At 42.8% G+C, this 141617-nt stretch overlaps 3 protein-coding genes across 9 annotated transcripts; 1 reads left to right on the forward strand and 2 right to left on the reverse strand.

Moving 5' to 3' along the window:
• Nucleotides 1-23840: 23840 nt before the first annotated feature.
• Nucleotides 23841-57360, reverse strand: wipi1 (WD repeat domain, phosphoinositide interacting 1). 7 transcript variants are annotated; one of them, XR_009770078.1, is made up of 13 exons: nt 57012-57360; nt 46839-46921; nt 43546-43712; nt 41829-41925; nt 40730-40827; nt 38002-38094; nt 37440-37510; nt 35878-35985; nt 32965-33126; nt 32745-32824; nt 30293-30435; nt 25106-25206; nt 23841-24597 (listed from the first exon to the last, which is right to left on the reverse strand). XR_009770078.1 is itself a non-coding variant. In XM_061700582.1 (13 exons), exons 1-13 carry the CDS (start codon nt 57095-57097, stop codon nt 24586-24588), a joined length of 1329 nt encoding a protein of 442 aa, XP_061556566.1. In that variant the 5' UTR covers nt 57098-57360; the 3' UTR covers nt 23841-24585. The 7 variants fall into 7 exon arrangements, 5 of the variants coding, with proteins under 5 accessions (XP_061556566.1, XP_061556563.1, XP_061556565.1 ...); XR_009770077.1 differs by having other exon boundaries at nt 23841-24602; XM_061700582.1 differs by having other exon boundaries at nt 32717-32824.
• Nucleotides 57361-58106: 746 nt separating this feature from the next.
• On the reverse strand, nt 58107-80707 carry zgc:86896 (uncharacterized protein LOC415190 homolog). The gene is made up of 10 exons (XM_061700541.1): nt 80597-80707; nt 79939-80064; nt 79047-79151; nt 77153-77375; nt 73511-73618; nt 72539-72745; nt 72050-72125; nt 60899-61089; nt 58861-58948; nt 58107-58297 (listed from the first exon to the last, which is right to left on the reverse strand). Exons 2-10 carry the CDS (start codon nt 80000-80002, stop codon nt 58292-58294), a joined length of 1068 nt encoding a protein of 355 aa, XP_061556525.1. The 5' UTR covers nt 80003-80064; nt 80597-80707; the 3' UTR covers nt 58107-58291.
• A 1449-nt stretch (nt 80708-82156) lies between these two features.
• prkar1aa (protein kinase, cAMP-dependent, regulatory, type I, alpha (tissue specific extinguisher 1) a) lies at nt 82157-112750 on the forward strand. Its single transcript, XM_061701278.1, has 11 exons — nt 82157-82244; nt 83238-83425; nt 87608-87766; nt 91541-91632; nt 91718-91779; nt 95874-95920; nt 101042-101200; nt 101301-101361; nt 101459-101580; nt 101865-101946; nt 111881-112750. The coding sequence occupies exons 2-11, from the start codon at nt 83252-83254 to the stop codon at nt 112051-112053; spliced, it is 1131 nt and encodes a 376-aa protein (XP_061557262.1). The 5' UTR covers nt 82157-82244; nt 83238-83251; the 3' UTR covers nt 112054-112750.
• Nucleotides 112751-141617: the final 28867 nt, after the last annotated feature.

Below are 141617 nucleotides of genomic sequence, written 5' to 3' on the forward strand. Positions count from 1 at the left end.
CCTCGCGATGGGGCATCTTTCAGAGGCTAGAAGTTTTTGCATCTCAGTGCAGACAAAGACAAGATTTCTAAACTTTTTATTCACGGAGAGTGAGGTGTTACACGTGATGGTCCAAATAGATGGAGTTCTAGTTGGTTGGTGAATGGCCATCCTTTTCAGTGATTATTTGGGCTGGATTATAGGAAAGGTGAGTTGGTACCTCGAATTTAAAATACAAACTGACAATTTTCAGGCATGTTATAAGATTATATTGATGGCACATTACAAGATGATAATTATAGGTAGGTAGATAAGTGGGCAGGCATGTAGGTACGCAGGCAAGCAAGCAGGTAGGCAGACTTTGCGATATGGCCTAAAATTCATTCACATTCACATTATGAATTTAATACCTTCACGGTGACTGCATATTGTCACCATATAAATGTACAGTACGTGCAAAAATTTTAGAATGGAAGTATTTCTGAAACGTTTGTATGGTCCTTTAGCAGAGCAAAATTGATTTTAAAAAAAACAAGTAAAATAAATAATGTAATTTTGAGAGCATTTATTGTGCAAATCTCAAAAGTCAAAATAAAAACTCAGCACTCTATAGTGCCAACAAACAAATATTACAGATATTGGCTGACATATGCGATAATATTAATTTCTGGTTTTTGGAATGAATCTGTGTGTCGGTGCATTATTTTCTCTCTAGACACTTAATAATTGGCCAACTAATTTGCTGTTCATCGTTGGTTACTCTCTGCTGTAACGCGGTTCAAGCCAGACTTCAGTGAAAAGTGTACATAAGCACCCAAGCACTTATTCCGGTTGTTCGCGACAACATTAAACGATAGCGGTTTAGCGGTTAACATGGTTTCTCTGTTTTCTCCTGTTAATTTGTACTTGTCCTCATTTCGTGACGATACTTGTCAGAAGTGTTATCTTATTGGCCGCTGTGGAGGCAATGATTAGAGACATGCGTGTTTCGCCACACAAGCTGGCCAACTGCAGCTGCAGAGCTGGAGGAGCTACCTGTACCATACGTAGTCGGACGCAATTGAAACCAGTTTTACACTGAGGCTGATGCAATCACATCATCAACAAACATTATCACAATTGGTTGGCAGAGCCATATTCATAACGTCAACTAAAAATACCCTTTATACCATGCACCCCCATGAATGTATTTATGTCATCTTATTTATGACATTTGTGCTATCTGTGTGTAGAGGCCCGACACAGTGCCATACTGACCCGGGGCCATCGTTTATGTCAGACCCTGATATACAGACCCTTTCCAAAAAATTACAATTGAATAGTTAATTTTTTTCCATAATACCATTAAAAACATTAATGTTTCATCGATTACAGATTCAGGGCCCACAATTTAAACAATTTGAAGTATTTATTTGTTTATTCTTACATAATTTGGGCTTCCAGCTCATAAAACCAACGAAATCAGGAATTCAAAAAATTAGAATACTGTGAAGAAATCAGCCCAAATTTTGCAGGCCATACATGTTTTGAACTGAGTGTCACACACTAATACTCTACTAAACTCAAAGCACCTGCACAGGTTTCCCCAGGTGTCATTAAATTGCTTCAGTTCGGTTCAATTGTCTCCGTTGGGTTCTTAATAGGGAAGACTGCCGACTTGACAACTGGCCAGAAGACCATCATTAATACTCTCCATAGGATGGGTAAGCCACACAAGTTCATAGCTAAGGAGGCTGGCTGTTCACAGAGTGCTGTGTCCAAGCATATCAATAGAAGGACAAAATGTGGCAGGAGAAGATGCACCACCAAAAGAGATGACCGTGGGCTTCAGCAGATTATCAAACAGAGAAGATTCAAGAATCTAGCAGAGATCCAGAAAGAGTGGCATGAGGTGGGAGTCACAGCTTCAAAAACCACCACATTCAGACACATCCGGGAGATGGGCTACAACCGTCGGATTCCTCGGATCAAGCCAGTTCTGAGCCTGAGCCGACATAGGAAACGTCTCAACTGGGCCAAGGAGAAGAAAGACTGGACTGTTGGCCAGTGGTCAAACGGTCCTCTTTTTCTATGAAAGTAAAGTGTGCCTTTCATTCGGGAATGAAGGTCCAAGGGTTTGGAGGAAGGAGGGTGAAGAACAGAACCCAAGCTGCTTGAGGTCCAGTGTCAAATGTCCACAATCAATCATGATCTGGGATGCAATGTCCAGTGCAGGTGTTGGTAAACTCTGCTTTCTTAAATCCAAGGTCACCGCAGCACTCTATCAGAATGTTTTTGAGGACTTCATGATTCCTTCTGCTGAGGATCTGTATGGAGATTCAGATTTCATCTTCCAGCAGGACCTGGCCCTTGCCCATACCGCCAGAAGCACCAAAACCTGGTTTGATGGCCATGCCATCACAGTGCTTGACTGGCCAGATCGCTGGATCTAACCCCCATTGAGAATCTATGGGGTATTATCAAGAGGATAATGATGGGCACCGGACCCAAAAACAAAGAACTGACAAGTATCAAGGAAATCTGGGCTTCCATGACTCCCAGACAATGTCACTGTCATGGGTGTGTGTTCCGGGTTTTGTCTGCCCCCCCTGTTTCACACACACCTGCTACTATGAGCATCTTCACCACCTATGCCTTGTTCACCCTAATTACCTATTGTATTTAACCTCGTGTCTCATTCCGTCTCGTTGCCAGTTCGTTGTACCTTGTCGTCGTGTTCCAGCATTCCTTCTTTCCACGTCACAGACTCACAGTAAGATTTGACCCTGTTCCGATTTTCGACCTTGCCTCTTTGCCTCATGTTTTTGGATACTGTTGCCTTTCTTGGATTGCCTGCCTGTGTACCGACCTATGTCCGTCTATTAAACCTCTCTTTTTGGAAACGGTCCATTTGTTTTGGAGTCGTGCATTTTTGGGTCCTATCCTCTGTTCCGTTCATGACAGTCACAGGCTGATTGCCGAAATGCCACGGCGCATCGAGGCAGTGATTAAAGCAAAGGATTCCCAACCAAGTATTGAAGATAAACATATCGTTTTGAAAGTACCATATTTTGATTTGATTTAATGTGACCCTAATTTATTTCTTTTTTCCCCCCTACAAAAACTGAGAAGTAAATGGTGATTTCTTCACAGTATTAAAATATTTTTAATTCCTAATTTCGTCGGTCTTATGAGCTGGAAGCCCAAATTATGTAGAAATAAAAAAAAAAAATACTTGAAATTGTTCAAATTGTGGGCCCTGAATCTATAATCAATGAAAGTTTAACTTTTTGAATGGAATTATGGAAATAAATAAACCTTTCCATGATATTAATTTTTTTTGGAAAGGGTGTCTATGTACTGTGGATAGCATTTTGCTATATACATAACAACAAACAACATCAATACAAATTATTTTTTACACTTTTTCACACAAGGATTCACAAATTTAAGACTGGATTTAAATTTGCTTTCAAGCATGGCCTACATACAGTATACAATATTACAGTATTTTGCCACGGAAGTAAAGATTTTCAGACTTTTTATGCGACGATATCAATCTGCGAAAAGGTACATTTTTGAAATAGGCCTTTTGGAATTATGTCCACAGACGTGAACCTGGTTTCATCGGACCATTACATATTTTCCCACTTGTTGGGGAGCTTTTGTTGTGGTTTTTGACAAGGTGTGAGGACTTTGAACAGTTCAAAACACCAGTCAATGTTAGCACTAAACCTTCAGACGTTTGGTAGGGAACAACAAAAAACTAAATGAAAGGAAAAACCCATTAGAATAGGTGTGTGCTGACTCCCATATAACAGAAGTTTGAATGTCATGAGTTTATTTTTATTTTTTATTTTTATTATATTATTTTATTATTAGGAGGACAAATTATTATTATTATATTATTATATTCCCCCTCCTTGAGCAGTCACCTTGTCGTGGTGGTGGAGGGGTTTGTGTGTCCCAGTGATCTAAGTTGGAGCTAAGTTGTCTGGGGCTTTATGCCCCTGGCAGGGTCACCCATGACAAACAGGTCCTAGGTGAGGGACCAGACAAAGACAAAGCACGGCTCAAAGACCCCTAATGATGACGACAAACTTCGTTTTCCCTTACCCGGACGCGGGTCACCGGAGCCAGGCCTGGTGGTGAGGCTCGAAGGCGAGCACCTGGTGGCCGGGCCTGCACCCATGGGTCCCGGCCGGGCACAGCCCGAAAGGGTAACGTGGGTCCCCCTTCCCATGGGCTCACCACCTGTGAGAGGGGCCATAGGGGTCGGGTGCAGTGTGAGCTGGGCGGTGGCCGAAGGCGGGGACCTTGGCGATCCGATCCCCGGCTACAGAAGCTGGCTCTAGGGACGTGGAATGTCACCTCTCTGGCAGGGAAGGAGCCCGAGCTGGTGTGTGAGGTCGAGAAGTTCCGACTAGATATAGTTGGACTCGCCTCCACACACAGCTTGGGCTCTGGTACCAGTCCTCTCGAGAGGGGTTGGACTCTCTTCCACTCTGGAGTTGCCCACGGTGAGAGGCGCCGAGCAGGTGTGGGTATACTTATTGCCGACCGGCTCGGCGCCTGTACGCCTTCGGGTGGGGGGACGGGTCCTGAGTGTTGTTTGCGCCTATGCACCAAACAACAGTTCAGAGTACCCACCCTTTTTGGAGTCCTTGGAGAGGGTGCTGGAGAGCGCTCCCGCTGGGGATTCCATTGTTCTGTTGGGGGACTTCAATGCTCACGTGGGCAATGACAGTGAGACCTGGAAGGGCGTGATTGGGAGGAACGGCCCCCCCGATCAGAACCCGAGCGGTGTTCTGTTATTGGACTTCTGTGCTCGTCATGGATTGTCCATAACGAACACCATGTTCAAGCATAAGGGTGTCCACACGTGCACTTGGCACCAGGACACCCTAGGTCGCAGTTCGATGATCGACTTTGTGGTCGTGTCATCGGACTTGCGGCCACATGTCTTGGACACTCGGGTGAAGAGAGGGGCGGAGCTGTCAACTGATCACCACCTGGTGGTGAGTTGGCTCCGATGGTGGGGGAAGATGCCGGTCCGACGTGGCAGGCCCAAACGTATTGTGAGGGTCTGCTGGGAATGTCTGGCAGAATCCCCTGTCAGAAGGAGTTTCAACTCCCACCTTCGACAGAACTTTGCTCATGTTCCGGGGGAGGCTGGGGACATCGAGTCCGAGTGGACCATGTTCCATGCCTCCATTCCTGAGGCGGCCGACCGGAGCTGTGGCCGTAAGGTGGTCGGTTCCTGTCGTGGCGGCAATCCCCGAACCCGTTGGTGGACACCAACGGTGAGGGATGCCGTCAAGCTGAAGAAGGAGTCCTATTGGGCCTTTTTGGCCTGTGGGACTCCTGAGGCAGCTGATGGGTACCGGCTGGCCAAGCAGAATGCAGCTCTGGTGGTCGCTGAAGCAAAAACTCGGGTATGGGAGGAGTTCGGTGAGGCCATGGAGAAAGACTCCAGGACTCGAGGAAATTCTGGTCCACCATCCGACGTCTCAGGAGAGGAAAGCAGTGCACCACCAACACTGTGTATAGTGGGGATGGGGCGCTGCTGACCTCGACTCGGGACGTTGTGAGTCGGTGGGGAGAATACTTCGAAGACCTCCTCAATTCCACCGACACTCCTTCCCATGAGGAAGCAGAGTGTGGGTTCTCTGAGGCGGGCTCTCCTATCTCTGGGTTTGAGGTCACTGAGGTAGTTAAAAAGCTACTCGGTGGCAGGGCCCCGGGGGTGGATGAGATTCGCCCGGAGTTCCTAAAGGCGCTGGATGTTGTGGGGCTGTCCTGGTTGACACGCCTCTGCAACATCGCGTGGACATCGGGGACAGTGCCTCTGGATTGGCAGACTGGGGTGGTGATCCCCCTTTTTAAAAAGGGGGACCGGAGGGTGTGTTCCAACTACAGGGGGATCACACTGCTCAGCCTCCCTGGTATGGTCTATTCAGGGGTGCTGAAGAGGAGGGTCCGTCGGGAAGTCGAATCTCAGATTCAGGAGGAGCAGTGTGGTTTTCGTCCTGGCCGTGGAACAGTGGACCAGCTCTGCTCTATTCAGGGGTGCTGAAGAGGAGGGTCCGTCGGGAAGTCGAATCTCAGATTCAGGAGGAGCAGTGTGGTTTTCGTCCTGGCCGTGGAACAGTGGACCAGCTCTACACCCTCGGCAGGGTCCTCGAGGGTGCATGGGAGTTCGCCCAACCAGTCTACATGTGTTTTGTGGACTTGGAGAAGGCGTTCGACCGTGTCCCTCGGGGAGTCCAGTGGAGGGTGCTTCAGGAGTATGGGGTACCGAACCCCCTGATACGGGCTGTTCGGTCCCTGTACGACCGGAGTCAAAGTTTGGTCCGCATATCCGGCAGTAAGTCGGACCCGTTCCCGGTGAGGGTTGGACTCCGCCAAGACTGCCCTTTGTCGCCGATTCTGTTCATAACTTTTATGGACAGAATTTCTAGGCGCAGCCAAGGCGTAGAGGGGGTCCGGTTTGGTGGGCTCAGTATTGCATCTCTGCTTTTTGCTGATGATGTGGTTCTGTTGGCTTCATCAAACCGTGAGCTCCAACTCTCACTGGAGCAGTTCGCAGCCGAGTGTGAAGCGACTGGGATGAGAATCAGCACCTCCAAATCTGAGACCATGGTCCTCAGTCGGAAAAGGGTGGCATGCCCTCTCCGGGTCGGGGATGAGATCCTGCCCCAAGTGGAGGGGTTCAAGTATCTTGGGGTCTTGTTCACGAGTGAGGGAAGAATGGAACGGGAGATCGACAGACGGATCGGTGCAGCGTCTGCAGTGATGCGGACTTTGTATCGGTCCGTTGTGGTAAGAAGGAGCTAAGCCGAAAGGCGAAGCTCTCAATTTACCGGTCGATCTTCGTTCCTACCCTCACCTATGGTCAAAGCTACTGCCCCCGCGACCCGACCCGGATCAGCGGTAGAAAATGGATGGATGGATGGATGAGTTTATTTTTCAATTGAGTTGTACAGGTTTTAGGTCATATTAATGGTGGAAAAAGGTTTGAAATGAATAACATTGTTGTCATTTTTTGTATCAAAAATGTTGTAGGCTTTTTAAAAATATCTACTGGAAATGTGAGCGTGATCCGTCAGTCCTCTGACTATCTATCAAGCTATCTGTCCAACTTGTACTTTTGTTTTGCATATGTGTTTGTATATCTGCATATGTCTCTCTCTCTCTCGCTCTCTCTCTCTCTCTATTCCCAAATATGGCACCAACCCTTGCTGGACTTTTGTCTAAATTTGAATGAATATTTTTTTGCTGACAGCTTAACACACTTACGCAACATTACAAAGGTTAACACTATTACATAAGATATAAATCTTTTCAAATTGGACCTAGGACTGACCTTGTTTATCGAACTTTAAATAAGCCCATAGCTGTTTTCATAACACTTTAAATACTATCGATACTGGTAAAAAAAAAAAATCCTAAAAAAAAAAAGAAAAAGTGATGTGAACAAAAATAAACAATCCAATTCACCAGTTATACACCACTTCCCTTGTTTATTTGTTTTGATTGATTTGTTTTGGTCTTGTGCAATCAGCAAAATTATTTGCTTTGTTATATAAACGATAATAGTCACACATAACACAGTACAAGACATTTCCAGGCCTGTATTCAAGACACAAACACATAAGTCATGTCAACACAGTAAAATAAAAACAATTTAAAAATGAAATATGTTACCATGAGTATGAACGAAAGATATTAAGCGAAACATTTTGCTACAATAATGCACATTAATAAAATATCTGTCAAGTAATAGAGCTTTGAAAATTATGGTTATATTGCTGTCCCAGCATGCACCTCAAATATTCATAAAATACTTAAGCATAAACTCCCTGATTTCCTTTTTAAGTTGCCATCGTCATTGAAAACAAAAAAAAAACTCAGAAAAACCTCCAACCTCACAGTTGATATTTTGAGTAAGCTTGGAGAAAACTTGAGGCCACTTTGATTAAATCGGATTTATACCGTTATGATATTGTTCTGAAACACAGTTATTAAGTGTCACATTTCTGAAACTCCTACTGGACGGTAAATCTTCTAAACTGTGAGTGCCTTGTTTGCCACATCAACCCTAATTTAAGTGTCTATTTATTTCATCACTGAAAGAAAAGGTAGGTTGGCACCATAAAAATTGTGTTCCTGCTCATCTCGCTTGCTGGAGCTTGTATGTGACCCTCAACCACCTCACATGCGCCTCCCCTGGGCAACTCCGGTCTCATCACGGCACCAACTAATCTACCAAAACACATGAACAGACTTGTTAGTTTTGTCTCCACGACATGTCCAAAATATGAATGGCAAATTTTGATGGAGAGTACAGTCAAAAGGATTACCTATTAAAAATGTTAACTCCATTTTACACTTGTGTGACAATTATAATAATAATAAAAAAACTAATTGAATGCATGAGGCCCATCTACAATGTGCGTCTCTCTTTTTACAATAACAGTGATTAAATAGAAAAATATTTTTGTTGCATATTTTTCCTCACAAAAAAAATTACTTATTCCAACAAAACTCTTGATTTTACTGGACTTCTGCATATTTCCTAGATCTTGTGTTTTTCTTGTTTGTTTTGTTATACAATTTCCACTCTATTTTTATTTCTTGTATTGTTGAAACGGTATTGGTTGTAGAAAATATGCTGAAAAAATACATTGCCATCAGTTTTACAAAGTAGAATGTTACCGATTGTACTATTACAGGAGCTTGCTTAGTTAGCACTTCTGGATGCTCACAGGAGGAAACTCATTCTCATCATCCAGACACACGGGTCCAGCGGCAAACTCGTGTTCTGGGATTACGTCCCCGTTCTTTGCTCCACCATCTTCAGAGTAGCCTGCATTGGAGAAAAGATGAAGGAAACAGAAACTTCAGTCAACTTTTTTTTTTTTAAAGAAATTGGGCAGGAACTTGTGTCCAATATATAGTTTCCAATCTATGTAATGTATCAATCCTGAAATAAATGGACATTTCTAGCCTATTCTAATTTATTGCGATGTACCTGTATTGTTAAGTAATTTCATGTGCAAATATAAAGAAATTGGGCAGGGATTTGCCCTCTGAAAAGCATTTCCCCAAGTGTTTCATGAATCTATAGAATGTATCAGTACTGAACTAAATAGACTTTTCTAGCATATTAAAATTTATTGAGATGTACCTGAATTGTTATTTAATTTTATCTGCAAATGCGCAGTAAAAAACAAGTTTCTGAAGTTACTTGCGACATGTTTATTAAAAATGTTTTCGTGGTCGGGAGTGTACTGGGAGATGCTGCTGCCTTAAAAACACAAGACGGGCTTGAGTCCCGATCAGTGTACCAATTCGTAGCAACTGCCAGTCACCAAAATGGATAGGTTGCGTTAGGAAGGGCATCTGGCATAAAAGCCAAATAAATAATGCGAGAGACTCGCTGTGATGACCCCTGACAGGGAAAAGTTGTCAGTCACTTCTTTATTGAAATGTACAAGCTAATTTGATGCATTCAAATAATTTTAGATGTGTTGCCAATTGTGCAGACTAATGCTTACCTCATACAGATTCATTGTTTATGTTTTAGCTAAATGTAGCTCTATGGGGGGCACAAGCCAGTACAGACTGTTGGCTGGTCCCAAGCCAACAGATAAATGCAGAGGGTTGTGTCAGGAAGGGCATCCGGCTTAAAACTTTACCAAATAAAAAAGAGTATTTATCACAAACAAATTCCATAGCGGATCAGTCGTGGCCCGTGTTAACAACGTCCACCACTGCCGCCATTAACCTACAGGGCGCCAGTGGAAATTCAGCTACTGTGGTTCGAAGATGAAGGGGAGGAGGAAAGCGGGTTCTTAGGCAGAAAGAGAGGAAAGCATAGAGTCTAGAACTGAATGTGAGGACTTTGACAGGAAAAGCTCGGGAGTCGGTTGACATGATGATTACGAGAAATGTTGATATATTTTGTGTCCAGGACAGCAAGTGGAAAGGGAGTAAGGCTAGAAGTTTAGGGGCAGGCTTCAAATTATTTTACCATAGTGTAGATGGGAAGATATTTTTTTATTATTAGAAAGGAAGAGTTATCTAAGAATGTCTTGGAAGCGATTAGCGTGTCAGATCGAGTAATGAGGCTGAAACTTGAAATTAACGGTGTTATGTATTATGTTTTGTGTGGCTATACCACACAGACAAGATGTGAACTAGAGGTGAAAGAGAAATTCTGGAAGGAGCTAGGCGAAGTAATTCTGAACATCTCAGACAGAGAAAGTCGTGATTGGTGCAGATTGTAATGGACATGGTGGTGAAGGAAACAGGGGTGATGAAAAAGTGATGGGTAAGTTTGTCATCCAGGAAAAGAACTCGGAGGGACATATGGTGGTGGATGCAAAAAAGATGGAAATGGCTGTCGTGAACACTTTCTTGTAGGAGAGGTAGGAACGTAGAGTGACCTACAAGAGCGGAGGTAGAAGCACACCGGTGGATTACATGATTCGTTCACGGGTCATTCCGTGAGCAACTGTCACGTCAAAGTTGCCGGTAGCAAGGGCACGGGAGAGGTGAGTCTGAATTTCATTCAGGAAGACCCTACACGGGTTCTTCCTAAAGTGACACTATGCTCTCCTGATCAAGAAATTCATACACCTGTATTAATTGACTCTGGTTCTGACGCTAACTTACTTAACTCCCTCCTCGTTAGACGTATGCACCTTATAACCTTTCAAATAAAACGCCACCGCAACACCTATGCTGCAGACGGCAGTTTTATGGGCAAGATCGCTCACCGCACCCAAACACTCACATTGACATTTCCTGATTCTCACTCGGAAAGCATTAGTTTTCATGTTTTTGACGCCATGAATCATGACCTTATTTTAGGGAACCCATGGTTGAAATTACATAACCCCCACATTAACTGGTCCTCTGGGCAAGTTATGTCATGGGGCAGCAATTGCGCCCGGAACTGTTTCAAGCCGCCATGTGATGTTCAGGGCTATGTTTCTCAGGACAATCCACAGACCCCATCTGGGGATCCTGATTTATCTCAAGTGCCCACCTGTTACCAGGATATTAAAGATGTTTTTTTCCAAGTCCAAGGCCAAATCCCTTCCACCCCACAGACCTTATGACTGTGCTGTTGACTTGCTGCCTGGAACCACACCCCCACGAGGGAGACTATTCTCTCTTTCAGGGCCGGAACACAAGACCATGAAGGAGTACGTGGAAGAATCACTGGCAGCCGGGATCATTCGCTCATCTTCATCCCCTGCGGGTGCAGGATTTTTCTTTGTGGACAAGAAGGACAAGACCCTGCGACCCTGTATCGATAACCGCGGTCTCAACGAGATCACTGTAAAGAACAGGTACCCTCTTCCTCTCATCTCCACCGCCTTTGATTTCCTGGAGGGAGCCAAGATTTTCACCAAACTGGACTAAAGAAATGCATATCATCTAGTCAGGATAAGGGAGAGGGATGAATGGAAAACAGCATTCAACACACCAACGGGACATTATGAGTATTTGGTAATGCCTTTTGGGCTTACTAACGCTGCAGCTGTTTTCCAAAACCTTGTCAATGATGTCCTGCGTGACATGTTGAATGTTTATGTTTTTGCCTATTTGGACGACATTTTGATATTCTCCCTGGATGAGGAGACTCACATTATTCATGTCCGCTCTGTTTTGCAGCAGTTACTGCAGAATCAGCTACATGTCAAGGCTGAGAAATGTGAGTTCCACAAGGCGTCCGTTTCTTTTCTGGGTTTCGTCCTGGCTCAAGGTGAAGTCAAAATGGACCCTTGCAAAGTCGATGCAGTTATTAATTGGCCTACTCACACGTCACGCAAAGATGTACAGAGGTTCTTAGGGTTTGCAAACTTCTACAGAAAATTCATCAGAAATTTCAGTTCTATAGCCTCTCCTTTGCATGTTCTTACCTCCCCACACAAACCTTTTGTATGGAACCCGCTTTGTCAGGCAGCTTTTCAAAAACTTAAATCGAGCTTTACCTCCGCTCCCATCCTTACTTTGCCAGATCTCAAACAGCAGTTTGTGGTAGAAGTCGATGCGTCTGATGCCGGAATAGGAGCAGTGCTCTCCCAGAAATCTCTCAAGGATGATAAATTACATCCTTGTGCTTTTCTCTCCAAAAAACTGACCCCAGCTGAGAAAAATTATGACATTGGTGACCGTGAACTACTGGCAATCAAGGTGGCTTTGATGGAGTGGAGGCACTGGCTAGAGGGGGCACAGACTCTGTTTTTAGTATGGACAGATCACAAGAACCTTGAGAATATTAAAACTGCTAAAAGATTAAATGCTAGGCAGGCTAGATGGGCTCTGTTCTTCACTAGATTTAATTTTATGTTATCCTACCGACCTGGTTCTAAAAATGGTAAGCCAGATGCTTTGTCACGTATTTTCTGTGAAGATAATTCTTTGTCCGACCCTAAGACTATTTTGCCCAAGTCATGTTTTATTTCCGCTTTTGTTTGGGACATTGAAACTGCGGTTAAAGGGGCTCTGAAAAACACTCTTAGCCCTGAAGATTGCCCTGAAAACAGGCTTAATGTGGTTCCGACCTTTAGGGGAAGAGTCATCCACTGGGCTCACAAGAACTGAACGGTATGTCACCCAGGCATTGCCAAGACTCAATCAGTGGTCGAACAGCGCTTTTGGTGGCCTAATGTTAGGAGGGATGTTATTGATTACGTCAACGCTTGCCAGGTATGTTCCGCTAACAAATCCTCTCGTCAACGTCCTTCTGGGGAGTTGCGACCCCTGCCAATACCACAACGTCCTTGGTCAGACATTTCCATAGACTTTGTGACAGGATTATCGGCCTCAAAAGGTAATACCACAATTCTCACCGTAGTTGACAGGTTCTCTAAAATGGCTCACTTCATTGCACTCCCAAAACTCCCCTCAGCTAAACATACTGCAGAGTTAATGATCAATCACATATTCAAATTCCATGGTTTCCCCAAGAATGTGGTGTCTGATAGGGGTCCCCAATTCATTTCGCAAGTTTTGCAATCTCATAGGTGCTACCGTCAGTCTGTCATCTGGGTTTCACCCTGAAACCAACGGCCAAACAGAGAGGTTGAACCAGGACCTGGAGACTGGGCTCCGATGTCTCGCTTCACAGGAGCCGCGATCCTGGTCTCAGAAACTGGTTTGGGTCGAATTCTCCCACAATTCCCTCCCCTTTGCATCCACTGGTCTATCGCCTTTTCACGTTGTGCATGGTTACCAACCATCTCTGTTTCCTGCCATAGCCCCAGAGTCCACAGTTCCAGCGGCATTGACCTTGGTGAGACGCTGCAGGAGGACCTGGGAGCGAGTCCGCCAGATGCTGCTGCGCCAGGGGCGGTCCTAAAAAGCCGCTGCTGACCATCGGAGGACACCGGCCCCGAACTACAAAGTGGGTCAGCGAGTTTGGCTCTCGACCAAACATATTCCACACCGGGTGGAGTCCAAGAAGCTCGCTCCCAGGTTCGTTGGGTCCTTCCCAATCACAAAGATCATCAACCCTGTCACCGTGAAGTTGAGGCTCCCAAGGTCAATGCGGGTCCACCCTGCTTTTCACGTCAGCCTACTCAAGCCAGCCCGGGAGTCCCCTCTGGCCCCGCCTTCCAGGCCCCCTCCTCCCCCCCGGTTTGTGGATGGGGGCCATGTCTTCTCTGTGAAGCGGCTGTTGTCGTCTCGTCGGAGGTGGAGGGGGTTTCAATATCTGGTGGACTGGGAGGACTATGGCCCTGAGGAACGTTCATGGGTGCCGTCTGCGTTTATCATGGATGATTCGCTCATTCAGGACTTCCACGTTGCGCATGCAGGGGCCCCAGGTCCGTCTGGGGCCGGTCGTTAAGGGGGGGGGTACTGTCATGGGTGTGTGTTCCGGGTTTTGTCTTCCCCCCCTATTTCACACACACCTGCTCCTGTGAGCATCTTCACCACCTATGCCTCGTTCACCCTAATTACCCATTGTATTTAACCTCGTGTCTCATTCCCTCTCGTTGCCAGTTCGTTGTACCTTGTCGTCGTGTTCCAGCATTCCTTCTTTCCACGTCACAGACTCACAGTAAGATTTGACCCTGTTCCGATTTTCGACCTTGCCTCTTTGCCTCATGTTTTTGGATACTGTTGCCTTTCTTGGATTGCCTGCCTGTGTACAGACCTATGCCCGTCTATTAAACCTCTCTTTTTGGAAACTGTCCATTTGTTTTGGAGTCGTGCATTTTTGGGTCCTATCCTCTGTTCCGTTCATGACAGTCACAGGCTGATTGCCGAAATGCCACGGCGCATCGAGGCAGTGATTAAAGCAAAGGATTCCCAACCAAGTATTGAAGATAAACATATCGTTTTGAAAGTACCATATTTTTATTTGATTTAATGTGACCCTAATTTATTTCTTTTTTTTCCCCTACAAAAACTGAGAAGTAAATGGTGATTTCTTCACAGTATTAAAATATTTTTAATTCCTAATTTCGTCGGTCTTATGAGCTGGAAACCCATATTATGTAGAAATGTTTAAAAAAAATACTTGAAATTGTTCAAATTGTGGGCCCTGAATCTATAATCAATGAAAGTTTAACTTTTTGAATGGAATTATGGAAATAAATAAACCTTTCCATGATATTAATTTTTGTTGGAAAGGGTGTCTATGTACTGTGGATAGCATTTTGCTATATACATAACAACAAACAACATCAATAAAACATTTTTTTTTACACTTTTTCACACAAGGATTCACAGATTTAAGACTAGGTTTTACATTTGCTTTCAAGCATGGCCTACATACAGTATACAATATTCCAGTATTTTGCCACGGAAGTAAAGATCTTCAGACTTTTTATGCGACGATATCAATCTGCGAATAGTTACATTTTTTAAATAGGCCTTTTGGAATTATGTCCACAGACGTGAACCTGGTTTCATCGGACCATTACATATTTTCCCACTTGTTGGGGAGCTTTTGTTGTGGTTTTTGACAAGGTGTGAGGACTTTGAACAGTTCAAAACACCAGTCAGTGTTAGCACTAAACCTTCAGACGTTTGGTAGAGAACAACAAAAAACTAAATGAAAGGAAAAGCCCATTAGAATAGGTGTGTGCTGACTCCCATATAACAGAAGTTTGAATGTCATGAGTTTATTTTTCAATTGAGTTGTACAGGTTTTAGGTCATATTAATGGTGGAAAAAGGTTTGAAATGAATAACACTGTTGTCATTTTTTGTATCAAAAATGTTGTAGGCTTTTGTAAAATATGTACTGGAAATGTGAGCGTGATCCGTCAGTCCTCTGACTATCTATCAAGCTATCTGTCCAACTTGTACTTTTGTTTTGCATATGTGTTTGTATATCTGCATATGTCTCTCTCTCTCTCGCTCTCTCTCTCTCTCTATTCCCAAATATGGCACCAACCCTTGCTGGACTTTTGTCTAAATTTGAATGAATATTTTTTTGCTGACAGCTTAACACACTTACGCAACATTACAAAGGTTAACACTATTACATAAGATATAAATCTTTTCAAATTGGACCTAGGACTGACCTTGTTTATCGAACTTTAAATAAGCCCATAGCTGTTTTCATAACACTTTAAATACTATCGATACTGGTAAAAAAAAAAATTCCTAAAAAAAAAAAGAAAAAGTGATGTGAACAAAAATAAACAATCCAATTCACCAGTTATACACCACTTCCCTTGTTTATTTGTTTTGATTGATTTGTTTTGGTCTTGTGCAATCAGCAAAATTATTTGCTTTGTTATATAAACGATAATAGTCACACATAACACAGTACAAGACATTTCCAGGCCTGTATTCAAGACACCAACACATAAGTCATGTCAACACAGTAAAATAAAAACAATTTAAAAATGAAATATGTTACCATGAGTATGAACGAAAGATATTAAGCGAAACATTTTGCTACAATAATGCACATTAATAAAATATCTGTCAAGTAATAGAGCTTTGAAAATTATGGTTATATTGCTGTCCCAGCATGCACCTCAAATATTCATAAAATACTTAAGCATAAACTCCCTGATTTCCTTTTTAAGTTGCCATCGTCATTGAAAACAAAAAAAAAACTCAGAAAAACCTCCAACCTCACAGTTGATATTTTGAGTAAGCTTGGAGAAAACTTGAGGCCACTTTGATTAAATCGGATTTATACCGTTATGATATTGTTCTGAAACACAGTTATTAAGTGTCACATTTCTGAAACTCCTACTGGACGGTAAATCTTCTAAACTGTGAGTGCCTTGTTTGCCACATCAACCCTAATTTAAGTGTCTATTTATTTCATCACTGAAAGAAAAGGTAGGTTGGCACCATAAAAATTGTGTTCCTGCTCATCTCGCTTGCTGGAGCTTGTATGTGACCCTCAACCACCTCACATGCGCCTCCCCTGGGCAACTCCGGTCTCATCACGGCACCAACTAATCTACCAAAACACATGAACAGACTTGTTAGTTTTGTCTCCACGACATGTCCAAAATATGAATGGCAAATTTTGATGGAGAGTACAGTCAAAAGGATTACCTATTAAAAATGTTAACTCCATTTTACACTTGTGTGACAATTATAATAATAATAAAAAAACTAATTGAATGCATGAGGCCCATCTACAATGTGCGTCTCTCTTTTTACAATAACAGTGATTAAATAGAAAAATATTTTTGTTGCATATTTTTCCTCACAAAAAAAATTACTTATTCCAACAAAACTCTTGATTTTACTGGACTTCTGCATATTTCCTAGATCTTGTGTTTTTCTTGTTTGTTTTGTTATACAATTTCCACTCTATTTTTATTTCTTGTATTGTTGAAACGGTATTGGTTGTAGAAAATATGCTGAAAAAATACATTGCCATCAGTTTTACAAAGTAGAATGTTACCGATTGTACTATTACAGGAGCTTGCTTAGTTAGCACTTCTGGATGCTCACAGGAGGAAAACTCATTCTCATCATCCAGACACACGGGTCCAGCGGCAAACTCGTGTTCTGGGATTACGTCCCCGTTCTTTGCTCCACCATCTTCAGAGTAGCCTGCATTGGAGAAAAGATGAAGGAAACAGAAACTTCAGTCAACTTTTTTTTTTTTAAAGAAATTGGGCAGGAACTTGTGTCCAATATATAGTTTCCAATCTATGTAATGTATCAATCCTGAAATAAATGGACATTTCTAGCCTATTCTAATTTATTGCGATGTACCTGTATTGTTAAGTAATTTCATGTGCAAATATAAAGAAATTGGGCAGGGATTTGCCCTCTGAAAAGCATTTCCCCAAGTGTTTCATGAATCTATAGAATGTATCAGTACTGAACTAAATAGACTTTTCTAGCATATTAAAATTTATTGAGATGTACCTGAATTGTTATTTAATTTTATCTGCAAATGCGCAGTAAAAAACAAGTTTCTGAAGTTACTTGCGACATGTTTATTAAAAATGTTTTCGTGGTCGGGAGTGTACTGGGAGATGCTGCTGCCTTAAAAACACAAGACGGGCTTGAGTCCCGATCAGTGTACCAATTCGTAGCAACTGCCAGTCACCAAAATGGATAGGTTGCGTTAGGAAGGGCATCTGGCATAAAAGCCAAATAAATAACGCGAGAGACTCGCTGTGATGACCCCTGACAGGGAAAAGTTGTAAGTCACTTCTTTATTGAAATGTACAAGCTAATTTGATGCATTCAAATAATTTTAGATGTGTTGCCAATTGTGCAGACTAATGCTTACCTCATACAGATTCATTGTTTATGTTTTAGCTAAATGTAGCTCTATGGGGGGCACAAGCCAGTACAGACTGTTGGCTGGTCCCAAGCCAACAGATAAATTCAGAGGGTTGTGTCAGGAAGGGCATCCGGCTTAAAACTTTACCAAATAAAAAAGAGTATTTATCACAAACAAATTCCATAGCGGATCAGTCGTGGCCCGTGTTAACAACGTCCACCACTGCCGCCATTAACCTACAGGGCGCCAGTGGAAATTCAGCTACTGTGGTTCGAAGATGAAGGGGAGGAGGAAAGCGGGTTCTTAGGCAGAAAGAGAGGAAAGCATAGAGTCTAGAACTGAATGTGAGGACTTTGACAGGAAAAGCTCGGGAGTCGGTTGACATGATGATTACGAGAAATGTTGATATATTTTGTGTCCAGGACAACAGGTGGAAAGGGAGTAAGGCTAGAAGTTTAGGGGCAGGCTTCAAATTATTTTACCATAGTGTAGATGGGAAGATATTTTTTTATTATTAGAAAGGAAGAGTTATCTAAGAATGTCTTGGAAGCGATTAGCGTGTCAGATCGAGTAATGAGGCTGAAACTTGAAATTAACGGTGTTATGTATTATGTTTTGTGTGGCTATACCACACAGACAAGATGTGAACTAGAGGTGAAAGAGAAATTCTGGAAGGAGCTAGGCGAAGTAATTCTGAACATCTCAGACAGAGAAAGTCGTGATTGGTGCAGATTGTAATGGACATGGTGGTGAAGGAAACAGGGGTGATGAAAAAGTGATGGGTAAGTTTGTCATCCAGGAAAAGAACTCGGAGGGACATATGGTGGTGGATGCAAAAAAGATGGAAATGGCTGTCGTGAACACTTTCTTGTAGGAGAGGTAGGAACGTAGAGTGACCTACAAGAGCGGAGGTAGAAGCACACCGGTGGATTACATGATTCGTTCACGGGTCATTCCGTGAGCAACTGTCACGTCAAAGTTGCCGGTAGCAAGGGCACGGGAGAGGTGAGTCTGAATTTCATTCAGGAAGACCCTACACGGGTTCTTCCTAAAGTGACACTATGCTCTCCTGATCAAGAAATTCATACACCTGTATTAATTGACTCTGGTTCTGACGCTAACTTACTTAACTCCCTCCTCGTTAGACGTATGCACCTTATAACCTTTCAAATAAAACGCCACCGCAACACCTATGCTGCAGACGGCAGTTTTATGGGCAAGATCGCTCACCGCACCCAAACACTCACATTGACATTTCCTGATTCTCACTCGGAAAGCATTAGTTTTCATGTTTTTGACGCCATGAATCATGACCTTATTTTAGGGAACCCATGGTTGAAATTACATAACCCCCACATTAACTGGTCCTCTGGGCAAGTTATGTCATGGGGCAGCAATTGCGCCCGGAACTGTTTCAAGCCGCCATGTGATGTTCAGGGCTATGTTTCTCAGGACAATCCACAGACCCCATCTGGGGATCCTGATTTATCTCAAGTGCCCACCTGTTACCAGGATATTAAAGATGTTTTTTTCCAAGTCCAAGGCCAAATCCCTTCCACCCCACAGACCTTATGACTGTGCTGTTGACTTGCTGCCTGGAACCACACCCCCACGAGGGAGACTATTCTCTCTTTCAGGGCCGGAACACAAGACCATGAAGGAGTACGTGGAAGAATCACTGGCAGCCGGGATCATTCGCCCATCTTCATCCCCTGCGGGAGCAGGATTTTTCTTTGTGGACAAGAAGGACAAGACCCTGCGACCCTGTATCGATAACCGCGGTCTCAACGAGATCACTGTAAAGAACAGGTACCCTCTTCCTCTCATCTCCACCGCCTTTGATTTCCTGGAGGGAGCCAAGATTTTCACCAAACTGGACTAAAGAAATGCATATCATCTAGTCAGGATAAGGGAGAGGGATGAATGGAAAACAGCATTCAACACACCAACGGGACATTATGAGTATTTGGTAATGCCTTTTGGGCTTACTAACGCTGCAGCTGTTTTCCAAAACCTTGTCAATGATGTCCTGCGTGACATGTTGAATGTTTATGTTTTTGCCTATTTGGACGACATTTTGATATTCTCCCTGGATGAGGAGACTCACATTATTCATGTCCGCTCTGTTTTGCAGCAGTTACTGCAGAATCAGCTACATGTCAAGGCTGAGAAATGTGAGTTCCACAAGGCGTCCGTTTCTTTTCTGGGTTTCGTCCTGGCTCAAGGTGAAGTCAAAATGGACCCTTGCAAAGTCGATGCAGTTATTAATTGGCCTACTCCCACGTCACGCAAAGATGTACAGAGGTTCTTAGGGTTTGCAAACTTCTACAGAAAATTCATCAGAAATTTCAGTTCTATAGCCTCTCCTTTGCATGTTCTTGCCTCCCCACACAAACCTTTTGTATGGAACCCGCTTTGTCAGGCAGCTTTTCAAAAACTTAAATCGAGCTTTACCTCCGCTCCCATCCTTACTTTGCCAGATCTCAAACAGCAGTTTGTGGTAGAAGTCGATGCGTCTGATGCCGGAATAGGAGCAGTGCTCTCCCAGAAATCTCTCAAGGATGATAAATTACATCCTTGTGCTTTTCTCTCCAAAAAACTGACCCCAGCTGAGAAAAATTATGACATTGATGACCGTGAACTACTGGCAATCAAGGTGGCTTTGATGGAGTGGAGGCACTGGCTAGAGGGGGCACAGACTCTGTTTTTAGTATGGACAGATCACAAGAACCTTGAGAATATTAAAACTGCTAAAAGATTAAATGCTAGGCAGGCTAGATGGGCTCTGTTCTTCACTAGATTTAATTTTATGTTATCCTACCGACCTGGTTCTAAAAATGGTAAGCCAGATGCTTTGTCACGTATTTTCTGTGAAGATAATTCTTTGTCCGACCCTAAGACTATTTTGCCCAAGTCATGTTTTATTTCCGCTTTTGTTTGGGACATTGAAACTGCGGTTAAAGGGGCTCTGAAAAACACTCTTAGCCCTGAAGATTGCCCTGAAAACAGGCTTAATGTGGTTCCGACCTTTAGGGGAAGAGTCATCCACTGGGCTCACAAGAACTGAACGGTATGTCACCCAGGCATTGCCAAGACTCAATCAGTGGTCGAACAGCGCTTTTGGTGGCCTAATGTTAGGAGGGATGTTATTGATTACGTCAACGCTTGCCAGGTATGTTCCGCTAACAAATCCTCTCGTCAACGTCCTTCTGGGGAGTTGCGACCCCTGCCAATACCACAACGTCCTTGGTCAGACATTTCCATAGACTTTGTGACAGGATTATCGGCCTCAAAAGGTAATACCACAATTCTCACCGTAGTTGACAGGTTCTCTAAAATGGCTCACTTCATTGCACTCCCAAAACTCCCCTCAGCTAAACATACTGCAGAGTTAATGATCAATCACATATTCAAATTCCATGGTTTCCCCAAGAATGTGGTGTCTGATAGGGGTCCCCAATTCATTTCGCAATTTTGGAAGGAGTTTTGCAATCTCATAGGTGCTACCGTCAGTCTGTCATCTGGGTTTCACCCTGAAACCAACGGCCAAACAGAGAGGCTGAACCAGGACCTGGAGACTGGGCTCCGATGTCTCGCTTCACAGGAGCCGCGATCCTGGTCTCAGAAACTGGTTTGGGTCGAATTCTCCCACAATTCCCTCCCCTCTGCATCCACTGGTCTATCGCCTTTTCACGTTGTGCATGGTTACCAACCATCTCTGTTTCCTGCCATAGCCCCAGAGTCCACAGTTCCAGCGGCATTGACCTTGGTGAGACGCTGCAGGAGGACCTGGGAGCGAGTCCGCCAGATGCTGCTGCGCCAGGGGCGGTCCTAAAAAGCCGCTGCTGACCATCGGAGGACACCGGCCCCGAACTACAAAGTGGGTCAGCGAGTTTGGCTCTCGACCAAACATATTCCACACCGGGTGGAGTCCAAGAAGCTCGCTCCCAGGTTCGTTGGGCCCTTCCCAATCACAAAGATCATCAACCTTGTCACCGTGAAGTTGAGGCTCCCAAGGTCAATGCGGGTCCACCCTGCTTTTCACGTCAGCCTACTCAAGCCAGCCCGGGAGTCCCCTCTGGCCCCGCCTTCCAGGCCCCCTCCTCCCCCCCGGTTTGTGGATGGGGGCCATGTCTTCTCTGTGAAGCGGCTGTTGTCGTCTCGTCGGAGGTGGAGGGGGTTTCAATATCTGGTGGACTGGGAGGACTATGGCCCTGAGGAACGTTCATGGGTGCCGTCTGCGTTTATCATGGATGATTCGCTCATTCGGGACTTCCACGTTGCGCATGCAGGGGCCCCAGGTCCGTCTGGGGCCGGTCGTTAAGGGGGGGGTACTGTCATGGGTGTGTGTTCCGGGTTTTGTCTTCCCCCCCTATTTCACACACACCTGCTCCTGTGAGCATCTTCACCACCTATGCCTCGTTCACCCTAATTACCCATTGTATTTAACCTCGTGTCTCATTCCCTCTCGTTGCCAGTTCGTTGTACCTTGTCGTCGTGTTCCAGCATTCCTTCTTTCCACGTCACAGACTCACAGTAAGATTTGACCCTGTTCCGATTTTCGACCTTGCCTCTTTGCCTCATGTTTTTGGATACTGTTGCCTTTCTTGGATTGCCTGCCTGTGTACCGACCTATGCCCGTCTATTAAACCTCTCTTTTTGGAAACTGTCCATTTGTTTTGGAGTCGTGCATTTTTGGGTCCTATCCTCTGTTCCGTTCATGACAGTCACAGGCTGATTGCCGAAATGCCACGGCGCATCGAGGCAGTGATTAAAGCAAAGGATTCCCAACCAAGTATTGAAGATAAACATATCGTTTTGAAAGTACCATATTTTTATTTGATTTAATGTGACCCTAATTTATTTCTTTTTTTTCCCCTACAAAAACTGAGAGAGGTGATTTCTTCACAGTATTAAAATATTTTTAATTCCTAATTTCGTCGGTCTTATGAGCTGGAAACCCATATTATGTAGAAATTTTAAAAAAAAATACTTGAAATTGTTCAAATTGTGGGCCCTGAATCTATAATCAATGAAAGTTTAACTTTTTGAATGGAATTATGGAAATAAATAAACCTTTCCATGATATTAATTTTTGTTGGAAAGGGTGTCTATGTACTGTGGATAGCATTTTGCTATATACATAACAACAAACAACATCAATAAAACATTTTTTTTACACTTTTTCACACAAGGATTCACAGATTTAAGACTAGGTTTTACATTTGCTTTCAAGCATGGCCTACATACAGTATACAATATTCCAGTATTTTGCCACGGAAGTAAAGATCTTCAGACTTTTTATGCGACGATATCAATCTGCGAATAGTTACATTTTTTAAATAGGCCTTTTGGAATTATGTCCACAGACGTGAACCTGGTTTCATCGGACCATTACATATTTTCCCACTTGTTGGGGAGCTTTTGTTGTGGTTTTTGACAAGGTGTGAGGACTTTGAACAGTTCAAAACACCAGTCAGTGTTAGCACTAAACCTTCAGACGTTTGGTAGAGAACAACAAAAAACTAAATGAAAGGAAAAGCCCATTAGAATAGGTGTGTGCTGACTCCCATATAACAGAAGTTTGAATGTCATGAGTTTATTTTTCAATTGAGTTGTACAGGTTTTAGGTCATATTAATGGTGGAAAAAGGTTTGAAATGAATAACACTGTTGTCATTTTTTGTATCAAAAATGTTGTAGGCTTTTGTAAAATATGTACTGGAAATGTGAGCGTGATCCGTCAGTCCTCTGACTATCTATCAAGCTATCTGTCCAACTTGTACTTTTGTTTTGCATATGTGTTTGTATATCTGCATATGTCTCTCTCTCTCTCGCTCTCTCTCTCTCTCTATTCCCAAATATGGCACCAACCCTTGCTGGACTTTTGTCTAAATTTGAATGAATATTTTTTTGCTGACAGCTTAACACACTTACGCAACATTACAAAGGTTAACACTATTACATAAGATATAAATCTTTTCAAATTGGACCTAGGACTGACCTTGTTTATCGAACTTTAAATAAGCCCATAGCTGTTTTCATAACACTTTAAATACTATCGATACTGGTAAAAAAAAAAATTCCTAAAAAAAAAAAGAAAAAGTGATGTGAACAAAAATAAACAATCCAATTCACCAGTTATACACCACTTCCCTTGTTTATTTGTTTTGATTGATTTGTTTTGGTCTTGTGCAATCAGCAAAATTATTTGCTTTGTTATATAAACGATAATAGTCACACATAACACAGTACAAGACATTTCCAGGCCTGTATTCAAGACACAAACACATAAGTCATGTCAACACAGTAAAATAAAAACAATTTAAAAATGAAATATGTTACCATGAGTATGAACGAAAGATATTAAGCGAAACATTTTGCTACAATAATGCACATTAATAAAATATCTGTCAAGTAATAGAGCTTTGAAAATTATGGTTATATTGCTGTCCCAGCATGCACCTCAAATATTCATAAAATACTTAAGCATAAACTCCCTGATTTCCTTTTTAAGTTGCCATCGTCATTGAAAACAAAAAAAAAACTCAGAAAAACCTCCAACCTCACAGTTGATATTTTGAGTAAGCTTGGAGAAAACTTGAGGCCACTTTGATTAAATCGGATTTATACCGTTATGGTATTGTTCTGAAACACAGTTATTAAGTGTCACATTTCTGAAACTCCTACTGGACGGTAAATCTTCTAAACTGTGAGTGCCTTGTTTGCCACATCAACCCTAATTTAAGTGTCTATTTATTTCATCACTGAAAGAAAAGGTAGGTTGGCACCATAAAAATTGTGTTCCTGCTCATCTCGCTTGCTGGAGCTTGTATGTGACCCTCAACCACCTCACATGCGCCTCCCCTGGGCAACTCCGGTCTCATCACGGCACCAACTAATCTACCAAAACACATGAACAGACTTGTTAGTTTTGTCTCCACGACATGTCCAAAATATGAATGGCAAATTTTGATGGAGAGTACAGTCAAAAGGATTACCTATTAAAAATGTTAACTCCATTTTACACTTGTGTGACAATTATAATAATAATAAAAAAACTAATTGAATGCATGAGGCCCATCTACAATGTGCGTCTCTCTTTTTACAATAACAGTGATTAAATAGAAAAATATTTTTGTTGCATATTTTTCCTCACAAAAAAAATTACTTATTCCAACAAAACTCTTGATTTTACTGGACTTCTGCATATTTCCTAGATCTTCTGTTTTTCTTGTTTGTTTTGTTATACAATTTCCACTCTATTTTTATTTCTTGTATTGTTGAAACGGTATTGGTTGTAGAAAATATGCTGAAAAAATACATTGCCATCAGTTTTACAAAGTAGAATGTTACCGATTGTACTATTACAGGAGCTTGCTTAGTTAGCACTTCTGGATGCTCACAGGAGGAAACTCATTCTCATCATCCAGACACACGGGTCCAGCGGCAAACTCGTGTTCTGGGATTACGTCCCCGTTCTTTGCTCCACCATCTTCAGAGTAGCCTGCATTGGAGAAAAGATGAAGGAAACAGAAACTTCAGTCAACTTTTTTTTTTTTTAAAGAAATTGGGCAGGAACTTGTGTCCAATATATAGTTTCCAATCTATGTAATGTATCAATCCTGAAATCCTGAACTTTTCTAGCATATTAAAATTTATTGAGATGTACCTGAATTGTTATTTAATTTTATCTGCAAATGCGCAGTAAAAAACAAGTTTTTGAAGTTACTTGCGACATGTTTATTAAAAATGTTTTCGTGGTCGGGAGTGTACTGGGAGATGCTGCTGCCTTAAAAACACAAGACGGGCTTGAGTCCCGATCAGTGTACCAATTCGTAGCAACTGCCAGTCACCAAAATGGATAGGTTGCGTTAGGAAGGGCATCTGGCATAAAAGCCAAATAAATAATGCGAGAGACTCGCTGTGATGACCCCTGACAGGGAAAAGTTGTAAGTCACTTCTTTATTGAAATGTACAAGCTAATTTGATGCATTCAAATAATTTTAGATGTGTTGCCAATTGTGCAGACTAATGCTTACCTCATACAGATTCATTGTTTATGTTTTAGCTAACTGTAGCTCTATGGGGGGCACAAGCCAGTACAGACTGTTGGCTGGTCCCAAGCCAACAGATAAATGCAGAGGGTTGTGTCAGGAAGGGCATCCGGCTTAAAACTTTACCAAATAAAAAAAGAGTATTTATCACAAACAAATTCCATAGCGGATCAGTCGTGGCCCGTGTTAACAACGTCCACCACTGCCGCCATTAACCTACAGGGCGCCAGTGGAAATTCAGCTACTGTGGTTCGAAGATGAAGGGGAGGAGGAAAGCGGGTTCTTAGGCAGAAAGAGAGGAAAGCATAGAGTCTAGAACTGAATGTGAGGACTTTGACAGGAAAAGCTCGGGAGTCGGTTGACATGATGATTACGAGAAATGTTGATATATTTTGTGTCCAGGACAGCAGGTGGAAAGGGAGTAAGGCTAGAAGTTTAGGGGCAGGCTTCAAATTATTTTACCATAGTGTAGATGGGAGGATATTTTTTTATTATTAGAAAGGAAGAGTTATCTAAGAATGTCTTGGAAGCGATTAGCGTGTCAGATCGAGTAATGAGGCTGAAACTTGAAATTGACGGTGTTATGTATTATGTTTTGTGTGGCTATACCACACAGACAAGATGTGAACTAGAGGTGAAAGAGAAATTCTGGAAGGAGCTAGGCGAAGTAATTCTGAACATCTCAGACAGAGAAAGTCGTGATTGGTGCAGATTGTAATGGACATGGTGGTGAAGGAAACAGGGGTGATGAAAAAGTGATGGGTAAGTTTGTCATCCAGGAAAAGAACTCGGAGGGACATATGGTGGTGGATGCAAAAAAGATGGAAATGGCTGTCGTGAACACTTTCTTGTAGGAGAGGTAGGAACGTAGAGTGACCTACAAGAGCGGAGGTAGAAGCACACCGGTGGATTACACGATTCGTTCACTGAATCGTTCCGTTCAGTTCTTCATCTGAACAAATCACTGTTCAGTTCTCCAGTACATTCAGTTCACTTAAGTCCCTCCCCCGTCTGCACGGCGCTGCCTGATGCTGGCTGCTCATTGGTCATTCACTGAAGATTCAGAAGTGAGTGACAGAACGCTTCAGCAGTTCCGTTTCCGCTCCCTGCCGACTCGCTCGCCTCAGGGCAGCAGGCGGTGGCCGAGCTAAAAGAACGAATCATTTTTATAAACTCATTCAGTTCAGTTCGTTAACTAAAAAGATTCGTTCTTCTGAACGAAACGTTGGCAAACAAAACAACACTATAGGGGAGAGTGTGGCTAGACAGCATAGGATGGTGGTGTGTAAAATGACTCTGCTGGTGGGGAGGAAGATTAAGAAGACATAGGCAGCGCAGAGAACCGTGTGGTGGAAGCTGAGAAAGGAAGTGCTGTGAGGCTTTTCGGGAAGAGGTGAGACAGGCTCTCGGTGGACAGGAGAAGCTTCCAGAAGACTGGACCATTACAGCCAAGGTGATCAGAGAGACAGGCAGGAGAATACTGGGTGTATCTTCTGGTAGGAAAGGAGAGAAGGAGACTGAGGAATGGAGGAAAAGTGTACTGTTGCCCATTTTTAAGAACAAGGATGATGTGCAGAGCTGTGGGAACGATAGAGGAATAAAGTTGATGAGCCATACAATGAAGATATGGGAAAGAGAAGTGGAGGCTAGAGTCAGGACAGAAGTGAGTATTTGCGAGCAACACTATAGTTTCATGCCTCGACAGAGTACCACAGATGCATTATTTGTCTTTGTCTTGAGGGTGTTGATGGAGAAGTACAGAGAAGGTCAGAATGAGCTACATTGTGTCTTTTTAAATCTTGAGAAAGCCTATGACAGAGTATCCAGAGAGGAACTGTGGTACTGCATGTGAAAGTCTGGGGTGGCAAAGAACCATGCTAGGATGGTCCAGGACAGGTACGAGGACAGCAGAACAGTGGTGCAGTGTGCTGTAGCTGTAACAGAGGGGTTTAAGGTGGAGGTGGGACTGCATCAGGGATCAGCCCTGAGCCTCTTCATGTTTGCAGTGGTTATGGATAGGCTGGCAGGTGAAATTAGGCTGGAATCCCCATGAACCATGATGTTCACAGATGACAGATGTAGTGAAAGCAGGAAGCAGGTGAGGAACAGTTAGGAAGGTGGAGGCATGCACTGGAAAGGAGAGGAACGGAGATTAGCCGAAGTAAGACTATATATATATATATATATTTATATATATATATATATATATATATATACACACACACACACACAGTATGTGTATGAATGAGAGGGGTTGAGGGGAAAGAGGGAGGCTACAGGGAAAAGAGATAGCGAACGTGGAGGAATTTGAATACTTCAGGGTCAACAGTCCGTAGCAATGGGGAGTGTGATAAGGAAGTGAAGAAACGGGTCCAAGCAGGTTAGAACGCGTGGAGGAAAATATCAGATGTCTTATGTGACTGAAGAGTCTCTGCTACGATGAAGGGCAAAGTTTATTGGAGAGTGGTGAGGCCAGCCATGATGTACGGATTAGAGACAGTGGCACTGAAGAGACAACAAGAAGCAGAGCTGGAGGTGGCGGAAATGAAGATGTTGAGATTGAGGTTCTTTCGAGGAGTGACCAGGTTAGACAGGATTAGAAATGAGCTCATCAGAGGGCCAGCCAAGGTTAGCTGTTTTGGAGACAGAGAGAGCAGACTTCGATGGTTTGGACACATCCAGAGGAGAGTGAGTGAGGATACTGGTAGAAGAATGATGTGGATGGAGCTGCCAAGCAAGAGAGCTCGAGGAAGACCTATGAGAAGGTTGATAGATGTAGTGAGGGAAGACATGAGGGCAGTTGGTGTTAAAGAGGAGGATGCAGGCTTACATGGAAAAGGATGACACGCTGTGGCGATCCCTAACGGGACAAGCCGAAAGGCAAAGTTTGTGTCTTAGCTAAAATATGCCATCTTTTTATGGCAAGCTACTGAGTGACTATTATATTTTTATAAATTTTTTACATTTCTTAAAATATTTCTTTCTGACTGTGAATATTTACTGTATGTCATGAATACACATACCTAATAGATTTATTTTGTCTTAATTTGTTAATTTCATTTGTGTAAATTAAAGCCACAAACTATTCTGTGGACGTCTTGCACCGTCTATTGAGAGTTTAGCTCGCTGTCTAGCTCAGACTAAGCACAGACGTCTTTGCAAGGACCACTTACCACTTAAATTACATTATGAAATCGCCTGTTACTCATATTTGACGCCTGATATTGATGCACTTGTGAAGGCTAAAAGATGCCTAGTTTTAGGAACAAAGTAAGCCTTCATATAAAATGCCGCCCCACCTTGGCACTATAACAGTTCTGTGAAAATGAATATGTCCTGTAGAAACATTTTAAGACTGAAAATTGCAAATTATGAGTCAAGAGCTTGCGTGCAAATTCTGAAAGATTCCCTCTTTAGTTTGAATGGTGTGAGGAGTCAGTTGTGGTTGTCAAGATTTCCAGATGGATGTGGAAATGTATGTAAATTAAAAACGATATGTAGATCCCAAGTTTAATAAAATGTGCATACAGTATAAAGATCAACTGTGATACATAAGTTGTACATGTGTAAATGAAAAGATTGACTCATAATATTGTTGGAATTGCACAAATCTTTGTTAAAGGTCTCATATTTTGGCTATTTAGACCGCCATAGTCACGCTCTTAAATGGACTTAGTATAAAAGTGTCAATTTAATTTAAAAAAACATCAGAAAAGGTGCCTCTGAGCTCTGTATGACCCAGTTTTGTATCCGCTTTGTCCATATTTGGTTAAGACCCCGCTTTCAGTTTTGTATCCGCTTTGTCCATATTTGGCTAAGACCCCTCCTTTCATCTGATTGGTTGCCTCCGCGTAGAAGTCCCAACTCTCACTACTTGTGAGAGCACACGTTTGTTATGCTGACAGTGCTGGCTCTGAGGCGGAGAAGTAGGCGGAGATATTTGCTAGTGACGTACTGGAGATAAGCTCGAAAAATCCAAATTACCCGACTTCAGGGCTCTTGGCAGAAAAATGTCTAACTCAGAAATGCGTGGACTATTTTAATTCATATTTTACATGTTTACTGAGGCACCATAGAGCCAATATAACATCTCAAATACAGGAAAAAAGTTGGTTTGGTAAAATATGGTACCTTTAAGAAATTTCAGATTGCTTAAATGATTTGAAACGAGATTTTCAACAAGATAATAATCAATAAACGTGAATATTTTCCAACTGTACTGGTAATTATTTGCACACAAAAAAGGAAACATTTGGAATTTTCATTATTTAGAGCTTATTAAGCCATGAATATACTTGACCAGCCCACTTAAAATCAAATTGCGGTGAGTGTGGCCCCTGAATTAAAACAAGTTTGAAACGCCTGCTCAATATCTTATTCCAGAAGCAGCATTGGTACTCAAAAGTACTTACCACGAATATTTCTAATGGGAAAAAATACAGTGAACAGTAGAGCAGTGAATAGCTTTCTAATCAGTGTCAGCCAAAATCCGGCATGGACAAACTATTTGATAGAGAAATGTGTCTGGTTACTAACCAGTAAGAGTCGCTGTGGTGGGACCAGAAGCTGGTAAGGCAACAGTTGCAGCATATGATGGACACGCCTGTGCTGGCACTGTGACTTCTGATCCCTCTGCTTCTTGATGATTAGCCTCATCCAAGTCATCAATACCAAAAAGCCTAAAAGAGAAATAGAAAATGTATTTCTTTATGAATGACTCGTCATTTATGTATACCTGCATTATTTGTGTCAGTCTGTTTGACTAACTGCTGTTTATTATATTATTATTTATAATTTATTCATAATATAAGAATGCACTACAATTGAATCAAATAAATAAAAATTATCTTGGAAAATCCTGAAAAACTTCAATAAAACCAATAGCATATTTAAATTACAACATAACCACTGCTGAACTTAAACACAAGCATATTCTACATTTGAATAGATAAAAAAGAAAATAAAACTATGAACAATAACATCAATAAATGACAAATTATACTTTTAGAGTGCAAAATGACAAAGTTCAATACAGTTATTTTTTTTTACTGTCAGTATATGGTGGGAACAGCATTTGCTTTCTCCACATGGATTGTGCAGCAACACACTTGAACTTCTTGATGCAAGCGGAGTTTAGTTTTATTGACATTGTCGTGGCGGATAGGAATCATGCAGTGGGGCTTGAGGTGCTTAACTGTCTCTGTGTGCCTTGTTGGGATTGCAGTTTCTGCTGTGTATGTCTTGACCTCTGAGGGGCAGTGTGGTGCACGCAATGAGATACACACTTGCAGAACAGAGAAAGTAGAAGTCACGATTGAATATTGTGAATATAATTTTTTTTAGTTTAAAGAATATATGACAGGCAGTATTGCTTGATTGCCTGTTTGTATGCTGATCTTGTTTTTGTGTACCAATATTCATTATTTTGTGACACAAGTTCAATGCTAATTTTCTCTTGCTTGTGTTTTTTTTTCATTCATTCATTGTGTGTTAGCTTTGATGTATAAATCTTTGTGAACAAAAACGAAGAAAGAAACAAAGTCTCTGATGTATTTGAACATTCAATAGGTGTAATTAGTTTGTTATGTGAGGGTAGTTGTACAATGAACTTCAACTGGAGTGTCAATAAACAACTTTAAGATAACAACATCAACTTGCTACAACATCAACAACCTGTTGCTGTGATCACGTGGGCGTTGCTGCATCGACGTGCTGGAGCAGAGCATGGAATTGACTACTGGTTTAAGTGTGGGAAAACCGGAGATTTCAGTTCCAGTCCAATCCAATACTCGTTTTTTTGCTGACATTGGACCGATTTCCGATCTCAAAGATTGCATGGGAACACCTGTATAAGATACCTATGCCATCCTTCTGCAAGGTCGCAAAAAAAAAAAAAACATCCTTTGATGCCAGCTAAACTACGTTCGACTGATAACAACGATTATCAGCCGTGGCCCAATGGTTAAGATCATCGCCTGCCACCGTGGGGGACATAGGTTCAAGACCCCGACTGGACCATCTGCTGACATCCCCCAGACTCACGGCTGTGGTGTCCTTGACCAAGACACTGATACCCTGAAATGCTCCCTGGGTGCTTCAGCTGCCCCCTGCTCCAGTGTGTTCCACTAACAGTGTATGCGTTCACTGTGATGGGTTAAATGCAGAGAAAAAAATTTGTGTGCATGCATGCACACAAAATAAAAGATGATTCTTCTTCATCTTAACAAAATTCACAGGAGGCATCAGCCCACAACAGTAGAATACAGGTCTACAAAGGCTTTCGTAATATTCCGAAAATTATGACAGAGCGAACATCAACCTCTGGGATACATTTTTCAACACATTTTTTATCGTATTGTTGCTAAGTGAACGTCATTTGGGGCGTTCGTTCTTCAAGGTAGGCTGACCACTCTACGTTTTAAAACTCCAGCCAATCCAGTAGTTGTTACCAAAAATGTTGATATGTTATCATATAGAGGCACAGTGAACGAATGGTTACCACATCCATCTCATAATTCAAATCCAAAAACATGCTTATGGTTATTCATTCATTTTCCGTACCGCTTATCCAATCGCAGGGCATGAATAAACTAACAACCATTCTCACTCACATTCACACCTTTGGGCAATTTTGACTCTTCAATTAACCTACCGTGCATGTTTTTGGAATGTGGGAGGAAACCTGAGTACCAGGAGAAAACCCACACAGGCACAGGGAGAACATGAAAACTCCACACAGGTGAGGCCGGATTTGAACCCGGGTCCTCAGAACTGTGAGGCAGATGTTCTAACCAGTCTACCACCGTGCCGCCTGCTTTTGGTTTTTAGACTTTAAATTGTCCTCTCAACCAAAGTCGGCTGGGATAGCTCAGACCCTAACAAGGATAAGTAGTACAGAAAATGGATGGATGGATATTATCATATAATCCACTTAAAATCTAGCCAGCCCTGTGGCCTGACCTGTGATTGAATGCCAACATGCACTCGCCTCCGTCCTCTGGATTCACATTGTAGATGAAAAGCTGGCCATCAGCTGTGGCTACCAGCAAACGTGGAAGTTTCTGGATCCTGCAACAATGGATTGGAATTTGAATTATAGCGACCTAATACAGTTTGAACTTGGTAAAGGCAACCAGAAAAGTCTTAAATTTCAAAAAACACAACATTACAGCTAAAACATGGAGGCCCTGCAAAAACAACAGGCTCACATGGTCAGGGCACAGACGTTCCTCTGGCCTGACGTGACGAGATGAACTGTGGCAAAGGCGCGGTCCTGGCTCATCATACCAGATACTGGAGCAGGTAGGTAGCTGCTGGCTGCTGTGAACATCTTTCCCACATAGGCGGACCAACTGGCAGTCTCATCTCCACTGTATGCAGATAAGAAAGTATGTTTCAGATTAAAATATGGGGAATTAGGCTTTGTTTAGAACTGGCCTTAATGTGTATTCTGGGTGACTCTTTACCAGTAACACAAAGTAACTAAGTAAATATTCACTCATTTTGAATGCAATACCTGCAACACATTCCAAAAAAGCTGGGGCAGTGGAATGTTTACCATTGTGTCACATCACCTCTTTTAACAACACTCAATAAGCATTTGGGAATTGAGGACACTTAATTGTTGAAGCTGTAAAAGTGGAAATCTATCTCATTCTTGCTTGATGTACAAGATGTGTTGCTAAACTGTTGTAGTATTTTGTGCTTCAAATTTTCAATAGAAGGCAGGTCCTTGACTGCTGGCAGCCCAGTCAAGTACTCACAATCTTTTACTACAAAGCCACGCTGTTGTAACAGGTGCAGAATGTGTCTGGCATTGTCTTGCTAAAACAAGCAGGGATGGCCGTGAAAAAGACGTTGCTTGGATGGCAGCATTGCTTCAAAACCTTTATGTCCCTCTCAGCAATAATGGTGCCTTCACATATGAAATTATCACAGATGAAAATTTTAAATGTGGACTCGAAAGACCACAGCACACTTTTCCACTTTGCGTTAGTCCTTCTCAGATGAACTGAGACCCAGACAATCCGGCGGTGTTTCTGGGTGTTGTTGATATACTGTCCCCAAAAGTACTGGAACGGCAAGATCAATAACTTGGATTTTGTTGTGTACTGAAGACATTTGGGTTTCAGATGAAAAGATGAATATGAGACAAAAGTTCAGAATTCAATCTTTAATTTCATGGTATTTACATGAGATGTGTTAAACAACTCAGGACAGAGCACCTTTTCACTTTTCGAATGAGCAAAACTATTGGAACAAACATTATTAAAGTAACTTCAAGTGAATACCATTTAATATTTGGTGGCATAACCCTTACTTGCAATAACTGCATCAAGCCTGCGACCCATTGACTTCACCAGACTGTTGCATTCCATCCAGCTGCTTCTCCCCACTAGGGTCGCGGGCGTGCCGGAGCCTATCCCAGCTATCATCGGGCAGGAGGCGGGGAACACCCTGAACTGGTTGCCAGCCAATCGCAGGGCACATACAAACAAACAACCATTCGCACTCTCATTCACACCTACAGGCAATTTAGAGTCTTCAATTAACCTACCGCACATGTTTTTGGGATGTGGGAGGAAACCGGAGTACCCGGAGAAAACCCACACAGGCACGGGGAGAACATGCAAACTCCACACAGGCGGGGCTGGGGATTGAACCCCGATCCTCAGAACTGTGAGGCAGACGCTCTAACCAGTCGGCCACCGTGCCAGACTGTTGCATTCTTCATTTGAAATGCTTTTCCAGGCCTTTAATGCAGCCTCTTTCAGTTCTTGTTTGTTTCTAGGGGTTTCTCCCTTCAGTCTCCTCTTCAGGAGGTAAAATGCATGCTCTATTGGGTTAATGCCCGGTGATTGACTTGGCCAGTCTAAGAGCTTTCACTTTCCCCCCCTGATGAAGTCTTTTGTTGCGTTGGCAGTGTGTTTTGGGTCATTGTCCTGTTCCATGATAAAGCTTCTACCAATTAGTTTGGATGCATTTTTCTTTAAATTGCTAGACAAAATGGTTTGCTAACCTCCACAGGGCAGGGGTGTAGGTATCGCAATTCACTGTTCAACTTAGAGAGAAGAAATATAGAGACCATACCACAATATCATGACAAAATCTTTTAAGTGAATTTAATAATTTCTGTTCTGATACTTTTACTCACTGGAAAACTGGGTGGCTTCAAACAAAAGGTGCTCTGTCCTGAGTTGTTGAACACATCTAGATGTAAATACCATGAAATAAAAGTTGGAATTCTGAAAACAAAAACAAAGGAATTTACCTTACTGTTCCAAACTTTTTGGAGGGGACCTTATGGGTTTAGCTTAGCATGGTAGAGTTTTAACTTGCATTTGTAGATATAGCGACGAACTGTGGTAACTGTCAATAGTTTTCTTCAGTTTACACAAGGATATCGGTTTTTAATGTAGTGCCACCTGAGGGAATCGAAGGTCACAGGCATTTAATGTTCTTTTTCGGCCTTGCCACTTACATGCAGAGATTTCTCCAGATTCTCTGAATCTTTGGATGATATAATGGACCGTAGATGATGAAATCCATAAATTCCTTGCAATTGCACACTGAGAAACATTCTTAAACTGTTGGACCATTTGACAAGCAGTTGTTCACAAAGTGGTGAACCTCGCCCCATCATTGCTTGTGAACAACTGAGCCTTTCGGGGATGCTCCTTTCTTTCCCAATCATGACACTCGGCTGATTCCCATTAACCTGTGGAATGTTCCAAACAGTTGTTTTTTGAACATTCCTCCACTATCACAGTCTTTTGTTGCCTCTGTCCCATCTTTTTTGGAATGTTGTTGCAGGCATGTAATTCCAAATGAGAGAACATTTACACACAAAAAGAAATAACAGTCATCAGTTTAAACATGAACAATTGAATATAGGTTGGAAAGGATTTGAAAATAATGTTATTCTCTTTTTATGTTTTACACAATTTCACAACTTGATTGGAATTGGGTTTTAGTATCAGTGCCCTAGTTCATACAATGCAAGAAGATAAAAGTAATGTAATCCTGAAAACACAGTGGGCTTAGGTTTTCAAACTTTCTGACACCGCCGCCTTTGGAGGAAGAACATTTGAGGTGTATTTCAAATCTTTGAGTGTGTGTACCTTGGTCCCACTTGCTCCAGTTTAAAGATATGTACCGTTTCTGTGTTGCTGGATGCACAGAGGAACTGGGCATCAGGGCTAAAGGACAAAGAGCTTATGTTGACGTACCTGCAGACAAACATTGGTAAAGGTAATTTAAAATTTTAGCTGGCTTCATCAGAGTGATCACTTTTTGAAAAAGACATTATCATACAGGGCGACACAGTGCAGACTGGTTAGCACATCTGCGTCATAGTTCTGAGGACCCGGGTTCAATTCTGGCCTCACCTGTGTAGAGTTTGCATGTTCTCCCCGTGCCTGCGTGGGTTTTCTCCGGGTACTCCGGTTTCCCCCCACATCCCCAAAACATGCATGGTAGGTCAATTGAAGACTCTAAATTGCCCGTAGGTGTGAATCTGAGTGCAAATGGTTGTTTGTTTATATGCGCCCTGTGATTGGCTGGCAACAAGTTCAGGGTGTATCCAGAGCCAGCTGGGATAGGCTCCAGCATGCCCACGACCCTAGTGAGCATAAGCGATACGGAAAATGATGGATTGAATGTTCATACAGGTCATCACAGGTGGGTAGTAACGCGCTACATTTCCATAAACTGTACTTGTCAGAGTACTTTAAATGCACAATACTTTTTACTTTTACTTGAGTATTTATGTTAAGAAGGATCGATAGTTTTACTCCGTTACAATGATCGACATGCCGTTCGCTACTTTTATTTATTCATTTTTGCGTATGCGCGTCTATTTTTAGACTCCATCTTCGACTTCCGCATAGGGCGTCCGTTACGCCAATCCAATGGGATCACTGTCATTTGACTCCAATTCACCAATCAGACGACACTATGCAGTCACATGACCGCACACGTAACCTTTGCGAGCCAATCAAAATGACTCATTTTGGGGGGGGGGGAAACAGCCGCGTGTTTATTTTACAGACTCCAAAAAAACTCCAACTTTATCATGAAGCTCTTAAATTGCAACTGTCCAAACTTGGATATTTCAGCCCATTTCTAACTTGAGAAAACACCTTACGGTCAGTTGCAGTTATTTCTATTGTTGTTTTGGCAGTGGATATGACAAAATTAGCACTATCCCTATGGTGTCGCACACGCTCACGCACACACAATCAATAAGTCTTTTCACAAACAGCTTCTTCATTAAGTAATTTAAGCGAATAAAGCAAATAATGTTTCTGTAGGGCCCAATGCGCGTGTTGTTGTTTTTTGGGCAGTTAAAAATGTAAATGGTAGCAGGTGTGTGTCGACTCCCATACATATATATATTTTTAATTTAATTTAATTTAATGCTCTGATTAAAAAAAATAATAATAATCAGAAGTTACTCACAAGTTACTCATTACTTGAGTAAGTTTTGCATTGAGTACTTTCTTATTTACTCAAGTAAATATTTGGATGACTACTTTTTACGTTTACTTGAGTCATATTATTCTAAAGTAACAGTACTCTTACTTGAGTACAATATTTGGCTACTCCACCCATCTCTGCAGGTCGTAGTGATTTTATATATTGATGTCCAATATGAAGCTGCATAATGTGTTGGATAGCTGACCTCTTCATGCCACGACGGAACTCAAACAGACGCAAGCCCTCAGGAATGGAAAACACTCGGATTACAGTGCCCTAAAAGACAGTCAGGATGATCTTTACTTTTTTTTAGCAAGAACAATGCACATTCTATCAGATTCTAAGGAAAGCTACACAGTGACTTACAATTATAAATAATGCTGTCATTGGCGTATGTTAAAAGTACAGTACTATATTGCTCTCTCTCACTCTCTCTCTCACTCTCTTTCTCTCATATATATATATATATATATATATATATATATATATATATATATATATACACATATATATCCAATCCAATACTCGTTTTTAGTCACCACCACCCAGGCCGACCATCAACATTATAAATACAGTACTAGTTTAACAGATGCATTTCTTATTTTGTGGTTGATTGTATGCTTGCATATATTTGCATATACGTATTTGTATTTAGAGCTCCAAACATCTCAAAAGAAAGAAAGAAAAAAAGTTCATTCAGTCACATCAACATAAAGCCAATGTCAGATTTGACTTCCAAAGGTATTGCATCTACAGGTCTGGATTACCCGCTCTGAGGCACTGGCAAGTTTGGTGGCTGAGGCATTGAAGCAAAGAGCTGCCAAAGGACTGTCGTGCGCAGGGACCATTGTCACTGTGCTCTGAAACGACAAACAAAATTGTACAAGAAATACAAATTACAAATAATGGTTCACTCTGGCATGTATTTAAAAAAATTCTCAATTATTGTTTTTTTTTAACAATGACACAGAAGATTTGACAATAGTAGACAGGAGCAAAATGCACTTATTGCATTTACTTTTTTCAGTAATTACAATGTAGTTGTTGCAAAACTGATTGTATTTACATTGAATGTGGAAAGCACTTGAGCGACAATGTTTTTGTATTAAAAGCGCTATAAATAAAGTGTGATTAATTTACTGATTGCTATGGCATTGTGGGTCAATGTAAGTAATGTAAGTAATTACTGATTACAGTAATTGTTTGATGCGCCAATGTTGTGCACATGCATGTGCATTACCAATAATGCCGGGTCCTGACATACATACACACATGGACAAAATTATTAGTACCCCTCTATTAATGAAAGAAAAACCCACAGTGGTCAAAGAAATAACTTGAGTCTGACAAAAGTAATAATAAATAAATATAATGAAATTTAACATAAAAATCAGATATTGCTTTAAATTTTGGGTCAACAAAATTATTTTAAAAATAAACTCATGAAACAGCCCTGGACAAAAATGATGATACTCTTAAATTAATATGTTGTTGCACAATCTTTCGAGGCAATCACTGCCATCAAATTATTTTTGTAAATTTGCACCTGTCAGCAGGTATTTTGGCCCACTTCATGAGCAAACAGCTCCAAATGCCTCAGGCTGGAAGGATGCTTTCTCCAGTTGGCATGTTTGAGGTCCTTCCACAGATGATTAATACAATTTCCATCAGGGCCCATAGGCCTCCCCGAACCTGTTGGTGGACACCATCGGTGAGAGATGCCGCCAAGCTGCAGAAGGAGTCCTATCGGGCCTTTTTGGCCTGTGGGACTCCTGAGGCAGCTGATGGCTACCGGCTGGCCAAGCGGAATGCAGCTTTGGTGGTCGCTGAAGCAAAAACTTGGGCATGGGAGGAGTTCGGTGAAGCCATGGAGAAAGACTTCCGGACGGCTTCGAGGAAAATCTGGTCCACCAGCCAGCGTCTCAGGAGAGGGAAGCAGTGCACCATCAACACTGTGTATAGTGGGGATGGGGCACTGCTGACCTCGACTCGGGACGTTGTGAGCCGGTGGGGAGAATACTTCGAAGACCTCCTCAATTCCACCGACACGCCTTCCCATGCGGGAGCAGAGTCTGGGTTCTCTGAGGCGGGCTCTACTATCTCTGGGGTTGAGGTCACTGAGGTGGTTAAAAAGCTCCTCGGTGGCAAGGCTGGGTGGATGAGATTCGCTCGGAGTTCCTCAAGGCTCTGGATGTTGTAGGGCTGTCCTGGTTAACACGCCTCTGCAACCTCGCATGGACATCGGGGACAGTGCCTCTGGATTGACAGACAAGGGTGGTGGTCCCCCTTTTTAAGAAGTGGGACCAGAGGGTGTGTTCCAACTACAGGGGGATCACACTGCTCAGCCTCTCTGGTAAGGTCTATTCAGTGGTGCTGGAGATAGTGGTGCTGCCGCTGCTCCTCCGCATTGGGAGGAGCCAGATGAGGTGGCTGGGGCATCTGATTCGGATGCCTCCCGGACCCCTCCCTGGTGAGGTGTTCCGGGCATTTCCCACCAGGAGGAGACCCCTGGGACGACCCAGGACACGCTGGAGAGACTACGTCCTTCGGCTGGCCTGGGAACGCCTCGGGATCCCCCTGGAAGAGCTGGATGAAGTGGCTGGGGAGAGGGAAGTCTGGGCGTCCCTGCTAAAGCTACTGCCCCCGCGACCCGACCCGGATAAGCGGTAGAAAATGGATGGATGGATGGATTATTTATTTATTTAGTCCTGTTCGGCTGTTCGGTCAAGCAGAATGGAAGATCTGTATCCCTTTTATCCCGGAACAGTTTGTGTCACAGCCATGACTGTAAGTCATCCTGTTGGGTCAAACCCCCTCTAGGCAATGTTGTCTAACACAATACTGTATGACACAACATAGGGGTGTTAAATAAATAATAAATATACAGTGGACCCTTGCATATTTGCGGTTCGGAACCCGCAGATTCACCTACAGAAGTTTGCAGGTTTTTTTCTGTTTTTCCCATTTGTTGTCATTTTTATTACTTTTAATGTCTCTATTGGGGGGAACCAACCCCCCAAAAAATGCTTATTCAACAGTTTGTGGGGTAAAAAAATATCCCCCCCCAATGCAATTATAATGGATGTCAAATTATACGCAGATTTTCGCTTTTGCGGCACGGTGGACGACTGCCTCACAGTTCAGAGGACCGTGTTTCAAATCCCAGCCTCGCCTGTGTGGAGTTTGCATGTTCTCCCCATGCCTGCGTGGGTTTTGTCCGAGTACTCGGGTTTCCTCCCACATCCCAAAAAAACATGCATGGGAGGTTAATTGAAGTCACTCAATTGCCCGTAGATATGAATGCGAGTGCATATCGTTGTTTGTTTATATGTGCCCTGCGATTGGCTGCCGACCAGTTCAGGGTGTACACCCATGACCCTAGTGAGTGGTACAGAATATGGATAGGTGGATGGATTTTCGCTATTTGTGGGGGATGGTCCACTGTACTTTCACAAAATAGTATATTTGTTTTCTGCATTCAGATTTTTTTCTTACCATATTGTTGGCATCATAAACTATTATCTCTCCCATTGTGGCGTTGCCAGGGTATGCTAGGTAGGAGTTGGAATGATTGGTAGATAAAGCACAGAGGCCTGAAAAGAGAGGGGATTTTAGTACAAAGCGGCACAAATAAGTGTACATAAGAACATGCTTGTAAAAAGCATGTTTGCAATTTACACAGACAACAACTTTGCCAAAATGATCACTGTTAAACAACCCTTATTTGGATGCCAAGCCAGTACCACACACATACGCGCCAACTGCTTTTTCTCTATGTCTTATCCAAATCCGTTCATAATTCATTAACAATTTGAGTTCCAGGAGTAATGTAACTTCCTGGTCATAGCAAATTTGGCACGTACTATCTTGAGACAAACAACAATAGTCCCGTGTTTTGTATGTCCTCTGTTTAAAAAAGGAAACACTTATGTTCAGTGTTGGAGTCTGAAAGAAGGACACTGTAAAAACAGCATTTCTAGTTTATTTGCATTTCACTGACACACAATTATGTTGTCAATGTTTCTATTTACACAGAGATGCCTTGCAACTACTGCACACATGCACACCAATTGCTAGTCCTCCTGGTATTGAAAGCATATTTTTAATACTCAACTCAGTATATATTTGAAGGTTTCTATATTTTTAGAGGCCACGAGAAAAAGTTTTATAAATTTTAAAGTGCATTAAAATTGTATTATTTTTAATATGTATTATTTTATAAGGACCTGTGACCTGTGGCCACTAAAAAAAATAGAATCCCTCATTTGAGTTATGAGATTCTCCAATTTCCAGAAATCCAATATCAATTTAACAACAGGCTAAAATGCCAAAATTTCATCAGTTGAAAAATGGCTCAGGTCAACTTGAGTAATAACACCTAGGAAGAAACTGTTGACATTTGGCAGTTTTTGATTTTGATGATCCAAAGCACGGAAGAAAACATTTTCATGTAGCTAACTGGTCTAAATGAAATTAATCAATGTTCAGGGATATTATGTTGGTTTTGTCCGTAAGTAAGTTTCAGTGATGGGTACAGTGTTGAAACAATAAGCAGTTTTACTCCATGAACCAGCTTATGTGCCAAAAGTCTTACCTGAAGGGTTGGATGGAATGTTGAGCAGAGTCTTGAGCAGCTTCATGTCTTTGATGTTGTGGATATAAATGGAGTCCACAAGGCACACAGCAAGCCTCTGCATAGGAAAAAGCAAGGTTTACTCTGTGGCTATGCTATCGAAGTGGTATCTTTGTATTCTGGACCTGCATGAAAAAAAAAACAACAACACAGAAAACTGAACCCCATCTATACATTGTATGATAAAAAGAGCATACAAAATAAAGCCACTTTTTAGACAGCGTTTTAAGTAAACAGGACTACATAATATCAATACCTGAGTAATTGGGGCTGCTGGAATGATTAAAAATGAAAACTGAACTAAATCTCAATAATGTGTGATCACCAGACAAATGCTCACTGTATTTTGACAGTATTGGTAGGCTCTATTTAAAGGTTTTATGGGTATTTAGCCCTCCATTGAGTGACTCTCTGACAGGGAGTCAGTATAAAAGTGTCTATTCCATTTTTAAAAAAACACCTTGGTTTTGTCCAGAAAAGGCTCCTATGACAGCTACTTCGGTTTGACGCAGTTTTGTATCCGCTTTGTCCATATTTGGCTAAGACAGCTCCCTTTCCTCTGATTGGTTTCCTCTGTGTCGTACCAACTCTCACTACTTGTAAGAGCACAGGTATGTGGCATATTGACAGTGCTGGCTCTGGGGCACAGAGGTGGCGGAGACCTTCGCTAGTGACGTAGACAGGCCTCTCGGCAGAAAAAAACGTCTGGAGCTTAGGAATGCATGGACGATTTTAATTCATATTTCACATGTTTTTTGATGCACCATAAAGCCAATAGAACATTCCAAATACTGGAAAGGTTGGTTTGGTAAAATATGGGACCTTTAATGATGACGGTAAATAAAGCCACATGTTTAGCTCATTAATACCAATGATCATCTTCAGTGACTGAAATTGTGGAAGCTCTCCTTCCCTAGAATTGAGGGGGAACTGGGAGTTAAACCAGCAGCCACCTAGTTGCTAGACAGGCACTCTAACATATGCTATGTCACCCTGTTTTCCATACAATAAGTTGACCGGCACATGACTCCAATAGAATAGTTTAATAAATTAATTAATTAATTAATTAATTAAAAAGAGCCATGCATTTTTTTTTTTTTCATTTAATTTAGGAACCATCCATCATTCCATTTTCTATCGCTTACCCTCATTAGGGTAACAAGTGAGCTGGAGCCTATCCAGGCTGATTTCAGGGGAAAAGCGAGTATACCCACGACCCACACCAACCAATTTTAGGGCACATATAGACGGACATCCATTCACACTTACTAGTCTTAAAACACGCATATTTTTGGAATGTGAGTGGAATGTGTGTCCGCTGACAACCAAAGGTTTTGTCCTCCAAAAAAACAACATCTGGCCTGGTACCTGGACCGACCTTTGCGAGGCAGCATGGTGCCAAAGAGCATCCAGATGACCAGAAAATACAAAGAAGTTCATGGTCTCAAAACTTTCACGAATGCTTGCTTTTGTAGAGTGGAACTAAACCTGCTGCTGTCTATGGATTTCAATTGCCACTGTGTTTCAATGTAATGTAAGACTGGTATCAGAAAAATAACAAAAATTCTGCATTGCAATGTCAAGTTGTGATTTAACCAGCACACAGCAAGAGAAAACCAGGGAGGTGTGGGATTCAAGCATAACAGCACTTGTTTGGCACGTCTTCAACCAATCTTACATGTCTGTTGAGTTTGACAGCCAGGATGTTGTTGGGGTAGCTGTAGTTGCAGATCTCTGTGCCCTTCTTGAAGTGGTAGATATTCATGAGCTGCGGCGTAGTGGTGCTTACAACAACGACCAGACTGCTAGAGAAGAGACGCTCCACAATGTAGACATTGGAAGTCTCTGCTCGGAGAAAACAGGGACCAGGCATACAGACAACAATGAGGACAACACCTATCTTTATAAAGTAATGCTTACTACAATTGAAAAAACTAATAAGATCCAAAAATGTTATTAATACATCTCATTTACTTAGACATATAATATTCATTATAATGAAGTCTCCAATGAGTAGATATCTTGATGTAAAATTACCATTCATGCATTTAAAAGAATTACGAAGTAGTAGGTTTAGGAAATAGCTACACAGTCAATATGAATGTGCCTCGACTTTCCACCACATCACCCAAATCTGACTAGACTTTGACTGGCTACCATTTAAATTTAGAATACATGACCTGGCAGTCATGGTAGCGGGGGAGAGGTGGGTTTTCATTAGCCTCATGGCTGTGCTCCTGAGGCCGAGCCCCTCGGCCTACATGACTGCTTGGGGTTGGGGCTACCCTCTCATGCCCCGTAGCTGCTCTCTGGGTCCCCTATCTTTCCCTTGTTAGGCACCCCTAGCCGCCCTCCTTTCCACCAAACAAGGGACACCGTCTCGCCCTCGGGCTGGGTGGGGACTGGCTGCATTTTAGGGTGGCCGAGGAGGGGGTTAATTGGTGGCGGGGTGCTTGGGGCAGTGTGTGTGTGTGTGTGTAAGTGTGTGTGTGTTGGGGGTGGGGGTTGTTTGGAGGGGTGGCATTGGGTCCCTGCAGCCTATTCCGGGTGGCGGATTTTTGGGGCGCCTCGGTGGGGTCAGTGGACCGCCCTGAATCCGTCATTGTGTGACCTGTCCACCGGGCCGCTCTTGGGTGGACTCCTGGGCCGGAAAATCCCCAGGCAAGCCGAGAGATGCAGTCTCTCCAGCGTGTCCTGGGTTGTCCCCGAGGTCTCCTCCCACCTCACCAGGGAGGCGTCCAGGAGGCATCCTAAACAGATGCCCGAGCCACCTCATCTTGCTCCTCTGAATGCGGAAGAGCACCGGCTCTAATCTGAGCCCCTCCCGGATGACCAAGCTTCTCACCCCATCTCTAAGGGAGAGCCCAGACACCCTGCGGAAGAACTAATTTCCGTATCACCACCAGGGCGAAAATCACACTGCTCCTCCTGAATCTGAGATTCGACTTCCCAACGGACCCTCCTCTCCAGCACCCCTGAATAGACCTTACAAGGGAGGCTGAGGAGTGTGATCCCCCTGTAGTTGGAACACACACTCCGGTCCCCCTTCTTAAAAAGGGGGACCACCACCCCAGTCTGCCAATCCAGAGGCACTGTCCTCGATGTCCACGCGATGTTGCAGAGACGTGTCAACCAGGACAGTCCCACAACATCCAGAGCCTTTAGGAACTCCGGAAGTTGTTCTCCATTGCCTCACCGAACTCCTCCAATGCCCGTGTTTTTTCCCCGGCGACCACCAAGGCCGCATTCCGCTTGGCCAGCCGGTACCCATCAGCTGCCATAGGAGTCCCACATACCAAAAGGCCCGATAGGACTCCTTCTTGAGCTTGATGGCATCCCTCACCGTTGGTGTCCACCAACGGGTTCGGGGATTGCTGCCACGACAGGCACCGACCACCTTACGGCCACACCTCTGGTCGGCCGCCTCAGTAATGGAGGCGCGAAACATGGTCCACTTAGACTCAACGTCCCCCGTCTCCCCCAGAGTGAAGTTCTGCTGGAGGTGGGAGTTGAAACTCCTTCTGACAGGGGATTCTGCACAGACGTTCCCAGCAGACCCTCACGATACGTTTGGGCCTGCCAGGTCGGACCGGCATCCTCCCCCACCATCCGAGCCAACTCACCACCAGGTGGTGATCGGTTGACAGCTCCGCCACATGTCCGATGACACGACCACAAAGTCGATCATCGAACTGCGACCTAGGGTGTCCTGGTGCCAAGTGCACGTGTGGATAAGGGTGTCCTTATGCTTGAACATGGTGTTCGTTATGGACAATCCGTGATAAGCGCAAAAGTCCAATAACAGAACACCACTCGGGTTCTGATCGGGAGGGCCGTTCCTCCCAATCACGCCCTTCCAGGTCTCACTGTCATTGCCCACGTGAGCATTGAAGTCCCCAAACAGACGGAGTCCCCAGCGGGAGCGCTCTCTAGCACTCCCTCCAAGTACTCCAAAAAGGGTGGGTACTCTGAACTGCTGCTTGGTGGCTATGCACAAACAACAGTCAGGACCCGTTGCCCCACTCAAAGGCGGAGGGAGGCTACCCTCTCATCCACCGGGGTGAACCCGCAACGTACAGGCGCTGAGCCGAGGGGCAATAAGCCTCTCACTGTGGGCAACTCCAGAGTGGAAGAGAGTCCAACGCCTCTCAAGAAGACTGGTACCAGAGCCCAAGCCCTGTGTGGAGGCAAGCCCGACTATATCTGGTCGGGACTTCTCGACCTCACACACCAGCTCGGGCTCCTTCCCTGCCAGAGAGGTGATATTCCACGTCCCCAGGGCCAGCTTTTGTAGCTGGGGATAGGATTGCCAAGGTCCCCACCTCCGGCCACCGCCCAGCTCACATTGCACCCGACCCCTATGGCCCGTCCCACAGGTGGTGAGCCATGGGAAGGGGGCTGTGGCCGAGCCCCATGAGCGCAGGCCCGGCCACCAGGCGCTCACCTTTGAGCCCCACCTCCAGTCCTGGCTCCAGAGGGGAGCCCCAGTGACCCGCGTCCGGGCAAGGGAAAACGTCTTCCTGAATTGTTTTTATCTTCATAGGGGTTTTTGGAGTTGTGCTTTGTCTGGTCCCTCACCTAGGACCTGTTTGCCATGGGTGACCCTGCCAGGGGCATAAAGCCCCAGACAACTTAGCTCCTCGGATCATTGGGACACACAAACCCCTCCACCACGATAAGGTGACAGCCCAAGGAGGGGTTTATATACTGTATATCACAGAATTAGTTGTTCTTAGAGAAACCTAAAGACATTGACTAGCATGTGACATTAGAATATGGGTTGATCTGGGACAGAAGAATTTAAGAAAATTAAGTGTTGATTCTGCCTTTCATGTTGTCACTATTTTTCTGGAAAATGTAAGCATGCATTGTGAAATACCAACATGATTAGCTAGTTATTGAAGAAAAATAAAATCTGTATCAAAGTATCATTTCTCAACTGAGGATAAGAAGTCCAAGACCCATACTAACCACTCTCATGAATGCAGTCCAGTTTATCCACTGTGGTCAGAGAAAACAGCTTGTACCCAGTCTTAGTTCCCAAAGCCAATGACCTGCAAATCACACATGCAAACACACACACACAATTGGCACAATGAAGCAAATCTTGGGGAAAAGACTGAACCCTGTTGTGAAGTTAACCTGATTAAGGTTGAAATTAGGAGCCCAATGATCATGTATCATGTAATGTCAATAATCCAATAAATATGTAAACTTGGCTGAGCTCTAAAACCTTCTGGGGCCCAAGTAATCCCATATTAACTGAAACAAGACCATTGGCAAGTCTCAAATTCAGTTACATGGTAATGAAAGAAGTGCTAGTATTAGAATACACAAGGTGCAGATGTGATACAGTGTAGTGAATATGGCCCGGTTGTCCCTGCAACCCCCCGCCTTACCAACAACAACTTGATAAACTGCATTTTCCCAAGACGCCCCGCTGTGCAAGACCAGAGGACCCCTGGCGTATGTCAGCTGGACCTTAAACTAATTAGCAGTTTCCAGACAAATCTGTGCTCCAGTCATCAAAGACCCCTTTGATGTGCAGAACTGAAGATCGCGACCAAAGGGTTGGGAGAACCTCTCTCCAATAAAACCAAGGCTTCCCAGCCTATGTGGGTCACCGCTAGGCAGTCAGAGCAGTTGCTGCTCCAAGTACCAGATACGCTTCCAGCCAAGCGTGATCGCTCTGAAATTACTAGCAAGTCCCTGGAAAGGCAGGAAGAGAGACGGCCATATTCTCCCAACGAAAGCGTGATGAACAACTTCCCCTTTTATTCTCCCGCCTGTTCTTGTTTATTTTTGTGCATCCCTTTTCTTTCACCTCCATGCCTCTCAAGATGACTGAGACAGACCACGCCAAATACCCATGGATCTATGCTCCTGAGTCGGACACCGCAATCATTGCCAGAATGTACAAAATGAGTGCCTACTGATTTTAGGGTAAAATACCAGCTTCACACAAGTTCCATCTTTGTACTAGCTCAACACGGTATAACCTATTCACGAACATTTTTATTCAAGCCACACACGATGTCCTTCTTCCTTTATGTATGCCAGTTGCTTTCTATTAGCCTTATTGGTAGTGTTTTCTTTTTGTAGTTAGACCCCTCTGTGTGTTTCCCTGTAGATTCCTCGTAGATTTCATGAATTATTCTATAAATTTCACTCCTTGTTGTGTTTTGTGTGTGTTTTTAGTTTAATAATGAAACGTCTGTAATCAAGCACTCGTATTTCCTAATTGTTACAACCTTCAGATTATGAGACTGATTAGAGGTTTTTTCGTCACTTTTCCTAACATTTACACGTATGAAAAAGAGACGTGGTTCCCTTTACAAGACAGCTAGTTTGATTGTGAAGGCTAAAGCGTAAATCAAAGTAGCCCGGATGTGAATGCAGGCGTTCACCTTCGCCGAATTTATTTCTTAAATAAATTCCGTTTTATCCAACACCAGTTTACGCAACAATAGTCAACCAAAGTTGCTTTACATCACTGCATCAAATGGAGCCAATTTTTGCGTAACCATCTGTAACATGGGTACAATTCTCTCTCAATTGCAGGATGTTTGTCGCAGCATAATAATATAATTTGATGTCAGAAAAAGTTTTTCATTGGAATTGGTCTATTTAAGAATATTTTTTTTTTAATTGAACATATATGAACAATTCAACACAAAACTGCTTGCTATAAAATAAAAGAAACAAAACAATGCCAAAACAAAAAATCAAATCAAAGGCAGTAGTAGATTTTGTCCTTCGATACCAATGTGCACTGTTCAATAGGAGTAGGAAGAAATAAAAAACTTGTCCTACCTCTAAACATGAGTACAGATTTAACTTCGATACTGATAATCAAATAGGAAGTTATTTACATTCCCCTCCAAAAGTAATGGAACGGAAAGGTAAATTCCTTTGTTTTTGTTGTATACTGAAGACATTTGGGTTTCAGATCAAAAGATGAATATGAGACAAGAGTTCAGAATTCCAGCTTTTATTTCATGGTATTTACATATACATGTGTTAAGCAAAAGTATTGGAACGTGACTGATAGGTGTTTCTAGTTGCTCAGGGGTTAACTTTTAGATTGATTGCTTAAACATTAGATAGTGCTTATTTTTGGCTTTGGGTTGCACCTGTGAAAACTTCATTTGCTGTTGAGCAAACATGAAGACCAGAGACCTGTCTATGGGAGAAAAGCAAACCATTTTGAAGCTGAGAGAAGAAGAAATATCGATCAGAGATATTGCACAAACATTGAGAAGAGCGAATACAACAAACTACTGCTGTGTACTATGCAACAGACATCGAACAGGTCAGCCAAGGGTATCAAGAGCAGTTGATGACAGAAACATTGTGAGAGCTGTGACGATACACCCAAAGACAACAGTCAGTGACATCACTGCCAACCTCCGCAGGGCAGGGGTGAAGGTATCACAATCCACTGTTCGAAGAAGACTTCGAGAGAAGAAATATACAGGCCAAACCACAAGATGCAAACCACTCATCAGCAAAAAGCAGGTTGGATTTTGCAAAGAATTACAGAGATGAGCCACAAAAGTTTTGGAACACAGTTTTATGGACTAATGAGACCAAGATTAACCTCAACCAATGTCATCACTTTGGCCAAAGTATAGCGATAGAAAGGATCTCCTTATGATCCAAAACACACAAGCTCATCTGTGAAGCATGGTGGAGGTAATGTCATGGCTTGGGCTTGCATGGCTGCTTCTGGAACAGGCTCACTAGTCTTTACTGAGGATGTAACTCATGATGGTAGCAGCAGAATAAGTTCTGAAGTCTACAAAACCATTTTGTCTGGCAAGTTACAAAAAAATGCATCCAAACTAATTGGGAATCAGAAGCTTCGTCATGGAACAAGACAATTCCCCAAAACACACTGCCAACACAACAAATGACTTCAGCAAGGGGGAAAAGTGGAAGGTCTTAGACTGGCCAAGTCAATCACCAGACCTTAATCCAATAGAGCATGCATTTTACCTCCTGAAGAGGAACCTGAAGGGAGAAACCGCCAGAAACAAACAACAACTGAAAGAGGCTGCAGTAAAGGCCTGTAAAAGCATTTCAACAGTCTAGTAAAGTCAGTGGGTCGCAACAAAAACAAAGGAATTGACCTTGCCGTTCCAATACCTTTGGAGGGGACTTACAATATACTGAGGTATTTGAAAATAACAGGTCCATTTAAGGGAACCACAACAGTTAAGCTAACATACCATAGCCAAGCTTCATCATCATCTTCAAAGTTTATTTTATACCTGATTTGTATATTTTTCATTACTCTTGTTTTAAAACAACTTTTTAAACAGACTAAGGGAGCTACTGTATGGCAGTAACGGTGACCCGTAAAGTGTGTATAACGTTAATGAATTCTTATTTTAAACATCCTTAATTTTATGAAACAATAGCTATGGTTTTTGACATCTTGGATTTCACGTTCTCTAAATGAGACTTCCAACATACAACCCCAATTCCAATGAAGTTGGGACGTTGTGTTAAACATAAATAAAAACAGAATACAATGATTTGTAAATCATGTTCAAACTATATTTAATTGAATACACGACAATATTAATGTTCATGTATGTATTTAATGTTAAAACTGATAAACTTTATTGTTTTTAGCAAATAATCATTAACTTTGAATTTTATGGCTACAACATGTTCCCAAAAAGCTGGGACAGGGTCATGTTTACCACTGTGTTACAGCACCTTTTCTTTTAAGAACATTCAATAAACATTAAAGAACTGAGGACACTAATTGTTGAAGCTTTGTAGGTGGAATTCTTTCCCATTCTTGTTTGATGTACAGCTTCAGCTGTTCAACAGTCCCGGGTCTCCGTTGTCGTATTTTACGCTTCATAATGCGCCACACATTTTCAATGGGAGACAGGTCTGGACTGCAGGCAGGCCAGTCTAGTACCCGCACTCTTTTACTACAAAGCCACGCTGTTGGAACACGTGCCGAATGTGGTTGGCATTGTCTTGCTGAAATAAGCAGTGGCGTCCATGAAAAAGACGTTGCTTGGATGGCAGCATATGTTTCTCCAAAACCTGTATGTACCTTTCAGCATTAATGGTGCCTTCACAGATGTGTAAGTTACCCATGCCATTGGCACAGCCCAATACCATCACAGATGCTGGCTTTTGAACTTTGCGTCCATAACAGTTATTTTCCTCTTTGGCCCGGAGGACACGACATCCACAATCCCCGGCCCCGCCTGTATGGAATTTGCATGTTCTCCCCGTGCCTGCGTGGGTTTTCTCCGGGCACTCTGGTTTCCTCCCACATCCCAAAAACATGCATGAATTGGAGACTCTAAATTGCCCGTATGTGTGACAGTGAGTGCGAATGGTTGTTTGTTTGTATGTGCCCTGCGATTGACTGGCAACCAGTTCAGGGTGTACCCCGCCTCCTGCCCAATGACAGCTGGGATAGGCTCTAGCACGCCCGCGACCCTAGTGAGGAGAAGCGGCTCAGAAAATGGATGGATGGATGGATGGATATATATATATATTCGCTAATTTTTACACCTTCAGGGACCCTTTAGTAGCAGACCATCTCACTCCCCCATTTTTTCGAGCCAAAGCATCATTGGCCTTTGTTGGGACTAGGTAGCTATCCACCAAATATCCATCCAGCCACCTGGACCATCCAAAAGTAGCAAGTCAGTAAATAAAACTGTTTCAAAATGAGTCTTTATGTATTTCTGAGCCCACTGCAAATGTTTCTACTGCTGAGATTGGTTAGTGGTGGCTAAAATACAGCTTCATGGTTGACTGCAGCCTGACTACTACTACTACTACTACTACTACTACTACTACTACTACTACTACTACTACTACTACTACTACTACTACTAATAATAATTATTATTATTATTATAATAGGGTGGCACGGTGGTCGACTTGTTAGAGTGTCAGCCTCACAGATCTGAGGACCGGGGTTCAATCCCCGGCCCCGCCTGTGTGGAGTTTGCATGTTCTCCCCGTGCCTGCGTGGGTTTTCGCCAGGCACTCCGGTTTCCTCCCACATCCCAAAAACATGCATTAATTGGAGACTCTGTATTGCCCGTAGGTGTGACTGTGAGAGCGAATGGTTGTTTGTTTGTATGTGCCCTAAGATTGGCTGGCAACCAGTTCAGGGTGTACCCCGCCTCCTGCCCGATGATAGTTGGGATAGGCTCCAGCACGCCCGCGACCCTAGTGAGGAGAAGCGGCTCAGAAAATGGATGGATGGATGGATAATAATAATAACAATAATACACTACTAATGTCAAAAACATAGGGTTGATGATTTGATATTTTGTTGTTTTCAGAATATAACATGTTGCACTGCTTTTGGTACGTGTAGCTGTGATTTATTTTGGTTTAAATTTTGTTTAGTAACGTTGTATTGTGATAAAACTGATAATAGTGATAAAACATGTCGTGATAATCGCGATATAAAATCTTTATACAGTTTCATCTGTAGTTATGTCATGCTCGATCCTTGTAAGTTCATTCATTCATTTTCCGTACCGCTTATCCTCACTAAGGTCGCAGGCGTGCTGGGGCCTCTCCCAGCTGACTCTGGGAGAGAGGCGGGGTACACTTTGAACTGGTCACCAGCCAATTGCAGGGCACATATAAACAAACAACCATTCGCACTCACATTCACACCTATGAGCAATTTAAAGTCCTCAATTAACCTAGCATGCATGTTTTTAGGATGTGGGAGGAAAACAAAGTACCTGGAGAAAACCCACGCAGGCACGGGGAGAACATGCAAATTCCACAATGCGAAGCCAGATTTGAAATAGGGTCCTCAGAACTGTGAGGCAGATGTGCTAACCAGTTGGCTGCCTCCTTGCATGTTATTGTTAATAATACTATTGACCATTGTCTAATACAGTAGAAATAAATATTCTTCTGATCGGGGGGGGCCTCTCCTCCCAATCACGCTCTTCCAGGTCTCAAGGTCATTGCCCACGTGAGCATTGAAGTCCCCCAGCAGAACGATGGAGTCCCCAGCGGAAGTTTGAATGTGATTTGCTTATTTTGAACACAGCCACATCCAGTTCAAAGAGGGTGTGCACGCTTATTGTCAACATCATTTGACATTGTTTATTTTCACTTCCGCTCTCCAAAAGATTTCAAAATATTAAATTGTACAAGTATGATTGTGAGTGCGAATACTTGTTTATACTTGCCCTGCGATTGGCTGGCAACCAGTTCAGGGTGCCCTCAGTTAGCTGGGATAGGCTCGAGCATACATGTGATGCTAGTGAGGATAAGCGGTGTAGAAAATGGATGGATGGATGTTTATAGGTCACATTAATGGTGGAAAATTTTGTGAAATGATTTATCTTGGTCTTATTTTTTATATCACAAAAACCTGGGCTTTGAACAGAGGTATGTAGACTTTTGATATCCACTGTAGGCTCTCACTACCACTGCCTTCAGTGACAGTCCATGTTCTGTCAAACCACTTGATTGACCAGCCTTCTGTTACCTCCCCTGCCAGCAAATTTATGTTTCCATAATATCTGTGGACTCAGCAAACCTAAACATACTGTATTTAACTCATATCAGTTCATTTTTACACATTTGCTTGATTGCTTTACTTCCAGTCATGGCAAGATCTGTACATTCATGTCCTGCCTCATCCTATTTACAGTAAGACTCCTGTAGAAACATTACAAATATTAGACAGAAAGTTGTAGGCACAAAGTAGAAGCAGTATGCTGTTTTTTGTTTTTGTTTTTTGTTTTTTTTATGAAAAATGACTTTATAAAGAACAAAGCTAACTGTGCTTCCATTATCTAAACCGCGAACTCCTTTCAGTCAATTATTCACACCTAACTATTGGCAATTTAGAGCCTTCAACTAACCGGACATTCATGTTTTTGAACTGCGGAAGGAACCCAGGAATGCACTGGGACAACACATCAATTTGCTGCGAGACAGCTGTATTGCCATGTTGCATGATGCAATCTTCCAGTTTAATGACGTGCTGTTCAAGAACCGTTTTCTCTTTTTGTCCATGACGATATGGACTGGATATGAGTATGTTTCACAAGACAGACAGACAGCATGTGTATGCACTGTTTTTTTAAAGCAAAAGGAACCACTGGAGCTCATAGCTGCAGCCAAATGCAAAGGGACTGGAGAGGAAAGCCACTCCTAAAGAGGAGTAATTACTGATTATAGCAGCACTACATATTTTGCCCATTCTTGTTAAAATTGCCTTATTTCTTGATAATTTCAAAACGGGGGGGTGTGCATTCAAGGGAGGCAAGGAAGGCATAGCAAATAAGGAGGAGGACCATAACGAATAACGATACAGCAAAGTTAGGATTGAGTTCATATCTCAATTTCTGAACCACAGTTCGATACACCCTACCATTCAATCGTTTATACAGTGCCGTGAAAGAGTATTTGACCCCTTCTCAAATTACTATTTTTTTTGCATTTTCCCCACGTTCATGTTTAAGATCACCAAACAAATGTAAATATCAAAGATAACCCAAGTAAACATAAAATATTTTTTTTAAACGGTGATTTTATTTATTAAGGGGGGGACGATTCAAACCTACCTGGCCCTGTGTAAAAAAGTAATTGCCAACCATGTTCTATTATAAATTGTGGCTAATCACATTTTTTGGAAAGGTGGGTTCATTTTCACAGACCACACCTAAGCCTGATTACCTACAGACCTGTTCAATCAAGAAATCTGTTCACCTGTCTGACAAAATGAAGCTGGCCAAAAGCTAAAACAAAATACCATGACCCAAAGAAATTCAAGAACAGATGACAAATATAGTAATTTACAGCTATCAGTCTGGAAAGAGTTAGGCCTACAAAGCCGTTTCTAAAGCATTCGAACTCCAGCAAACCACAGTGAGAGCCATTATCCACAAATGGAAAAAACATGGAACAGTGGTGAACCTTCCCAGGAGTGGCTGGCCGACCAAAATTACCCCAAGAGCACAGTGACGACTCATCCAGGAGTAAGGCCAAAACCACTGCTGACCAAAAAGAACATAAAAGCTCCTCTGACTTTTGTAAAAGTAGTTATGACTTGTGGGAGAATATTCTATGGACTGACGAGGCAAAGGTTGTGTCTCGTTGCATCTGGTGTAAATGTAACACAGCATTAGAGAAAAAGAATATCAAACCAACAGTCAAACATGGTGTTGCCAGTGTGATGGTCTGGGGCTGCTTCTTCAGGACCTGGACGAATTATGAATTCTGCCTTGTACCAGAAAATCCTGAACGAGAATGTTCTGCCAGCAGTCCATGACCTAGACCTGAAGCGCATTTGGGTTCTGGAGCAGGACAACGATCCAAAATACAACAGCAAGTTGACATCTGAATGGCTTGTGGGAAAATGAAGGTTTTGGAGTGGCCTAGTTAAAGTCTAGACTTGAATCCAATTGAAATGCTGTGGCATGACCTTAAAAAGGCCGTTCATGCTAGAAAACCTGCTAGTGCTGCAGAATTACAAAAATTCTGCAAGGAAGAGTGGGCCAAAATATCTCTACAGAGGTGTGACTTTGCCAGTTATAGGAAATGCTTGATTTCTTTTGTTGCTGTTGAGGATGAGGCGGCACGGTGGACGACTGGTTAGAGCGTCTGCCTCACATTTCTGAGGACCAGGGTTCAATCCCCGGCCCCGCCTGTGTGGAGTTTGCATGTTCTCCCCGTGCCTGCGTGGGTTTTCTCCGGGCACTCCGGTTTCCTCCCACATCCCAAAAACATGCATGGTAGGTTAATTGACAACTCTAAATTGCCCGTAGGTGTGAATGTGAGTGTGTCCCTGCTAAAGCTACAGCGGTAGAAAATGGACGGCTGGATGAACTATGCAAAAATATAAGAATTTGAGAAGGGGGCCAATACATTTTCACGGCACTGTAATATTTGTAGGAATAATAATAAAAAACAAAATAATATTATAATAGATGACAAGAATAGATATAATATTATATATTAATTTAATCATAACTATACTACAGTTGTAATGATATAGTTTATTAATATAACACAAATTTGTTAGAGTTGACTGCCTGTGTTTTCTTCTGTACCCCACACAAATTAATTCCGGGATGGTGTCACAGCACAGGTTTGTGTATTGTGATTTTTGGTTTCAATACATGTATCATTAAATGCATTCTAATGCGTAAATAACTCTCTATAACCGCTTCATACAACAGAGTACTGTATGTATGAATGGAGAAGATTTTGGTAGTTACCTATGATTATATTATTGATTAATTCTCCTTTTGTACTGTTTTTGAGACTGTGTGAAAGATGATTTGAAATGAAACATTCATAATTATTGTGGAATTGTTAAGTGTTACATTTGTAGGGTCGTAAATAATAATTACACATGGCAATTTTTTGTTTTTGTTTTGCTCCTAGGACAATTATGAGAATTATCAGTTTTATTGTCCTACGCCAATTATGCGAATGCGTGTTGCACATTTCTACTCAGCACTTTATGGATGAGCAAAGGAAATTCTCAGTGACATCCTTTTCAATATGAGTGAAACTGTTTATACAATTCAAATTTCTCTAGTTGTATCCCTCTAATATTAGATATTGCTACAAAAGTTACACAAAATTTTGTTTGGTAGACTGCCGCCCTTGAGCAAGGAAAGGAGACCTGTACAATTTGTGTAATTCTTTTTCAGCTACAGACAGGACTATGTCCTCACTAGTTACAGAATCTGTAAAGGAGGCATACTTTAAATGTACCAAGGCCCTTTATATGCAGAATCTCATCCCCAAAACGGCTAAAGCGTTATCTTTTTTGAGAGCCCTTTTCGTTGTAAAGGAAGCTTTGCTGAAAGCCCGAAGTGATGCCACTGAGGTAACAACGTTATACGATATACGATAGCAGTTATTTTCTCAGGCTTGAACACTGTACCGCAGCATCATGCAGCCTGTTTTTGTTTTTTAATTTTTTTTGGGGGGGTGGGGGGGGGTGAACACATTTGAGTGCAATAATGCACTAACACAATGGGTTTACAAAAACACGAGTCCACAGGGTTTCCGAATAGCACTTCTTAAAACGGCTGCAATCATTACACTACATGGAGGATGAATTTAAGACGGAAGCCCGGGACAAATTCATCCACTCCTTACGTGGAGTCTTGGTTGAACGAGGCGCATCCAAACGTATCCGGTCCGTCCGGTCCACCAGGCCCACTGGCACCCACTGCAGACTCCATCCCGATTCCCAGCGACCTCCTTCCCTCCCTCCGCCGTGGATTGGAGGCCTGGGAACGGCAGCACCTCTTCGCTCGATGTCGGCGGAAGACGACTCCAACGTGGCAGAAAAGTGGGCCAAAAAGGTTTAAGTGGAAGTTTTCAAGGCAAAGTCGGAGGTTTTCTCCGTTTGAAAAATGTTGAAATTTAGTTTCAGCTCCAATGTTTTGGGAGGACTGCTCTCGGCCCGACAAGAAAATGCAGGGAGGAAAAGAAGCAAAACAAGAACAGCTGACCGCGTGACGTCACGAATCCACCTCTTTGGATTGGTTCGTATCGGCACATGTCGTCACTGGCTTGAATAATGATTGGGCCGACGTGCGACAGTGTGTTTTCATTGGCTAGCTAGTGTGAGAGGGCTTTTATTTTGTCTGTCCGTTCAAGAGATGCGGCTGCCTCTGTCTCTCCACACAGCAAAGACGCTTTCAAGCGTACTGTTTTTTATTATTTTTTTTTGAAACTGACAAATTAGGCTAGGATGCAATTCATACATACTGTCATGCGGTCAAAACGTTGAGAAGTAGTAATCGTAATGTACGTTCCTTGTTTCAAAGTGATAATACCACGGCGGCATGTAGTTCTCGCCTACAGGTTTTGTTGACTACTTATATTGGGAAAGCATCTGCACTCTTCCATACAAATAGCTTACAAATAAAGTTAGGGAAATTTCTTTTCAAATTATACAAGGTACTATCCTGTAAAAATGACCTTAAATTCACAAGACATTTGAGTTGATTGTTCATTTTGTGAAATGTCACCTGAAAATATATATATTCCGCCAATGTCCTTATACTAACAAATTCTGGAAAGATGTATGCCGATTTATTGAGTGATGAAGACATTTAACTTTTGCATGGGCCTCGTTCGAGTGACCTTTAAAGACATATTCTGTAATGACCATACTGTATAATACTGTACTGTGGCAGGAGATGAGGTTACATAGTAAACAGGAAGAGGTTATATGATATCCACTTGTTTGAAAGACATTTTATTGAAAAAGGGACGATGATACAGATCATGACACTGACAGTATTTTCCAAGAATCAAAATCAATTAAATCACTGTCATTGTGGTTATTTGCAGTTATAATCAACAGCAGAGGAGTCTCCCAATATTGATTGGTGGAAGCAGACCCACAACCTGTAGCCTACTTTGTCTCAGTGCTGCAAAACAAAAATTACCATTAGAATCCATCTCATTTGCGAATTGGGTGATAGCAGTAGTCAATAATGTATTGATGTTGTGGCTGACAGTAGCTGCAGACATTCAAATAAAACATATACAGAGCATGGTATTCCTGAAAAATATCGATTCATATAAATCTCAGAATAAATAAGTTAGACAGGGATGCTTGACAGGGGCTTTTTGTCTCTGTACATGGCATCCGTGTTCCTAATAATAACAATACAGTACTGTAATAATAATAATAAAAAAATCCAGGTACCTTTCAGAACCCACTTAATTAATTATAATGCTCAAACATAATTAATGCAAAGCACTGGAAATTTGGATCTTTCTGAATTCATACTGTATACCTACACACTGCTCATCTACAGTACGCACACATTACCGACTGACATCACTCATTTCATCTGTATATTGTGTTGTTTGTAATGAACAAAAAAACAGTCCCAACAGGTTGTGTTCTGTTTGAATGCATAAAAACATTAACATTTATTTATTCTTTATTTTTCAATTAAATGTTGCCACATACGGTATACTTTACCTTAAAATCCCACATTACCATGGCTCCATCCAGTCCCACACTACTGTACTTCTCAACTTTAGCTCTTCCCTTAACAGCACACAACTGCCTGTAGGACACAACAGATGAATGGGGATGTGTATGAGGACATACGTAGACAGGAGACCACAACCGACAAGTAATTGCCACATACACACGTGGATAAAATTGTTGGTACCCCTCTGTTAATGAAAGAAAAACCCACAGTGGTCACAGAAATAACTAGAATCTGACAAAAGTAATCCATCCATCCATCCATTTTCTACCGCTTATCCGGGTCGGGTCGCGGGGGCAGTAGCTTTAGCAGGGACGCCCAGAGTTCCCTCTCCCCAGCCACTTCATCCAGCTCTTCCGGAGGGATCCCGAGGCGTTCCCAGGCCAGCCGAAGGACATAGTCTCTCCAGCGTGTCCTGGGTCGTCCCCGGGGTCTCCTCCCGGTGAGACGTGCCCGGAACACTTCACCAGGGAGGCGTCCGGGCGGCATCCGAATCAGATGCCCCAGCCACCTCATCTGGCTCCTCTCAATGCGGAAGAGCAGCGGCTCTACTCTGAGATCCTCCCGGATGACCGAGCTTCTCACGCTATCTCTAAGGGAGAGCCCGGACACCCATCGGAGGAAACTCATTTCGGCCGCTTGTATCCGGGATCTTGTTCTTTCGGTCACGACCCACAGCTCATGACCATAGGTGAGGGTAGGAACGAAGATCGATCGGTAAATTGAGAGCTTCGCCTTTCGGCTTAGCTCCTTCTTTACCACAACGGACCGATACAAAGTCCGCATCACTTCAGACGCTGCACCGATCCGTCTGTCGATCTCCCGTTCCATTCTTCCCTCACTCGTGAACAAGACCCCAAGATACTTGAACTCCTCCACTTGGGGCAGGATCTCATCCCCGACCTGGAGAGGGCATGCCACCCTTTTCCGACTGAGGACCATGGTCTCAGATTTGGAGGTGCTGATTCTCATCCCAGCCGCTTCACACTCGGCTGCGAACTGCTCCAGTGAGAGTTGGAGCTCACGACTTGATGAAGCCAACAGAACCACATCATCAGCAAAAAGCAGAGATGCAATACTGAGGCCACCAAACCGGACCCCTCTTCGCCTTGGCTGCGCCTAGAAATTCTGTCCATAAAAGTTATGAACAGAATCGGCGACAAAGGGCAGCCTTGGCGGAGTCCAACCCTCACCGGGAACGAGTCCGACTTAACTGCCGGATATGCGGACCAAACTCTGACTCCGGTCGTACAGGGACCGAACAGCCCGTATCAGGGGGTTCGGTACCCCATACTTCTGAAGCACCCTCCACAGGACTCCCCGAGGGACACGGTCGAACGCCTTCTCCAAGTCCACAAAACACATGTAGACTGGTTGGGCGAACTCCCATGCACCCTCGAGGACCCTGATTACAAGTTTGGAGACACCTGTGATGCTAATTAGAAGACACACATTGTTTGAACATGTCCTTATGGTAAAATTATTCTTTTCTCAAGGTAGCCTCATTTTTGTTGAGGCCTGTTTCATTAGGTTTTTTTTAAAAATAATTCTGTTGAACAGTTTCTGTTATTGTGTTTGACTTTTAGACTTTAATAGTGTCTTATTATCACTGCTAATATTGTCATTTTGTACCTTGTACTCTTTGTACTCCTGCTGCAAAACCGATTTCTCTTTAAGGACATAAAGATATTCTGATTCTGATTCACAATTCAAAAGCAATGTCTGGTTTTCAATGGTTAATTTGCAATTTTTTTTTATTCATTATTACTTTTGTTAGATTCAAGTTATTTCTGTGGCCACAGTTTTTTTCTTTCACTAACAGGTTTATCCACATTTGTATATACTGTATGCATATTACGCACATGCAGAAGAACATAAAAATGAAAGAATATATTCGAATGCAGATAAAAAAAAACAATTCATCGTATCCCTCCTTCCATCCATTTTCTGTACTGCTTATGCTCACTTGGGGGTGTTTTTTTTAAACTCAATGTTAGTGAAGTGGGAAACAGCAGTTCTCCTTACGTTATGCTGTTCTGGTGAAGTGTGTCCAACTCGTTGCTGTCATCCTCAGTAGCCCTCTTATCCAGGTTACGGAAGTGCTGCATGGCTGAAATGCCACTCTTGGAAGACTGTTTTGAAATGTCTAGCTTCTTTACAAATGCCAGAGAGCCAGGTCCCTTATAGGTGAACTGGTAGGGACAACAGTCATGACCCTGAGAGACATAAAATGGGTGTTACAAATACCATATCACTACACAGCACTGTATAACAGCAATATGGTGTTAAATCAGCAATTACTGTGTTAATAACATCCATCCATCAATCCATTTTCTGAGCCGCTTCTCCTCACTAGGGTCGCGGGCGTGCTGGAGCCTATCCCAGCTATCATCCGGCAGGAGGCGGGGTACACCCTGAACTGGTTGCCAGCCAATCGCAGGGTACGTCCGCATTAACCGTCCGCGAACAGGATGTGAGACGCTTCTTCAAACAACAAAAGATTAACAAAACGGCAGGCCTAGACCATGTGTCCCCATCCTGCCTCAAAGTCTGCGCGGACCAGCTCGCTCCAGTCTTCAGTCAGATCTTCAATAGATATATGGAACTGTGCGAAGTACCATCCTGTTTCAAACGCTCCACCATCATTCCAGTCCCCAAGAAACCTGCAATCTCGGGTCGAAATGACTACAGGCCTGTCGCCTTGACATCTGTGGCCATGAAGTGCTTTGAACGTCTAATGCTGGACCACCTCAAGAGCATAACAGGCCCCCTGCTGGACCCCCTGCAGTTTGCTTACTGAGCAAACAGGTCTGCGGATGATGCAGTCAACATGGGACTGCACTTCATCCTAGAACACCTCGACACTGCAGGGACCTACGCGAGGATCATGTTCGTGGACGTCTTGGGCTTCTCCAGCTCAGCGTCTCCCCTGCCATCTGCCAGTGGATTTACAGCTTCCTGAAGGGCAGGACACAGCAGGTGAGGTTGGGGGAGGCCACCTCATCCACACGCAGCATCAGCACTGGGGCGACCCAAAGTTGTGTCCTCTCTCTGTTGCTCTTCTCTCTCTACACGAACGACTGCACCTCAACGCCATCGGCTGTCAAATTCCTGAAGTTTGCAGATGACATCACTGTCATCGGCCTCATCAAGGACGGTAAACGAGTCTGCATATCGACAGGAAGTGGAGCGGCTGGGGCTGTGGTGCCGCCGACACGACCTGGAGCTGAACACGCTCAAGACTGTAGAGATGATCGTGGACTTCAGGAGGCACCCTTCGCCACAGCTGCCCCTGACGCTGTCAAGCTGCCTTGTGTCAACCGTCGAGACCTTCAAGTTCCTGGGAATTGCAGTCTCTCAGGACCTGAAGTGGGCAATCAACATCAACTCCGTCCTAAAAAAGGCCCAGCAGAGGATATACTTCCTGCGGCTTCTGAGAAAGCACGGCCTGCCACAGGAGCTGCTGAGGCAGTTCCACACAGGGGTCATCGAACCAGTCCTGTGTTCTTCCATCACAGTCTGGTTTGGTGCTGCTACAAAAAAGGACAAACTCCGACTGCAACGGACAATCAAAACTGCTGAAAGGATTGCCGGTACCCCCCTACCCACCCTTGAGGACTTGCACGCTGCCAGAACTAAGACAAGAGCGTGCTAAATCCTCTTGGACCCTCCATATCCCGGTTACCAGCTCTTCCAGCTCCTTCCCTCAGATAGGCGCTACCGATCAATGCAAACTAGAACTAGCAGACATTCCAACAGCTTCTTCCCTCTTGCAATCAACTTCTTAAACACCTAACCTACAATTTCCATTGCAACATGCTGGCAATTTTTTGTCTTTTTGTCTTGAGTTTGTTGTCACATTTCTGTCAGGCCAATTATATATTACTCATGCACTCACTGTAGTAGTCTCACCACGCTGCACTATTTGCATATCTGTTGTTGACCAATACTGGCCACTCATGTCAGAGTAGCAACTGCTCCATTTGCACACTGACTGAGGAGTATCTGCAACATTTGCAGAATCAACATTGTCCCAGACTATCGTACTACTCGCTTGTAGTCTCGGCGCCCTTTGCACAATGGTCATTGCAGCGGACTATTGCAATATTAGTCATTCGAACTGCTCTAAGTGCTAGAGGACGCTGCATCTTTTTGCACGATTGTCAAAAATAAATAAATAAATAAATGTATCGGGATTACCAGATAACTAGCAACCCTTTATTGCTCAGTGACTGTTTTTCTCAATGTCTTTATGTCTCCAAAGTGTTCTCTGTCAATTGACTGTCTGTTGTCGTACTAGAGCGGCTCCAATTACCGGAGACAAATGTTTTTGGACAAACTTGGCAAATAAAGATGATTCTGATTCTGACATATAAACAAACAAGCATTCGCACTCACATTCACACCTACGGGCAATTTAGAGTGAATTAACCTACCACACATCTTTTTGGGATGTGGGAGGAAACCGGAGTGCCCGGAGAAAATCCACACAGGCACAGGGAGAACATGCAAACTCCACATAGGCAGGGCCGGGGATTGAAACCCGGTCCTCAGAACTGTAAGGGAGATGGTCTAACCAGTCATCCACCGTGCCGCCTGTGTTGATAACATACTTTTTAAAAACAATACTGTACATAATTCTGCCATGTGTAGTGTTCATTGTTCAGTGCTTGTTTGGATGTACAGGCAGTTCAGTGATTTCAAGTTCAGTTCAATTGATTGCTACTTGTTCTCCAGATAACACTGCACCATCAGACTTTACCCGATTAAACCTGAGCAGCATGAACACTGTTACAATTTTCACTGAATTAATGCACTATTGAAGACCATGCACATTTAAATTTATTCCCAAATCTGCAATTTGTGCATATTTAATATCCATCCAGCCATCCATTTTCTTTACCGCTTATCCTCACTATGTCAAGAACGGAACAAAGGACAGGACCCAAAATGCACAACTCCTATTCAGATGGACAGTTTCAAAAAGAGAGGTTTAATAAACGGGCAGAGGTTGGTACACAGGCAGGCAATCCGTAAAGGCAACAGTATCCAAAAAACATGAGGCAAAAATGCAAGGTCAATATTCAGAACATGGTCTAGTCTTACTATGAGTCGGTGACGTGGAAACAAGGAATGCTGGAACGTGAGAACAAGGTACAACGAACTGGCGACCAGAAAGAATGATACACGAGGTTAAATGCATGGGGTAATTAGGGTAAACGAAGCACAGGTGGGGAAGATGTGCTCAGTAGCAGGTGTGTATGAGACAGGGGGAAGACAACAACCAGACCACTCACCCATGACAGTACCCCCCCGCCCCCCTTAACGGCTAGCCTCAGATGGGCCCGGAGCCCCAGGATGCGCAACGTGGAAGTCCCGAATGAGTGAGTCATAAACGATAAATCCATACGGCACCCATAAACGTTCCTCAGGACCGTAGCCCTCCCAGTCCACCAGATATTGAAACCCCCTCCCCCTCCGACGAGACGACAACAGCCACCTCACGGTGAAGGCCCGACATGGCTCCCGTCCACGAAACGGGGGGGAGGAGGGGGGGCCTGGAATGTGGGACCAGAGGGGACTCCTGGGCGGGCTTGAGCAGGCTGACGTGAAATGCAGGGTGCACCCGCATCGACCTTGGGAGCCTAAGCTTCATGGTGACAGGGTTGATGACCTTCGTGATGGGGAAGAGCCCAACGAACCTGAGAGCGAGCTTCCGGGACTCCACCCGGAGTGGAATATGCTTGGTGGAGAGCCAAACCCGCTGACACCACTTTGTAGTTCGGGGCCGCTGTCCTCCTACGGTCAGCTGCGGTCTTGTAGTACAGTCCTTAGCGTAGCAGCAATTGGCGGGCTCCCTCCCAGGTCCTCCTACAGTGTCTCATCAAGGTCAATGCAGATGGAACTGTGGATTCCGGGGCTATGGCAAGAAACAGAGATGGGAGCTAACCATGCACAATGTGAAAAGGCGATAGACCAGTGGATGCAGAGGGGAGAGAACTCGACCCAAACCGGCTTCTGAGTCCAGGATTGTGGCTCCTGTGACGCGAGACATCGGAGCCCAGTCTCCAGGTCCTGGTTCAGCCTCACCGTCCTTTGGTTTTCAGGATGAAACCCAGAAGACACCTATTGTGGCACCTATTAATTTGCAAAACTCCTTCCAAAATCGTGAAACAAATTGGGGTCCTCTATCCGATACTACATTCTTTGGAAAACCATGAAACTTGAATACCTGGTTTATCATCAACTCGGCAGTTTCTTTAGCTGAGGGGAGTTTTGGCAGTGCAATAAAGTGTGCCATCTTAGAGAACCTGTCAACAACTGTGAGAATGGTGGTATTTCCTTTGGAGGCCGGTAATCCTGTCACAAAGTCTACGGAAATGTCTGAGCAAGGACGTTGTGGTATTGGCAAGGGTCGCAATTCCCCAGAAGGACGTTGACGAGAGGGCTTGTTAGCAGCACATACCTGGCATGCATTGATGTAATGGATAACATCTCGTCTAATATTAGGCAACCAAAAGTGCTGTTTGACCACAGTTTTGGCAATGCCTGGGTGACATGCACTCCTGTTAGTATGAGCCCAGTGGATAACTCTTCCCCTTAAGGTCGGGACCACATAAAACATGTTTTCAGGGCAATCTTCAGGGCTGAGAGTATTCTTCAGAGCCTCTTTTACAGCACATTCAATGTCCCAAACAAAAGCAGAAATGAAACATGACTTGGGCAAAACGGTTTTAGGGTCTAACAAAACAGAGCAGACATGAATGACTTGAGTCTCCTCATCCGGGGAGAATATCAAAATATCGTCGAAATATACAAAAACGTACACATTCAACATATCACACAAGACATCATTGACAAAGTTATGGAAAACAGCTGGAGCGTTAGTTAGTCCAAAAGGCATTACCAATTACTCATAATGTCCCGTTGGTGACATACTTGGCAAATAAAGATGATTCTGATTCTGATTCTGATTCTGAAATCTGACACCCTGCACTTGCCTTGTTGTAAGGAGACAAGGTAGCGAGCTGCCTCACGATCTGGTGTGGAATACTGAAAAACTTGCTCCATAGTTTTTACAAAAGAAGCCCAAGAATGACATGCGGCGGAATTGCGGCTCCATTCAGCAGTAGCCCACGCCTCCGCACGACCAGTCAGGTGGGAAATGACAAAAGCGATCTTTGCCCGCTCGGTGGGGAAGGCTATCCTTGCAGCTCAAAGTGGAGTTCGCACTGAGTGATGAACGGCTTAATATTCTCAGAATCTCCAGAGAACCTCTCCGGTCAAGAGAGCTGTGGGCAGACAGCAGTGGATGTGGCATGGTGACTGCTTCACATGGAAACGGTGGTACAGTGGCGGCATCGGGTGGGTGTGTGTTCCGGGTTTTGTCTTCCCCCTGTTTCACACACACCTGTTCCTGTGAGCTTCTTCACCACCTGTGCCTCGTTCACCCCAATTACCCCTTGTATTTAACCTCGTGTCTCATTCCCTCTCGTCGCCAGTTCGTTGTACCTTGTCGTCGCGTTCCAGCATTCCTTGTTTCCACGTCAAAGACTCACAGTAAGACTTGACCCTGTTCCGATTATCGACGTTTTTTGGATACTGTTGCCTTTCTTGGATGCCTGCCTGTGTACCGACCTATGCTTGTCAATTAAACCTCTCTTTTTGGAAACTGTGCATTTGGTTTGGAGTCATGCATTTTTGGGTCCTATCCTCTGTTCCGTTCATGACAGAACAAACTGGCCATAACATGGACCCAGCAGACTCAGACCCGGTGCGCAGAGCCCTTCAAGCGCAGGGTCAACGCCTCTCAAAGCAGGATGAGCAGCTTGCTGCCCTCCGCCTTCATCTCGAGGGACTGTCAAGGCATCAGGACAATATGATGAGAGGTGGCCTCGCAGTTTGAACTTCTTATGAAAATGATTCAAGAGAAGGAACCAGTTGGCACCACACCCGATACCGCCATGGTACCAACATTTCCATGTGAAGCAGTCACCATGCAGCCACCTGCCACCTCCGCTGGTGTCTGCCCACAGCTCTCTCAACCGGAGAGGTTCTCTGGAGATTCTGGGAACATAAAGCCGTTCATCACGCAGTGCGAAGGGAAGGGCGGTGCTTCTACTGCGGTCAGTTGGGTCATTCCGTGATCAACTGTCACGTCAAAGTTGCCGGTAGCAAGGGCACGGGAGAGGTGAGTCTGAATTTCATTAAGGAAGACCAGACATGGGTTCTTCCTAAAGTGACACTATGCTCTCCTGATGAAGAAATTCATACACCTGTATCAATTGACTCTGGTTCTGATGCTAACTTACTTAACTCCCTCCTCGTTAGACGTATGCACCTTAGAACCTTTCAAATAAAACACCACCGCAACACCTATGCTGCAGACGGCAGTTTTATGGGCAAGATCACTCACCGCACCCAAACACTCACATTGACATTTCCTGATTCTCACTCGGAACGCATTAGTTTTCATGATTTTGACGCCATAAATCATGACCTTATCTTAGGGAACCCATGGTTGAAATTACATAACCCCCACATTAACTGGTCCTCTGGGTAGGTTATGTCATGGGGCAGCAATTGCGCCCGGAACTGTTTCAAGCCGCCATGTGATGTTCAGGGCTATGTTTCTCAGGACAATCCACAGACCCCATCTGGGGATCCTGATTTATCTCAAGTGCCCACCTGTTACCAGGATATTAAAGACGTTTTTTTCCAAGTCCAAGGCCAAATCCCTTCCACCCCACAGACCTTATGACTGTGCTGTTGACTTGCTGCCTGGAACCACACCCCCACGAGGGAGGTTGTTCTCTCTTTCAGGGCCGGAACACAAGGCCATGAAGGAGTACGTGGAAGAATCACTTACAGGCGGGATCATTCGCCCATCTACATCCCCTGCGGGAGCAGGATTTTTCTTCGTGGACAAAAAGGACAAGACCCTGCGACCCTGTATCGATTACCGGGGTCTCAACGAGATAACTATAGAAAAACAGGTATCCTCTTCCCCACATCTCCACTGCCTTTGAGTTCCTGGAGGGAGCCAAGATTTTCACCTAACTGGACTAAAGAAATGCGTATCATCTTGTCAGGATAAGGGAGGGGGATGAATGGAAAACAGCATTCAACACACCAACGGGACATTATGAGTATTTGGTAATGCCTTTTGGACTTACTAACGCGCCAGCTGTTTTCCAAAACCTTGTCAATGATGTCCTGCGTGACATGTTGAATGTTTATGTTTTTGTCTATTTGGACGACATTTTGATATTCTCCCCGGATAAGGAGACTCACATTATTAATGTCCGCTCTGTATTGCAGCGGTTACTGCAGAATCAGCTATATGCCAAGGCTGAGAAATGTGAGTTCCACAAGGCGTCCGTTTATTTTCTGGGTTTCGTCCTGGCTCAGGGTGAAGTCAAAATGGACCCTTGCAAAGTCGATGTCGTTATTAATTGGCCTACTCCCACGCCACGCAAAGATGTACAAAGGTTCTTAGGGTTCACAAACCTCTACAGAAAATTCATCAGAAATTTCAGTTCTATAGACTCTCCTTTGCATGATCTTACCTCACCACACAAACCTTTTGTATGGAACCCGCTTTGTCAGGCAGCTTTTCAAAAACTTAAATCGAGCTTTACCTCCGCTCCCATCCTTACTTTGCAGATCTCAAACAGCAGTTTGTGGTAGAAGTCGATGCGTCTGATGCCAGTGCTCTCCCAGAAATCTCTCAAGGATGATAAATTACATCCTTGTGCTTTTCTCTCCAAAAAACTGACCCCAGCTGAAAAAAAATATGACATTGGTGACCGTGAACTGCTGGTAGTCAAGGTGGCTTTGATGGAGTGGAGGTACTGGCTAGAGGGGGCACAGACTCCGTTTTTAGTATGGACAGATCACAAGAACCTTGAGTATATTAAAACTGCTAAAAGATTAAATGCTCGGCAGGCTAGATGGGCTCTGTTCTTCACTAGATTTAATTTCATGTTATCCTACCGACCTGGTTCTAAAAATGGTAAGCCAGATGCTTTGTCACGTATTTTCTGCGAAGAGAATTCTTTGTCCGACCCCAAGACTATTTTGCCCAAGTCATGTTTCATTTCTGCTTTTGTTTGGGACATTGAAACTGCGGTTAAAGGGGCTCTGAAAAACACTCTTAGCCCTGAAGATTGCCCTGAAAACAGGCTTTATGTGGTTCCGACCTTAAGGGGAAGAGTCATCCACTGGGCTCACACGAACCGAACTGTATGTCACCCAGGCATTGCCAAGACTCAATCAGTGGTCAAACAGCGCTTTTGGTGGCCTAATGTTAGGAGGGATGTTATCGATTACGTCAATGCTTGCCAGGTATGTGCTGCTAACAAATCCTCTCGTCAACGTCCTTCTGGGGAGTTGCGACCCCTGCCAATACCACAACGTCGTTGGTCAGATATTTCCGTATACTTTGTGACAGGATTACTGGCCTCTAAAGGTAATACCACCATTCTCACAGTTGTTGACAGGTTCTCTAAAATGGCTCACTTCATTGCACTCCCGAAACTCCCCTCAGCTAAAGATACTGCAGAATTAATGATCAATCAGGTATTCAAATTCCATGGTTTCCCCAAGAATGTGGTGTCTGATAGGGGTCCCCAATTCATTTCGCAATTTTGGAAGGGGTTTTGCAATCTCATCTGGGTTTCACCCTGAAACCAACGGCCAAACTGAGAGGGTGAACCAAGACCTGGAGACTGGGCTCCGATGTCTCGCTTCACAGGAGCCGCGATCCTGGTCTCAGAAACTGGTTTGGGTTGAATTCTCCCACAATTCCCTCCCTTCTGCATCCACTGGTCTATCGCCTTTTCACGTTGTGCATGGTTACCAACCATCACTGTTTCCTGCCATAGCCTCAGAGTCCACAGTTCCAGCGCCATTGACCTTGGTGAGACGCTGCAGGAGGACCTGCGAGCGAGCCCGCCAGATGCTGTTGCGCCAGGCACGGTCCTACAAAGCCGCTACTGACCGTCGGAGGACACCGGCCCCGAACTACAAAGTGGGTCAGCGAGTTTGGCTCTCGACCAAACATATTCCACTCTGGGTGGAGTCCAAGAAGCTCGCACCCAGGTTCGTTGGGCCCTTTCCCATCACAAAGATCATCAACCCTGTCACCGTGAAGCTGAGGCTCCCAAGGTCGATGCGGGTCCACCCTGCTTTTCACGTCAGCCTACTCAAGCCAGCCAAGGAGTCCCATCTGGTCCCGCCTTTCAGGCCCCCTCCGCCCACCCGGTTTGTGGATGGGAGCCCTGTCTTCTCTGTGAAGCGGATGATTCGCTCATTCGGGACTTCCACGTTGCACATCCAGGGGCCCCGGGGCCGTCTGGGGCCGGCCGTAAAGGGGGGAGGGGGGGAGTGGTACTGTCATGGGTGTGTATTCCGGGTTTTGTCTTCCCCTTGTTTCACACACACCTGCTCCTGTGAGCATCTTCACCACCTGTGCCTCGTTCACCCTAATTACCCCTTGTATTTAACCTCGTGTCTCATTCCCTCTCATCGCCAGTTCGTTGTACCTTGTCGTCGTGTTCCAGCATTCCTTGTTTCCACGTCACAGACTCACAGTAAGACTTGACCCTGTTCCGATTATCGACCTCGCCTCTTTGCCTCATGTTTTTGGAAACTGTTGCCTTTCTTGGATTGCCTGCCTGTGTACCGACCTATGCCTGTCTATTAAACCTCTCTTTTTGGAAACTGTCCATTTGGTTTGGAGTCGTGCATTTTTGGGTCCTATCCTCTGTTCCCTTCATGACAGTGTCAGCTGGTTCATTCTTCTGAACCATAGTCATTAGAACTTCAAACTGTGAGGCCACCTGTCTCATCATACTGTCCTGATGTTCTGACAGTCCCTTTAGATGAAGGTGGAGGGCAGCAAGCTGCTCATCCTCCTTTGAGATGCGTTGACCCTGCGCTTGAAGGGCACCGGGTCTGAGTCTGCTGGGTCCATGTTATGGCAAGTTTGTTTTGTCATGAATGGAACAAAGGACAGGACCCAAAATGCACGACTCCAATTCAGATGGACAGTTTCAAAAAGAGAGGTTTAATAAACGGGCAGAAGTCGGTACACAGGCAGCCAATCCGTAAAGGCAACAGTATCCAAAAAACGTGAGGCAAAAAGGCAAGGTCAATTATCAGAACAGGGTCTAGTCTTACTACGAGTCGGTGACGTGGAAACAAGGAATGCTGGAACGTGACAACAAGGTACAACGAACTGGGGACCAGAAAACATGAGACACAAGGTTAAATGCGTGGGGTAATTTGGGTAAATGAGGCACAGGTGGGGAAGATGCTCTCAGAAGCAGGTGTGTACGAGACAGGGGGAAGACAACAACCAGAACACACACCCATGACACACTAGGGTTGCGGGCTGCTGGAGCCTATCCCAGCTATCTTTGGGCGGGAGGCGGGGTACACCCTGAACCGTTCGCCAGCCAATCGCAGGGCACATAGAAAGAAACAATCATTCGCACTCACATTCACACATACGGGCAATTTAAAGTCTTCAATCAACCTACCACGCATGTTTTTGGGATGTGGGAGGAAACCGGAGTGGCCGGAGAAAACCCACCCAGGCACGGGAAGAACATGAAAACTCCACACAGGCTGGGATTTGAACCCCGGTCCTCAGAACTGTGAGGCAGTCGGCCATCGTGCCGCCCATATTTAATAAATGTATTTATTTTATAAATGCTGTATGTATACTGACAACCAACAACAAAACATGTCTTGTGTGCTACCACTCGACCTCTGAAACACAGACTCATTAACCCTCTTCCAATCCCAACTCAAAACAACTATTTTGGACAGCCTATTCACTTTAACTTGTCCCATATCATTTGCCATTTTCATTTATGTTTTATGTTCTGTTATTTTTATTGTATTGCTTGATTTCATTTAACTGTGTTTGCATGGTGACCTTCGGTTCCCTAAAAGGTGCCTATAAATAATTTATTATTATTATTATTATTATTATTATTATTGGTATTAAATGAGATATATTTATATTTTTTTTCCATAATTAATTTCTTCACATTTAAAAAAAAAAAAGAAAACGCAACCCCCCACCCACATACACACATGCGCACATGCACAAACACACACACACACACACACAAACAAATGCACGCGTGATAGGTCAATAATTACCGCGGCAACGATCTCAGTGGGGTTGACATATAGGACACTCAGCAGTGGAAGACTGTCAATGGTCAGCTGTGTTGCCCTGGACAAGCAAAGTGACCAACAAATACATCACGAGACATACACGTTATCTTCATATTTTTGTATATTCTTCTTTGTATTTCTAACCCTAATGAAAATAATAATAATAATAATTCATCGATCTTCCATACTGCTTATCCTCACTAGTTGTCACGGCCGTGCTGGAGCCCATCCCAAATCAAATTCTACTAATGGCCCCATAAAGGCTTTGGGCTAGCGCTGATGTACATTATGTATGCATATCCATCGCGCATATCCATTTCTATGTTAGTGAACAGGTTTATAATTTCTTACTTTAAAGACATTACTTCCATCACTTGTCCGACCGTAGAATAGCATAGATTTCTTGTGGAGCTACAAGAAAACAATTCCTTCATGTATAGATCCTGTGTCTCTTTTCTCAGTAATACTTACTCCTTTCCCCGGGTAGCATCAGCTACTGTGATGCTGCTGTTGTGGGCCACCCAGGCCAGTTGGTCTCCACTGGGGGAGAAGGAGACACTGTGCACCCAGCCTCCACAGTCCTTATTCTCTAACATCACCTCCCCAAAAGGCATTTTGGCCCCCCAAGCAGTGGGTCCAGGCTTGTCCTCGATGTCCTTTATGTAGGCTGAAAAAATCCTAAAAATTCAAAGCAGAGAGTTTTGAGTTAAATTAAATTTTAATTTGGGGAATTGGAAATGTTGAATGTTGTCTTAAGATATTTTAATTAAAAGAAAGATCACTACATTTTACTGTATGTATGTACAGTATGTGCCTGTATGTATGTATGATAAGTTTATGTTAAGTTCCTTTGGAATGGTGCAAAAGATTCCGTCCTCAAAAGTAATCAATCTAACAAAATATGAATCATTTTGGGCTCAATATGGAAATATCTAGACCATGCTGTCCTACATTTTGAATTTTAAGCCACAATAAGGATATCCACGCTCAAAATACTACACGATGATAATACATGCACTGAATAATACTTATATCTGGTTGATGTTTTGTAATTAGTGCCAAGTAATTATATATTTTATCATTTCACGACTGATTTATTATTTCAGTTGGGCATATACAGTGGAACCTCAATTGAACGGAGCCCAATTTAACAGACTTTGGATTTAACAGACAATAGTGCCCAGTTGTAACTCAAAATCACCCCTTTCATGCACCAATGAGGTAAGTCTAGAATAACATTAAAACTTTTCAAACATTTTAAACCCTTTTTACATATTTATTTACAATAAATTTTGTCCTGTACTGGTGTTTTTAGGCCACAAAAAAAGCGCTTCGACAATCGGATTTAACGGCCAAGCCCTCCCCCCTGTTAGTCCGTTAAACGAGGTTCCACTTCGGCACTTCTCTCCTGCACAATTTCATTTGGGATGAAAGATACTGTACCTGCAGTGGAGGTCCGCAGACCCAGCTGCCAGAAGAATGTTATTAGGATGCCAAGCCAGGCTCAGAATGGTGGAGCGAATGGGCTTTTTGATGTGCTTACTCAGCCACCTGTTGGTGGTAATGGAAAGAATGCTTTGTCAGTGTATTTATAAAAAGTATTATTCAACATTTTGTGCATGATGTCTGTGTTTGACCAGTGATTGAGTGAGAGCAGCTGGAGAAGGCATGGCTCATGTGTAACAATTGATTAAACAAACAGTTATTACCATATGGACCAAGAAGCAGTCTAAAAATGTGCACTGCATCAAAGTGATATCTGGCAATTGGGCATCTGTTTACAGACTGCTGTGTCGTGATCAGTGGCATGCAAAGGGGGGTTAAAAGTGACGGTGGCCCTGGGCATCCCTGGGATGGGGGGGGGGGGGGATTCAAACGGGCTTTGGCGGGCATGGATCGAACCCCCTCCCCCATCCCTCCATTGTCGAATTGTTTTCGGAGGGATAAAACTTTGATCAACACCCTCCAAACCCCCGTCTACGATTTGATTTCATCCTTTCATCGCTTCGCAACACTTTCAATGCCACTAGTTGTGATGATGTGCCACAGCTGTAAAACTTTGTTTGGCAGCAGTTTGATCAATACAATAATTGTCAGGATCAGTGTGGCCTTCCTGACACGCCTTCCCATGAGGGAGCAGAGTCTGAGTTCTCTGAGGCGGGCTCTCCTATCTCTGGGGTTGAGGTCACCGAGGTGGTTAAAAAGCTCCTCGGTGGCAAGGCCCCGGGGGTGGATGAGATTCGCCCGGAGTTCCTCAAGGCAGACTGGGGTGGTGGTCCCCCTTTTTAAGAAGGGGGACCGGAGGGTGTGTTCCAACTACAGGGGGATCACACTCCTCAGCCTCCCTGGTAAGGTCTATTCAGGGATGCTGGAGAGGAGGGTCCGTCAGGAAGTTGAATCTCAGATTCAGGAGGAGCAGTGTGGTTTTCGTCCTGGCCGTGGAACAGTGGACCAGCTCTACACCCTTGGCAGGGTCCTCGAGGGTGCATGGGAGTTCGCCCAACCAGTCTACATGAGTTTTGTGGACTTAGAGAAGGCGTTCGACCGTGTCCCTCGGGGAGTCCTGTGGGGGGTGCTTCGGGAGTATGGGGTACCGAACCCCCTGATACGGGCTGTTCGGTCCCTGTACGACCGGAGTCAGAGTTTGGTCCGCATATTCGGCAGTAAGTCGGACTCGTTTCCGGTGAGTGTTGGACTCTGCCAAGGCTGCCCTTTGTCACCGATTCTGTTCATAACTTTTATGGACAGAAGTTCTAGGCGCAGCCGAGGCATAGAGGGGGTCCGGTTTGGTGGCCTCAGTATTGCATCTCTGCTTTTTGGCGCCGTCATGCTTCCCGGCTTCCACATTCATCGAGCGGACCACGACATGGAATCATCGGGGAAAACAAAGGGCGGCGGGATATGCCTCTATATCAACGAAAAATGGTGTGCGGACGTCACGGTGCTCAGCACATACTGGAGCCCGCATTTGGAGTCGCTGTCTTTGAACTGTAAACCATTCTACTCGTCACGTGAGTTTGCATCATTCATACTGGCTGGAATCTACACGAACGGCGCACTGCTAACGCTCGCCGAACAAGTCAACGAAATTAAAAAAAAACATCCGGACTCACCCCTCATTATTCTCGTGGACTTTAACAAAGCTAAACTCAACCACAAACTCCCTAAATACAAGCAGCACATCGACTGTCCTACCAGGGAAAATAAAACTTTAGACCACTGCTACACTACGGTAAAAAACGCATACCGTGCTATACCTCGTGCATCCCTGGGTTCGTCTGATCACTGCTTAATTCACTTAATACAGACGTACAGGCAAGAACTTAAATGCGCGAAGCCTACAGTGAAAACAGCGAAAAAGTGGACCAATGAAGCCAACATGGAACTTCAAAGCTGTGCACCTCAGCGAACCCGACTGTCAAACTCCTGAAGTTTGCAGATGACACCACTGTCATCGGCCTCATCAAGGACGGTGACAAGTCTGCATATCGACAGGAAGCGGAGTGGCTGGAGCTGTGGTGCAGCCGACATAACCTGGAGCTGAACACGCTCAAGACTGTAGAGATGATCGTGGACTTCAGGAGGCATCCTTCGCCACAGCTGCCCCTCACGTTGTCCAGCTGCCTTGTGTCAACCGTTGAGACCTTCAAGTTCCTGGGAATTAGAATCTCTCAGGACCTGAAGAGGGCGATCAACATCAACTCCGTCCTCAAAAAGGCCCAGCAGAGGATGTACTTCCTGCGGCTTATGAGAAAGCACGGCCTGCCACCGGAGCTGCTGAGACAGTTCTACACAGCGGTCATCGAATCAGTCCCGTGTTCTTCCATCACAGTCTGGTTTGGTGCTGCTACAAAAAAGTACAAACTCCGACTGCAACGGACAATCAAAACTGCTGAAAGGATTGTCGGTACCCCCCTACCCACCATTGAGGACTTGCACGCTGCCAGAACGAAGACAAGGGCGTGCAAAATCCTCTCGGACCCTCCGCACCCCGGTCACCAGCTCTTCCAGCTCCTTCCCTCAGGTAGGCACTACCGATCAATGCAAACTAGAACTAGTAGACATTCCAACAGTTTCTTCCCTCTTGCGATCAACTTCTAAAACACCTAACCTATAATTCCATTACAACAAGCTGGCAATTTTTTTACTTGAGTTCGTTGTCACATTTCTGTGACAACGTGCACTCACTGTAGTTGTCGTGCACTCACTCTCGCGCACTCACTGTAGTTGTCTCGCCATGCTGCACTATTTGCATATACTGGCCACTCATGCCAGAGTAGCATCTGCTCCATTTGCACACTGATTGAGGAGTATCTGTAACATTTGCACAACCAACATTGTCCCAGATTATCGCACTACTCGTCACTTTAAACTGCATACACTCCTTGAAGTCTCAGCACCCTTTGCACAATGGTCATTGCACCGGACTCTTGCAATATTCGTCATTCGAACTGCTCTAAGTGCTAGAGGACTCTGCATCTTTTTGCACAATTGTTTTTTGTCAATGTCTTTATATCTGCAAAGTGTTCTGTAAATTGACTGTCTGTTGTACTAGAGCGGCTCCAACTACCGGAGACAAATTCCTTGTGTGTTTTGGACATACTTGGCAAATAAAGATGATTCTGATTCTGATTAGAGATAGGGTGAGAAGCTCGGTCATCCGGGAGGATCTCAGAGTAGAGCCGCTGCTCCTTCACATTGAGAGTAGCCAGATGAGGTGGCTGGGGCATCTGATTCGGATGCCTCCCGGACGCCTCCCCGGTGAGGTGTTCCGGGCACGTCCCACCGGGAGGAGACCCCGGGGACGACCCAGGACACGCTGGAGAGACTACGTCCTTCGGCTGGCCTAGGAACGCCTCGGGATCCCCCCGGAAGAGCTGGATGAAGTGGCTGGGAAGAGGGAAGTCTGGCGTCCCTGCTAAAGCTACTGCCCCTCGGATAAGCGGTAGAAAATGGATGGACAGTGTGGCCTTCTATTGAACGTAAGTGGTACATGTAACATCTTGTTAGTGCAAAAGTAGTCTGGCACTGTTTTGAAACCACAAAGTATCATTTGTTCTTTTTTTTTTTCCATTTTACTTTTACCAATCATTTTCCTTCTCAAAATAGCAGACGGAGATGAGTCGAGCTCCACTGCCCAGGGCAAACTTGTTTTCCAGAGGCGACCACTTTACACAGGTGGCTGCACGGTTGATTCGTACGAGGACCAGAGTGGGCTTCCACGAGCCATCCTTTAGAGTCCACACGTAGGCATTGCGGTCAGAAGCACAGGTGACGATGCGATTAGACTCAGGGCCCCAGTCAATTCCTGTGAACATGATAATGAGGTTCCATGAAAAAGGAAGTATTAATGATACAAAGCTCTTTCTTTGAGTGCATGTCCTACTGTAGAGATATTTTCCTTTATGCTTACTTTATAATTCAAATGTTACATTCGTTGTATTGCTTCAGATCACTGAGATTGTTGTTGATTATACACTGCAGTTGCTGTGTTTACTGACGAGGCTTAATCTGTTATTATTGACAGGTTTAATCTGTTATTATTGACAAGTTGACTGACTGTTGACTGTCAGTTGGGTAGATATTGAAGATTCCCACCAAAATGTTAGCTGCGAAACAAACATCCCAAGATGCCTTATGAGATAGTCTTCAAATAGTTTTGTATATCTCTATGTCTCTAAAGAATATAGCATGGTTGTGTAAAGAGTGTATAAGTGTTATCATTGTATAAAGACAGTCTATGCATATTAATGTTTCATCCAAGCTAAAGAAACAAAGTCAATGAATTGCTCGTAAAAGCACTGGACACAACTTTGTACAGTAAAATACCACAGGCGGTGTAATCTTAAATTCTCAAGCATGGCAATGGCACACTAGTCTCTTTCTTTTACACCTCTGGAATCCCACCTCGAAAACCAAAAATTCTTAAAGAACCAAGGGCATTTGCTTTTTTCCAGTATGTGTTTCAGTCCATGAGACATTTTTTTGGAACAGCCTCCTGGTCCCAATAAGGGAAAGCCTTGTTTTTTGTTACATTTGTATCTAATACACTATTGTTAACATGTTTCTTGTTTTTTTTAAATTATTATTATTTGGGGACTACAGATGGAAATTAGCCCTGTGCAAAATCTGACACTTTTACTTTAATCATGTAACTGTGCTTGATATATTTTATTAAAGTGCACTGTCCCATCCAAATAATACAAACAAATAATAAAAACAAAAAGAATGGATTAAATTTGAAACATGATATTTTTGGCCGGTGGCGTGGTGGTTAGCGCATCTGCCTCACAATTGTGAGGTTCTGAGTTTCCTTTGTTGTGTTTGCATATTTTCCCTGTGCTTGTGTGGGCTTTCTCTGATTACACCAGCTTTCTCCTACATTCACAAACCATTCATGTCAGGTTATTTGAAGACTCTAAATTGCCAATAGGTGTGAATGGGAATGGTTGTTTGTCTATATGTGCCCTGTAATTAACTGGCGGCCAGTCCAGGATCCAAAGTCAGCTGGAATAGGCTTCAGCTCACCCAAGACTCAAATGAGGAGATGCTATATATACAGTAGCTGTGGAAAATCATTGGATGGATAATATCATGGCTTTGTTTCATTCTTGTGCAGCACAAGTGCATTTTTACAACTACAGTATTAATTTACTTTCTTATTCCAAACCAGTGTACCATCCAAAATGGTTTAATGGAGGTGGTATTTTATGGTACAATTACTACACATTACTGCTGTATGTCAATCAAGAGTGCAGACATCAATGCTGGACATGTGTAGGGTGTGGTAATGTATGCTATACGGTATTGTGCATCAGTTTTTGGCACGTGTCACGTCCTTTCCACAAAAAACATGCAATGCACTTGGGGGAGGTAATAAATGACAAATACAAGACAAGAACAAGAGATTGTTAAACGTGCATTTGAAAGAAAAGCCACCCTTCCCCCGGGCACTCTCAACTAATACAAGCTGTTATACCTGTGATACGTCCACTGTGCTCAGTAAGCTCATGGATCTTGATCCAGTCTCTGCCTTTATTTTCATAAATGTTTACCACATTGTTGTTGGGGCTCACTGCAATCTCTGTATAGAAGCAAATATTCACAACATTTTTGGATTGAATGGATTTTTAAATGTATTTATGGCAGGCGTACATCATTTCATGCAGCAAAGCAAGATGAATTATCCTCTCATATACTCTCTATATATTATATTATATATTATATTGTATATTATATATATATATTGTATATACTCTTACCTGGCAACCCAATGGGATAATGTATGTTTTATATTACATACCTATTACAGTATATTTCACATAATCTCTTTGCAAAATGATGGTTTGCTCATCTTGAATCAAGTAGGTATTTCTTCTCTCTTATGAGCAATCTCATGTATAATTGAAACTATCTATCTATCTACAACTAATAGCTGAGCAGAATTTGAATAACTGTCATTTTATATCAAATATAGACAATACAAGTGCTGTATTGGGAGTGGTGTAGTCTGTTATCTGGTGTCTTTTGTCACTGTAAAGCATGATGATAAGTGTGCAATACAGGACACAACAACGCACTCAGCAGTGCTCCACAGTATCTGCAGCTGTGTTTCCATCAGTGAACCTCTTTAGTCCATTTGCTTTTTTGCAAATCAGATTCCTTGTGGTTCCACTGGCAGCATTAATACAATTACGGGATAGAGAAAATGCATCTTCAAGGTTCAGCGTATACAGTATGTGGGACCGCCAGGGTTTTAAGTTTTGCATACATACAATACACTATCACAATTTTACATGTCCAACAGGATTTACTTTACGTATTAGTCCAATGGAAAGTACACCCAAAGTGGTTGACAGTGTTTCACCTACGTGTCCTGTCTTTATTCCAGGTGTGGCAAGAAAGTGGCTCCAGACCAAAACTGTAGCGTGACATGTCTGAACAGAGATGGGAGACACTTTTGGAATGTAACTGGCAGCCCAGATGGTCTCCTGAGACTGAGATCAGGGAGGAGCACAGGGAGACACTTTGTTGTGAAAGAGACAAGACAGCAATAACAGCCACTAAACAGCCACTAAATCTTTTAACACTCTTACTGGGCACCACAGCTTAATGCCACTTATTCTGGTGTACATGCAGACATTTTGTGCTTTATGGGCAGACTTGCCTGTCTTCTCTTGAGAATAATTGTTTGAGAAAATAATACACACCTTATGAGGAGTGGTTCATACTGTACAAGCAGGAGTTTACTTTCCCTTTGCTATTAAAAAAACCTCATCCTTACAAGAACAAGAAAACTTGGATTGTTTGTAATATCTCCCCTTCTATTCATGGTCAAAATGGTACTTTACATGGTGTATTCATTTTCAGCCTTTCTCAACCAGGTAGAGGCAGCAATAATAATAGTGACAAGCACGAGGCAGACTACACAGCTAAATGATTTTTTGTTTTTTGTGTGGCATCTTTATGGATTAAATAGCAGAAAATAAAGGAGCTGAGTAGATGTGATTAATCAATGCAATGACTTACCTTTGTGTAGTTCAGATGAGTAATGCCGTAGTTAGGAGCTATATGTTCGTGGACTCTGGGCAGTCGACACGAATGGAGCTGTGCAGTCGGACTACAAGGAAGTGGTTGTGTTATTACTGGAGGGAGTGAAAGAAAAATGGGTGTGTCTGAGTGTAGGTGTTGAGTTAGCCTCTCATATAGACCGAACATACAGTACACTCCTACAGCTGGTGTAGCCATCATTTCAGAGGTTTGTGTGTGTGTGTGTGTGTGTGTGTGTCTGTGTGTGTAGGGGGGACAATGTTAATTAACTAGTAGATGATTGTCTTTCCATGTGATATTTATTCTACTTGTTCATAATACACACCATCCATCCAATCTTACTTTGGGCGAGAGGAGGGGTACACCGTTGACTGGTCGCCCGCCAATTACAAGGCAAATAAAGAACAAAATAAAAATAAACAGTCACAGTCACATTCACATCTGTGGACAATTTAGCTAACTTAATTTAACTAACAAATATTTGAAACATCGAACGTCAGAACTATGAGGCAGATGTGATAACCAGTAGTTGTTCTCCCCTAAATAATCTTCCCAGTGATCCATTTTTGATCCATTTCCAGTTAACCTGATTTGGGTAGTGTGTAGGCGGCGCGGTGGCTGGGATGGGCTCCAGCACTCCGGCGACCCATGTGAGGAGAAGCGGCTCAGAAAATGGATGGAAGGGATGGATGGGTAGTGTGTAAGCTGTAGCCTATCCCAGCTGACTTTTGGCGAGAGGCGACGTACCCGGACCTTACAGCTTCGACTAGTGTTGTAACACTCGAGACCGGTCTTGGTCACGAGACCACATTTTGCTTCAGTCTCACACTGGTCAGGATTCAGACTTGCTTCAGTCTCACACTGGCCAGGATTCAGACCGGATTTTCCATCGAGACCAGCACTGATCTGCTACTCTTCAACTTCAATTCCTGAGTCAAAGCCAAACCTCAGAACTGCGAGTCAGACGTGCCAAGAACTCGTGCCACCAAAATAAACACCAAAATAGAATAATTTAATATAAATTATTTATTAAACAAGTCACTGATGGTCTAGTGGTGCATTCACCTGACTTGGGTGCAGGCAGTGTGGGTTCAGTTCCCGCTCAGTGATGGTGTGAATGTGAGTGGGTGTGGTTGGCCATGTCTATATGTGCCATGTGACTGACTGGCGACCAGTTCAGGGTGTGAAGGGTAGCTGTGATAGCACCCTTCCAGCACCCCGTGACCCCGAACAGGACAAGCAGTACTGAGAATGGATGGATGATTTATTATATTTTAATCCTCAGAAACAAAAATATGTTTGTACATATCTGGTGTGAAAATATGTATTGAATATATAATGCAGTGTTTTAATATGCTTGATCAGAGTTTCATGGATTTCAGTATCCCGCTTGGAAGAGTGACAGCACAAAAGTTCCAACATTCACTTTATTGAAGTATCCGTTTTCATCAGATGGTCCACGGCGGCTTGAACGTTCAGTAACGGAGCGCATCACACTGAAAGTGCACAAACGTCGTGCAGTACTTTTGAAAACAGGAAGTTAGCGTGAAACTGTGCTAGCGGAAGTAGTTCTCTACAACTGCGGGCCGAAAAGAAAACAAACAGGCAACGCCACGATCGGGACTTGGTAAGGACTTTTTCGACAAGTTTGTATTCTTAGCTGCAACGTGTATATGTTTTTGAATGAACGAACTGAATATTGAAGATGTTTGCAGTTATCATTTTCTATCGTTTTGGGCGTTTGCGTGTGTGTTTTAAAAGTTAGCCGTGTTTGCAAAAATTAAAATTGACAATGTCAATTACGAATTACTTTCAGACTTGCTACATTCTCTTTTCATTATTAGCCCATGGACTAGCTTTTCATTCCCAGCAAACGGAGAGAGTTTTCCACTGCTAATAAACTTTATTGTACGCATAACGTTAGCTTGAGGAAAGCGACACTACAGTCACCGTAAGCGATTACCTATGTCGTTACTCTTAAATTAGCAAGTTATTTCACCACTTCGCGTCGTCTTCGTTAAATTGAAGAGGTGTTCGTGTATTTAACACATATACAATTAATAAAGAAGTAGTAAATTCAACCAAAAGCTGTTTATAGTATGCAACGACAGTAATCTTGAATTGTATTGCATTTATTATTATGATTATTAAATACTACATTTTCAGCACTGTTATTGGCAAGTGAAAGAGGAAAGATGTTATAATGACCATAGGACAAAATAACAAACCTAGGAAATATTGACTCTGTAATATACCAATGCTACAAATTTGGCTTTAGTGGTAGAACTGCAGTTTTGTGACCATGATATTTACATGACTTTATTTGTAGTTAATTATGGCAGTGAGAGTAAGCATGTTAAAAGAATACATAAAACACTTCCTGTTGATTTGAGTTTTATGATCAGGACAGTGTTCATCTTGACTCATTTCTATTTGCACTGTTTCCTTTAGAGAAAATAGTTGCAAACTTCACAAATTAATAGTTGACTACCATCCTTCTAGGTGCACTGTAGTTTTGTCATTATTGACACTGAATCTTTTAAGCAGTGTAACCCAGGCCTTTTTAAGCTTGTCCTTTCTACTACCTTTAATTCCTAATTTCTTTCTCCTCCTGCTGTAGATCACAAGAGAAGGATGGCTTCATGTAGTACAAGCAATGAAGATGAGCGCAAGCTGCGAGAATGTGAGGTCTATGTTCAGAAGCACAACATTCAGCAGGTGCTCAAAGACTGCATTGTCCAGCTGTGCACAGCCCGGCCCGAACGACCGATGGCATTCCTCAGGGACCTCTTTGAGAGACTGGAGAAGGTGGTTTCTTACATTACGACAAACAAAAAACTTTGATATAGCAGGAGTGGCTTTACGACGTGATTCAGTAGGGCTGTGCCATATCATACCATATCGTACCATGACCCAAAAATGCTATATCGCAGTATTGACTATAAAGCGACTGCCACATTGATTCCATCGTATGTACATTAGTGAGAGATAAACCTGTGTATAGAATGTTGCAGCAAAAGGTGGAAATAAAAACGTGTCATTAGTCGAGTAAAATCACACTATGCAGTACAGTCAGGCTAAGCAAGCCGCTGTTGTGTGCCTCAAAAGTAAACAAATTCAGTAACTGAACAAAACATTACTGGAGCATTTGTTTGCTTCACTCCATATGTATAGAAGAGTTAAGAGTCAATAACTGTTGTAGTGACGTACTGTATTGTAGGGCTTCCACGATAACGCCGAGTCATATATGCGCGAGTTATACACACTGTTGGCTTACTAACAAGGAACATGCATGTGAAAACTAGTTTTGCTGTCAGTTTAACAAATCTGCAGCAGTCATACAGCAACACCATCTATCTTATCTTTTTGGGGCCGATCACCGAGCAGCGAATTTAAAAAAATGATAACCGATCACCGATCCGATCACCAGATGGAGGAATGTGTCTATTTAAATGAGCTGTTCATTTACTGTATATACTTCTGTACTTAATTGCTTAAAAAAATATATTTACAATAAATAATGTATCTTTGGTCCTCTATGCCAGTGAGGCATAGTGACAGACAGAACAAATGAATGGTCTTCTTTTAGATGGCAGGAAGTAAATACAGTAATGAATGTATCCACTTGTTGTGACATTTTTGTTTGTTGGTGTGCCGTGAGATTTTTAAATTGTAAAATATGTTCCTTGGCTCCATACCTGTTGGAAATCACTGCTTTCGTCAGATCGTGTATTCTAATCAGTCAAACAAACAAAGATTACATGACAGAAATAATGGGTGCTAACTTACTGTAATTCAGTTACTTTATTTTTAATTAAATTACTTCATCCACACCGAAACCTTAGAACATGATTCGGCAGAACGGCGGCATGTTTATGTCCAACCGTTCATGCTACCACTAGCTTTCTAGGCTACATAACATTTTATTGCCTGCTTGTTAGCCGTATTAAAAGTACGTGAACATACCTCAAGCAAGCCTTAAACGAACGTCCTCTCTTGTCCTGAGCACCGGTGACCACCAACCCACGTTTTTCCCCATTTTGTCCTTATAATACAGTCAAGCCGGCTCGCTCCACTCTTGTTGTCGTCGCCACGGTAACGAGTGTATCCGGTCGCATTTTAGTTGACAAGATAAAGCCCAATGATCGTAAAAAACGGGATGCGGTGGTATCGGAATACAAGATTTTATTGGAGTAGTCTGACAGTGCAATCGTGAAAGAGCAAATTTGTCTTGTAGTCTGATCCGGGCATTACGTGTTGCCTGTCTCCGACGTGTTATCTGTCCCACACCGCCGTTTAAAAAAAAAAAAAAAAATAATTATTTTTTATTATTATTATTTTAACAACTTCATTGGTCCTCAGATATTTACAGTACTACGTCAAAAGACACGCGACAAGGCTGAAAATAAACTAGCTTTTGGATTAAAATATACTGTGCACGCGGCGACGCGGAGTAAATGTCTTTTGTGCAGCCGATCAATGACATCATTGATTGGATCAGCGAATTATGACATTAAAGCAGATCAGCCGATCAGCATAAAATACTAAATATAGGCCGATACCGATCAGCCCGATAAAATCGGTGTAAAGTCTACTTATAACATATACAATTCTCATAAAATATGTATAATAGATTGGATTTAAGCAAAATACTCACACAATGGCTTCAAAGATACCCTGCCTTTTGTATGTTTAAAATGGTTTAAAAACTCCAGCTCACAGGTGACCTTCAACAGGACGATTGGTAGAAAATGGATGGATGTATGGATGAATGATATTTTCAAACTAAACAAAACCATTTCTAGTTTAAATTTTTATTTCAGTCACAGAGTGAGCGACTTGTAATGTGCTTGTGCAGTCACAGCGGGCGAAGTGTGGTTGGTGAACCCTTTGACTGTGAATACTGAGTGTTTAAACACCCATATCCTGCATGGGTGCCAAACGTCTGGTACATGTAGTACAGACTGCTGCCTCCCACCTTTCCATCCCATAAATTACATTGTTATACTGTATGTGATGCTGCATATTGTTACATACAGCAGATGAAATAAGTATTTAACACGTCACAATTTTTCTCATTAAATATGTTTCCAAAGGTGCTATTGACATGTAAATTTCACCAGATGTTGGGAACAACCCAAGTAATCCATACATATAAAGAAAGTAGAATAAGATCAGAAATTAAGTTGTGTGTAATAATGTGAAATGACACTGGGGAAAAGTATTGAACACGCCAACTGGTATTTATTTTATACTTTGTACAAAAGCCAGTTTTTGCTATGACAGCTTCAAGACGCCTCCTGTACGGAGAAACTAGTCGCATGCATTGCTCTGGTGCAATTTTGGCCCATTCCTCAACACAAGCAGTCTTCAAATCTTGAAGGTTCTGTGGGCTTCTTATATGGACCTTGAGTTTCAGTTCATTCCATAGATTTTCGGTTGGATTCAAGTCAGGTGATTGGCTGGGCCATTCTAGCAGCTTTATTTTTTTCTTTGAAACCAATAGGGAGTTTCCTTGGCAGTATGTTTTGGATCATTATCCTGATGAAATGTCCACCGTTGTTTCATTTTCATCATCCTCATTGATGGCAGCAGATTTTTGCAAAGAATATCTCAGTACATTTGCCCATTCATCCTTCCTTCAATAATGTGAAGTTTACCATTACCGTTTTCTGAAAAGCAGCCCCACACCATCATGTTGCCACTTCCGAACTTCACTGTTGGTATGCTGTTTTTAGGGTGGTGTGCAGTGCCATTTCTCCTCCAAACGTGGTGTGCATTATTGCATCCAAACAGTTAAATTTTGCTCTCATCAGACTCATCTCATCACATCAGACTATATTCTCCCAGTATTTAACTGGCTTGTCTAAATGTTGTTCAGCAAACCTTAAACGAGGTTTGACATGCTTTTTTTTTTTTTTTTTGTCAGTAATGGGGTCTTGCGTGATGAGCGTATATACAGGCCATGACGGCGGAGTGCATTACTCACTGTTTTTCTTGTGACAACAGTACCTGCTAATTCCAGGTCTTTTTGAAGCTCTCCACAGGTGGTCCTTGGCTCTTGGACAACTCTTCTGATTTATTCTTTGCACTTCTCTGTCAGAAATCTTGAGAGGAGCAGCTGATCGAGGCAAATTTATGGTGGAATTTATTGGTTCTACACTTACGTGTTATGGCCCCAACCGTGCTCACTCGAACATTCAGAAGCTTATATATGCGCCTGTAAGGAATGCCATCATTATATTTTACTTTGCGATGGTCTTGAGACAGCTCTTTGCTCTTACCGATCATGAGATGTATCTTGACTCACACCTTGGCAATGAGACCTTTTTGTAGACCATCAATTAGGACTGGACCGGCAAAGGGCTGGATTGCTGTTTGATTATTGATAGATTTTAGGTGTTGTCTTGGCTTTCCCTGCCTTTTTGCACCTCCCTTTCTTCATGTGTTCAATACTTTTTCCCTGTGTCATTTCACATTTTACACACAACTTAATTTCTGATCTTATTTTTTCGATGTTCGTTGTATGTATGGATTACTTGAGTTGTTCCCAACAATTGGTGAAATCTTTAGGTCAATAGCACCTTTGGAAGAATATTTAGTGAAAAAATGGTGACGTGTTAAATACTTAGTTCAGTCGCTGTATGTACAGTACATGTAATAAATAGAGGTACGATCACTGCAGCATTTTTATATATCATCCAACATGTTATTGTAACAGAGTATGTTCGCCTTTTCACCTTATAGTTTTACAATCAATTTAACAGTAATTACATACAAATTCCTTGCAGTCAATCATTGACAGTGAATAATTTTTAGTAATTGGGATTAGGTATGTTCAACAACATGTTTTGGAGAACCATGCTTCAATTTAACTCTTCTGATAGCTTGACAACCACTCTATCTCTTCAGCCATGGTGCTATGGCCGTTTAGGTACTTTTGTCATGTAAATGAATATTACTGACAGTTGACGCTACTTGCACCAACAGGAGGAGGTCCAGCAGATGACGTTACATCAGAAGTCCATGGACTCCCGTGAAGAGGAAGTTTCTCCACCAATGAATCCTGTGGTGAGGGGCAGGAGCAGGAGAGGGGCCATTAGTGCTGAGGTTTACACGGAGGAAGACGCTGCTTCCTATGTCAGAAAGGTCAGGAGGAGTGAATGTTGAATTATTTTAGCTTGTATTAACCGCTGAATGCTTGTTTCATTTTGAGCACGTTCACATTTGTGTTTAATTTAAAAATGGTATGTGGTTGTTATGTTGTGAAAAAGTTATGTTGTTGTTTTTTTTCCATTTACGCGCTAAAAAGCTGAAAGGCAAAGTGGGACAGCTGATAAACAAACAGTAGGTGGAAATAATGCACATTAGGAATTGGTTGCTAACTTCTAAAAAGAAAATAACCCTTCTGTCTGTCAAATACTTTGAAATTTGTCTACATTGAGTTAAAATATGTTAAAAACACATACTCTTAAATTGAAATTATGAATTATGTCCAATGAAATGGTTGTTTTAGCAACAGAAAGTGTGGCCAGTGATGGCATTTTTGAAAATGGTCTATTGCAGGGTTCCTCAATTAAAAGATAATGGTTAGGTTAGGTAGATTACTGATCCCAAGGAAATTCCTGTATCTAGTAGCAGCATTCACAGTAACAAAATCTCCACAATATATCACACCAAGCAAACAGTTACGATATGTACAGTCACGAGTTAAAGGCAATAGTTAAAGGGCAAATTTGCGGTAGTAATTTATTTAAAATTGAAAAGCCAGTTAAAAAAAGCAACTACAATTGATATGTAATTGTAAAAGTAAGAACAGTGAAGGCGGCACAGTGGCCGACTGGTTAGCACATCTGCCTCACAGTTCTGAGGATCCTGTTTCAAATCTGGCCTCGCCTGTGTGGAGTTTGCATGTTCTCCTCGTGCCTGCGTGGGTTTTCTCCTTTTCGCTGAAACATTCCATCCATCCATCCATTTTCTGTACCGCTTATCCTCACTAGGGTTGTGGGCGTGCTGGAGCCTAGTCCCAGCTATCTTTGGGCGAGAGGCGGGGTACACCCTGAACTGGTCGCCAGCCAATCGCAGGGCACACATAACAGATGTAACATTAATAAATATTAACTCAATTGGGTTAGTTCCACACACATTTAGTTTATAAGATTGATATTGATACAGGTTATAAAGAACCCAGAGTCAAATGTTAATTTTAGTCAATGCTGCGGGCTGCTAAGTAAATGGGTATTCAAAATTTGGACACCCTTTATTTAAACCATGCAAACGTTTGTGACCCAGGCCCCTAAAAGAATCGGAATCGAGAATCGTTTGGAACCGGAATCGAAATAAGGAACTGGAATCGCTCAAATTCAAATTATGCCCCAACCTAACCCTACTGAGGATAAGTGGTGTAGAAAATGGATGTATGGATCGAAGAACAGTGAAATGATTGGCATCTTGTCCCTCCTGTGCAATATGTGCAATAGAGTTAAGTGACCTTAAGTTGCAAAGGAAAAAAAAAATATTCTCAGGAGTTGGCTCCCTTCAATGGAGAGGCTTGTGGAATACTGGAAAAAAGTACATAATTTTTGGTTGCACATGACTAAAATGTGGTATACTCATGTAATTTTCTCCTCTTTTCCTTGAAAATAATCAAATAATGTTGGTTTAACACATTTAACACACTTTTTCCTGGGGGGGTTTCCCCCCCGCTGCCGTTGTCGCAAAATGTCATATGCTGTTTCGTACCCCTTGAACGCTGGCATCTAGATCCATTCCACACATCCACTATCCACACACATAATTTCTGAATATTACTCCACGGAGGACTAATATGCGAGGGCATTGGCCTGAGGTTCTGCCTGTGCGCTCGGGACCTGCTTTGGAGAAGTCACAGGAGTTGACGAGACCAGAAAAAAACACTTCCGCCACTTCTGCCGTTAAGAGGTAACGATACTTTTACTCCGTTACAAAGAAAACCTGATTCTGCCAGACGTTCCCAGCAGACCCTGACAATACGTTTGGGCCTGCCACGTCAGACCGGCATCTTCCTCCACCATCGGAGCCAACTCACCACCAGGTGGTGATCAGTTGACAGTTCCGCACCTCTCTTCACCCGAGTGTCCAAGACATGCGGCCGCAAGTCCGATGACACAACCACAGTCGATCATCGAACTGCGACCTAGGGTGTCCTGGTGCAAAGTGCACATGTGGACACCCTTATGCTTGAACATGGTGTTCGTTATGGACAATCCGTGACGAGCACAGAAGTCCAATAACAGAACACCGCTCGGGTTCTGATCGGGGGGCCGTTCATCCTAATCACGCCCTTCCAGGTCTCACTGTCATTGCCCACGTGAGCATTGAAGTCCCCAGCAGAATGATGGAGTCCCCAGCCGGAGCGCTCTCCAGCACCCCCTCCAAGGACTCCAAAAAGGGTGGGTACTCTGAACTGCTGTTTGGTGCATAGCCACAAACAACAGTCAGAACCCGTAAAAGTAATTTTTTGTATGACTACTTTTTACTTTTACTTGAGTCACATTATTGTCAAGTAACAGTAATCTTACTTGAGTACAATATTTGGCTACTCTACCCATGCTTGGAGCGGACATCCTCTTTTGCTACTCTTACGTTTAAGCAACATTTTTGCTCATCAGCTCAGCCAGTGTTGTATTTGTTGCACTGGTCATTTGTATTTTCGTTGAGGTGCTGCGCATCGTGTCCCCAGTGGAACCGCGAAGCACACGTAACATCGGCGACAAGAGCTGATACATTAGTACATCTTGTATTAAGAAGAAGAATCACCACCTTTATTGTCATGAACATGCATGCATGCACACGAAATTTGTTCTTTGCATTTTACCCATTGCAGTGAACACACACAGACACCTGTTTGTGGAACACACTGGAGCAGGAGGCAGCTTAAGCTGCCCGGGAAAAGTTCAGTGTCTTGCTCAAGCACACCACAGCCGTGAGATGTTGCCGTATGGTCCAGTCGGGGTCTTGAACCTAGATCCATCACGGTGGCAGGTGATGATCTTAACCATTGGGCCACGGCTGCCCGTGAATTAGGTAACATGCCTTGAATTATCTAATTAGTTTACGGATGTTAATGTTAAGCAACGGAGCGATGTTAGGGATTATGTCACAACACAGAATGAACTAACTTCAAATTCAGAAATGGCCAATTAAAAAGTAAAATACTGTACTTCATATTTTGCTGGAGGATGCATTTGGGTTTAGCCTTTGAAGTTGGTAATAGTGAAAAATGAAGGGAAACAGAATGATTTTAGTTAATTCTTTTCCAGAATGAGAGTGCTTAAAGAGGAGGATGCTATTCATGTGGCACAGCTTGATGCAGCCATCAGGTGCAGGTGGAGATGGGCCTGGCTCAAGTTGGAGGCCAAAACAAAAAAGAAAAGAAATTAGGCAAATTAAATTTTAATCTTAAATTTGTACATCAGCATGTACTTGAGCGGTTTAAATAAATGTTTTTCTGTGTGCAGAAAATTTATTTTGCCTTATTGTACTCTTCAGTCTTCCGGATTGCTCATTAATTTTAACAAAGTTAAGAGACACTTTTGTTCGCCGCCGTCGGGCACATACACGTCTTCATGTACCTTCTTCGTTGGTTTTCGCCGCTGCTTTGTTGGTTTTCGGCAATTCTTCCTGGGGGTGGGCGGACTGTAGGCATCGAAACTGGGAACCGAAATTTTTAAATTGGAACGATTCCGGGAGAACCGGAACATTACTCCCGGTTCCAATCGGTTCTCGATTCTCGAGGCCCAACCCTAGTGGTGGGCCGGGGAGATCCGCCCCAGAACCCCCTACAATGTTTTTTTTTTTGTCACCTTTTTCATGCCTTTGGTGTTTGCATGTCTGTCAATTGTAGACTATGAAACACAATTCTCTCATTCGCTCTTCTATCAGGTCATTCCAAAAGACTACAAGACTATGGCAGCTCTGGGTAAAGCCATGGAGAAGAACATCCTCTTTGCCCACTTAGACAGCAATGAGAGAAGGTATCGCATCGGTCCAATCAACAAGCTGCTTCCAATCCTTGATTAACATTTCTTGCTCCTGAAACAATTGTTTTTGGTCTTTCAGTGACATATTTGATGCCATGTTTTCTGTCAACTACATTGCTGGAGAAACAGTCATCATTCAAGGTGAGAAGATTTTGGCCTGATCAGTATCGGCCGATAATTAGCATTTAATGCTGATCGGCTGTGTCATAATTCGCCGATCCAATCAATGACATCTCCGGAAAAGACATTTACTCCGCGTCGCCATCGTTTATAGTATATTTGAATCCAAAAGCTAGTTTATTTTTAGCCTTGTTGCGTGTCTTTTGTTGTAATACTGTAAATATCTGACCACCAATAAAGTTATTTTTTTAAAAAAACGGCGGTGGTGTGGGACAGACAACACGTCTGAGACAGACAACATGTAATGTGTGGATCAGACTACAATTAAACGGTCAAGCATTTCAGAAAAGCATTATCATAAACAAAACATAACTATGAAGAAATTAATGATGGTTGTTGTTCAGTCATCAGTCATATTTAACAACATACACAAAACAAAAAAACCTGTTTCACAAATTCTGCCAGGGTATGTAAACTTATGAGCAGAACTGTACATGTATGCAATCATGCGTAGCCCTGCCATATTGGAATGAAAGTGTAGGCTACACCTTTTTTACAACCACTAGGTGGCGGTGGCATATTAGAATGAAAGTGTACACCTTTCTCATAACCTCAAGGTGGCGGTGGCATTTTGGAATGAATGTACAGCTTTTTCATAACCACTAGATGGCGGCATACATTTATAAAATGTGAAAGTTTTTTCCATCTGTCCCTATACCTATGTATAATGCACACTATTGACTTTTGACAATTTTCTTGGGGGGGAAAATGCGCATTATACACGAGAAATTACGGTATATATAATCATTTAAATACAGCCCTATGGGTGGCACAAGTCAGTGCAAACTGTAGGCCGGTCCCAAGCCCGGATAAATGCAGAGGGTTGCGTCAGGAAGGGCATCCGGCTTAAAACCTTGCCAAACAAATATGAGCGTTCATCCAAAGAATTCCATACCGGATCGGTCGTGGCCCGGGTTAACAACGTCCGCCACCGGCGCCGTCAACCTGCGGGGCGCCGTTGGAAATTCAGCTACTGTGGGTCGAAGTCAAAGAAGAAGAAGAGGAGGTGGAAAGCGGGTTCTTCGGCAGAAAGAGAAGAGGAAAACACAGAGCCAAGAACTGAATGTGGGGACTTTGAATGTTGGGACTATGACAGGAAAATCTCGGGAGTTGGTTGACATGATGATGAGGAGAAAGGTTGATATATTGTGTGTCCAGGAGACCAGGTGGAAAGGCAGTAAGGCTAGAAGTTTAGGGGCAGGGTTTAAATTATTTTACCATGGTGTCGATGGGAAGAGAAATGGAGTCGGGGTTATTTTAAAAGAAGAGTTGGCTAAGAATGTCTTGGAGGTGAAAAGAGTATCAGATCGAGTGATGAGGCTGAAATTTGAAATTGAGGGTGTTATGTGTAATGTGATTAGTGGCTATGCCCCACAGGTAGGATGTGACCTAGAGGTGAAAGAGAAATTCTGGAAGGAGCTAGATGATGTAGTTCTTAGCATCCCAGACAGAGAGAGAGTCGTAATTGGTGCAGATTGTAATGGACATGTTGGTGAAGGTAATAGGGGTGATGAAGAAGTGATGGGTAAGTACGGCATCCAGGAAAGGAACTTGGAGGGACAGATGGTGGTAGACTTTGCAACAAGGATGCAAATGGCTGTAGTGAACACTTTTTTCCAGAAGAGGCACGAACATAGGGTGACCTACAAGAGCGGAGGTAGAAGCACACAGGTGGATTACATCTTGTGCAGACGATGTAATCTGAAGGAGGTTACCAACTGTAAGGTAGTGGTAGGGGAGAGTGTGGCTAGACAGCATAGGATGGTGGTGTGTAAGATGACTCTGGTGGTGGGGAGGAAAATAAAAAAATAAAAAATTAGGAAGACAAAGGCAGAGAAGAGAACCATGTGGTGGAAGCTGAGACAGGACGAGTGTTGTGCAGCTTTTCGGGAAGAGGTGATACAGGCTCTCGGTGGACGGCAGGAGCTTCCAGAAGACTGGACCACTGCAGCCAAGGTGATCAGAGAAGCAGGCAGGAGAGTACTTGGTGTATCTTCTGGCAGGAAAGGAGAGAAAGAGACTTGGTGGTGGAACCTCACAGTACAGGAAATCATACAAGGAAAGAGGTTAGCTAAGAAGAAGTGGGACACTGAGAGGACCGAGGAGAGGCGAAAGGAATACATTGAGATGCGACACAGGGCAAAGGTAGAGGTGGCAAAGGCAAAACAAGAGGCATATGATGACATGTATGGCAGGTTGGACACTAAAGAAGGAGAAAAGGATCTATACAGGCTGGCCAGACAGAGGGATAGAGATGGGAAGGATGTGCAGCAGGTTAGGGTGATTAAGGATAGAGATGGAAATATGTTGACTGGTGCCAGCAGTGTGCTTGCTAGATGGAAAGAATACTTCGAGGAGTTGATGAATGAGGAAAATGATAGAGAAGGGAGAGTAGAAGAGGTAAGTGTGGTGGACCAGGAAGTGGCAATGATTAGTAAGGGGGAAGTTAGAAAGGCATTAAAGAGGATGAAAAATGGAAAGGCAGTTGGTCCTGATGACATTCCTGTGGAGGTATGGAAGCATCAAAGAGAGGTGGCTGTGAAGTTTTTGACCAGCTTGTTCAATAGAATTCTAGTGCGTGAGAAGATGCCTGAGGAATGGAGGAAAAGTGTACTGGTGCCCATTTTTAAGAACAAAGGTGATGTGCAGAGCTGTGGCAACTATAGAGGAATAAAGTTGATGAGCCACACAATGAAGTTATGGGAAAGAGTAGTGGAGGATAGACTCAGGACAGAAGTGAGTATTTGCGAGCAACAGTATGGTTTCATGCCTAGAAAGAGTACCACAGATGCATTATTTGCCTTGAGGATGTTGATGGAAAAGTACAGAGAAGGTCAGAAGGAGCTACATTGTGTCTTTGTAGATCTAGAGAAAGCCTATGACAGAGTACCCAGAGAAGAACTGTGGTACTGCATGCGGAAGTCTGGAGTGGCAGAGAAGTATGTTAGAATAATACAGGACATGTACGAGGGCAGCAGAACAGCGGTGAGGTGTGCTGTAGGTGTGACAGAAGAATTTAAGGTGGACGTGGGACTGCATCAGGGATCAGCCCTGAGCCCCTTCCTTTTTGCAGTGGTGATGGATAGGCTGACAGATGAGGTTAGATTGGAATCCCCGTGGACCATGATGTTTGCAGATGACATTGTGATCTGCAGTGAAAGCAGGGAGCAGCTGGAGGAACAGTTAGAAAGATGGAGGCATGCACTGGAAAGAAGAGGAATGAAGATTAGCCGAAGTAAAACAGAATATATGTGCATGAATGAGAGGGCTGGTGGGGGAAGAATGAGGCTACAGGGAGAAGCGATAGCAAGGGTGGAGGACTTTAAATACTTGGGGTCAACCGTCCAGAGCAATGGTGAGTGTGGTCAGGAAGTGAAGAAACGGGTCAAAGCAGGTTGGAACGGGTGGAGGAAGGTGTCAGGTGTGTTATGTGACAGAAGAGTCTCTGCTAGGATGAAGGGCAAAGTTTATAAAACAGTAGTGAGGCCAGCCATGATGTACGGATTAGAGACAGTGGCACTGAAGAGACAACAGGAAGCAGAGCTGGAGGTAGCGGAAATGAAGATGTTGAGGTTCGCTCTTGGAGTGACCAGGTTGGATAAAATTAGAAATGAGCTCATCAGAGGGACAGTCAAGGTTCGATGTTTTGGAGACAAAGTTAGAGAGCGCAGACTTCAATGGTTTGGACACGTCCAGAGGAGAAATAGTGAGTATATTGGAAGAAGGATGATGAGGATGGAGCTGCCAGGCAAGAGAGCTCGAGGAAGACCAAAGAGAAGGTTGATGGATGTCGTGAGGGAAGACATGATGGCAGTTGGTGTTCGAGAGGAGGATGCAGGAGATAGGCTTACATGGAAAAGGATGACGCGCTGTGGCGACCCCTAACGGGACAAGCCGAAAGGAAAAGAAGAAGATAATCATTTAAATACACATTGCTCCATCTTATGATCGGATCGGTGATATGTTATCGTTTTCTTAAACTCGCTGATCAGCCCCAAAAATCCTGATTGTGTAAAGCCTATTAATTTCTTTACCTCTACCTTTTCCTGTTTCAGGTGATGAGGGAGACAACTTCTATGTTATTGACCAGGGAGAGATGGATGTAAGATTATTTTCTTATTTTTTGGTACAACTGCATACATCATACATTAGTCAGTGTTATTAAAACAGGAGCGGTCGAAATAGTCAAGAGGCCACAAGTCCTGAAATGCACAAACCACGGTAATGTGTCGCACACAGATGCCCATTTCCAAAGTCAAGAAGGCAAACAGCCACTGCCTCACAGTTCTGAGGACCAGGGTTCAAATCCGGCCTGGCCTGTGTGGAGTTTGCATGTTAACGCCATGCCTGCGTGGGTTTTCTACAGTTACTCTGGTTTAGGTTAATTGAAGACTCTAAATTGCCCATACGTCAGAATGTGAGTGTGAATGGTTGGTTGTTTATATGTGCCCTGGGATTGGCAGGCGAACAGCCTCTTGCCCAGAGTCAGCTCGGATAGGCTCTAGCACGGCCACGACCCTAGTAAGGATAAGCGCTACGGAAAATGAATGGATTGATGGTCTTCCAACAAGAAACATGAAGTCAACGCATGTGATTTGACTTAAAATGATCTACCAACGCAAAAAAATGCATAAATGCTACTTAAAAAAATGCATAAATGCTAGATGTATGCACAGCGGCTGAAATAAGTATATAACACCATTTTTCTCACAAAATGTTACCTGAAAATTTCACCAGATGTTGGGAATAACCCAAGTAATCCATACGTACAAATAAAGTAGAACCAATAAGCTCAGAAATTAAGTTGTGTATAAAAATTTGAAATGAAATTTCAACACATGAATAAAGGGAGTTGCAAAAAGGCATGGAAAGCCAAGACAATACCTAAAATCTATCAATAATCAAACAGGAATCCAGCCCCTTGCAGTGCAAATGAATATCAGCCGGTTCAGTTCTAATTGAATTAAATGGGTGGATGGATGCCATAATGCACATGGGGGGGGGGGGGGGGGGGGCACTGTACAGCACCCTAAAAACACCATACCAACAGTGAAGTTCGGTGGTGAGAACATAATAGTGTGGGGCTGCTTTTTCAGCGAATGGTACTGGTAAACGTCACATTATTGAAGGAAGGTTGAATGGGAAAATCTACCGAGACATTCTTGACAAAAATCTGCTGCCATCTACGAGGATGATGAAAATGAAACGAGGGTGGAGATTTCAGCAGGATAATGATCCAAAACATACTGCCAAGGAAACTCTCAATTGGTTTCAAAGGAAAAAAAAAGGTGCTAGAATGGCCCAGCGGTTATTGGATAATAGGTGCCAGTAAGGTAGTGGCCAAACATATTAAGTGTTGTCACTTGCAGAAAGGTGCGTGGACCGATCGAACAACAGCACATGGCTGACTTGCCAGTTGACCGAGTTGATCCCTCACCCCCTTTCTCATACACTGGACATGACTGTTTTGGCCCCTTCTACACAAAACAAGGTCGGAAAGAATGCAAGCGATATGGCCTGTTGTTCACATGTTTAAGCTCCAGAGCCATTCATGTTGGTGGATCTCACCACTGATGCATTTATAAATGCTTTGAGATGCTTCATAGCAATCAGAGGAGCAGTGAGGCAGATTCGATGTCACGAAGGTACGAATTTTGTCGGGGCAAAGAATGAGTTTGAAAAAGGTCTATTGGCGTGAGACAAAGAGGATTTCTACCTATTTGGCTAGAAACCAATGTGACTTCCAAATGAACGTTCCCGAAGTAAGTCACAAGGGCGGAGTTTGGCAACGCCAGATCCGGACAGTCATGGAGTGTAATGAGCTCTGTCTTGGCACAAGACACAGGAAGGCTAGATGACACCTCATTGAGAACATTCTTCTACGAGGCCATGTCGATTGTGAACAATCGGCCACTCACGACAGATACAATCAGTGACCCCACAAGTGTTGAGCCTTTGACACCTAATCATTTGCTCACAATGAAGATGTCTCTTCCCCTTTCGCCTCCTGGCAAATTTGTTACGGAAGATTTGTACGCCAGAAAGAGGTGGCGGAGGGTGCAATATCTAACAGAGCAATTCTGGAGCAGGTGGCGCAAAGAATACTTGGCCAACATAAGCCTAAGACAACAGTGCCATGCGCCTAAAAGAAATGTCCAAGTTGGGGATGTAGTGATTGTCAAGGAGGACAATATTCACAGAAATTAGTGGAAATTGGCCAGAGTAGTTCAGACAAGTGAAGATGATGATGATCTTGTGCAAAAGGTTAAGATCCAAATAGGTCAGAGGGATTTAGGAAAGAAAGGTGAACGTTTGAAGCACCTATCCTTTCTTGAGCGACCAATTAAAAAACTAGTAATACTGGTTGAGTCCTAGACTATAGTGAGAAGGTACAAAAATCTGATAACACAAATGCAATAGAGTGGTTTGCAGGTTTGAAGATTACATTGTTTTGATGTTGTTGAGGCGGCATAACTTGATGGTTGATTGTCAATTCAGGGAAAATTACAAGATTTAATTTGTTTAACATATGGGTGAATATAAATCTTTGTAATTTTGGTGGTAGTGTACCTGTCACAAAAAGTAGTTCTTTTTGTACAGAGTTTTATGTTACCACAGAGAAAATGTCTTGTTTTAAATGTCTACAAGTTCTGTGGCATGTTAATACCACCTACTGGTCACATTGTATATTGCGCTGAATAGTCAGCATGCAGCGTCACATGATCAGTCAAAAAGGAAACGTGCTGCCAGAGGACAGAGGCTGGTCGGTGAAAACAAGAAAATGGACACTCAAGGACTGTAACAACTCCTACATTTGTGGTCAGAAGGCGCACACGATTTTCACGGTGTTTGCTAGTGTAAAGAATAAAATAAATGCTGGTGAAACTTCAGTTGGAGTGTGGCTTATCTGTACCAGAAGAAAACTTTGGAAACAGTTGACCTACACACACCTACGGGCAATTTAGAGTTGTCATATATATATATATATTAGACTTTACGCCGATCTGATCGGTGTTATCGGTATCGGCCGCTAATTAGCATTTTATGCTGATCGGCTTTCGTGTCATAGTTCGCCGATCCGATCAATGATGTCATCGATCGACTCCGCACAAGACATTTAACTCCGCGACTTCGTCACGTATGAATCCAAACGCTAGTTTATTTTTAGCCTTGTCACGTCTCCTGTTGCGCAGTACTATAACTATCTGACGGCCAATAAAGTTTTTTTCAATCAGGTCGGTGAAAAAACACGTCGTCGGTGTGGGACTATTTTGCGGTGTCTCAGACAAACAACACATTAGTTATTTGCAGTCTGTGCACAACTGAAGTACGTCATGGGGAATGCTTCAACACAACAAATTCATCGAGCACCTGAATAATGTACACGAGGAGGAGCATGCCGCGTGGAGGGGTCGGGGGGCCGGGGGGTCAAACGGACAAACTCTGGACAACACCCGTCCATATAGCTGGGACAGTGAGAAAGTTAGAGTCAACATGTCATTAACAGTATTTATTAAACTAATTTAATTGCAATAAATTAATTTAATTAAAGTAAGTTAGCGCCCATTATTTCTGTAATGTTGATTTGACCTAAACTTATGTCAGTGGCCAATCCTTGAATGCCCCTAGAGGTTAGTGGTGTTTTAACTTTTGTCTAAAATGCGAGAGAATCATTTGAGCTGGGACGGACGGGCTCCAGCAACCCCGCAACCCTTGTGAGGATAAGCTGTACAGAAAATGAATGGATGGATACAGTATATAGTACACAACTATGTACAATAAATGAACAAGTCATGTAAATAGACAGATTGCTCCATCTTGTGATCGGATCAGTGATCGGTTATCGTTTTCTTTTTTTAAACTTGCTGATCCGCCCCAAAAATCCTGATAGTGTAAAGCCTAATTTTATATATATATATATATATATATATATATATATATATATATATATATATATATATATATACACACACACACACACACACACACACACATAGGGAGGGAGGGAGGGAGAGGGAAAAGAACTACTTAAAGTTACCTGGCCCTGTGTGCAAAGGTAATTACACCCCCCCAACCCCTATTAAATCATGAATTAATTGTGGCTAATTACAATTTTCACTGATCACACCCAAACGTGATTACCCTGTTTAATCAAGAAATCACTTAAACAGAATCGGTCCCGACAAAAACAAGTCGGACAAAACATATATAAAAAAGCTGCAACAAAATAACACGATCCGAAGAAATTCCAGATCAGTCGAGAACTAAAGTAATTGACATCAATCAGTCTGGAAAGGGATACAAAACAGCGGTGGAACAGTGGTAAAACTTCTTCGGATTGGCCAGCCTTCAAAGATTACCCCAAGAGAAAAGCAATGACTCATCCACGAGGCCACAAAGGAACTCCAGACAACAACAAAGAACTGCAAGCCTACCTTGCCTCAGTTAAGGTCATGACACAACAATAAGGAAGACACTGGGAAAAATTGAAATCACTATTTAACAGCATTTAAAGTTCACTTGGTTTATATGCATCTGATATTTACATTTGTTTGATTAGCTTAAACATAAACATGGGGAAACTATGCAAAAATATAAGAATTTGAGAATGGGTCCAATACTTTTTCTTTGGCACTCTATAATCTATTGAGAGAGCAAGCGCAATGGATAACACAAAAATATTGTATCAACAGGATAAAAAAAATAAAGTAAAAATTGGAATAAAAATATGAACTATAGCAGGAGCGCTTAAGCAAGAGCTGTGATATAGTAGAGGATTGCTGTATCTATTACGCAATAAAAATTTGCAGGGACTCATTGTTCCGGGTCACTCGTATCTCAAGGCTAGGTATCTTAAGTGTTTACGGAAAAAAAAAAAAATGCTCCCGCTGTTCCAATACTTTTGAGGGGAGTGGATAAGTCAAAGGCATAATTGCATTTTAAGACGTTAATTTTGGTGTTGATAAGGACATTTATTGTTCACATGTATTATTCTAAAAAACAGTCACAGACAGATCGTCTGTGAAACCCACTCTCACCTATATGCTTAGTGGGGCAGTAATGCGATTTAAATATTTAGGTGTCTATAACTGGATAAAATGTTCAAAGATGCCAAAAGCAGCAGTACCATCAAGCAAGATCAAATGTAATTAAACATGTCTTTCATATGACACTTAATTGCAGTGGATTGTAGTAACTACCGACTCTGTGCATCTCATTATAGGTGTATGTGAACAAGGACTGGGTGACCAGCATTGGTGAGGGTGGCAGTTTTGGCGAGCTCGCTTTGATCTATGGGACCCCTCGAGCAGCTTCTGTCCGTGCTAGGTCCAATGTCAAGCTGTGGGGCATCGACAGAGACAGTTACAGGAGAATACTCATGGTAGGCAGTGGTTTATCACAGTGCACAGTAATAATATTAATAGCTGCATTGTCTATCTCATGCCACATCATATCAATTATGTGTTGGATTGGATTTATAGGGGAGCACACTAAGAAAGCGCAAGATGTATGAGGAGTTCCTGAGCAAAGTTTCGATTTTAGGTGAGTCCTACAAATTAGTGCATTCAAACATCAGTTGAAGTTTTTTTTTTTTTTTTTTTTTTTGCATATGCTTAATATTTCCTTACCATGTTAACAGAGTCTTTGGACAAATGGGAGCGCCTGACTGTTGCTGATGCCTTGGAGACAGTGCAGTTTGAGGATGACCAGAAAATTGTTATGCAAGGAGAGCCTGGTGACGAGTTTTTCATTATCTTGGAGGTATACACAATCTTCTCAGGCTGGATTTATACTGCATGTCCAAGTGCACAATACCTATTTAATAGGTATTGTGCCACCAGCAAATTGACAGGAAAGACCGGCGGCTATTGAAGAAATCTGCATTCATACCATACACTCTTTATATGCCATACTGTAATGATACGCTAAGAATGTTTACATTACATCAAGAGGTTTAGATTAGACAGCCCACCTTCTTTACGTCATGCATTTTCACAGTACATTTATTTGGAATGCAATTCAAGTCGACTTTTATGTGGTTTTAGGGGACAGCAGCAGTGCTGCAGAGGCGGTCGGTGGATCAGGAGTTTGTGGAAGTTGGCAGACTTGGACCATCAGATTACTTTGGTAAGTTATAGTAAAAAACATAAGAACCCTATCAGAGCCTGAAATCAGTCTTCTACAATAGAACCAGCATTACATATAATGTGGAACTATTTAGAATCTCAAATTAATTCTCGAATCTAGAATGCACGGAGTAGATTTACATCACTTTAAAACATCCCTATCCCGTCCCATCGTGTCCGAATACATTTATACAAACTTTAACACAGGGTTGGGCAATTTCATCCATCTTTCCGCTCATTCGGGATTGGGTTACGGGACCATCAGCCTAAACAGAGAGGCCCAGACGTGGGCCATTTTATCCAGCTCCCTCGGGTGTACCCGAGGTGTTCCCAGACCACCCGAGAGACCTAGTCTCCCCAGTGTGTGCTGGGTTTTCCCCAGGTATTCAGGATGTATTCTAACCAGATGCCTGAGCCACCTCATTTAGCGCGATGCTCTACTCTGAGCCCCTCGTGGATGACCAAGCTTGCCACCCTATCGCTAAGGGATCTCAGGCACCCTGCGAAGGAAACTCATTTCCGTCGCTTGTATTCGTGATCTTGTTCTTTTGGTCACGAACTATAACAAGTGACCATGGCTGAGAATAGAAACATAGATCGACCTGTAAATCGAGAGTTTACCTTATAGTCTAGATACTTTCTCACCATAACAGGCTGATGCAGTCTGGATCACTGCAGATGATGTACTGATCTCTTGCTCCTTTGTTCCTTCACTCGGCACAACGGCGCGCTACTCGTGTTTACATTTAGATGAACAAAAACAACAGCTTTCATGTATTGTAGTATTTATCTGACACTGTCTCCCCAAACGTGGATATTTCAGCCCACGTATAACTTGAGAAAACACCTTGCAGTAAATTGCAGATGTTTTGTTGTAGTTACGGCTGTGCATACACATGCACGCACACACAGCAACATCAGAATTTGCACATTCACATTTAATTTTAGTTTATTTTTTGATGTTCATGCTGTGGTTAAAAAAAAGTAGTACTATTTACTCAGTACTTGAGTAATTATTTCTTTGTGTACTTTTTACTCTTACTCAAGTAATTTCTTTGGAGGACTACTTTTTACTTTTACCTGAGTCACATTATAGTCAAGCAACAGTACTCTTACTTGAGTACAATATTTGGCTACTCTCCCAAGCGGCGAGCCTCAATTGCTACTCTTATGTTTAAGCAACATTTTTGCTCATCAGATCAGTCAGTGTCGTATTTGTTGCACTGTTGAACACACACACACTTGTTTGTGGAACACACTCGAGCAGGAGGCATCTTAAGATGCCTGGGGAGCAGTTCGGAGTATCAGTGTCTTGCTCAAGCACACCACAGCAGTGAGATGTTGCCGAATGGTCCGGTCGGGGTCTTGAACCCAGGTCCCTCACGGTGGCAGGTGATGATCTTAACCGTTGGACCACGGCTGCCCATGAATTAGGAAACGCGCCTAGAATTATCTAATTAGTAACATTACGGATGTTAATGTTAAATGTATTAAGCGACGGGATTATGTTAATGTTAGGGATTATGTCACAAGACAAAATGAACTAACACTCCAATTCAGAGATGGTCGATAAAAACAGAAAAATACTGTACTTAATATTTTCGTGGAGGAAGCATTTGGCATTAGCCTTTGAATTTGGTAACAGTGAAAAATGAAGTGAAATAGACAATGATGTTAGTCAATTCTTTTCCAGAATGAGAGTACATAAAGAGGCGGATTCTATTCATGTGGCACAGCTTGAAGCAGGCATCAGGTGCAGGTGGGGCTGGGCCTGGCTCAAATTGGAGGCCAAAACAAAAAACCAAAGAAATTAGGCAAATTAAATTTTAATCTTAAATTTGTACATCAACATGTAGTTGCGGTGTAAATAAATGGTTTTCTTCATGAAGAAAATGTGTTTATTTTGCCTTATTTTACTCTTGAGAGTCTTCCAGATTGCTTAATTTATGTTAAAATACAAAAAGAAATTATCTGCAAGGGCCCAGGGGATCCCCCCAGACCCCCTACAATGATTTTGTTTTTTTTGTCACCTTTTTATGCCTTTGGTGTTTGCATGTCTGATCTTTACAGAAACTCATATAGGATGTAACAGTGTCCTTATATTCATCCAGGCTGCCAGTTGAAGTTTCAGTTTCCTGTCTATGCAGTCTAAACGGCTTTGAAGTTCGATCTTTGCTTCATTGGTTCACTTCGTTACTGTTTTCACCATAGGCTTCGCAGATTTAAGTTTTTACCAGTATGTTGGTATTAAGTGAATTAAGCAGTGATCAGACGAGCCCAGAGCTGGACGTGGGCTAATTAACAGTGCGGTATTCCTGTTAGAGCAGGAATGTAGACACCCGTGAGTATGAAAGAGGTGAACTCGCGCAGTGAGTAGGATGGCTTACAGTTCAAAAACAGCGACTGCAAGTCTGGGCTGCAGTGTGTGCTAAGCTCCCTGACGTCGGTACACCATTTTTCGTTGATATAGGAGCATATCCCACCGCCTTTTGTTTTCCCTGATAGCTCCGTGACGCGGTCTGCCCAGTGTAGTTGGAAGCCCCAAAGCATTACAACACCATCGGGGACGCATTCACAAAGCCATGTCTCCGTGAAGCACAGGGCAGGAATGTCCGAAGTCCTTACTGGTCTTTGTGAGAAGATAAAGCTCTTCCATTTTGTTGGGTAGGGAGCGTAGACTTGCGAGATGAATCGAGGGGAGCGGCATTCTGAATCCTCTGAAATCTGACTCTCCATACAGATCCTCTAAAACATTCTGGTAGACTGTTGCGGTGACCTTGGATTTAAGAAAGCAGAGTTTACCAACACCTGCACTGGACATTGCACTCCAAATAATGACTGACTGTGGATATATCACACTGGACCTCAAGCCGCTTGGGTTCTGTTCTTCACCCGTCTTCCTCCAAACCCTTGGACCTTGATTCCCTAATGAAAGGCACACTTTACTTTGGTCAGCAAAGAGGACCTCGAAACCACTGGCCAACAGTCCAGTCCTTCGTCTCCTTAGCCCAGTTGAGACACTTCCTACGTTGGCTCAGAAGCGGTTTGACCGAGCAACCCGACAGTTGTAGCCCATCTCCCGGATGCGTCTGAATGTGGTGGTTTTTGAAGCTGTGACTCCCGCCTCATTCCACTCTTTCTGGATATCTGCTAGATTCTTGAATCTTCTCTGTTTGGTAATCCACTGAAGCCCACGGTCATCTCTTTTGCTGGTGCATCTTCTCCTGCCACATTTTGTCCTTCCACTAGGCTTTCCACTGATATGCTTGGACACAGCACTCTGAACAGCCAGCCTCCTTAGCTATGAACCTTTGTCGCTTACCCATCCTATGGAGGGTATCAATGATGGTCTTCTGGCCAGTTGTCAAGTCTGCAGTCTTCCCCAAATTGAACCCAACTGTGACAATTGAACTAAACTGAAGCGATTTAATGACACCTGGGGAAACCTGTGCAGGTCCTTTGAGTTTAGTACATGATTAGTGTGTCACACTCAGTTTAAAACATTTATGGCCTGCAAAATTTGGTCTGATTTCTTTATAGTTTTGTTGGTTTTCTGAACTGGAAGCCCAAATTATGTAAAAATAAATATTTGAAATTGTTTAAATTGTGGGCCCTATAATAGATGAAATGGAAATAAACTTCCATGATATTCACATTTTTTGGAAAGGGTCTGTACAGTATATTAACATTCTCATATATGATTCATTAATCCAGATAGAATTAATATGATTCTGAGATAAAGATGTGTTTAATTAAAGGCAACTGTCACATGACGACATATCTCACTTGCTTTGTCTATGTGGATGAGTCGTGGGAGGTAGGGCTGCACGATATTGGAAAAAAATGAGATTGCGATTTTCTTTTACCTTGTGATATATATTGCGATGTTAAAAAAATACAGGATAATGTACACATAATGTGAAATCCAGCACACATTTCTTTTCCTCTCTGGAAAAACTATGCTCAGTCGAGCACACAAATAGTCATTTGATTGAAGTCTGTCGTATTGAGCAATAGTCCAGCCAGACATGAAGGTAAAATCATCTCTTTCTATTGTATATACAGTAGAGTCATTAGCACATTCCTGACAGTATAAATTTGTTTTAATCATCTTATTTTACACCTACAATCCCCTCCTAAGGTTTTGGAACGGCAAGGTCAATTCCTTTGTTTTTGTTGTAAATTGAAGACATTTGGGTTTCAGATCAAAAGATGAATATGAAACAGAAGTTCAGAATTCCAGCTTTTATTTCATGGTATTTACATCTAGATGTGTTAAACAACAGACAGAGGACAGAGCACCTATTGTTTAAAGCCACTCACTTTTCTAGTGAGCAAAAGTATTGGAACTGACATTAAATTAACTTAAAGTGAATAACATTTAGCTGGCACGGTGGACGACTGGTTAGCACCTCTGCCTCACAGTTCTGGGCACCAGTGTTCAAATCCCAGCCCCATTTGTGTGGGGTTTGCATGTTCTCCCTGTACCTGAGTGGGTTTTCTCCGGGCACTAAGGTTTCCTCCCACATCCCAAAAACATGCGTGGTAGGTTGATTGATGACTCTAAATTGCGTGTGGGTGTGAATGTGAGTGTCAATGGTTGTTTGTTTCTACGTGCAATGCAATTGGCTGGCGACCGGTTCAGGGTGTACCCCGCCTCCCATCCGAAGATAGCTGGGATAGGCTCCCGTGACCCCAGGGAGGATAAGAGGTAAAGAGAATGGATGGATGAACAACATTTAATATTGGGAGACATAACCCTTACTTGCCCTAACTGCATCAAGCCTATGACCCATTGACTTCACCAGACTGTTACAGTCTTCATTTGAAATGCTTTTCCAGGCCTTTACTGCAGCCTCTTTCATTTCTTGTTTGTTTCAGATGGTTTCTCCCTTCAATCTCAGGAAGTAAAATGCATGCTCGATTGGGTTAAGGTCCGGTGATTTACTTGGCCAGTTTAAGACCTTCCACTTTTTCCCCCTGATGAAGTCCTTTGTTTTGATGGCAGTGCGTTTTGGGTCATTGTCCTGTTGCATGATGAAGCTTCTCCCGATTAGTTTGGATGCATTTTTCTGTACATTTCCAGAGAAAATGATTTTGTAGACTTGAGAATTCATTCTGCTGCTTCCATCCTGAGTTACATCATCATCGATGACTAGTCAGAATCAGAATCATCTTTATTTGCCAAGTATGTCCAAAAAACACACAAGGAATTTGTCTCCGGTAGTTGGAGGCGGTCTCGTACGACAACAGACAGTCAATTGGCAGAGAACACTTTTGAGACATAAAGACATTGACAAAAAACAGTCACTGAGCAATAAAGGGTTAATAGTTATCTGGTAATGCCGGTACATTTTTTTTTTGACAATTGTGCAAAAGATGCAGAGTCCTCTAGCACTAATATTGCAATAGTCCAGTGCAATGACCATTGTGCAAAGGGCGCCGAGACTTCAATGAGTTTATGCAGTTTAAAGTGACGAGTAGCGCGATAATCTGGGACAATGTTGGTTGTACATATGTTGCAGATACTCCTCAATCAGTGTGCAAATGGAGCAGATGCTACTCTAGCATGAGTGGCCAGTATCGGTCAAGAACAGAAATGCAAATAGTGCAGCGTGGCGAGACTACTACAGTGAGTGCACAAGTAATATATAATTGGCCCCACAGAAATGTGACAACTGAACTCAAGTCAAAAAATTGCCAACATGGAATTGTAGGTTCGGTGTTTAAGAAGTTGATCGAAAGAGGGAAGAAGCTGTTGGAATGTCTGCTAGTTCTAGTTTGCATTGATCGGTAGCGCCTACCTGAGAGAAGGAGCTGGAAGAGCTGATGACCGGGATGTGGATGGTCCGAGAGGATTTTGCACGCTCTTGTCTTAGTTCTGGCAGCGTGCAAGTCCTCAATGGTGGGTAGGGGGGTACCGACAATCCTTTCAGCAGTTTTGATTGTCCGTTGCAGTCGGAGTTTGTCCTTTTTTGTAGCAGCACCAAACCAGACTGTGATGGAAGAACACAGGACTGATTCGACGACCGCTGTGTAGAACTGCCTCAGCAGCTGCCGTGGCAGGCCGTGCTTTCTCAGAAGCCGCAGGAAGTACATCCTCTGCTGGGCCTTCTTGAGGACGGAGTTGATGTTTTTCGCCCACTTCAGGTCCTGAGAGACTGTAATTCCCAGGAACTTGAAGGTCTCGACGGTTGACACGAGGCAGCTGGACAACGTGAGGGGCAGCTGTGGCGAAGGATGCCTCCTGAAGTCCACGATCATCTTTACGGTCTTGAGCGTGTTCAGCTCCAGGTTGTGTCGGCCGCACCACAGCTCCAGCCGCTCCACTTCCTGTCGATATGCAGACTCGTCACCGTCCTTGATGAGGCAGATGACAGTGGTGTCATCTGCAAACTTGAGGAGTTTGACAGCCGGGTGCGCTGAGGTGCAGTCGTTTGTGTAGAGAGAGAAGAGCAGCGGAGAGAGGACACAACCTTGGGGCGCCACAGTGCTGATGCTGTGTGTGGATGAGGTGGTCTCTCCCAACCTCACCTTCTGTGTCCTGCCTGTCTGGAAGCTGTAAATCCACTGGCAGATGGCTGGTGAGACACTGAGCTGGAGAACCTTGGATGAAAGGAGTTCAGGGATGATGGTGTTGAACGCTGAGCTGAAGTCCACGAACGGGGATCCTCGCCTAGGTACCTGCACTGTCGAGGTGTTCAGGTTTTCTTGGTGACTGGAATGATGGTGGAGTTTTTTAAACAGGATGGTACTTCGCGCAGTTCCAGAGATCTATTGAAGAGCTGAGTGAAGACTGGCGCGAGCTGGTCCGCGCAGACTTTGAGGCAGGATGGGGACACATGGTCTGGGCCTGCCGCCTTGTTAATCTTTTGTTGTTTGAAGATACGTCTAACATCCTGTTCGTGGTTGGTAAATGCAGAAGTCGGAGGTGTGATTGTGGTCGGGGGTGCGGCCGGGTTGGTGTGGGGTGTGAAAGTGTCCTTTTCAAATCTGCAGTAGAAGGTATTCAAGTCGTTGGCTAGTGTGCTATTGTTCTCAGCTTGGTGGGATCGTCGCTTGTAATTCGCAAGCCCGTTCCAGAAGTAGCCATGCAAGCCCAAGCCATGACATTATCTCCACCATGCTTCACAGATAGGTTTGTGTATGTTGGATCATAAGAAAATCCTTTCTTTCTCCATACTTTGGCCTTTCCCTAACTTTGGTAGAGGTTAATCTTGCCATCAGGCCATAAAACATTTTTCCAAAACGTTTGTGGCTCAATCTGTACTACTTTGCAAAATCCAATCCGGCCTTCTGATTCTTTTTGACGATGAGTGGTTTGCATCTTGTGGTATTGCCTGTATATTTATTCTCTCAAAGTCTTTTTCAAACAGTCGATTGTGATACCTTCACCTCTGCACTGTGGAGAATGGCCGTGATGTCACTGACTGTTGTCTTTGGGTGTTTCTTCACAGCTCTCACAATGTTTCTGTCATCAACTGCTGTTAATACCCTTGGCCGACCTAACCAAAGTGAACTTAAAATGTTGTTTTTAAATGGTGATTTAATTTATTGAGGGGGAAAAAAACGTCAAAGTTACCTAAAGGTAATTGCCCCCTAATCCTAATAACTGATGGGCCATCCTCAGCAGCAACAACTAAAATCAAGCGTTTTCTATAAGTGGCAATGAGTCTTTCACATCTCAGTGGAGATATATTGGCCCACTTTTCCTTGCAGAATTGTTTGAATTCAGTAATAAATTGAGGGTTTTCGAGCATGAACCTTTTTGAGGTCATGCCGCTGCATTTCAATGGGATTCAGGTCTGGACTTAGACTAGGCCACTCCAAAACCTTCGTTTTTGTTGTTGTTTTTTTTTAGCCATTGAAAAGTTGACTCGCTGGTGTGTTTTGGATCGTTATCCTGCTGCAGAACCCAAATGCCCTTCCGCTTGAGGTCACAAACTGTGAACATTGTCCAACAGGATTTTCTGTTAAAGAATTCATGGTTCCATCAATCACAGCAAGTTGTCCAGGTCCTGAACGAGGAAACAGCCCAAGAAAATTACACTCCCACTACCATGTTTAACAGTTCTTATGATGTTCTTTTTCTGAAATGCTGTGCTACATTTACCCCAGATGTAACAAGACACACACCTTCCAAAAGGCTCAACTTTCCTCTCTTCAGTCCATACATTATTCTCCCAAAGGTCTTGGGAATCATTAAGATTTTTTTGCCAAAAGTAAGACTGGTCTTTATGTTCTTTTTGGTCAGCAGTGGTTTTCGCCTTGGAACCCTGCCATGAATGCCATTTTTGCCTAGTCTCTTACTTATTGTTGTGTCATTAACACTCACGTAAACTGAGGCAAGGGAGGCTTGCAGTTCTTTAGCAGTTGGCCTGAGTTCCTTTTGTGGCCTCCTGGATTAGTTACTGCTGTTCTCTTGGCGTACTCCTTGTAGGCCGGCCTCTCCTGGGAAGGTTCACCAATGTTCCATGTTTTCTCCATCTGAGGATAATGGCTCTCCCTATGGTTAGCGGGAATCGTAAAGCTTTAGAAATGTCTTTTGTCAGCCTTTCCAGACTGATAGATGTCAATTACTTTAGCTCTCAACTCTTCTGGAATTTCTTTGGATTGTGTCATTTTGTTGCAGCTTTTTTAGATCTTTTCTTTGACTTGTTTTCGTCGGGACAGATTCTATTTAAGTGATTTCTTGATTGAACAGGTCTGGAGGGTTGGGTGTGAGCAGTGAAAATTAACCAGAAATTGTGATTAGCCACAATTAATTAATGATTTAACAAGGGGGGTAATTACTTTTTCCACACAGGGCCAGGGAACTTCCAATAGTTTTTTGTTTTCCTTAATAAATGAAAACACCATTTAAAAACAGCATTTTATGTTCACTTGTGTTATATTTGTCTGATATTTACATTTGTTTGATGGTCTTACACATTAAAGTGGGGAAACTATGCAAACATAAGAATTTGAGAAGGGGGCCAATACTTTTTCACGGCACTGTCTATTGTGTTTTAAAATAATACAGAACTATATTTATAATTTCATTTGTAACTGTAGCTAAAACAGGAATGACGGGACAGCAACATTGGCTTCACTACCAGCCGCTAGTGAGCTGTAACTGGCTAGCTGTCGTCATTCATCTGCCACGATTTGTTGGGATAGATTTTTCACAATTTTATCCAATACATCAGCCACGGTCACAGTCTATCATGACATCCGTGCAGCTCCCCACGGCAATAGGACGCCTAGTTCTGCGGAGATCATCGTCTCGGGGGAGAGTACGGCTCCATGACCTACATGTGGCACATAAACGATGGCGGCAACTGCGCATAAGCAGTAAGTCAAAATGATGCCAGAAATAATGCCACCTCTGAGCCCCTTCCTTTTTGCAATAGTGATGGATAGGCTGACAGATGAGGTTAGACTTTAATTCCTATGATTCTGACCATGATGTTCGAAGGTGACATTGTGATCTGCAGTGAAAGCAGGGAGCAGGTGGAAGAACATTTAGAAAGGTGGAGGCATGCGCTGGAAAGAAGTGGAATGAAGATTAGCCGCAGTAAAACAGAATATATGTGCATTAATGAGAGAGGTGGAGGGGTAAGAGTGAGGCTACAGGGAGAAGAGATAGCAAGGGTGGAAGACTTTAAATACAGGCACGGGGGAGAACAAACTCCACACAGGCGAGGCTGGAAATGAACTCAGGTCTGTGAGGCAGATGTACTAACCAGTCGGTTACCTGTGCTGCCATCAAAGAAAATGCTACTGGTAATTTGAAATCATAGGATAAGTACAAATACAGTTTTGGTAGGATTTTTAATTTTCAAAACTTGATGATCATACTGTGTTGATACATTTTTGGACACTCTTTATTTAAAGTTGCATAACAAAACAACACTTTAGATACCGGTGTTAAAATGTGTATATCTTATTTTCAGGTGAGATTGCCCTACTGATGAACCGGCCTCGTGCCGCCACTGTTGTTGCATGTGGACCCCTCAAGTGTGTCAAACTGGATCGGCCACGGTTTGAGAGAGTCCTTGGCCCCTGCTCAGACATCCTAAAGAGAAACATCCAGCAGTACAACAGCTTTGTTTCCCTCTCTGTCTGAGCCTCCTTCCTCTTGTGTCAGATACACCGACAGAGGTCTGGTTCATTTTGTATTTTACCTCTCTTTCCAATGTACTTGGAACTGCCTTGTTACAAAAAGATTTACTACTACTTGGTACTTGGGATACCGTTCATAGCTTTGCAGGAGTTGCTCTAAATTATTATTTTATATATAGTATTGCTATGGGCAGAAACCTCACTTCTCCTAAACCAGCATTTTTTAGGAAACAAAACAATTGCATGTTTGTTAAGCCACATTAGCACATCAAGTTTTTTTTTTTATATAGCCCTTAATCACAAAACATAAAGGGTTATAAAGGAACCTCACAAGCCTACAGTTACAGAGTTCACCATCCAATGGTCTAATGAAAATTTCCTAAAACCTGTTTTGGAAAAAAGAAGGAACCTTGAGAAGGGAAATCAGAAGAAATAAAAGCTATTCAATGTTAGTTTGAATGTTAAAAATTGCTCATAAAATCTAAAGCAAAATGTTAAAGCATATCTCGGGACAAACTGTTCTAGGATTGAGATAGGATGAAATAATCGGCTTCATTGTTGTGTTGGAATTTGATGTTAAATATTATTAACACACTTGGAAACACTGCTTGCAAAGCCAGAAAAAACATACGAGGCCTGGCAACTCAAGTATGTTATTGTGTTTTTATTATTGGTGTTTATTAAAAGATGTGATAGTTTCATATTGCTGATTGTTTTTTTTCTTTTTTCTTTTCCTTTTTTTTTTTATTTTTTATTTTATTTTATTTCTTAAAAAGAAGTGGTGAATGGCAATTCTTAAGTGTGTGCTACTTTTGCCTGCATTTCTACCTAGGCCCTAGAGCAACCATACAGCATTAATCTTAATCAAGATCCAATTGATGTCTATGCCCTACGTGATTTTAGGAGTTTTAATTCATTCAGTGCTGTTTTCTTTCTTAATTTCAGGTTTTTTTCTGCAACATTTTATTTAAATTCACATTTAATGTGTTTGAGTTGTTTTTAAACATTGCATGTATTAGTTTTCATTGTTACATTCCCCTTTTCATTATTTCACTTGTTTTGAATAGCAGTGAATAGCGAATTAATTAAAACAATTTAATCTTAGTATATTTTGAAGCGTATGTTACTTTCTGTATGTCAGATTTTCTGAAGATATATTTCGATATTATATCCTCCTCCATGTGTATTATTTTAAATTTGATGTACAAAACATACACATCAAAGGTTAAATCCTGACTCACCAAATCAACCGTTGGCTAAGGACTTCCTGGTACAGGGAGTACGACAAACAAACAAGAGGTGGTAATTGGGCTTTGCATGATCAGGATTTTTGGGGCTGATGTGTGTGTGTGTGTGTGTGTGTGTATATATATATATATATATATATATGTGTGTGTGTATATAAATATATATAATATATATATATTATATATATAATATATATATAATATATATATATATATATGTGTGTGTGTGTGTGTGTGTGTGTGTGTGTGTGTGTGTGTGTGTGTGTGTGTGTGTGTGTGTGTGTGTGGGAGGGTCAATGATCGCTTCCACCTTAAATGGCCCGTTGAAGCGTGGACCCAACTATTTGTGGCCCCAGCCAACATTAGGTCCCTAGAGAAAAGCCAAACCATCTGGCTTGGATTTTACTGGGGCAGCGGAATCCTGCGACAATCAGCCAACTGTTGTTTGCGAGCCGCTGTCCTGGAGAGTGCTGCACTGATATCCCGCCAAACACGGTGAGCTCGCCGGAGGTGAAGATGGACCGACGGGATGGAGACATCTGTGTCCTGGAAGGGTAACACCAGCGGCTGATAGCCGTAAGCAGTCTTACAAGGTGACATACCTGTGGCCAAGCTGACAATGGAGTTGGGTGCGTACCCCACCCAGTGGAGGTGATAGGACCAGGATGACGGGTGCTGGTGGCAGACGCATCTGAGAGCAGCTCCCAGGTCCTGATTAACCCACTCGGTCCAGCCATTACACTGAGGGTGGTATCCGGATGAAAGACTTGCTGTGGCTCCCATTGCATTGCAGAATGCCCTCCACACCTGGGAAACGAACTGGGGACCTCTGTTGGACACCAACTGAGATAGGATGCCATGAATCTGGAAGATGTGGACCACGAGCAGGTTAGCCGTTTACAAGGATGAAGGCAACTTAAGAGGGATGAAATTACCCATCTTGGAGAATTGGTCAATAACACTGAGCACAACTGGAACTGTGTTTCCTCAGGACATGAGAAGACCAGTGATGAAGTCCAGCGCATTACAAGAGCATGGACGGGAAGATATGGGCAATGAGTGTAGCAGACCAGCAGGTGAACGGCATTTTTCCGGGTGCAGACCGAGCAGGCAAGACAAACTGCCGAGTGTCCTTGTTAATCCTCGGCCACCAGAACTTCTGGGAAATAAGGAAACGTGTGGTTAACTCCAGGATAGCAAGCGATCCTGGATTCATGTCCCCATTGCAAAACCACCGTCCTTAGTTCTAGTGGTACAGACAGCTTGCCTTGAGGGCAACCATCCGGCACACAAATGTCTCTCAAGGTGTTAGTCACCCTTTTTTCCACCTCTCACTGGAGCGCACCCACCACTCAAGCCACAGGAACGATAGTCTCAGGGCTGGGTTCCTCCTCTGCAGGGCTGAAAATCCTAGCCTGGCTTCATATTACAAGAACCAGGGCGGTAAATAATGGTGAAACTAAACCGGGTCAGGAACAGAGCCTAGGGTGCCTGGCTCGGATGTAGGAGAATTTTTGCTGTCAGTAAACACCTCTAATGTATCTGCTGTGCCCTCCAGCAAGTGCCTTCATTCCTGTAGAGCCAGAAAGATGGCGAGCAGCTCTCTATTACCAATTTCATAGTTTTGTTCTGCAAGAATGAAGTGAGGCGAGAAGGCGCAGGGGTAAACCTTCTGGTTGGCTGCAGAAGACTGGGAGAGAACCGCCCCCCACTTCTGAATCTGAGGCATCCACTTCTGCAATGAAAGGTAGATTTGGATCAAGATGAATAAGGACAGCTTCTGGGATCTTTATGAAAGGTTTCTTAACAGATGTTAGCTCTGTTACAACTATAATTCGACAATAGAAATTGGCGAATCCCAGCAACTTTGCAAATGCTTCCTTGATGTAGGAGAAGGTCATTCGACCACAGCCTGGATCTTGGCCTGGAGACGTTGTCTCTCCAGTGTGTTCTGTGTCTCCTCCCGGTGGGACATGCCACCTCACCAGGGAGGCATCCAGGAGTCATCCTAATCAGATGCCCGAGCCACCTCATCTGGCTCCTCTCAATGTGGAGGAGCAGCGGCTCTACTTTGAGCCCCTCCCGGATGACCGAGCTTCTCACCCTATCTCTAAGGGAGACTCCGGACACCCTGCGGAGGAAACTCATTTCGGCCATCGGTGAGGGTAGGAACGTAGATCAATCGGTAAATTGAGAGCATCGCCTTTCGGCTTAGCTCCTTCTTCACCACAACGGACCGATACATAGTCCATCAATGCAGACGCTGTACCGATTACGCCTGTCGATCTCCCGTTCCATTCTTCCCTCACTCGTGAACAAGACCCCAAGATACTTGAACTCCTCCACTTGGGGCAGGATCTCATCCCCGACCTGGAGAGGGCACTCCAACCTTTTAAGACTGAGGACCACGGTCTCAGATTTGGAGGTGCTGATTTTCTTCCCAGCCGCTTCGCACTCTGCTGCGAACCGCTCCAGTGAGAGTTGGAGATCACGACTTGATGAAGCCAACAGAACCACATCATCTGTAAAAAGCAGAGATGCAATACTGAGGTCACCAAACCGGACCCCCTCTACGCCTCGGCTGCGCCTAGAAAATCTGTCCAATCTTCACCGGAAACGAGTCCGACTTAATGCTAAGTATTCTCCCCACTGACTCACAACGTCCCGAGTCAAGGTCAAGGCCATCCCAAAGATACACAGTGTTGATGGTGCACTGCTTCCCCCTCCTGAGATGCCGGATGGTGGACCAGAATTTCCTCAAAGCCATCCGGAAGTAGTTCTCCATGGCCTCACCAAACTCCTTCCAGGCAGTTTTTGCCTCAGCGACCACCAAAGCTGCATTCCGCTTGGCCAGCTGGTACCCATTAGCTGCCTCAGGAGTCCCACAGGCCAAAAAGGTCCGATAGGACTCCTTCTTTAGTTTGACTGCATCCCTCACTGCTGATGTCCACCAACAGGTTCAGGGATTTCCGCCAACAGGTTCAGGGATTGCAGGCACCGACCACCTTACAGCCACAGTTCCAGTTGGCTGCCTCAGCAATGGAGGCGCGGAACATTGTCCACTTGGACTCAGTGTCCCCTGCCTCCCTCGAGACGTGGGTGAAGTTCTGGAGGAGGTGGGAGTTGAAACTCCTTCTGAGAGGGGATTCTGCCAGACGTTCCCAGCAGACCCTCGCAATACGTTTGGGCCTGCCAGGTCGGACCGGCATCTTCCCCCACCATCGGAGCCAACTCATCACCAGGTGGTGAGCAGTTGACAGCTCCTCCCCTCTCTTCACCCGAGTGTCCAAGACATGCAGCCACAAGTCCAATGACACGACCACAAAGTCAATAATCGAACTGCAACCTGGGGTGTCCTGGTACCAAGTGCACATGTGGACACACTTATGTTTGAATGGTGTTCGTTATGGACAATCTGTGATAAGCAAAGAAGTACAAACACAGAACACCACTCGGGTTCTGATCAGGGGGGCCGTTCCTTCCAATCACGCCTTTCCAGTTCTCACTGTCATTGCACACTTGAGCATTGAAGTCCCCCAGCAGAGCAATTGAGTCCCCAGCAGGAGCACTCTCCAGCACCCCTTTCAAGGACTCCAAAAAGGGTGAACTGCTGTTTGGTGCGTAGGCACAAACAAAAGTCAGGACCCGTACCCCCACCTGAAGGTGGCTACTCTCTCGTCCACCGTATATGTGTATTGTAGCGGACATGCTCCCCACAACCTGAGGCGTCACAGTAACTCCCCCACAGCTTGATAAACTGCATTCTTCCAAGCGGCCTTGCTGTGAGATTACCACAAGAAGACGCCTACTTGACCCTAAAGTAATTAGCAGGTCCCCTCGAAATCTTGGTTTACAGTTATCAAAGAGTCCTTTTCTTTGGATGAACTGACAGCAGCCAAAAGAGGGGAGAACGACAAACGTGCACGGAAGGCGCCAACCACTGGCGTTAGAGAGTACTGCAACCCGTGAACTTCCATTCAGTTTGTTAACCAAAGATAAATGTCTGTTTTGATATTTCACGAACTCTGCAGAAATATTCCAAACGCAGGCCTTGATGTCTGTGTCAGTGTGTTAACTTTACTGTATAAACAGTCGTTCTATATGCTTGACCTGTGAGTGGAGGGTACAAAGTTGGGAGTATTTTATATTAATATATTATTTTAAACCCATTTTATGGATCGAAATTGTAGGCTAGATTCAAGCTGATGCGTGTGGTCTTGTCTGGTCCTCAGTCCTCTTCAACACGCCCCAGCAGTATTTAACCCCTGACTCCCGCTGCAAGTCTCTCTCTTGCTTCTCTCTCTTGGTTCTTGCTATCAGCTCCCCAGCTGCGGGGCGGATCTACGTTCGTGAGTAACACACCAGTGTTTGCCAGACTGTACAATATTAGTGCTTTATAATTTCAGGGAAATTACTCGCTTCACACAAAATCCCAACTTTGTCCTCTCTCTCGCTCTCGTCTAGCCTGGACGCATTAAACGCTTGTGTTTACATCTCTAGTCCAACACACGATGTTCTATTTCCCTTTTCATACGCCTAATTTTCTTCTTTTTACCAGTATTATTGTTATTTTCTTTCTTTAGTTAGACTCCTTTGTGTGTTTCCCTCTAGATCCCTTGTAGATGTCATTAAACATTATATAAAATTCCACTCGTGGTTGTTTTTTGTGCGTTTTGAGTTTAAGTAAGCCTCTGTCATCTAGAACTCGTATTTCATCAAATGGAGCAACCTTCAGATTATGAGACTGATAAAAAGGGTTCTTGTCACGTTCCCTAAATTTTATACATATAAAAAGTGGCATGGTGCCCCTTTTCGAGACAAATTAGTTTGATTTTAACGTTAAAGTGTAAATCGAACTAACCCGGAAATGAACGCAGGCGTTTACCTTCCTTCGTATCTTTTTCCAAATTAATTATATTTTTATTTAACCCCCATATATGTTACATATAGTTAAACATCTAACATTGACTACGTTAGTATGTAGCAAATTCATAGAAATGTGATAATCTATAATTTGACTGCTTTGTTTTTACCAGCTGTGCGTGCTTCTGTCCGTTGACGTGATTGACCAAAAGCGTTCTCCCTCCAGAGTCATACTTCAAGAGGCAGTATGCCTTACCAGTTTGGACCCGCCAGGAAAGGCGGGTCCAAACTGTTTCGCAGAGTGTTGCCAGTGTAGCGCAAGCAAAATGAGAGGCGGCGGAGTGAACATTTCCACTTGTGTAATTGTTTTTTGAAATGCCAGAAACAAAAATTATTGTCTCTCAAACAATGTAATTGTAACTTGGAGCCAGTCACAAGAAGGAGTCATGCTATATCACCTGACTAAGCCCTTTTCAACTCTGTATTTCCTTGCCTCTGGTTCTGTTTCAGTGCACTGTGACAATTGGTGCCAGCAGCTTTTTGCAATGCTACAATGGCACTACAATAGCAGCCATATGTTGCGCAGGACGGGCCGATACAGCCAATGGACACGCAAGTTAAATCAAACAAAATTGGACTCAGTGTAGTTGCTGGCTTCCCCGAAATTATTGGAGCGATATATTTATTTTCTGTAACCGTTTGTCTTGTCTACTAACACTTCCAATTCCATCACACACTGAAACCATCACAGCTACTATCACAGTTTTAAATACGGCACTCTCCACCACTTTCACACCTGCAGCCACAGCAAGCGCAAGCTGTTAGAGTGAGTGAACATGAGGTTTGCCTGCTATTTGGGACCTTAGTAAATCCGATCCTAGATGTTTTGTGTATTTTTTCTTCTGTCCTTTTTCCATTTCTTTTTCCATTCTCTTTCAGTGATCCTGCGCAATTGCTTTACAATCTTCATGTCGTCAGTAAGTCATGGTGTAAATGATTCTTTGTTTTGACTATACCGAAGTGGAGCTAAAGAGTCCAGAATGTCAATACAGGAACTGTTAAAACTATCAACAGGGCTTCCGCAGAGGAGGCGTGGACTGTCATGTCAAAGCCATTTATAGCAGAAGGCTAGACACATTGGATGCTAGGGATTCTAAACATAGCTCAAAGGTAAGTGTGTTTGGTAGATTGTCTTTGTTGTAACAATGCTTGGTGCCACATGGCGCATGTATGGTTCCTCTACACGCAAATGTGGCTCCTGCTTATTAAATGCATAAACTGTTAAATTGTCAATCTGTCTTCTTTCTTCAAACTTCAATCAGCCAATTCACCAAACACCAATCAAGACTCAGTGGTAACAGCAAAATAATCTGTTTGACATTGGCAAAGAAGATTTGGCAAGTTTTTCATGACCGCACCCCACATACTCAGCTCTGCTACTCATCCCACGAACGCATGTTCCTTAAAAATGTAGTCTAATTTAAAAGGGAAATACCCGTATTTCAAGACAAATTTCCTTACGTTTTGTGTTATGTTCCAAATGTAATTTATTATATTGCTTAGCCATGATGTCATTGGTACCAGAATGAACTATTACAGTGTGAATTTCAAGGAGAGCAGGAATTAGTTAAATAAAGTCAACTCTTCTTCACACCTGAGAGACAGTAGGTGATGGCGCCAAAAGATTGACAGAACAGATTTATCGAGTCTCCAGCCACTAAAATTTCGGGGTATTTTGACCGCAAATTGTCCTGTAAACAGAGTGTCTATTGCTGTACTGAGAGTCGACTTGATGCTGGATGAGAAGGTTGAGTGAAGGTACGCCTGGGCACTACTCCTTATGGCAGATCATTTCTTGACTGGGGGCGAGGCGATGGCTCCATGGCCGAGAGGGTTCCGGAGCAGATTGGGAATGAAGCTGAGAGTTCGTCTTCAGATGAGATGCCATGTTCATTTGCCATTTGCGTGAAGATATAAAGGAAATGGCTGACCAGAGGATGAAGTGAAGCTAGTTTGATTCCGCTGCGGTCCACCAAAACCAGACATGTCCAGTGGAAGCTCTGCCAGAAGGGAGAAGAAGTCTGTGAGTAGGATGTTGTACGCCCATCATCATACCCAGGTCGTAGAGTAGAAGTGAGAATTTTGGGACCCGTAACAGCTTTCAACAAAGAATGCGATAAGGTCCGATCTGTGTTGGTGGCTACTGCGTTCTCCTGCCTCTCGGTCTCTGTGGGCTCAAGGCCCTAGAAGCATTTTGTAAAATGAATACTAGGACAGTGTAAATTCCTTTGTACAAGCCGAATATTTGGACATGTCTTGTAGTGAATTTAATTTGACTATATAAACAACCTGCGGCATTCCACAACCCCCACTCTCTCCTTTTGTTTTAAGTCCCAAGACAGTCACCGAAAGCAGACCACAACTCCTCATGTGTTCTCTTGGGACATTATGATAATGTGTGTGCGCCTGTGTGCAAGTCAGTCTGGATGAATATTGCTAGCACTTCCCACCAATGTTACGAGCTTTTCTTCTCACAGCCACTGTAATGAAAAGCTACACTCCTCTCTTCCTAAAGCCATCTCACATCAAATGCTGATACAGTGTACAGCTGCAGTTACAGGCTGAGTCAGACTGATGATTCAAAATGTCATGAAGATGATGGAGTCAACAAGTGATGCACAAACAGCAGAATGTTAGCTACCTGAAAGAGGAATATAAGGCTGACTTGTCATGAAAATCCAAGGAGATAACACAATGGGCCATGGGGGACAGTTTGGGGGCTAAGGCTGAAGGATGTACATTTATTTGGCATAACTACCTGTTTGTTCGGTAGCGCTGGACAATTGAAAACAAATTATGTAAAGTAAAAGATAAAATAAAAACGTTTTTTGACACCACATCTACTACTTATTAGCAGAACTGACTATCGAGTTCTTCAAATTGAGGTTGTCAGCCATGTTTGTGCTTCCTTTTGACTGGAACACTTTGATGTTGGAAGTTCCAAGTGGGATCTTTCCCACTTTCCAGCAGTCTTGAATGCAGTAATAAGTGCAGGAACTGTTGTCGGGTATTTCGTTTTGTCAAAACGTACTTTAATCCACTGTAAACCTATTTATCGTGGATAATAGGTATGACAATAAATAAACAAGTCTGCAGCAGCCACGTTCATGATGCAATACCAACCGGCAAACAGCTGTCACACTGTTGCACATCTCGTCACTATTTTGTAATATTGTTCCCTACTCTCACTCTTGTTCTTTCTTACGCTTTTGAGTAACATGCTGCTGTCCTTCTTAGTTATACTCGCTTGTTCAACAACAAAGGCCACTCACTATCATACACCGTGAGATTGATTTGAAATGAATTTAAAAAAAGATTATGTATCAAGGAATGGGAATATTGAAATGTTAAAATTTTAATTTTGCCAAGTATTACAGACTCACAAAGCATTTCATTTTAAGAACCATAGCTGAGATAAAGACTGAAATGAGTTCTCAACACAAGCTGACGTCAGTTATATCTACAATAGTTATATAAGGTTGCCTGTTAGTCCGCAGGCGAGAAAAAGTGCATTTCAGTTTTCCCTATTACTTATACTCCACAGACCAGACATTTTCACTACTGTTCAGTGGCCCAAGTTCTTTACTCTCCCTCATTTAAAATTCCTCAGACCCCATCTCACTGTTCATTTACTTCTCCATCATGACTCTCATCGTCGTCCTGTCAACCTTCATTATAATCAGTGATGAACTGAGTAATAGGGAAAAGAATGAGCCCACACGCAACCCCTGAAGATGATAAGCGGTGTAGAAAATTGATGGATGATAGGAAAAAAGGCAATACATGTTCTCCGTCCTGGTTACTCAGTAGAATATGACTAAAGGAACAATCAATCCTCACCAAAATAAAAGACTGTAATTTACTCACCTGCACACACAAACAGTAATCCATACTCTGCACGTTTATCACTGCGTCCATGCCTGTCACACATCATCCTGTAAGTCCATCAAATATTGGTTTTAGGTTATATTACTATTTTAATATTTGTTATACATTCTATATTCTATGTGGATGAGATTTGCCCAGAGTTCCTAAAGGCTCTGGATGTTGTAGGGCTGTGCTGTGCAACGTTGCATGGAAATTGGGGACTCTGGATTGGCAGACCGGAGTGGTGGTCCCCCTTTTAAGAAGAGGGATCAGAGGGTGTGTTCTAACTATGGGGGGAACACACTCTTCAGCCTCCCTGGTACGGTCTATTTAGGGGTTCTGGAGAGGAGCGTCTGTTGGGAAGTCGAATCTCAGATTCAGGAGGAGCAGTGTGGTTTTCGTCTTGGCTGTGGAACAGTGGACTAGCTCTACACCCTCGGCAGGGTCCTCGAGAGTGCATGGGACTTCACCCAACCAGTCTACATGTTCTTTTGTGGACGTTGAGAAGGCGTTCGACCGTGTCCCCTGGGGGGTCCTGTAGGAGGGTGCCCCAGGAGTATGGGGTACCAGACCCTTTAATACGTGTTGTTAGGTCCCTGTACGACCGGTGTCAGAGTTTAGTCCGCATTGCCAGCGGTAAGTCAAATTTGTTTCCATTGAGGGTTGTACTCCGGTAACGCTGCCCTTTGTCATCGATTCTGTTCATCACATTTGTGGACAGAATTTCTAGGTGCAGCTAAAGCATTGAGGGAGTTTGGTTTTGTGCGACTCAGCATTGCGTCTCTGCTTTTTGCAAATGAATGTGGTTCTGATGGCTTCATGAAGCCACGCTCTTCAACTCTCGTTGGAGTGGTTCGCAGCGGCGTGTGAAGCGGCTGGGATGAAAATCAGCACCTCCAAATCTGAGGCTATGGAACTCTGTTGGAAAAGGGTGGGGTATCCTCTCCAGGTTGAGGAAGAGATCCTGCCCCAAGTGGAGTAGTTCAAGTATTTCGGGGTCTTGTTTACGAGTGAATGGAGCGGGAGATCGACAAGAGGATCGGTGCAGCGTCTGCAGAGATGCAGACTCTGCATCGGTCGTCATGGTAAAGAAGGAGCTGAGCCGAAAAGCCACGCTCTCGATTTACCGTTCCCACCCTCATCTCTGGTCACGAGTGTTGGGTCGTGACTGAAAGAACAAAGTCGCGGATACAAGCTGCCAAATGAGTTTCTTCCGGAGGGTGGCCATTTCAGTATGTACTTGTTACTTGGCATACTCTGCTTGGCCCATTTTTTAAAAATTAATCTTCTTTTAATGTCAAAGGAAGAAAGTTACTGATTTTGAATTGAACAGTGGTGTTATGGTTTTGTATGTGATTCTCTATGATCTCCCATAAAGTAGGCATATGTTCTATTGGTGACGTTGCAGACCAGTATTCTCAGAAAAGAAAAGAAAGCCATGCACAGGAATCTAAATGACAACCAGTACAATTGGGAGGTTGACAAATAAGAAATGAGCAACCTCAGAAACTGCGCCAACCACACACCTCATCTCAAATGCAGCTCCAACGAAAAACATAGAATACAATTTAATGTAAACTGTCTCTTAGTGCACAAGGATTCATGTCATGCACCAACGTGAAGCCTACGCAGAAGGCCGTTTATTGACACGTTCTGCCTCAGCCCACTTCTCGCTAAGCAAACGCGTGAAAATATCCTGTCCATCTCACTACAAGTGCTCATGTGGATGATTATGTACAAGAATAAAATTGAAAGAGCTTGTGCATGCATTGTATGTACTATGTCCTGAGATCTATGTTAAGAGTAAAACACAAAGGATACAATTTCATGGTTTTTGTAAAACATTTGTGAGTGAAAGGCCACAGGCTACTTACTCTTTCTCAAGGAGAACTAGTGCAATGATTTGACTTAACATGAAAAGGGGAAAATTTACACTGCAGAAGCACTGGCAGTGATAGAATTATTGTTCCATAGTGCGCAAGTGGAAACTCACTGTTCTGTACAATCTTCCTGACCAATAGTGATTTATTTTTTAAATAAAGCAAAGCTATACTTTGTTGTGCCTGCTCCCTGAGTAACCTTGCGTTTTATGTCGTGCAGAGACACAAAACCAGCAGTTAGCAGGGAGGGAAATTGCATTCTTCTTAAAATAAACAAAAAGGATGCACCGTTATTTAGACAATGTGGCTATAACAAAGAGAGAAGCTACATGCCTTGAAAAACTACAAACGTATTTGCCTGTTGTCATACACAAATTTTTTGCATCGTTGTTTAAACTCATCAAACAAATGTAAATATCAGACAAAGATACCCAGGTAGACATAAAATGTAGTTTTTAAATGGTGATGTTTTTTATTAAGGAAAATAAAATATTCAAAGCTACGTCTCCCTATGTGGAAAAAGTAACTCCCGCCCATCATTAATTAACTGTGGCTAATTAGATTTTATTGGAAAGCTGAGTTCATTTTCACCATCGCTGTCCAAGCCTGATTATCTCGAGACCTGTTCAGTCAATAAATCACTTAAATAGAACCTGTCTGACAAAATGAACTCAGCCAAAAGATCTAAAAAAGCGGCAACAAAATGCAACGATCCAAAGAAATACAAGAACAGATATGAAATAAAGTAATTCACATCTACCAGCCTGGAACAGGTTACAAAGCCATTTCTCAAGCTTCGGGATTCCAGTGAACCACAGTGAGAGACATTATCCACAAAAGGAGAAAAAAATTGACAGTAGTGGCTGGCCGACAAAAATGACCCCATGAGCACAGCGACAACTCCTCCACGAGGTCACAAATGAAACTATGACAACATCTAAAGAACTGCAGGCCTCCCTTGCTTTAGTTAAGGTCAGTGTTCATGACTCAACAATCAAGAAGAACTAGGCAAAAATGGCATCCATAGCAGAGTTCCAAGAAATAAACCAATGCTGACCAAAAGGGACATAAAGACTCATCATACTTTTGCAAATTAAAACATCTGAATGATTTGCAAGACTTTTGGGAGAATATTCTATGGAATGACTAAATGAAAGTTTCACTTTTTGGGACGGCACGACGACTGGTTAACACATTTGCCTCACAGGTCCGAGGACCGGGATTCAAATCCGGCCTGACCTGTGTGAAGTTTGCATGTTCTCGCCGTGCCTGCGTGGGTTTTCTCCGGGCACTCCGGTTTCCTCCCACATCGCAAAAACACGCATGGTAGGTTAATTGAAGATTCTCAATTAGCCGTAGGTATGAATGTGAGTGAGAATGGTTGTTTGTTTATATGTGCCCTGCGATTGGTTGGCGGCCAGTTCAGGGTGTACCCCGCCTCTCGCCCAAAGATAAGTGGGATATGCTCCAAGCACGCCCGTGACCCTCGTGAGGATAAGCGGTACGGAAAATGAATGAATGACTAATTTCTGCTCTTTATTAGAAGATTCTGAAGGAGACTGTTCGACCATCAGTTTGTTACCGCAACCTGAAGTGCACTTGGGTTCTGCAGCAGGACAATGATCCAAAACACATCAGCAAGTCAACTTCTGAATGGCTTGGGGGTAAAAAAAAAATATGTAATGTTTTCACGGAATTGTTAAAAGAAGTATGTAACAGAAAAAGAAGACCTTAACATATACAGTCAACCCACAAATTAATCATACTTTTGAGAGGCAGGGTACACCCTGGACTGGTCAGCAGGCACATAAAAACAAACCAACAATCATTCACAGTCTTCAGTTGACCTAACATGCATGTTTTTGGAATGAGAGAGGATTTGGAATTCCTGGAGAAAACCCATGCAAACACAAAGGGGAACATGCAGACTCCACACAGGAGGCCTGAGCTGAGATTTGAACCTAAAACCTCAACTCTGAGCTCTGATGTGCTAACCACCACCAGGCTACCAGGCTGCCTTTTGGTTCTAAATTACACAGGAAATTGGAAAGACTAAGAAGGGTTTAAGGAATTAATGAAACATTATGAATTCATCATGAATTCATACTTCGGGCATTGAATCAATCGCAACCGGACTGTTCTGAAACTGTTTTCCAGAACAGTCCAGTTGCAATTGATTCAGTGCCCTGAGAATGAAATAACCTGGAGGAATAATTCATATTCTTTCTGAATCAAAATAATCTTTTTTTCATCAAATCTACTAAAAATCCATCAGGATTTATTTTTATTTATTGTTTTCCTGGTAGTTGGTGTAACACTACTACTATGACTACTATAGCAAAAACACTATACATAGCTACTGTAACAAAATATATATTTAGGACATACACAAATGAACAAAGTTGAGAAAGTCATTAAGAAATCAAAATGTACAATAGGTCAGTAACACGCTTCAACAGCAAAAGTGTGCACAATTATACAAAGGGAAAAAAGCTACAGTGATGAATGCAGTAATAATGACACAACAAAGAGGTGGAAAATGATTACCGTATCATTGCTACAGGGAGGACACTAATCATGATGCCGGTACAACAGAAGAGTGCAAAATGATGGCAAAGTATCACATAATTAGATTACATCATTTACCAGCACAAAAACAATGGTGACAGACAGTGCCCTTGAGGATATCTGACGATAACTGCCAAAGTTAACTTGTGGCGTCCTAAGTACAGTTCAGGATATTTTTGGAGAATCGTTAATTACAGTGTCCATATTTAAACTGCTGCTGGACTACAGGGTGACCACTAAACGTTTGGCAAGCACTCAACCTCCTTCATGCACAAATGCAATTACAGAAGGCAATTTGTGAGAAAAAAAAAAAAAAGATGGTTACAATGACATTTGTGTAAGAGTATGTGAGAGACTGCTCGTGTTTAAATTGAGACGTCAGAAATAATTTCCTAAGAATCAGCTGTCAGCTCTTTGAAACATTTTTCTCTGCCAGCCTTTCCCAAACGTCTCGAGTTAAGTCCTCGTTGTCTCTACCACGCTCACACTTAAAAAAAAAAAAAATAAATACTTTGTAAGGCGAAACAATGCATGTTTAACTGAAACATCACATCAAAGTCTCACTATTTTGTTACGCTCAAGTGGTATTGGAAATTGGGACAGGATTCTAATATTTCTGTGGTACCTTCTTGTTTAGGTACCTTCAGATTCCTAACTTTCCTCCTTCGTGACTGTCAGCCCATTTTGCTTACCTATCTGGAATTAGGTTCTACTTGCCAGGCATGTTTTTAAGTCATGTTGATTTTACAAAAAAAAATAGCTGGGATAGGCTCCAGCACGCCTGTGACCCGAGTCAGGATAAGCAGTACAGAAAATGGATGGATGGATGGAATTTCCACTTTGGGGATAATAATCAGATAACACGTAACAGCATTTTAAATTGCACTCATCAGTTGAATTGATAGTCTATACCTTCATACCTAACCAAGGTGCTGCAGGTGACTGTTCTATCATATGTCAACCAGTAGTAGACACCGGTAGCGACATCAGTCATAGAAGTGAAAGTCAGCTTTTTTTTTCAATACATTTTGATTAATAAAAATCAACACGAGTAGTCTGCAAAACAGAGGTCATCTGATTACGACTGGCTCTGTCTAAATATTCATTCTTGTCTCTACCTGCGTTCTTCAGTAGGGTTTCAATTCAGCGTTAGCCCACTTGCCAGGATTTTTAATTGAAACATCAACAAAAAGTAGATTCTTTAGATAGCCAATGTTTGTTTTATTATAAAGAAGTTATTTCTGTTAAAAAGGGGACGTTGCCTCAGTGACAAACTTATTTGCTATTCACAAACTGACCATGAAATACAGCAAACACATTGGATTCTATTTTCGTAGACAGCGCATCTGCGGCTGGGCACAATTGCCTGTGGATTCTGAATTTTCGTGCAAGTGCTCGAAAGGCTTGTTGTGTGTGTTTGGCAATTTGGCAGGTGGGTCTACGCCAAGCTGGGCGTTTCCCTGCAGCGAGGGACATGCGCCTGGTGACATGCGCCTGGTGGAATGACAATGCGGAATGACACAGCTGTGGCGCTCGCCGACGCCGTATTTACGCTGTTCAGGAAAATAGGGCCTATTATGTCATTTACCTTTCAACACTTGTGACTTACTGTATAGAATACAGTACAAAAGTCCTAAGTACAGATGGTGTTGTGACAACAATGTTATAATCACCATAATGAGAATGTCAAGTATAGCGTAGATCTCCACCAAGGCCAAACTAAAAAAAAAAAAAAAAAAGGTGTCCATCATTTATTAGACAGCAGGTTGCCCACTGATTTATGGTGGTTGACAGATGGGTGTGGCCATTATGATTCTGGCAATTGATTTTCGTAGGACTTCGGAAGAGGGATTTTGTTCTTCACAATCAAATACACGAAGTATATACATACACCGCAGAGCACAGCTGTGTCAGCAGGGGTCCCAGAGGATATCAGTTCATCCCACGGCCCATAAACCAAAGCTCATTAAAAAAATCCTTGAGAAAATCCTTTTAGCTGTGCAGGAGGCCATATGGATAATGAGGAATTTAATGTATATTGAATCCCATTTCCATCAGATCACCTTTAAAAACCAATTATATAATCTGACGTCCAGTAAGGACGACATGGAACATAAATCTCCTAAATTTTAATTGTTTTCATTCTGATTTTGATCTTGAATGTCATCCTTAAAAAGGCAAGTTAAATTGAATTCAAATGTCCTCTTATTCTGTATTGGTTATGTTTGTCAGAGGAAGGCAGCTGAATCATAAGGTTCCTGTAGTATTCATGAAATGAGCCATAATATAGTACAAAGTTGAGGTAATGTTATGTAGTAATGGTAGGTTATGTATTATTGAGCAGGTTATATGACCAGCTATTTCATTGTGTTCACATCGCTTGTAAGGCTGAAGAGTCAGTGTGTCGCTCTCTCCACTGAAATATTCTTCTATTGTCTTTGATCTCATTGTCATTAAGCCTATTGACGGAAGGAGGATTTCCTGGTCTGGTGAAGTGGAATTATAGTCCCATGAGAAAAACGCAATATAGATGTCACTGTTTTTCCTTTCTTTGTGAATGCCTTTGAAGAGTAGAGGGTTTGAATGAACGATGAAAAAGATAACCTCCCCCAACAGAGAGGGAAATAAACCAGATCATTAAGCTGCGCCGCTGGGTAATAGCAATGACATCAGAGGGAGGCAACACTGAGGAAAACAGAGCCCTTAAACAGAAACAGATGGAAAGTTGATGGGAAAGTAATTGAAAACGTGTGTGAGTAATTAAATAGGTTGGTGAGTGATGTGGGACAGCGGAAAATACAGGCGGGGAGGTGTGTTCTTGGGCAAGACACTGAACCCTAAATTGCCTCCAGGTCAGCATTGTTAAATGAGAAACTTCTATGTTGCCTTACCTGGTTAAACAATGCAAATTATTATTATTAATATCCATCCCATCCATCCATTTTCCAAACCGCTTTTCCTCACCAGGGTCATGAGCATGCTGGTGCCTATCTCCGCTGACTTTGGGCGAGGTGCGGGGTACACCCTGAACTGGTCGCCAGCCAATTACAGGGCACATACTGTAAAACAAACAGCCATTCGCACTCACATTCACACCTACGGGAAATTTAGAGTTGTCAACTAACCTACCATGCATGTTTTTAGATGTGTGAGGAAACCGGAGTACCTGGAGAGAACCCACGCAGGCATGGAACATGCAAACTTCACACAGGCGGGGCCGGATTTGAACGCGGGTCCTCAGAACTGTGGGGCAGATGTGCTGCCTATTATTATTATATAATAGATACGGTATGTAAGAAGATATGATTAATAGAAAGATGAGAGGGAGGTATGCTAGAGAATTCTATTGATATTGTCCACCACCATATATTCAGGGTAGCTGAGGACAGGTAGTGTAGAAAAGTCACGTGTCTTTGCTACACTCAGGGAAGTCAGTCACTTACGTGTACTTTGATGAAGTACTTTAAGTTAGGATTCACAACCCGAGACCTATGCGCCCCAATATATTTTTTCCATGCAATCCTGTTTTCAGTTGTAACTTGCACCTAATGAGCTCAAAGTGAAACACTTAGGGCCTGATTTTCTAAAATCCCAAATAGCAGGAGCTTAATTGCATGTTCACTCGCACAGATTGTGCGCACTGTTGGTGGACATGTTGCGGGCCCTTAAAGTATTGTCTTTGTAACTGTCGGTTGAGCAATGTGCTTGTGTTACCCCCACTTGTGAAACGTGTGCTACTTACTCTGTGCAAATTGCTGTCATTAACTTGTTGTGTAGTTGTCGACAGGAGGGAGATGAGTTGTACAGTGGGATGGTGGATAACAGGAAGAACTCACACACACACACACACACACACACACAAGCGTGCATGCACACACACGCACACTCAGAGGAAACAAATACAGTGATTCTTTTTGCGCCTGTCTGCTAAGACTAGGACAGCTATTATGATCTGTTTGTTCATGTTTGGGGTTATCTGGTGTTTTCCGGTCTCCTGTTTTTGCCTTCCAATTTTACTTGTCATGTCATTGTCTCCACCTGGTCTCATCAGCCTTGCTTTTTGTATCAGCCATTCAGCTCTCTCCAGCTACTCATGTCTTGTCCAGTTGTGCCTTGTCTCGTCAGTCCCTTTGTATTTAGTTCCCGGTTTCTGTGAAATTGTCAACTGTCACGTGTCGTATTGCCTGTGGTGGTGGTGGTTCTGTTCACGGCGTTCCTAATACTCCATACAGTATTTTTGGGGGACTTTGCATTATAGTTTTTTAATCCTGCACTCTGTTACCATTGTTTTCCTTTTTGAAATGTTTTGTTTTTTGAGACTACCGCTGCCTTGGCTTGTTTGCTTCCCTGTGCTTGGTTCAACCTGCCTTTTCTGCTGCACTCCACAACAAAGAACTACACCCCCCCCCCACACCCCCCTTCCTTACCCCTCAGCGACAACAGAAGCCAGGAAAACAAACAATATTGCCTGTAGATGGACATGTTTGAAGACGTTTCCCAAATTCCTATTGTTTAAAATAAATATTTTGTGGAGTCTAGCTGACCATATACTGGGCTGTTCACTGTTTAATGTGTATTTGTTTAAGATCTATTGTTCCAAGCGATCATTTTAGCCCTAATGACCTAGTTATTGTTTGCACACACATTATCTCTGCAAACATTGACATTCTCATTGTTTATCTCTGCCTGCTAGTAGTCTACTTGACATCTGATTAAATTTTGTTTTCTACTTTTTCTGTTTACAACGTTATAAAAATTAAAACATTGTGATTCTTTGTGCTGGAAGTGTATCCATTTATACTTTTTATCCTGTTCAAGGTCATTGGGGAGGGGGGGGGGGGAAACCTATTACCTAAAATATAACTGCTGACACCCTTAGCCCAAGAGGAAGGTCACACCCTGGACAAATCGCCTCTCACCAAATCACAGGACTTACTTAAGCAGTCAAACCGTCAGATATGTATACACTGGAGGTTTAAGAAGCTTTACACTCTTGTTTTTGTTTTTTGTTTTACTTTGGTGTTCCTGGAAGAAAACCCCTGCAAGTTGAAACCCTGTCGCCACTAGCAATATTATATAATACAACGGAAAATTACATTGCTTTACTAACAAAGATGTGTAATATTCTGCAAGTAAAGACTTTTGTTGGTTTTGTATACTATTATATGCATACCGTATTTTCACGACCATAAGGCGCACTTAAAAGTCTTACATTTTCTCCCAAATGGATTATAATGCCTTATAATGCGGCGCACCGTATGTGACTTTGATGAGCGCTCCGCTTGACTGCGCACCTACGAATTGACACGCTTACGAAGCAGAGTTTAAACTGCAAGTTATCAGTTACGCGGAGGAACATGGGAATCGCGAGAGAATTCAAGATCAACGAATCCATGGTTCGGAAGGGGATGCCTGGGCAAAGGTATTTGCTTTGACAGTTGTCCAAGCTTTCGCGAAAGCCGGCATCATTGCTGAACAGCCCCCCGGCAACGAGACTGACTCCGACAATTATGCTCTGCCAGTGTGGTGGTTGGTGGACATTGCCAGATCAATTGCATACTCTACTGTGCACACTTGACACACACTTGATTTTCCATCCACACTTGAAGTTTAACTATCACTCAAAACAAGTGTCACACATTATTGCTGTCTTAATGTTGCCTTGTAAATGTGCTTTCTACATGTTTAAGCTACCATTTCTAAGTGAAGTTATTTTAAAAGGTATTAGTTAAAGAAAAATAAGACAGCTTCCCTTGAAGGAAGTGTGCAGTAAAAGCATGAGGGCAGGTCATGATTGTATTGGAAGGGACTTCTTCCTCCTGTCTGCTGGTTTTAAACCGCACCAACAGCAGTCCCCAAGGAGCCTGGTTTTTCAATGTGAATTTAATAATGTGGTAAATGCATTATGCACACCAGGAGAAGGACCAGGACAGGAAGAGGCTAATATATGGAATTTCTGAGCAGAAAGTACAGAGAGATTGGCTTTTCAAACTGTGTGTGCATGTGTGTGTGTGTGTGTGTGTGTCTTCAATTACAGTATGTGCCAGGTCAAAACTAATTGAGGTGAAAGATAGTTTTCTGACACAAAAGCATCTTTTGGTTGTTAAAAATAAGTTAAAAATCATAACCCTTCACAAAAATCTCCAGCTCTCATAATGTGCTCTCAAATCAAAGCTTTACATACTAAATAGAATTTTATACCGGCACATTGAAAGAAATACTAAGACAGCTGGATTTGGAAGTACCTAACCTTTGTTATATCAGTATAATAATGATGGATAGGAGAAGATTGAGAATAAGCCTAAAATATTACTTTTATTACTCAATTCCCAAGTCTTGGTACATGGGTGGAGAATGTTTCAATATTACCTGGCATAAAAGTATTCACCCCACCCCACCCCTCAAACGTTTCAACATTTTGTGACATAACTACAAAATACAATGCATTTTGTTGGGATTTTATGTAACCAAAAGAGAATAGTGCACCATTTGGAAGTGATTATTATTTTCAAAATTTATTAATAAAAATTACCAGTGCAAGCAACTGCCTAATCAGAATCAGAATCATTTATTTGCCGAGTATGTCCAAAAAAACACACGAGGAATTTGTCTCCGGTAGTTGGAGCCGCTCTCGTACGACAACAGACAGTCAATTGACAGAGAACACTTTTGACACATAAAGACATTGAGAAAAACAGTCACTGAGCAATAAAGGGTTGCTAGTTATCTGGTAATGGCGGTACAATTTTTTATTTTTTTGACAATTGTGCAAAAAGATGCAGACTCCTCTAGCACTTAGAGCAGTTCGAATGACTAATCTCGCAATAGTCCGGTGCAATGACCATTGTGCAAAGGGCGCCGAGACTTCAAGGGGTGTAGGCAGTTTAAAGTGACGAGTAGTGCGATAATCTGGGACAATGTTGATTGTGCAAATGTTGCAGATACTCCTCAATCAGTGTGCAAGTGGGGCAGAAGCTACTCTGGCATGAGTGGCCAGTATTGGTCAACAACAGATATGCAAATAGTGTAGCGTGGCGAGACTGCTACAGTGAGTGCAAGAGTAGTATATGATTGGCCTGACAGAAATATGAACACAAACTCAGACAAAAGAAATTGGCAGCATGTTGCAATGGAATTGTAAATTACCGGTAAAAGTGACCGGGATGTGGCGGGTCAGAGAGGATTTTTCACACTCTTGTCTTAGTTCTGGCAGCGTGCAAGTCCTCAAGGGTGGGTAGGGGTGTACCGACAATCCTTTCAGCAGTTTTGATTGTCCGTTGCAGTCGGAGTTTGTCCTTTTTTGTAGCAGCACCAAACCACACTGTGATGGAAGAACACAGGACTGATTCGATGACCGCTGTGTAGAACTGCCTCAGCAGCTCCTGTGGCAGGCCGTGCTTTCTCAGAAGTCGCAGGAACTACATCCTCTGCTGGGCCTTTTTGAAGTGGGCAATGTTGATTGCCCACTTCAGGTCCTGAGAGACTGTAATTCCCAGGAACTTGAAGGTCTCGACGGTTGACACAAGGCAGCTGAACAGCGTGAGGGGCAGCTGTGGCGAAGCATGCCTCCTGAAGTCCACGATCATCTCCACAGTCTTGAGCGTGTTCAGTGTAAAGACTTTAGAATTGGAGTAGTATACGCTGACCTCTTTGTTCTGGTCAGAACCCGAGCTGCAGCTGTTTAATGCTCTTTTGAGGGAGTCCAGTCAGAAGACCATTACAATAGTCAAGTTTACTTTACTCTCAATTATATACTTATTGAAGTTATTGTAGTTTTTAAATTGTTTTAATATGTTATGTTGATTATGATTCCATCCATTTACAACACCGCTTATCCCAGTTAGGATCACAGGGCGCTGAAGCCTATCCCAGCTGACTTTGGGTGAAAGGCAGACCACACCCTGAACTGGTCACCAGTTAGGCACATACGGACAACCATCCACAACATCATTGAGTGGGAACTGAACCCATGCTGCCAAGCGAGTGTACCACTACACCATCAGTGACTGATTATGATTCCTCCAGTGGAAATTTATTTTACACTGATTTTTGGGTGGTCCACCACAGAGGACTAGACTACACACATGGAGACATGCACTGGCAGATGTCAGAATTAAGTGCTGCTGAGACACTTGACCCGGTGTTTACCTATGAGTCACTGCTCCCCAGAATTTAGTCTCATAGTGTGGAATTAAAGGGTCTATGGAAAATTGACCCATCATCAAGTCTAAAATATAACCAAGTAAAACTTCTGTGAGCTGCCGAGATCAAAAAATATGTGTGTGAGCAAGCTGTTCTGTATTGTGCTAGATTGTGATGTGGGGGCAAGTGGAGGTCAGTTTCATAACTTTACCCCAACTGAGTTTCCACCCATAAATTGGCAGGTATGCTGAGCGAAGATAAATATTTGAGCAATGGCTGAAGTCCAGCAGGCCGGACTATGGGGGCACTATCATTTCAAAGATAAAAGGTAAGCTGATTTGTCATTGCCAATATTTCCACTGCACGCACCATATGCGTGAGTCCTCACATTAATTGAGTGAGATTCGGCACTTCAGTGATGAAGTGCTGCATGCAGAAGATGCGCTTAATCGTCACAATGCCTTAGTTCTGCCCCTAGTCGCCATGGTAATGAAAGCCATACTCAGCATTGGCCATGCTGCAGAGGTGGGCAGGGTGAGCAGTGGCCCATTTGCAAGGCTAGAATATTCAAGCTACTGTATCATTCTTACTGTTGCAGTGCCAAGACGCCAATGCTCTTTAGACCGGTACTGATGGGAAAGTCCACCGCTTCATATTGTAGGTCGCAAACACTTCGGTGTTTACTGAACTGAATCTGCTGGATCCACTGCTGTTTAGTTCTAGTTTTTGTCGAAACTACTGTTAGCCAAAGCAGTCGCATCAAGCATGGGCACTGCCATTTTTCCAATGCCCTTCCGCTGACTGTCAATCACAAATCTAACACTGCTGTTAGATTTGTGAATGGATGAGGGTATCGGGGGCTGGCAGCGGAGCAAGTGAGCATGTGTGTAGGTGGGACTTCCATGTTTTGCATCCCGAGGATTAGGTTCTCATAACCTAATCCTGCATGTGCCAATAAACCCAAATTTGTTTTTTGGGGCTTCTTATACTGTCTGCTTTCACTGTTGACTTTTACATTGTCTTTCCTTGTACACATTGACTGACTTGCCATATGGTGCACAAATCCAGCCCATGAAACTTAAGGACATGGAAGAAAGAAGGGAAGTCATTGTATTATATCAATGCATCAAAGCAGTTTTTTTTTTAGTTGTTTTGATCTGTACAGTTTGTAGTTTTTCTATGTGGATTCCTTAGGCCAAGAGAGATTTTGTAACTGTCAGAGTATGGCCTTTCTGCATCTGCATCCACTCACAATATTAAACAGAAACCAGATGTTACATATACAGAATTGATGGAAGCATTACCCTATAATCAATTTGTCGTAGAGAAGACAAGACAGATGACAAAAACACTTGTTTTCATTGGACTGTTAATGTTTTATATGGATGTTTGCAATCTGTATTTCTATAGTTCTGTGGTCAACTTATTATTCTGTTGAGCTGTGATGAGCAAAGCACCTTTATTTATATAGTGAATTTCATACACAAGGTAACTCAATGTGCTTTACATGATTAAAAGCATTGAAAAACAAAGAAGAAGAAAAACAGCTTATAAACATTTAAAACATAGAAATATTTTTAAATACAATTAAAATACCGGATAGTGCAAGAAATATCATTTAAAAGCGGAAATGATCTAAAAAGCATGTGGGAAAAAAGAAGACTTTTTAACCTGGACTTAAAAACATTCACACTTGGGGCTGATGTCACTTCTGCTGGCAACTTATTCTATTTGTGTGCAGCATAATAGTTAAATGCTGTTCCACCATGTTTGCTTTGGACTGTGTGCTCCACTATTTGACCTGAGTCTGTCGAGCTCAGAGACCCAGTGGGTTTATATCCCATTAGCATTTCTTTCATGTATTCAGGATCTAAACCATTTAGTGATTTATAGACCAGGAGCAGAACTTTAAAATCTATTTTAAAGCTGACTGGGAGCCAGTGTAAAGACTTTAGAATTGGAGTAGTATGCTCTGACCTCTTTGTTCCGGTAAGAACCTGAGCTGCAGCTGTTTAATGCTCTTTTGGGGGAGTCCAGTCAGAAGACCATTACAATAGTCAAGTCTACTTGAGATAAAAGCATGGATGAGCTCAGAATCTTTATTGGTATCTTTATTTGCCAAGTATGTCCAAAAAACACACAAGAAATTTGTCTCCGGTAGTTGGCGCCGCTCTAGTACAACAACAGACAGTCAATTGACAGAGAACACCTTTGAAACATAAAGACATTGACAAAAAAGAGTCACTGAGCAATAAAGGGCTGCTAGTTATCTGGTAATGCCGGTACAATCATTTATTTTATTTTTTTGACAATTGTGCAAAAAGATGCAGACTCTTCTAGCACTTAGAGCAGTTCGAATGACTAATCTCGCGATAGTCCGGTGCAATGACCATTGTGCAAAGGGCACCGAGACTTCAAGCGAGTAGTGCGATAATCTGGGACAATGTTGATTGTGCAAATGTTACAGATACTCCTCAATCAATGTGCAAATGGAGCAGATGCTACTCTGGCATGAGTGGCCAGTATTGGTCAACAACAGATATGCAAATAGTGCAGCGTGGCGAGACTACTACAGTGAGTGCACGAGTAATGTATAATTGGCCCCACAGAAATGTGACAACAAACTCAAGTCAGAAAACTGCCAGCATGTTGTAATGGAATTGTAGGTTAGGTGTTTCAGAAGTTGATTGCAAGAGGTAAGAAGCTGTTGGAATGTCTGCTAGTGCTAGTTTGCATTGATCGGTAAAATGAGCTTCTCCTGTTCTGCTTGGCACATGCAAGCCTTCACTCTGGCTCTCTGGTTCTTGAGATGGTAGAAGGCAATTTTAATAATTGATTTGATATGACTATTGAAAGTCAGGTCGGAATCTATCAGTACACCAAGGTTTCGGACTTGGTCTTTGGTTTTTAAAGAGAGTAAATCCAACTATTTACTAACAGCAATCCTATTTTCTTTATTGCCCAAAACAATTATCTTTGTTTTGCTGTGGCTTAATTGAAGAAAATTTTGGCTCATCCAGTTATTTATCTGTTTTAGACAGTGACACAACACCTCAATTGAACTGTAGTCATCTGGAGACACTGCTAGATATAACTGTGTGTCATCTGCATAGCTATGATAGTCAAAATTAAAGTTCTGAAGAATTTGACCCAAGGGTAGCATATACAGGCTGAACAGGAGGGGTCCGAGAACTGACCCATAGGTCATTGCCATTATGATATTTGAACACTTCCAATGGTTAGAAAATGACTACTTTCCTCCAGGTAGGACCTGAACCATTTAAGGACTGTTCCATTTAGTCCTACCCACGTTTCCAACCTCTTCAGCAGTATATTGTGATCTACCGTATCAAAAGCTGCACTGAGATCATCAAGACCAGAATCGACACCTTTCCCGAGTCAGTATTTAATCTTATATCGTTTAGCACTGTGATGAGTTCTGAAACCTGATTGAAATTTGTCAAAAAGTTCATTTAAGTTCAAGAAATTGCTGCGTTGATTAAAAATAACTTTCTCAACAATCTTGGTTATAAAAGGGATATTTGTGATGGGTCGAGAGTTTGCTAATATGGAAGCGCCCAGCATTCTATTTTTTTAGAAGAGGCTAAACTCACTTGACTGAAGTGAGAAATTGATTATTTGCTGCAAATCAGCTAGCACAGACTTCGCAATAGCTTTGAAAAAGTCAGATGGTATTCAGTCAAGACAGCTCATTGATGGTTTCAGCGGCTAAACCATTTTCTCTACAGTTTTTTGGTCAACTGTATCAAATTCTGACATGGTAATAAGAGTTTTTCCTGGGTGGCTTCAGATGTATTATCATTTTATCCTTTTGCTGATTTGTGGTGATATTTAACCTGATGGATTGTATTTTTTTGCTAAATTTTTTTGCTTTTATCTGCTGTTAGGAGTTCTTTTATCTGCTGTTAGGAGTTCTGGAGCTTGATTCGGGGAGGGTTGTGAGCTTGTCAACCACAGCAAACAGAGTGCGAGTATTGTTGAAGTTCTTACTCATGATTTCAGAAAAGTGTTGCTGTCTAGCCCTGACTAACTCTTGGTTAAAATTACAAAGACTTTGTCTCTAGAGGTCATAGTCAATTTGGAGTTTATTTTTTCTACACGTACGTTCTGCTTTCCTACATTTTGATTTAGAGGTCTTTACCATCATTGTGCTCCTCCACAGTGTTCTAGGTCGCCTCAAGATTGTCTTAGTTTTAATAGGACCGAGAGCAGTCATAACATTTGAGATTTTCCAGGTGAAATTATTCAATAGTTCATCAACTGTCTCAGCATTCACAGTTTGTGGCACATCTATGTTCTCCATAAACGTAGTGGCGGTACTCTCTTTTATGTACCTTTTCTTAATAGACATAGAGGTTATCTCAACTTTTGGGAGAATCTGTAATTCAAAGAATACACAAAAATTATCAGAAATAGCCATATTCTTAATGTCAACTTCCTTTGAGATGACCAGGTCTAACATGTGACCTTGAGTGTGGGTTGGACTCTTAATCTGTTGAGAGAGGTCAAATGTGTCCAGTATATCAGAGAGTTCTTTAGATTTTTTTTCCCATGTTATTGTCAACATAAATGCTAAAGTCTCCCGTTATGACAAAATAGTTGAAGTCAGTTCAAACAACTGACAGCAGTTCTGAAAAATCCTCCATAAATGTTCTATTGTATCTTAGAGGTCTATAAATTATTAAAACAATAGCCTTTGGGTCACCTTTAACTAAAAAACAGATATATTCCAAAGAGCTAAAATCACCCAGTATAATATCTTTACACTGAAATAATGACTTAAAAATAGCAGCAATACCACCACCTTTTTCAAAATAAAAATCATAAAAATTCATAAAATAAATATTTTCTGGTGTTGCCTCATTTAAAATGGTATTACAGCTACTTTCTGTTAAACACGTTTCATTTAGTAGCAAAACGTCTAGACCCTAGGTTGTAATGATGTCATTAATCAACATTGATTTATTACCCAGTGACCTTATATTGAAAAGTGTTAGTCTCGTAGAGATAACTGGAGACAATGGTTTGATAGATTTTCATTTTATCCAAATTAAGTTTGTAGGGCTACTTTTTTTGTGCCATATTTATTTGACCAACCTTCTGTCCCTTGTAATTACAGGGGTGAAAAATGCCTGATCTCCATTGGGGTCTGACTTATTCTGTAAAAGACCCCGCAGATATCAGTCAGATTTGCAGATAAGATTCTTCATGGGTGGAGGAGGGGCCCTTCGCATCTTAGTGGATGTTGGTTTCAGGCGAGAGAGGATAGGTGGAATATCTTGGTGTGGTGTGCGTTGGATTCCAATATTGACAATAGCCTTCATCCTGTCTGTCCCACCTAACAGGGCATTTAGGCAAGTAGAGAGTGAGTTTTGCGTTGGGATTTGCTCCAATGGGGCAGGGAGGTGTGTGGGAGATTACAAGTACTGCCTCATCTCATTCCTCCGATTGTTTGGGTGACGCTGATTAATCCATATGTACCTCGTGTCGCCTTCTCTCTTGTTCCTCCGATTGTTTGTGTCAACAAGGAAAATGTTTTTCTTTTTTTTTGTTCGGCTGTTAGGTCAAGCAGAATGGAAAATCTGTATCCCTTTTATGCCGAAACAGTTTTACTGTCACAGTGGAATGTTTAAGTTTCTGCTGTGGTATTATAATTGAGGTTTATTGAGAATCAGACTTGATCAGTCGAACAGAACAAATTTTCTAGAAGGGTGAAAGAAACAAAGACAAAAGACAAAGCACTAATTGTAAACAGGATGAGTGAAGTAAATTATTACATTATCTACAACAAAGAAACGTTAAATATGAATGTTGCATGGGGCAGTAGTGCTACACCCTGTGAGGGAAGGACAGGACAAGATAGAACAAGACAAGGACAGGAGAAGAAGCATGCAGGACCAGGGTCGTGAACCCGGATTTACAATTGAAGTGTGGTGGCATTAATTATGTAAATTATAAGAGTGTACAGGACAAGAGTATAAGTGGGGGGATACACAATCGATTTGCATATTCATGAGTTATTTGTTGCAGTAAGAGGTGTGTGCCTGCGGATACATGCAAGTGAATTGATACCGTTTTACATGCACAAAGACTGACAGAAGTATCGTGTAATTGGCCAATGTTTTCCTTTCGGGCCGCTGAATGACGTACACAGAAAAAATGTTGCCAGCCAATAATTTAACTCCTTGTCTATTTTAGACAAAAAACGTCTACCTTGTAAAGATGTATGCGCTCCCAAAAAACGCAGAAATTGTCAATCAAACTCACGGATTGCGCAGTACACACTTCTTTGAGCCACTTATTTAATTGACTGAGCCTACTGAAACATTCATCTCCAAATCTTACCATTGGAGAGGTCCACTTATGAAAACCTCAGCATCTAAACATTGCACTTTCATTGGGAGATCAATGAAATCTCGCTTCAGTACATCTGATTGCTGCTTGACAACATCCAGGGGCCCTGTGTGTATTATGACATATTTCACAGTTGGGTGCTCATTAGTGATCTGCAGGATTTTTTTTTTGAGATATCAGACACCATGTCATTGGTAAAACATAGTACTTTGGTGTTCTTCTCACTGCAAAAATGTTTCACATCATTGACAGCTCCATCACCAACTATTAACGTTTGGGATGCCATTTTTTCTTGTATGATTTAGTTTCATAACTTTCAGTGGTTGTGGGGGATGAGCATTCTTGGCCAGGGTCTTGTAAAAGTGGCTCAAATCTATTTGTAAGTCTGTGTCCTATATATATATATATATATATGTGTGTGTATATATATGTGTATATATATGTGTATATATATATATATATATATATATATATATATATATATATACACACATATATATATGTATATATATATGCCAAGCGGAATGCAGCTTTGTTGGTCGCTGAAGCAAAAACTAGGGCATGGG

The sequence above is a fragment of the Phycodurus eques genome, chromosome 16 (genome assembly GCF_024500275.1).
Source record: "Phycodurus eques isolate BA_2022a chromosome 16, UOR_Pequ_1.1, whole genome shotgun sequence".
Lineage (NCBI taxonomy): Eukaryota > Metazoa > Chordata > Actinopteri > Syngnathiformes > Syngnathidae > Phycodurus > Phycodurus eques.

Excerpts from the sequence above, each read along its gene's own strand:
- wipi1 (XM_061700579.1), bottom strand. The coding sequence starts at position 57,097 with ATGGAGTCTGCAGTGGGTGCCAGTGGGCCTGGTGGACCGGACGGACCG. Across the intron at positions 32,825-32,964 it reads AACGTCTGTGCCCTGACCAT|GATCCAGAAACTTCCACGTT; the intron begins GTGAGCCTGTTG and ends CCATTGTTGCAG. Across the intron at positions 30,436-32,716 it reads ATGTTGGCATTCAATCACAG|GCTTTTTGGTATTGATGACT; the intron begins GTCAGGCCACAG and ends TTTCTCTTTTAG.
- zgc:86896 (XM_061700541.1), bottom strand. The coding sequence starts at position 80,002 with ATGTCACGCTACAGTTTTGGTCTGGAGCCACTTTCTTGCCACACCTGG. Across the intron at positions 72,746-73,510 it reads TCTGCGGACCTCCACTGCAG|GATTTTTTCAGCCTACATAA; the intron begins GTACAGTATCTT and ends TTGAATTTTTAG. Across the intron at positions 72,126-72,538 it reads GATGCTACCCGGGGAAAGGA|GGCAACACAGCTGACCATTG; the intron begins GTAAGTATTACT and ends TTGCTTGTCCAG.
- prkar1aa (XM_061701278.1), top strand. The coding sequence starts at position 83,252 with ATGGCTTCATGTAGTACAAGCAATGAAGATGAGCGCAAGCTGCGAGAA. Across the intron at positions 87,767-91,540 it reads CTGCTTCCTATGTCAGAAAG|GTCATTCCAAAAGACTACAA; the intron begins GTCAGGAGGAGT and ends CTCTTCTATCAG. Across the intron at positions 95,921-101,041 it reads TTGACCAGGGAGAGATGGAT|GTGTATGTGAACAAGGACTG; the intron begins GTAAGATTATTT and ends ATCTCATTATAG.